This window comes from Gymnoscopelus braueri (genome assembly GCF_963280865.1).
Source record: "Gymnoscopelus braueri genome assembly, chromosome: 7".
In the NCBI taxonomy this organism is placed as follows: Eukaryota; Metazoa; Chordata; class Actinopteri; order Myctophiformes; family Myctophidae; genus Gymnoscopelus; species Gymnoscopelus braueri.
The window spans coordinates 43,069,430-43,213,608 of record NC_137608.1 but is presented as its reverse complement, the minus strand read 5'-3'; the positions used below and the strand labels follow the sequence as shown (position 1 = coordinate 43,213,608).

The window sequence follows — 144,179 nt, the reverse complement described above, 5'->3', positions numbered from 1 at the left end:
TTTCATATGATATCCTTTAATCAGGTAAAATTCTCATTGAGATTAAAATCTTTTTTCCAAGAGTGACTGGGCCAAGAGAGCAGCATGAACACTGTTAGAACAACCAAGTGAACACTATATACGGTTAAAATGCAAAACAGGGTCAAGAACTTAAGTAGTTAAAATACAAAAATAGGTGCAGTTGACAATTTAAAAGCAATCACTTCGTCAAACAGTACTAATTTCTCAATCTCAAGCTCTGATAACTTCAGGTCCTTCTGCTAATCTTTCAAAGATAAGGGGTAGCATATTTATAAATAATTCATCCCATTTAGACCTGAGACCGATTCTAAAAAACGCCTTCTACATCCTGACCTAAGTTTTCTGAAAAACATCACATTTTTATTCAAAAAAGTCTAAACTAATTATATGTTGATAGTGTATATAGCAGAAACTACACACAGAGGTGTTCCTGGCTTGAAAGGTACAACAATGTATACAGTAAGGTTTCCAGGTCTAAATGGGTTATTTTACCTTATTCCATTCTACCTCTTGATCAACATCTGTTATGTATTGTTAGAACGCAGGCCATGCTGGTTTTGGTTTCTAACGCATAAATGTAGATAAGGAGTGCCCCAGGAGTAAACAAAATCTGCAAACATACAGTTTGTTCTGGTTTTGTACAGACGATGCTCCCTCACCCCAATCACGGAATAAAAAGGTCAATACTCTGAATGCAGATCTTGTGAGCACAGTTCTTTCCACATTAAAACTTCTGACTTTCCTTAACCATTTAGAGAGAGAGAGGGGAGTTTCCGATCTTTTTTTTTTCAATCAGTTTTCAATCATAATTTCTTTAGTTTTCTTTGCGTTTCAAATGAATTATTTAACGGTGGCTATAGAAGTGGTTATTCTCAGCTCTGTAATTCAACCCTGGTGTCCCTATTTTGGGCATGTTGTTGTAAGCAAACAATTAAATAAAATAGTAGATCTATAGCAGAGCCACATCATTTGCAAATCTTATCATTGAACAATGACCTAGCATTATGTAACTAACAGTCATTGGCATATACTGTACAGTAACTGTAACTGTGAACAGCAAAGGTATTGCCTATCAGTAAGGAAATTGTTTAACTATCTTGTGTGCATGATAAACATAAATTGTTTTTTTCATAGTGGCTTAAAATCATTAACTGATATTAACAATTCTATTAGCCAAAATCCTCTCTAAAGTGAGAGAAAAGTTACATCTGCAGAGCCCATGACATTCTGTAGGTGGCACCTGTTGACCCTTACAAATGTATTTGTTTGGCACCTTGACAGGCAAGGATACCAAGTTTTGTGACATGATGGGCAGAGCGGACATCTGGCTGATGCGCACCTATTGGGACTTTGATTTCCCTCGTCCCTTCCTCCCAAACTTCAAGTTTGTTGGTGGCATCCACTGCAGACCAGCAAAACCTTTACCAGAGGTTAGTACAATCAAGGCTCTTGTAGGTGAAAGGTGAACCCTAGCACACTGTTTCTCAACATCTGATTCGGGACCCACCAGGGGTCCAAAATGGTCCACAACTCTCTGCATGTACAAATGGAGCATTTTTTTAAAACTTTGGGACCCCAATTTAAACTGTCTAATAGAATTAATTTAACTGAGTTAATTTAACCGAGACCCTAAGGGTCCATTTGTACACAGAGAGTTACAGACTCGTAAGAGTCCAGTTGGACCCCCTAGTGGTCCCCGGACCCAACATTGAGAACCGGTGACCTAGCATATGGCTGGAAATTGTGGACAATGTGTGAAATTGTGGTCAGTTTAGAGGTTTTTAGGCATGCACCCCAATCCACCCACACCTTAAATAAAGCATAGCCTATTTATAGCACATTAAATCAAGTTTTATCAGAACGTGTAACTAAATAATCAAGAGGCACAACAATGTGCTGAATGAAACTGAAACTACTGCAACAAACAAAATTAATTGCAACAAGGTTACGCACAAACTGCCACGTTTAAAGAGCAAATAGGATGGGTGAGGGCCAGTGTTGCAATGCTGAATTGGAAGGTGGTTGCACTCTATTTTAAAGACGTGACGCGCACGTCGCTAAACACCTACACTACAGGTCACACAATAGCAATTGATATGCATCTAGGCTCATTCCTATGTTAATTCCCTGGTGTGAGTCGGGAGTCTTTGTAAACTTTGTTGAAGTGTGAATTGAAAGTCGTTCTAAATCTATGCGTGTGCCTGAGCGCGCTCCTGGTCAAATAGGTTCCTGCACGGCGTGCAAGGCCGTCCAGTGAGCATTGCACCCCTGGTGAGGGCAAACACACACACACACACACACACACACACACACACACACACACACACACACACACACACACACACACACACACACACACACACACACACACACACACACACACACACACACACACACACACACACACACACACACACACACACACACACACACACACACACACACACACACACACACACACACACACACACGAGAAGATAGGAATTAAAAATAAAGGAATTGACTGTTTACAAAGAAAAGGGTTTTAATTGCATAGTTTACTTTGTGAAAATCCCACTTGAAAAAAGTGAAGGTGTCATTGGTGACCTTCTGATTACCAGACGGCCTCTCTACCCACTCAGCAGCTACGCAAGTTAACAGTCGATTGTACATGAAACTGAAAGGTAATGGCATAAATCTGGGTTTTTGGTATAATAAAGTAGCCCCAGGAAAGAGACTGTGTGCATGTGATAATATCCATGAAATTGAGAGAGAAAAGAGAGATTTGTCTCAACCCACATATACACTATACCTGGGAAAAGGTGAAGATTGATCTGCAGATAGATAGTTGTTAAGCCAACCGAGGATAGACTACATCCCATAGCCTGGAGCGATGATTGCTCTGCAATTGGTTAGTCTGACCAACCGACCACCAAATGCAGGAACTTCATCTCTCAGTGACTCTGTCAGTCACACAAAAACATGTCCGTCTCTTGGGCTGGCCAGCAGAGGCCCAGCCAAAAAGTACTTTTCTGTCCGGTTCATAGCCCTAACAGGTTTTTACTGGATCTACTGTACATCATATCGAAGAAGATTGTGTGGTGCTTCATGTTGGTACTGTATGTGACTACTTCTTTAGGATATGGAGGAGTTTGTGCAGAGTTCTGGAGATGCTGGCATTGTGGTGTTTACCCTGGGGTCCTTTGTTCAAAACACGACCACAGAGAGGGCCAACACCATCGCATCAGCCCTCGCTCAGATCCCACAGAAGGTGAGACGTAAGCCTAGCTTGTTCACATACAATCCATGGCCGACAGCCTGAAGTAGTGTAACGTTCAGCCATTTTTTACCAGGTTCTTTGGAGATACGGTGGAGAGAAACCAGAGACTCTGGGGGACAACACCAGAATATACAATTGGATCCCTCAGAATGATCTACTGGGTATATAAGAACTTGACTTCTAATTACTGTCAGGTCCAAATCAATGTTGACTGAAACAATACCAATACTCATTGCATTATTTAACTGAGCAACCATACAATACTGAAAAACAGAACTATCTCGAGCAAATAGATACTATAGATACTGAGATCTGCTTTGGTCTTTTCCTCAAGGACACACCAAGACCAGAGCATTTATCACCCATGGTGGCACAAATGGCATCTATGAAGCCATTTATCATGGCATCCCTATGGTGGGAATCCCGATGTTCCTGGACCAGCCAGACAACATGGTTCATATGAAGGCAAAGGGCGCTGCAGTCATCATGGACTTCAACTCCATGAACACAAAAGATCTTGTGGATGGAATAAATGCAGTCGTCAGTGAGCCATTGTAAGTTCTTATTGCAGTCATGTTGGGTCAATGATAGATACGGCTTGTTTTTAGTGTTAGATTAAGCTGTGCAACAAAATAATTGCTAATAAGATAAAATTGCAGTCCTAGTTAGGTTGATGTAAGCATGTCATTTGCAGAGAAATAAAGACGATCAATTCATCATGAGATGATGAAATGTCTTGTTGGCACAGAAAGATCCCTTTTGTGCCTTGTGTGTTGATCCATATTTGTGCTCCTGAAACTAACCATTATGCTTTCAGCTACAAGGAGAATGCCATGAGACTTTCCAGGATCCACCACGATCGGCCTATCAGCCCTAAAGACGAGGCGATATTCTGGATTGAGTTCACCATGAGGAACAAAGGAGCTAAACACCTGAGGGTGCAGGCTCATGAGCTCACCTGGTACCAATACCACAGTCTGGATGTCATAGGCTTCCTCTTGGCCATCACTCTGATCATAGCTCTGCTCTTCATCAAGACCTGCAGCTTCTGCATCTCCAAGTGCTGTGGTCTAAAGAGAAAGAACAAAACAGAATAACTGATTGTGAAGTTCTTCCACTCAACTTGTACTGCTTCAAATGGATAGTGGATTAGATATTTCCTTCAACATTTTGTAAGCAGTTTAGATCAATGCACTTCTGCCCATTTTCTTAGCCTAAAGTGGCTTCGAGTCGAGGAGAGAGTATCTCACACGAAAAAGTGTATGGTTCACGGGATCTAGTCAACCATTTTGTGAAGGTCAGGGACACGCATATACACGTATAACACCAGAGGGAGCTCTAGATTGTGTAACATGCAAATTTAACAGCATGAAGAGCAAGAGCAGTTCTTATACTCAGCAGCTGTCATATGGAATGGGCTTCCTAAAAGTCTAAAATCCATGGTCTCCAAGGATCATTTTAAATCTAATTGTAACATCTAGATATATCATTTTTATATACATTACTGTTTGAACCATTTTTGAAAGGACCACAGTGGAAATAAGCCTTCAAGCTTTCTTGTGTTTGTCCTTTTGACAATTGTATGCTCGTGTTTTTTTTACTTGTATATGCAAATGTCAATAAAGTCAATCAAAAATGACATGCCATCACTTTCATTTAAATTGTTAACTGACCAGCAACTTTGTGATTACACAATACACATTAAAATAATATGATCAGGACAACTCAAATATCAACATACCAGTACACACCTTTATTTGCCCTGAGTATGGGAAATTATTTTCCCTGGGTGTGGGGAGTTACACACCATATAGCCTGTAGTGGTGCCATAAGAGAGCACCTGTATGCAATTTTCAACTGGTCTACTAAGCTTGACACCTGAAATGATTCCCCCATCACCAATTGTTTTTCTGTGCATTGCTTTTATTGACCCATCACCAATAATTTTTCTGTGCATTCCTTTTATTGCCCCATCACCAATTGTTTTTCTGTGCATTCCTTTTATTGCCCCATCACCCCATCACCAATTGTACTGTACTGTTATAAACTCTCCTAGGATGACAGGCCACGCATGAGGAATAGCAACTATCTTTAAAAACAGTCTTTATTGTAAGCCCTTGGCACCGCTGTCGTTTTCTTCTTTTGAATTGAGTTCGTTTGAGCTGCGTCGCTCCGACCCGGTTCTCTGAGCGGTGATTTACCGCCCGCCGAAATACAATAAGGATTTCACAAAGGAACTATCGGATTTCTTGGCCGGTGTCCGGATTAAGTACAATAAACTGCTAATTGTTGGGGAAACGAATGTCCATGTTTGTTGTGTCTCTAAGCCAATGTCTAAAGACTTCTTGGATGTACTCGATGCTTTTGACCTTGTTCAGCACGTCACTGAGCCTACACATGAACTTGGGCACACGCTAGATCTGGTCATTTCTCATGCTTTGCCTATTTCTAATGTCCAGGTTTGCGCTCCAGTTGGATCGGATCATTTCCCTGTCACTTTTGACTTTGTACTGCCCTGTGACACGTTTAATGCTTGCGTTCCCGCACGCCAGCGCCGTGTGTTGAAACCCGCCACTGCTGTACATTTTTCTTCTGCTTTTACTAGTGCAGCTCAGGCTGTAAATGGTTTGGATGTCGGCTTAGACACTGAACAACTTACAAGCTCTTTTCTATCCACCTGTACTGGCATTCTCGACACTGTTGCTCCGTTTAAAGCCATGCGGCCCAGACCCAGGTCTGAGCCTTGGCTAAACGAGACCACCCACGCTGCCAGGAGAGAGTGTCGGAAAGCTGAGCGCAGGTGGAGGAAAGACAGGCTCCATGTGTCACATGACATTCTAAAAGAGTGTTGGAAGAAATATCAGAGCACTGTCAAAGCTGAAAAAAAGAGCCATTTCTCTGATATTTCCAAAAATGTGGATAAACCGCGTGTTCTTTTTAAAACTATTGACCAGCTGTTAAATCCTCCCCAACCTACTTGTCTGGAAGCATCTTCTGAGGTCTGTGAGGATTTCCTCTGCTATTTTGTAGACAAGGTCACAACCATTAGAGCACACATCTCCCCCCCTGCCCTAGACCCCTCTCTGGCTGTCACCTGCACAACTGTATTTAACCATTTCAACCCTGTGTCATTCTCAAAACTCAGTGAACTGGTCATGCAACTCAAAACCACATCCAGCCCCACAGATGCTATCCCCACTCACCTCTTTAAGGAGGTTTGGGAGTCCATTGGGCCTAGTGTCCACATCCACAACATCATAAATAGCAGTCTGGCCTCAGGTGTTGCACCAATATACTTCAAAACAGCAGTTGTGACACCACTAATCAAAAAACCCAGTCTCGATACCTCTGTCTTGGCAAACTACAGACCGATTTCAAAGCTTCCTTTCATTTCTAAAATCCTTGAGAAAACTGTTTTATTCCAATTACAGTCTTTCTTGCAGGAACACAATATTTTTGATGTCTTTCAATCGGGATTTAAAGCATTTCACAGTACCGAGTCAGCGTTGTTGAGAGTATTCAACGATGTGCTATTGACCACTGACAAATGTAACTGTTATTTTGCTACTCCTTGACTTGACCTCTGCTTTTGACACCCTGGATCACAAGACTATAATCTCCCGATTGGAGCAGTGTGTTGGTGTCACAGACACTGCCCTTGACTGGTTTAGCTCTTATCTATCCGAGAGATGTTTCTCAGTCAAATTTGGTGATTTTGTGTCATCCTCCACGCCCTTGTCTTCCGGAGTCCCCCAGGGCTCGATCCTTGGGCCTATACCGTTCTTCCTTTATCTTCTCCCCCTGGGACTAATTTTTAAGAAGCATGGCATCTCATACCATCTGTGTGCAGATGATTCTCAAATCTACATGCCCTTAAAGAAGGAAAGTAATAGCTCCCCGACGCCACTTCTAGATTGTCTTAACGATGTTAAAACCTGGATGGCTTTTAACTTTCTAAGTGTCAATGAAAAAAAGACAAGTGTTTGGGCCTAGTGGTCCTGGCATTATACCCACCAATCTGGGCCCCCTGCAGTCTTATGCAAAACCTGTTGTCTCCAACCTTGGAGTCAAATTTGACAATATGCTCAAATTAGACAAACAGGTAAATGCTGTGGTCAGCTCCAGCTTCTATCATCTGAGACTGCTTGCCCAAATTAAGTCATTTCTTTCTTTCAATGATTTTGAGCGCGTCATTCACGCCTTTATTTCCACACGCCTGGACTACTGTAACGCGTTGTATGTCGGGCTAAATCAAGCCTGCAGCTGGTCCAAAATTCTGCGGCACGCCTCCTGACAGGAACCAGTAGGCGTGAGCACATTACGCCCGTGCTGGCCTCACTCCACTGGCTACCTGTTCGCTTCAGAATTGATTTAAAATGTCTATGTTTGTTTTTAAATCACTGAATGGCTTGGCACCACAGTACCTCTCTGACCTCATAAAGGTCTATACCCCCCCCCAGGTCACTGCAGTCTGCCGGCCAGCTAAACCTCGAGGTCACAGTAAAGACCAACTTAAACACCAGAGGCGACCGAGCTTTTGCTGCCATAGCCCCCACACTATGGAATGCGCTCCCCCCCCCCCCCCCCCCCCCCATGTTAAAAGGGCCCCCACCATTGAGACTTCTAAATCTCAGCTTAAGACACACCTTTATACCTTGGCATTTTAATCCCCGCTTGAGAGTTTCTGTGGTCTTATAAAATGTCAAATGTCTTATTTGTTTTTTTGTGTGATTTTTTAGCATGTTTTAACAGTGTATTTTGCATGATTTTCTGTACAGCACTTGTAAACCCTGGTTGTGAAATGTGCTATATAAATAAAGTAGATTGGATTTGTTTTTCTGTACATATACTTTTATTGCTAGTGTTGATGATTACTTGTATGTTTCAATGAATTGCATACACGACCACATTGGAAACTAGCTTTTAGGACTTTAGCATTATTGTACCTCGGAATACTTATTAACAGTTTGCTAAATAATACAATACAATCAATACATATCAACATAATATTTTCCCTGGATGTGGGATAACTGTCATGTCAGCCCTACAGCTTAACAATCAGAACATGCTTAAGTGCCATCGCATACTGAATGGTCACTGTAAGCAACCTCGCCACTGAGCGAACACAGGGCTATATATCAAACATGCTAAATGAGGCTACGGGAGTGTATATTAATGATCAAATTAAAGTCTTAACAATTGTAACAAAAATACAGCCATCATGCAGGGCAAAAATACAGCCATCATGCAGGGCTACGAAACACTCACACAAAACTACACCAATTCCAAGTCTGCCATTTCTTGTGTGGACAGGGTGGGGACAGATCTTAATTTCTTAAGGTCTTCCATAACATGAGCTCCATGCACGCAACGGCGTCTTCTGCGGTGTCATGGCCACAAACTGAGAAAGAGACAATAAACATTAACACACAAGAACCAGGTCAACACACCTCAGTCTCAACCACTTAAAATAAACCGTTCTTGGCGGCTGTTGTCCCATGACCCACCACTGTCCTGGACGATCCTCCTGAGGTGGTCTGTAACGAGGGTGTTCAGGGCCAACTTGTGAGGTGGACCCAGACGGTGAGGGAAGACCACCGAGGTGTCCACAATCACGCCATGGATCAACTAAAGACGAAGACAAAACCAAGATCAGGATTACGTGTTCCATGGGGGGGGTGATTTAAGGAATGGAATCTATATTTGGTCAATGCACGATGGTCAGCGCACTCATTCAGTAATTTCAATTGTTTCATAGAATACAGCAGAGTAGGTGAACAGAGGGGAATGTTTTGACAGCCATGGCATCCCAACAACAGTGAAAAATAAAATGAGTTTCCTTAAATGCCAGTTCACATAGTTTTCCAGTTACACACATGAAAATGTAATATGAAAAAAAGTCAGTAGCCATGAATTCACAGCATGATCCTTGGTGGTTTCTCTCATGCATCCATCATAATTCACGTTAAGCTCACCTTCAGGAGACAGAGGTCCATATCTAGGCTGTGACCAATCAGAATGGTGTCAGCGCGAATTAAGCCCTGCAGAGTCTTCTGGACTTCTTTGATGGAGATGTTGACGTCTTTCAGATCCCGCTCACTGATGCCTGAAAACCTACAGTAGTCATTAACAAAACAACTAGTTAAAACCAAGTCATTCAGGACAAAGAAACAAAACATGTTGAAACCTAGTCATAGGACAGTTATTACAACTCAAGTTAAAACCTAGTCATCAAAATGCAAAGGTTAAGAGCTTTAAACAGCCCTTTAACAAAAAGCAATTAAGCACCAAAGTCTGACATCACTTCCGTTACCCCCCGGGTGACGAGTGCTTCAGTGGAGACAGAGAAACAAGTAATTTCCTACTGTAGTTTCTGACACCACCTCTGGGTACTGCCGCAGACTTAATTGTTTTTCCAAAGACAGACGGTATTAGATTAGTATCAAAAAAAGAGTAAACCATTCTCAGGCTTAAAAATTACCTAACCACTTCCACATGAAGACAGACAGTATCAAACTAAATATCATACGACACAGAGCCACCTCCCTGACAGAGTCGCCGGACTCATGTACTTATTTTTGAAACACAAAACTGACGTTGAGGACTTCAGTGCTCTATACATGTTCACAAGAAGCCGTGAGCCTCATGATGGAGTGGTCAAGGCCAGCTACGGTGTATTTTTGCCAACAAAATGTAGCTCTAAGCGCAAATTCAATAAAGAAGATCTCTGAGTTGTCATTCACAGCTAAGTGTGTGCACTTCTAGCCAATCTGCACATTCTGCAGTCAGCCAATCAGGCAGTTCGACTCCGCCTTTAAATATCACTGCCTCAGACATGTCATTCTCTTTCCAGCATGCAACAAGCAACCCACCTCCATCCCCAAACTCTACCATGCCTCAATCGTAGAGTTGAGAAGGAAGGAGGTTCTCTGCACTGCCACCACCAGCGTCTAGAGTCTAATTGCCAAATATGTTTATTGAAAATCAAATGTTTTATTCAATAAAATTCTCATTTACAACAACTCATCTCTCTCTTATTGAAATAATAGCTGCTTCGTCAAAGTTGGGGGTAATTCATCAAAGCATGCATGCATGCTGATCTTCGTGGCTGAGCTGGTGTGTGCTGAGAAGAGACTAGCTTTTGGTAATATCAGCTTGTCAAGAAATACTGTGGCAGAGAGAATTGGAACCTTGCAGGAGATTTGAAGTGAAGTCATTTATTGACTTGTCTATTGCAATTAATGAGATCACTGATGTGACTGATGTGACTGGTGTAGCTCAATTGATGCATCTTTTGACCGTCACTGAGGAGTTTCTGGAGAGGTTGCCCATGACGAACACCACAATGGCAAACAATGTTTTCTACAGCCTTGTTGATGCTCTGGAATGACTGTACAGACAGACTGTTTAGTAAGGGTGTGCATGAATTTAAGTTATAATAGACTCGCAACTCAAAAACCAAGTTAAAAGTAATTTGAATCCAATTTCATTTGCAATGTTTAGGAAAGATTTTACTACTGAGGCCGCAAAGTTGTACATCAATGCTAGGATTGTTTTCACACCTAAATTACCGTCTTACTATCTGGGTGCATGCAAGTTTAAAATATTTAATTCAGTTTACTGTATAAGCAAGCACTGATTTCTTAAGTTAGGTAAAACTATAATATTCTGCTTTTAATATTCTGCTTTTATATAAAATTGTCCATCATTTTCAGACATGCTTTTATATAAATGGCTTGAATCTAAACATCTTCCCACAGAGACTATATATATATATATATATATATATATATATACACATATACATATATATATATACATACACATATATATATATATATATACACACACACACACACACACACACACACACACACACACACACCAATGTAAAAGAACTGCAATGGAAGTAAGCCAGTGGCTTTATTGCATTTTATCATTTTGATAGTGGTGGGCCAATGTATGCATTTTTACAGTGTATGCATGTGTTACATTGTCAATAAAGATGTCAAAATCATAACCTTTCAGAACAAGTGCTTTTGACCAGTCAGCCTTTTCCTATCAAGCAGTATACCTGCAACACTGTACCCACAGAACATTACATCTTTAAATCCCTTTGTCCCCACTTGTTTTCTACATTTAAGACACTAGGTTAATATTAAGTCATATCATGATGTTAAGTGTTCATTGTGATGTGTTCTCATGCTTTATGATGGTACCATCATCTATGGTAGATGCCTTGTGCTATGCTTTGTTTCCTGCTCTGTGACCTTCCCTATGCTTGAATGTTGAATTACTTTCATGCATCCCATAATAAACTGCCCACAAAAGGTTTCGGAAAGTTAACTTCGGTTGATTATTTCTCCCCTTTAATACTAATTGGTATTGTGTTTTATATCATTTTTATCGTTGATTAGTCACCTTTACAACGAGGTACAGCTTTTAACTCTTTAACTGCCAAAAACGGGAATTCCCATCCGATGGCTCTATGGCTATTTTTTTTTAATAATTTTCTTTTTTTTTTGGTCTTTTTTTTTGTTGGTTTATCTCAAAGGAACTAGGAGATAACGCTATCCAAAAAATTGCTGCTCCATTCACTTCAATGTTAAAAAACAAACGGAGGAAAAATGCACCTTTTTCCTGGCACTGGGACGACACAGTCTGAAATAAGTCTGGCAGTGAAAGAGTTAAGGATCAGGCATTCGTGGAATGAGCAACACAGCTTAACGTGTGGGTAGCGCCCCAAATAGTTTTACCAAAAATCCCTGCAATATTGTGCTGTTGGTATTCACCTTTGTTTTGAGTTGTTTGATGGATTGGATGATTGCGCTCTCCTAGCTCTGAATATAGCCTAGAGTGGACCGCGTCCCCTTAAGGCTATGGTACCGATGAGCCAATGCAGCCGACCCACAGGGTACATAACGTGTCGTCGGGAGTGAAAATAAGAAATACACTTTCGCTACTCACCAAAACACAGACGGTTTTATGGAGTTGAAAGCCAACTCTACTAAGTGGGAACACTCTGAGCCACCCCCTCACGTCTAAAATACACTTTTTGGTCAAAATGTAAAATATTCCACCGGACGGAGACACTACTTCTTTGCTTTTTTAATCTTCGGCAGCGCCATCACGGTGCCAACTCACTACTGCCACACAGGTCAGAGGACCGCATTACACCTTGAGATAACGTATCATTGGATGTTATTCTGCGCTGCAACGTTAGAGGCGATGTTCCGTAAAAACATCTCCGAACCAGGAAGTGTCTCTCCGACCGGTGGAATATTTTACATTTTTGCCAAAAAGTGTATTTTAGACGTGAGGGGAGTGGCTCAGAGTGTTCCCACTTAGTAGAGTTGGCTTTCAACTCCATAAAACCCAAAAGCGAAAGTGTATTTCTTATTTTCACTCCCGACGACACGTTATGTACCCTGTGGGTCGGCTGCATTGGCTCATCGGTACAATAGCCTTAAGGGGACACGGTCCACTCTAGGCTATATTCAGAGCTAGCGCTCTCCCACAGCAATAAGGAACAAACAACACATATGGCAATTTTTACACTCAGTGTCAGGGACCTCAATAGCATGTAGAAGATCCATACACAGCCACACCAGCCTGGCACCTCCTCCTCATGCTGGTCACCAAACAAGCCACATTTTGCTGTGGGATGGCATCACATTCCTCAACTAGAATTGGTTGCAAGTCAGCCAACATGGTCCTGTTGGTCACTCTAGCACGTACAGCACGCCCAAGCTGATCCCAAAAGTGTTCAATTGGGTTGAGGTCTGGACTCACGGCAGGCCATTCCATCCTCTCCACTCCCAAATTGCTGGGACAGCCACCGCGGTCTGTCTTTGACTTCAGCAGTCTCACGGAACATGGTCCCAAGTTTGGAAATTGTAACAGGGCTGACACCAAATAATGCTGCTACTCTGTATGCTGGAACACCAGCTTCCAGTTGCCCTATTGCACAGGCGTTATCCTGAAGGGACAAACTTGGTATCTTTCCACCAGTGTTGCTGCTTGGAGCATACACAAACTCAATAAAGTTGCTCAGGTGCCAGGCACACACCTGCCAGCACTTGAAGCTCAAAACAAGAGTGAATGCTAACAGAACAATATTGCAGGAGATGTTGGCAAATGTATTGAGATGGAGGCGCTAACCACACATTTCGCTGTGTTGCTCATTCCTCGAATGCCCGATGCTTACAAGCTGTACCAACACAATACCAATTGGTATTATTAAAGGGGAGAAATAATCGACCGAAGTGAACTTTCAGAACTTTTTGTGGGCAGTTTAATTTGACTCATTTGTCCATTTTATTTCTTCTTTTGTGCTGCCTGTAATGCTTTTTGTTGTGGTAGGTAGGTAGGGTAAGTGATTTACTTAGGTTAAAATAAGTGTTAAATAGCTCGATATTCTGATAGTACTCATTGCGTGTAGTATAGAGTGTTTGTTCAGTAAAAGGAGTCTCCCATGTCTCTCCAGCTCTTTATTAAACAGAAAATGCATTTTCAATGCTCTCCTGTTTGGCTTAAATTTTGTCACCTACCTGAAAATGTACCATATTCTGTTTACTAAAGAGCTGGAGAGACCCTGTGACCGAACAAACGCTCTGTAGCAATGATTACTATCAGGAAAAAAATACCACTTACCCTACCTAGTGACATTTGTGTCAAAATGACCGTAATAATTGATATAGACAATTGTTCACTAACTGGATAATATTAGTATCACAAAATGAAAGAGATTCAGTCAGGAGAGAGAATTCTGTGTATGAACTTGAGACTAGTTAATGAAGTGCTTCTGCGTTCCAGGTATTGCGTGCTCAACAAGGATCATCGACTAGCTTGTTGCATTCCAGGTATTGCATGCTTAACAATCATTGACTACCTGGTGTTGTAATCGATGACGTCATTCGCAGGTCTGACGAAGGTGTCATAGAGAATCTGCAGGCTGGAGTTGACCAATGTTACTCTGGACAGCTCCACACCACGAATGGTGTAACACTACATTTGGACAACATACAAACAACGTAGAAAAGCAGGTTATCGATTATAGGTTACTGGTAATGTGTACATTTCCCAATTGGGTGGTAGATGTATACAGTCCACAATATTCTACTATAAAGGCGAAATCTGTCCGAGTGTCCATCCGTCCATCATTCAAGTATCTTGAAAACCGTCCGACCGATGTCATAATTATGACATTATGAGCATAAAAAAAACACAGGCAGACAGACATATAGAGCTCTCCAAATGTGGGCATAACCAGAAGGATACCAGAAATATTGATGAAACCGCAAATCCACACACACACACACACACACACACAGAGAGAGAGAGAGAGCGAGAGCGAGAGCGAGGACCCTGATGTCATCAATATCACATCATAGTGCTGGCATCATTGGACTGGCCTGGACTCATATTTGGCCATGCCTTACACAGAACTACACACACACAAAGACGGTTACAACGCAAAACACGGGAATGCATTTCCAACTTGCATAATTCCTGATTTCCATCGTTCGAGAGAAGACCGGTGCCGGTCTAGTATCTACAGATTCACCATGGGATATACATTTGCAATCCTCAAGGGAAATCTGTAAATACATGGGGGTGGGGAAATGTACAGTATAGAAAAAGGCTTCCCATCCCTGCTGTACTGTGTGTGACAGTGTATACAAGACTTTTACCTTCTCACAGTTCAGAGAGTAGACCCCAGGACAGCTCTTATCTATGGCTGGTCTGGAGGTGGTGACCACAAACCCATCCAGACCCACTCCATCATGGACATGAAGCTGGGGAACAGTAGTGGAACGTAATTAAAGGAGAATTTTGCCCTAGGCATTTTCCTACCTTGGTTTGAGGTTGTTAAGTCATGATGAGTGGTCCGCGAAATCTCGTCTCGCGATACTTCCACCCGCCATTCTGAAGACCGGAGGGCTTGAGTATCGCGAGACGAGATTTCAAACGCGAGTTCAGTAAATCAGATTTGTAAACAGTAATGGCGGCGCCCGTGTAGCAATAGTATAGCACCGACAGCAGACGGACCACACACACACTACAAATATATACAAGAAAAAACATTTGAGCGACGGAAGTAAGCGGATTTAGCCAAGATCTAAAGACGGACGTTCTGAGCTGCGTTTGGGGGGGGGGGGGGTCCCCGAAATGGATTACTTTGCTCGTTATGAACTGGGGGTCCCGGACCACTCTAATCATGACTTAACCTCAAATCAAGGTAGGAAAACGCCTAGGGCAAAAGTACTGTACTATCTCGAGGCAGGTTTACTGAGTATTTCGATTTTTCCATACATCTCAGAGGCAAGTTTTGTACATTTTACTGTTCTTGCAGATTTAGGTAAATAAACAAACTAATTAATAATATTTTATACTTGGGCTATTAAAAAGTAGAGGTCTAGCTCACGATGTGTTTTGAGCTTCTAGTTCTTTTTTATAATGGTGGCATTGATACTTTTACTTAGGTAGGGTAAGGGATATTTTTGGGTTAAAACAAAACGTTTTTTTTTTTAAAGGTTAAAGCACTATATTCTGATAGTAATCATTGCTATAGAGTGTTTGTTCAGTAACAGGAGTCTACCCGTCTCTCCAGCTCTTCTGGTAGGTGTCAAAATCTCAGCCAATCAGGAGAAAGTACCCATTTTTAAGCTTCATTTTTATAGTGTTCCAGTTCTAATTTTGCCTGCTAATTTCTTAGTGTCATCACTTCCAATTTCACTTGTTTAATCTATATCCTGATTGAGTTCTCTATCCTGATTGGATAAAATTGGAAATGAAACTGAAACTGAAACGAAAATGCATTTTCTGTTTTATAAAGAGCTGGAGAGACATGGAGACTCCTTATATGGACAGGACACTCTATAGTAACGAGCACCATCAGAACATAGACCCATTTTGCAATTATTTGAATAATTGCAAATCACTTACCCTACCTTTAAGAAGAAAAAAAAACGTGTGTACTTCTTCCACCACGCTACATCTTCAGAGAGCACATGAGAGCAACCATTTATGGAAACTTTTCTGGTTCTCATTTACCTTGAAGACTTGGCATCCTGGTGACCCCATCACCGCCTCACAGCAGCTGTACCGAGTTTCCACCCCACCTGGGACTGGTGACAGTATGAGAACATGACCAAGACTTAGAGAAACTCTTTTACACATGACGCAGGCTTAAGAAATTATCTTTTTAAATGACCTAGGAATAAAATAGTAACACCACATTGCAGTTGTATTCCTCCGCCAACCAGTTGCCGTTTACATCTGTGTCTGTCCAGATTCGCATATTATACTGTACAGTGAATGAAGACTATAAACAGACGTCAATATTGCAAAACAGTACTTCAGTTGAATCCACTGACCTTTCTTCTCAACTCCTTTCCCATAATGGTAATTACATTCTTCCATGCGGGTGTGTTTGCCCGTCTGGCCCACAGAATACGTGGCCCCACACCGACTGCAGATTTTCTTAAAAGCTTTTTCCAACAAACAAATAAATTAAGGATTCAATTAAGGTGATGTGAGCACTTCTTAAACACGGTACATGCCAAGTTGGTCCAATACCGGTTTGAATGCATGGCAGCCTATTGACATTAATCAGAGTACATTATTGTCAGTCAAGTACTTACAGTCTGTGGTGACCTTCTTGTGTCCACCCTTGAGAACAGCACAGTATCGTCTTCTTGTGTGCAGAAATGGATAGCCCTGCTCAATCCTCGCCTCCTCTGTCAGAAGATACCCCTTCAACATTTCGTACAGCGTGGCATTACCTTTGACAGTAAAGAGATACTCCTTCAACACTTCATAACCTTTCACCGTAAAGATAAGTCCTTGCAAGAGAATAACCAGTCTTTCTAAAGTTAGCTGGAATTGAAGAATGCTTGTGCGAATTATCATGCTCACCCTGAAGCATTTTGGTCTTCAGTGGTATACTGCCTCTTTGGATGCCGACTTCCTTTCCATCTGCACATCAAAGTCAACAGAGTAAATAAAGTATTAAAAAAACATCCCCCCCCCCCACCTCTTTCTCTTCAGTCTCACCTTTAGCAGCAGTAACATGGCCTTTAGCAGCAGTAACATGGCTTTGAGTCTTCAGTTTCTTGAGCGCATTCACAACAACACTCTGATATTTGACTGCGTTGTTGCTGCGATTATAGACATTCTTCTCCTCAGTAAGTGCCTACAGTGAGACAGAGGATTCAAAGGAATTGTGGCTGTGGTACTCAGGGTTTCATTTGTAAAAGAAAACAGGCAGGTATTTTTCTTAACCACTTAAGGCCTATATACACACACACACACACACACACACACACACTTTAGCTCATCCATGTTTACATGGATGTTCACAAACATACATCTTTAAATTGATATTATCAAACATAAAAATCAGACAGTCTACAGTCCCCATTTAGTCAGACCAGAAGCAGTGGGGGGTATCAAACGCAGACGCATGCAGCCCCCACAGCAAATCCAACCTTGTGTTGTACTAACCTTTGCGAAAGCATCTGTCATATTGGAAGTTTTAAGCAGCGCTTCTGTGAACTGGCTGATGCATCGCTGTCGCATATCATGGGACACTTCCTCCTCAGGACCGTTCTTAGTTTTGCGCTTAGTGGGTGGGGGTTCATCGTGTGGCACTTTATCGTCAGCACAGCTCTTCATTTTGCGTTTGAGCATGGCCTACAACAGAAGAAATCGTCTTAGCATATGTTTGGCAAATCCATCTATGCATTTTATGGTCAATTATCAAGCCTAAGAGAACTTTGTTAGTGCCATTTATTGCTTACCTGAGCAGGGATACAAATAGGAACAGAGGGAGTGGTTTGGCGTCTATGTATTGATGCAGTGACAGAAGTTAATGATGGTGCATTGAATTTAGCTTCAACTGCAGTGGTGGAAGGTGTAGGATTATTTGGAGCTCTATGATGCGTGGCAGGGTCGTGAACAGGAGCGTGTGCAGGATGCACAGGAGCATGTGTAGGATGCACAGGTGCATGGACAGGAGCATGTGCAGGATGCACAGGTGTATGGACAGGAGCGTGTGCAGGAGCGTGTGCAGGATGCACAGGTGTATGGACAGGAGCGTGTGCAGGAGCGTGTGCAGGATGCACAGGTGTATGGACAGGAGCGTGTGCAGGATGCACAGGAGCGTGTGCAGGAGCGTGTGTAGGATGCACAGGTGCATGGACAGGAGCGTGTGTAGGATGCACAGGAGCGTGTCTAGGATGCACAGGAGCGTGTGCAGGAGCGTGTGTAGGATGCACAGGTGCATGGGGGGAATATTGCACAGTAGCATGTATAGGATGCACAGGAGAATGGTGAGGAGCATGGGTGGAATATTGCACTGGAGCATGGTGAGGAGCATGGGCAGGAGCATGGGGGGGATATTGCACAGGAGCATGGGGGGGATATTGCACAGGAGCATGGTGAGGAGCATGGGCAGGAGCATGGGGGGGATATTGCACAGGAGCATGGAGCGGGGTGGGCACAGGAGCAGTGTGGAGAGGAGCAGGCACAGATGCATGGACAGGAAAATGCAGAGGCGCACCCATGGCTGGATGGTATGCATGGGTTTTGGTGTCTGGCATGGCAAACATTGGAGCGATGGCAGAGGGGACTGAAGTCATAGTACTGGCAATGTGGCTGGGCAGAGGGTAGTTGCCTTCTGGAAGCATGTAGTGCAAGTGAAACACTTGCATCACAGGTGGATAGCCTGGGTAATCTAGGCAAAGACAAAAATATGAAATTAGCAACAGGCTCTTCTCCAAGAAATTATTGTAATATGCACAGTAAAACCTCAGGTCTTTACACCATACAATGAAATTCTTACTTTGCCTTTGTCCACTACGCATACAAGAATATCACTAAATATAAATGTCTCTGGATGCGGAATCCCCCATTTAAAAATTCTATGAAAAGGAAGGCTGTTCGGATGGAGTATGCAGCTACTGTACCTTAACAATCATTTCTATACAATCCTGAGTGTTAATTTGACAAAGATTATAACTTGGGTCCATTATTACACTCAAGTTAAATTAACACGCAGGATTCTGCTGTGCAATTCGGCTCCGCTCTGGACACATGGTGATCCTGCTAGTTGAGGAGCCACCAAGTAATATATATTTACTTGGTGAGTAGTCTATGTTTTATAACGCCTTGTCCCATCCTACAGTATATCAGTGCTTACCGCTTTGCATTGGGACCTGTCTGGAACCACTCTGCTGTAACTCCTGGGTGTCGGAGGAAGTGGACTGCTGAGGGGCCAATGCCAACCCTGATGGCTTGATCGTCGCCACTGGCTGAGGGCTGACGGTTGTTTCACTGGCCACCCCTTTCTGGCCTTGCAGTACTCGGATTCTTCCACTGATTTCAGTCTCATCAGTCTGTGTCGCCACACCATCTGTTGGCTCCTGAAACATATGGGCGATGGAAATAAATATTTTATGCATGCATTTCCAATACTGGTCAGCTTCAGCAAAATCCAGTTTGCATCACCTTTGATTGATTACTTTATTAATACAAGTTTGTTAACAGTACTGCAGTACAGTCAAAAAAGCTCTGCTAAAAAGGAAAACAGAAAAACCTATAGCAAAAGATATATTTACAGGAAAGAAAAAAAAGAGGTGGCGAGGGATGTCCTCATATGAGGCTCCTCCCGAGGAGCTCGCTGAGTGAGTGCGTCGTTTGAGTCTCTGTGTGCAAGCTGGTAGGGGATAGAATTCTAAGTCCAATTGTACTTTGAGGACAGACATGTTTTTGGTCAGTTTTAAATGTGGATAGGGAATAAAGGTCTTTAATGGCTGCTGGGGAAAAATGCATTCTGCTATGCTGCCACCAAAATGTGGAATGTCCTACCATGTTTGAGCCGAATCTAGAGGGAAACAAGGTCAGAGAAGCGTCCTCTGGTGTTTTGCCCATGGGTATCTCTCTAGAGAAGTAGTTAGACAGGTACATGGGCACTGTTGCTCTAACTACATTGAAGACCAGGCCCATTGCAAGTTGCTGTACTCTTCCACCTTGAGCCATCCCAGCCTAGAAAAGTGAGCTGGGGTTAGGAGAGCCCTGGGTTTGAGGTTTAGTAGTAGTCTTATCAGTTTGTTTTAGTGACATGGGGGTACTTTGTTGTGAGGTATAGTGACATTAGTGAACCATGAGGTGCAAGCATAGTCAACATGACACTGGATGAGGGCGGAGACCTGCAATAAATCGGTTGGTACAGGAATACACTGTGGAATTACCTCACAATGAACATTAAGTTAACTCATCGATGGCTAAAATGGAATAGTTTCTCACCACAAGCGAGGGGACTTGGTGCTGCTTATAGTTTAAGGTTAATTCATGACAGACTCCCATCCAACAATGAATGAAGCAGTTTCTGAAATAACTAGGCCCATTTTCAGTCATCATTAAAATGCCCAAATTCCACATACTAAAAATATATGTTTTAAATACCTCCCTTGCCAATGGAAGTATTTCAGTAGTTTAGAAATAGGTAGTGGGTCCCATCTACACACATGCAGTCAGAGGCGTAAAACATTTTCTGCCTACATTAACACCAACATTAAATATTAATGAACACTAACGCCAACACTACTACATTAGCCCCCATCTACTATATAGCTATAGGGTTTCATTTAAACCCTATAGCTAAATAGCCCATCTACTAACTCAAAACGTGTCGCGTTGTGCATCTCAGCTATTTAAGACTCAGTGGTTGTGGACAGTATGGAATTCAGTACCATGGACAATGCCATTTGTTTAGGGAAGTAAAGAAAAGGAAGAAAAACACTCTGGGCTCTATTTGAGGCAAGCAAATGAATGTATTGCTCCCTAAAGAGCACAATAAACCTTTTTTTCCAAATGGAGCCCAGCAGTGTGTGAGTGTTTTTCGCTCAGCACCTGCCCAATCCATGGTTTGGATGTGCAGGTTTCTCTTCTTCTTGAGCTGTTGCGTCACAGTATACCACATGATACAGAAGTGAATTGTGACACCTTTGGCTTTAAAAATAAAATAAAAGGGCAGTAAAAAAAAAAGGGAAAAAAAGCACTCCACAGAGAGAGCCTGCCTAATGTAATCTAGCCATTCAATCTGGCCCTAAATAATAGGTAACCAGTAGGCCTAGGCCCTAGTGAAAGATATATAGGCTATAGGCTACTAGTGAAATACTATAATAGGCATAGTGAAAGGGTTACTAGTGCTACTTACTGGCATATCCATCTTTCCTGTTCCTTTCTCCACATCTGCCTCCATCTCCCAGATCTTGTAGCACTCTTCCACTGGGTCAGAGTCTGATATGTCAGAATAATGGTTGGTTTCTGCTTCGTCTGAACTTGATCCGATGACGATCAAGTCTGGGTCAATGAAAGGTCTTCTTCTAGGACGAGCAACTGGCAGACAATTGACTTCATTTGACTCTCCAGAGTTTGAAGTTTGATCATTGCCAGTCTACATGCGGTGAAACAAATCATGAAAATCGTCTGTTGAGGTTTTTTATACATATGTGTAACTAGAGTTTACCATTTAGGCAAACAAAAGGGCTAGTACAGTGGACTATCAATATGATGAATAGGCCTATGCAATGCAAAGTGAACACTATGATTATCAATAAAGAGAAAAGCCATGTAGCAACCTGCCCACATGTGCAGCATAACTACACCATGATCAAACAACACAACTTACAAGGGATACTTTAAGTAGTTACATAGTGGCCTATGTATGTATTTCTATACATTTGAAACGTATGGGACCTTCTGCACGAGTACTTTTAGTAGTATATTTTGATGCCAATACTTTTACTCAAGTACATTTTTAATACCAAACTTGTAACAGACTATTTCTACAATAGGGTAGGCCTATTGATAGTTTTACTCAAGCAAAATTGTTTTAGTACTTCTTCCACCACTGGTCAAATGGCCTCAGCTGGTGGTCAGTCAGTCAGTCAGTCTGTCCCATGCAGTCACTCACCTGGTTCCTGACCTCCGTCACGTCCCAACTGACTTTTTCCTTCTTCACCATTGTTGATCTGATGATCCTCATTAAGGCCCGGACGCGGGCACTCCGTTCAGCACTGCTGTGGTCAAAACGCAACACTAGTTGAAGTTCTCAAGCGCTAAAAAATAAATAAAATAAGTGTCAAATAGCTCTATATTGTGATGGTAATCATTGCTAGAGTGTTTGTTCATTAACAGGGGTCTGGATTCCGCGACCGTGTGGTTTATCAAGACTATCATAGATGAGTTTTATATTTGCATATCTATGATCGTCCTTGGGCTTTACCCCCCAATTGTCACTGGACATCCACCCGTAAAGTCCGTATTACTCCGAACATGTACAAATGCAAAATGTAAGGTGCTTACCCGGTAGCCCCAAATGTTAGCTCGGCATTTGGAGTCTCTGCACTGTATTAATTCGTATTTTTCAATAAATGTGCGTTTTATTCCCGTCTGTGCCTGGGCTGAACGCCAGTCCCCTCACTCGTTTACTTCACATTGAGTGTAATTCCGGCTTTCACCGGATGAGTCTTATCGCTACCGCCCATCGAGGAATGCAGGTAACTTCCGACAGAATCCGACAGACGATATTAACACAATTCTATTGAAAAATACATACTAATACAGTGCACACGGGTTCCGAATGTCGATTTAACATAAGTGGCTACAGGGTCAGCACTATATGTTTTTGTTTTTTTTACATGTACGGAGAAGTACGGCCTTTTCGCGCGGATGTCCAGTGACAATTGGAGGGTGAAGCCCAAGACTATAATAGATACGAGAGTAAAAGTCAGACTCGATAAAATACTTCTATGATAGTCTTTGATCTAAGGCTAATAGCCTATATAACTTTAAGCTGATAAATGGGTAGCCTGATCTTGGCTGAAATTGGCGACCTACCAGAAAATGTATTTTCCTTTACAGCTGGAGAGTCGGGGGGAGACTAGCCCTGCATGGTTCAGAGCGTTACTAAGAGGGAACTCACTAACGCTCTGAACCAGGGCTAGGGGGAGACCAGAGACCCCTGATACTGAACAAAACAAACACATAACGTAGCCTATAGAGCTTTTATCTTTTCCTTTTTAATCTTTAAAAACCTTTAAACCAAAGAATAATTACCCAAACGTATATGTCATTCAACCTGTGCATCCGATGGCTACTTGTTTGTCTGTGATAACTCAGTTACTCAACCATGTTTGTGAATGAAACAGGTGTGCTTAATATAGCCAATTTGCATACTGGTAATTGCAAAAACCTGGTGCACTCAACATTGAAGTCCATTGGTTGGTTGAAGAGAAATGCCATGCCACACAACAGGGTTTCATTATGTGCCTTTACTTTGAAAACTTCCATAACCCCTCCCCCCAAGTGTGTCCCGTGGAAAACTGGACTGCAAACCCAAAACCCAATCACAAGGGAAATTATAGAATCCAAAATAAGTGATTTCATAGTAATGGGGGAAAATAATAATAAACTGTCCACCAATTAAGCCTTCACTTTCACAGAAGAAAATTAGAAACAAAATTAGAAAATTGGAAACAAGACATTTAAGTAAGCGCATACTGTAGTTATGTACAGGCACAGAGTGCCATTTTCATGTGTGGACAGGGTGAGAAAGATCTTTATTTGGATCAAAATCTTTTGACTTTGGCTTTGCCATCTTCCTTGATCTTCCATAACGTGAGTTCCATGCAAGCAGCTGAGTCTTCTGCAGTGTCATGGCCAGAAACTGAGAAAGAGAAAGTAACATATTAACACACAAGAACCAGGTCAACACACCTCAGTCTTAACCACTTAAACCCTATATTTGTTGGCCGGGCGCCCCCAGGGGTCTATACCAGGTACCCTCTTTTTCCCCCTATACAGCAAATATCTTACAGAACAAGCTTGTATTGCTATTTTCGATGAATGTTGAACGTCCCAGAATAAGGATGCTAGGGTTCATGCGGTTAACATCTTTACATGTGGTGGGGCGTGAGTACAAATTGTGTTGCTTTATATCGCTGCATAATATTTGCGTTAAACCAGTTCAAAAATATATATTTTCGGCCCTTTGTGTCAAGAAAACAATTTTTCCAGTGCAAGTCACATACAGACACAAATTTCATATCTGTAATTATTTTATCATCAGATTTCCATCTACTCCTTTATTGTTTGGGGCGGCCATAGCCGAGTGGTTAGTGAGCCCGCCTAGGGAGCCAGAGGCCCTGGTTGCCCCAGGTACGATTCCAGGCCACGCCAGCATATGTGTCGGTGAAATGAAATTTGTCCCTGAGCAAGACTCTTAACCCCTAATTGCTCACAGGCCCTCATTGGAAACAAGCCCGCAAGGACTTTCATGAACGTCCTGTTAAAAGGAATTATCCTTATCCTCATTTGAGACGGCTTGAGGAAGGTTTTTGCGACCAAAACTATGTGTTTTCAATAACTTCAATGCAGAAGTAATAAGTTTGTGCGGGAATTAAGTCCCAATTTGCGAAACACAGTGAAAGCACACACACACACAGCAAAATTATGATATTTAGGTCATTCATCATTCTAAACCTACAATTCTGCTGTTCTACATACAGTCAACCAGTTGAAGAAATCGCAGATTGAGGCTTTAATCTTCGCCTTTATGAAATATATCAGAGACCATTGGGGTTCATTGCTAATCTGACCAATTAAAATACTCTTTAATCTTAAAATAACTATTTTAGTATCTACTATTACTTTAGGGCTTGACTTTACCAGCCTCAGGAGTTAGGGATATGCTTGATTTACCCTTGGTTACGTGCCGTGTCATCCACCGAAAACAGCAGACCTACAAGCTCACAACGCGTGCGACGCATTGTGAGTTTGTAGATCAGCAAATTTCTGTCCGCGAGACCGGCACGCAAGTGTAAGTCATCCTTTAGAGAAAACCAAAAGTTAGCAAAGAGAAAGATGTGTTGGACTGTGTGGAATCCAAATGACCGAAATCAGTCGTGGCGACTGAGAACTTAAATCCATGATGACTCCAGTGAGTATTTGGTGGCTGTTGTCCCGTGACCCACCACTGTCCTGGATGATCCTCCTGAGGTGGTCTGCAACAAGGGTGTTCAGGGCCAACTTGTTAGGTGGACCCAGACGGTGAGGGAAGACCACCGAGATGTCCATAACCAAGCCATGGATCAACTAAACAGACAAACGAAACCAAAATAATTCAAGGATCCAGAGATCAATAATAATGGTGTATGTATGTAAATATCCAGATTTTCCGTTTGGTTTAGTTTTTAACTTTCCTACAAGAACATAAATTATCCTTTTTTTCTTAAATAAACAAAGAAAGAAAGAAACACATTTAAAATATCTGAAATACGGCTTATTAATTCATAATGTATTTGTAAGTTTGAGTTCCTGGGAGACACAACCAAGATATTGTGAGAACGTTGCAAGCAATCCTAGGGAACGCTTAAGCCTTATAGGCTACTGAACTCACCTTCAGGGCACAGAGGTCAGATTCCAGACTGTGACCGATCAGAATGGTGTCTGCATGGATGAAACTCAGCAGGGTCTCCTGGACCTCACTTATGGAGGTCTTGATGCCATTCATGTCGTCCTCACTGATGCCTGAAAACCTAGCCATTCAGGATAAGGTAAATACAACTTATAGGCTTTCAGTGTTTAAATAAAGATCAGAGTAAATTAAAATCCAATCATTTGGATCTTGAATTTCCACATGGGAACAGCATGGCTTCAGCCTGATCCAAGCCCCATTGACGTCCATTATAAAAGTGAAGTTAAATATTTCATAACACATAAAACTTGTAGATTTGCTATTTTTGCCAAATGTTCGCCCCGAATAGGGATGCTAGTGTTCGTGGGGTGACAAGAAGAAGGCCGAAATCTTATGACATTACCTGGTGTTGTAGTCGATCACTTCATTATCAGGTCTGATGAAGGTGTCATAGATGACCTGCAGGCCGGAGTTTACCACCGTCACCCTCGACAACTCCAAACCTCCAGTAGTATAACACTGACAACACAAAATGGACACAACAGCAGACATCATTCATAATAGACTGATAAGACAAAATGGACATAATGACAGACATCATTCATAATAGACTGACAAGACAAAATGGACATAACGACAGACATCATTCATAACTAGAAAAAGTGCTCCTCGGAGCACAAGTCTCCGCCTGGTCAGGTAGGTTATTATGGCCTCCTGGTGGCGCTATAATAGGCCAATGTGAAAATGGTGCCATTTCTTCTTAGGCCTTTCACGGCAATCGGACACTGCATTCATGATTTGAGGCATTTTGTTCCAAAAAAGTGGTTTGCTAAATTAGACCAGCTGGTGGCGCTATAACAGGCCAATGTGAAAAGGGTGGCATTTCTTCCTCGGCCTAGTGGGAATGTGTGTGCAAAATTTCACGGAAATCGCACACTGCGTTCATGATTTGAGGAATTTTGTTCAAAACGGACCTATCCTGCAAACTTTAGAAGCCAATGTTAGCCAAGTAGGATAGAATATGAAATATCGGACACATCAATCTTGATCACATGACTATAGAGATACTGTGTACCGATTTGCGTGATCTTTGAACAGAATCTGAAGGAGTAAGAGCAAAAAATGTGTTTTACAAAACTCAGCCTCCTGGTGGCGCTCTAAAAGGCATATGTGAAAAATGCAGGGCAAAGGTTTTTCCTTGAAAAATGTGGGGCAGAGGTTCTGCTGTGGCATCCAGGGAGTGTGTGCGCATTTTCACAGCGACCGGGCCAATGGTGGCGGAGATTAGCTGCTCACAGACAGAAGGGCGGACGGACACACGGAAACACGGAAGGACGGACGGACGGACGGACAGGGGGCAAAACATACTCTCTAGACAATAAATCCAAGAGATTTTCAGGGCCTAAGGCCAACTGTGACAGGTGGATGTGAATCAAGTCACTTTGAAAGGGATAATGAGAAAGCTACTTGGTTTGGAAACTATTCTAAAACAAGACAGTCAGGCAAACAGGTAACTGCACCCAAGAGGGAATCCCCACTTGCTCAAGGGAGATATTGGGCTTATCAGCTTCAGACAGGGCTATATGTAGGGAGACTGCCAATTTGAATGAGAATATAACATAAAAGTTTTCATTGTGATACTGATGAACATAAACCTAAACCTTCAGCATGGCTTAACAAATCTAAACAATTCAATGGAGAAGTTAAAGGCATTGTCTGAGTTTGTTTTTTAAAACAAAGCATCGGCCTACATTAAAGATGACATGCACACTCCTGCCAGTGCACTTGACCCAAGTTACTGGCCTTACTAACTGGAGTTGGTCCCCAAGCGCTGCACTGTGGCTGCTCACTGGACAAAGGTCCTCAAGGGGACAATAAAGTATATCAAATATTACCATTTCACAGTTCAGAGAGTAGACCCCAGGACAGCTCTTATCGGAGGCTTCTCTGGGTCGGGTGGCCACAAACCCCTCCAAACTCACTCCATCATGGACATGCAGCTGGGGAAGACAGAGACACAGGAAAATGTTTTTAACATTTTAAGGAGCAAATGAGAGCAACAAAACAGTAAAATCTTAATTGTATATATTATAACATATATTTCTTTGTTAACTCATTCACTGCCACAATTATTGCTGGCCGCGTTTGCCCACTGCCAGAGATTTTTCATCGAAAAAAAAAAGTACTCAGGAGCCGAGATACAGATTTTTTAAGTTTTAAGTTAACAAGGAAGTGGATGGGAGTCTAGATCTTTAAACAATCATATCTCCTTGGTCTTTGGGTCAAATTTGAAACAAAAACTAAAAAAAAAAAATACATAGCTCTTACATAGCTCTATATTCCTATACTAATCATTGCTGTATTATATATACTGTATATACCTCCCCCCCTCAAGCTCTTTATTAAACAAAATACATTTTCAGGTTTGGATACCAATTTTGTCTAATCAGGAGAGAGAACTCATACAGGATACAGTATAAACCAGTGAAATTGGAAGTGATGAAACAAGGAAAATTAGCTGACAAAATTGGAACACTATAAAATTGAAGCTGATAAATGATCGTTGTGGGGTTCTCTCTACTGATTGTAATTTCTTTACTTATCCCAGCCTGAAAATGTATTCTTCTTTTTTTACAAAATAATTATTTGCGTGTACAAACGTACACATTAATTTATTTCATTTGCAACTCTCAGAGTTACAAATGGATAAAATATTAACAGAGTATTTTACTGGGTGGTTTTGTCAACTCATCCGTTTTTTATTTACCTTGAACACTTGGCAGCCAGGGGCCCCAATCACTGCCTGACAGCAACTGTAGCGTGTTTCCACCCCACCTGGGACTAATGACAGTTTGATAAGATGCTCAATTCATTAAGTTTTTACTGTAATAGTTGCCCATATGAAAAGAAAAGAAAGACACTCCCAAGATATTCAATTAAATTCACTCACCTCTCTTCTCAACTCCTTTTCCATTGTGGTAATTGCATTCTTCCTTGCGGGTGTGTTTTCCTGTCTGGTTCACAGAATACGTGGCCCCACACCGACTGCAAATTTTCTTAAAGGCTTTTGCCGGAATGAAACATAAAGGCCTCATCATCATAAATGTATGGAGTCCCTTATTGCAAGCTTAGTATGGGTCAAGTGTGCCCTCTGGTGGTGTATTGAGAGCAAGGCATCCTTTAACAATTTATCAGGGAGAATCTATAAACCTTTTGACATTTTGAGATGAGATAGCTGGATAAACATACACAATGCTGTGTGCCAGCATTGACATGTCCTGTACAGTTAAAAGTGGTGTAAGAGATATTATTTTGTTAATATAAGTGTTAAATAGCTCTGATACTAGTATTAATTGGTGTTTGTTCAGTAGCACGGGTTTCCCTGTCTCTTCAGTGAAGTGAAGGGAAGTGATGAAACAAAAAGGGCAGACACATTTTAAACTAGAACTCTATATAATTTAATCAATTATCTTTGTGAACTTATCTCTCCTGATTAGATAAAATTGGTATCCTAACCTGAAAATGTATTCACAGTTTACCAAAGAGGTGGAGAGATGGGGAGACCTGTTACTGAACAAACACTATCTATAGCAATAATTACAATCAAAATAGAGCTTTAATAAAATAAATACACTTTTATAAAGTGTATTTATTTATTTTATAATATATAATATCTTTATAAAAAGCCCCCTTTATATAAAGATATACTCAACTTCATGCTGGAAAACAGAAACGCCTCAATGAAAGAGACCCACAATAAATGTCATTACACTTCAGCTGCATTCACCCATCTATGACATGTCAAAGTGTCTGTGCAAAAGGATCCATCACTCTCAAGGTTAATTAATTCATAAATAAAGTGCTTACGATCTGTGGTTCCTCTCTTGTCAGCAAAAAGGGCCGCACTACCAGGTTTCTCAGGGTGTTGGAGAGGATAGTTGTTCTCGATCAGCCTCTCCTCAGTCAAAACATACTCCTTCAAACTCTCGTACAATGCAGCATCACCTGCTAGGGAGTAACCAACACACACACTTTAACTTTGTTAATATCAAAAGTCCTGCTTTTATAAAACGGGAACAAACTAAATGCATTTAAAAAAAAATATGCTGACCGTTTCTTGTGTGTGCTTTTACATTGAGTGGAACTTTGCCTCTGGACATTTGAGAAAAAGCTTCATTTTCACCTGCGCAAAAACGTTTAAAATGTTAAGTACACTCATTGAACCAATGTGTTTTTTTATCAGCATGTTTAACCCATTAAGACCGGGAACGAGTCATTTTAAATTTATTTGGCTATTCAAAGATAGCAGATATACAAGCTCGTGCCGCGCTATGAGCTTGTAGATCTGCTATTTTTCAAAAATCGCGAAAAGGTCTTTGTTTTATTCTTTTTCAAAAAACTGTTATGATTTAGAAAACATTTTTAGAATCGCCTCAGGGTTAATGGGTTAAATCGCCAGAGCATTTATTTCCCGTCAACAGATCCACTGATCCTTGGTTCATCTCACCTTTAACAGAAACGGTACTTTGGCTTTTCAATTTCTTCAGTGCATTCACTGCAACACTCAAATATTTCAGCTTGTTGGTGCTGCGATTATATACACTCCTCTCCTCTGCAACCGCCTGCAGGCATTTAGATGGCAATTTAAAATATTATTGTAGGTAATAATATAAATATCATACTCTAATTCATCAGTAAGACAGGATGACATTTGAAGGGAATGCCAGTTCTTGCACAGACCTTTTCAAAAGCATCGTTGACGCTGGGAGAGGTTTTAAGGAGCTCCTCCGTGAACATGTTGACGTAGCGCTGTCTCACATCATGTGGAACTTTCTCCTTGACATCAGCAGGCTGCTTCATCTTACGTCTCGCGGCCATGGGCTTTTAAGGACACAATTAATTTGAGATTATTTTACATTTCTTTAAATCTGCACACCATAACTTTCATCTCCTACTCAGGATTCAAAGGACAGCAGAATCAAAATGTCTCAATAGAAGTTCAGCTAGACCAGCTACAACCACCGCAGTTATATCATATAGATTGGTCAAAACAACCTTTTATTCACTAAACCAAATAATGGTTTGCAGCTTTAACCACTTTCAACCAGAATGTTATTGTACAGTATGTGAGAATTGTCACTGTAAAAAAAAAGGAAAAATGGTAATAGTAAATAGCGAAAATTGCTCACAATTTGAATGCTTGTAGATTGGCTATTTTATCCATTCATCATACAAAGAAATATATAGGGCTGAATTGTTACATTCTTTATAATTGTTAATTGGACCCCAATTGTAATTTAGGATAAAGAGTTAGTGTTCTTTTCTTTTTCAACCTCTCCTTTCAAAGTCACTCACCTTGGCAGGGGCATGGAGGGCAGCATGTGGAACAGAGTGAGAGGCTGCGCTTGTGTGTCCTGACACGGGATTGGATGTTGATGTATGCGGAAGGGTCGGAGTTGGGGTCCAGCGGTGTGCTTGCACAGGGTTGAGCGTAGCCGGACGGTGCGCATGCATGGGAGTGATTGGCGTAAGGATTGGGGTAATGGCGTTGGCGAGGGAAGCGATGGGCAGAGGATAGGTGCCCTCTGGAAGGATGAAATGAAGGTTGTTGCCCACTTGAATCACAGCAGTGCCCACTGGTATGCAATTCACGTAGGCTGGGAGAAAATTAAGAAAATACACAAGAAGAAATACTGTGAATCACATCATTTTAAAACCAGCACCGTCTTATCTCGAATACACAAAAGATTACAATCACACTGAGACACATTGCTACAGACACAGATCCTCTTGGCAAACAATGCCTTGGCAAACAGGTGCTGGGTTCACAGAAAGCGTTTGTTTGGCTGCCAGCAGTACCAGCGCTCTTGGTTAAAAGCACTGAGGAGCGATGAGACTCCACGTATTCCGATGAAAAGTTGATAATAATATTTTAGCTTTCATGTGTATCTAAAAAACGCTAGAAACACGTGACACGCCATAACAGAGCAAAACAATGGTTTTGTTTGCGACACATTTCTAGCGATGCGTCTCAGACCTGCGTGAACATCCCCCAACCCGATTTGTTGGCTTACTGGCTGTGTTTTGAGAGAGGGGAGGGTGTACAGCGGCTGGCTTCTGGTGAGAGGAGCTGGAGGCTTGAACTCCCTTCATAGAAGCAGACCGTGTGGGTGCACTCTGCTGTAGCTGTGGGGTCTTGGAGGTGGTAAAGAGCTGGGTTGTGGTCCCTGACCCCGATGGTTCCTGCTGTAGAGGGACTAGCATCTGGGGCTGAGGTCTGCCGTTAGCCACTGGCTGCTGAAGTTATCAAGAGTTATCAATTAAAATGTCTTATATAGGATTGGCATTTTCCAGCCTTAACCACATTAACACTGCCAGCCCTATAGTGGGCAAATGGTCTTTTGGACTTTTCTGTTTTACATATTTTTCACAAATGGATAAAAAAGCAAGCTGACAACATGTTACGATGCAACTCACTGCGAGCTTGTTGATTGGATATTTTCGCTATATGTAAGTACATAGGGCTTAAGTGGTCAAGTGCCAGTCAATTTAAGATCTAATTTTAGCCATGAAATACCTACCTACCTCAATAGGTTTGGCTAAGTGTGACATCCCATTCTTCTCTGGCAACACTTTGTTTTTTAGATTGAATTCTGGCATCTCTGTTTCGGTATCTGGCACCTGAAACACATGGAAAATAAATGTTCTCATTAGTTCTATATAATTCCAAATGTTCTAAGACTGTTATTCAGTTTACAACCGGTGTATTAGAGCAGTAGTTTTCAAACTGATTGTGCTCAAGGCACAAGTCAGAATCTCAAGGCACACCTGTATTCAGTGAAAATAGCAGATGTATAAGCACACAATGCATTGCAATCGGCTGTGAGCTTATAGATAGGCTATTAGCAATATTTTTTTTAATGTGTGGATTTATTTTTTTTATATTATAAATACATGGCCAAAATAAGGATGCCAGATTGTAAGTAGGTAGTTAAAGGTATGGAATTCACCACTGTAATGGGAAATGAATGTGCAAAAATGATGTAGTAAATTCAAATAATATTCATAACTTTTTATCTAGTTGTACAGTATATATACACAGTATATTGCATTAATAATGTGTGGTTGGCACAAAATCCCAAGGCACACCTGGACTTGTCTGACAACACACAGAACCACCGTTAGATTATTCTTACAGGTAAATTATTCTGCTCTGTAGCTCCCTTCCCCCTGCTGTCCTCCATGAAGATTCTGTAGCATTCTTCCATCGGGTCACTGTCTGACAAGTCTGCATCAGAATAGTTTAACTCTGCCTCATCCAAGCTGGAGTCAACTTTATTTTCAGGACCTGCTGCTTCTGATGAGAGTTGTTCCATCTGTTCCATCCCATTGGTTACCTGCAGGGTTTGATTTATAAAAAACAACAGAGGGGACATTTCCTTATATATAAATACTTCCCTCCCCCCCCACATTTTGACACATTTTCCCAAAATAAGGATGTCAGGGTTAATGTGATTAACATACATGATCAGAAATCAAACATATCAGACAGTCTAAATTTCCCAAAAGCAAATGCAAGTAGCCTATTTAATTCATTCCAATATCTCCACCGGCCATGAAAATGAATGAGCAGAGGCATGGACCCCCCCCCCCCCCCCCCCGCCCCTGCCCCCAGCTAATTGAAAGCCTGGTCACCTTTGCCTGAACAGAGGTTGACGGCACATGGAGAGCGTGACCAGCAGTGGATGTCGTTTCCTCAATGTAGTTTTCAGGTGAAGTGAACGCCGTTGCTGCTCCTAACAACTGCTCTGACACTTTCAGGCCACGTGATGGCACTGATGTTACACTCTGCATGGGATGCCTGATGTAGTTTGGGGCCGTGCACTGGGGATGCTGCTCAGCTTTCTGAGCTTGCAGGGGGAGTCGATGGCATGAAGTGTAGGAGGACATGACCAAATCCGTCGGAGGCGGTGAGGCTTCTCTTGGAGCGTCACATGGTGGTGATGGAGATGGATCCATTTCCTCATCGGTCTTCCTTACGTCCTCCTTGATGACCAGCTGCTGATGATGGTGGTCTTGGGAGGATTCTGATGTTTCAGGAAGACCCTGAAGCGTGACATCCCAACTGCTCTCCGCCACACACTCCATGTCTTGGGAGCAAGAGTTGACCTCCTGGCTTTTACTCCTCAGGTCTTCCAGACATTTGGTTAAATCGTCAAACACTCCTGCGTCACTTGGTTCACTCCTACACTGCTGGTACACGGAACCACGAGAGAGGCATTCCGTGTCGTCTTCCCAGTGTTTGTCATCTATGTCTTTTGCTTCACGCAGAACAGTTGGAGCAGGTTTGAATTTCTTGACCTCGACGACTGTGTCCTGTGATTTGGTAGTGATGCCATCGCAGCGTCTTTCAGCTCGACTCCTCTTTCTGGCAGGAGACGGGGGGATGTCAATGACGAGGTCGCCCTCCTCTTTAAAGTCATCAACTTGTTCAGGACAGGGTTCCACAGCAAGACGGGTCTCAAATGTGGACAACTTATTTAGGTGATTTGATGAAACGTCCCTTTTCGAGACACACTGTGCAGCTTTCACTTTCTGGTCCTTACCAAAAGGCCGCAAGCCAGCAGAAAAGTTGGACAAGGGGTCATATTCCAAATCAGTCCTTGGTTTGGAGTTGTCCACAACATACTTGCTCTTACCGCAATGTGGTTGGGTGCCTGCGAGTGAGGACGGTCTGGAACTTTCACCATTTACTGGTTTGCATATGGTTTCAGAAGTCCTCTTACTGTCTGACTGCACCGACTGGTAATGAGACAGTCTCCTTTGCTCTACAGCGACTTCATTCCTGACAGTTTCGATCTGCCTGTTGAGCCACTCCAGCTCTTCCATGCAGACGCCTGTGGTCTCGCCGGCGTTCACTGAGGCTCCACTGACAGCAGCTCCGTGGCAACGCTGCTGGACTCCTGTTTACAGAAAAAAAAAAAAACGGAATTGTCTCATCAATATCACTGACACAAGTGACTTAACCACTTAACCCCATTTAGAGGGAACACCAATATGTTGTTGATATTGTTATGCCTTTCAATCCAGGAACCCCTTTGTGTAACATTAGCTGTTGCTACATATATATCTACCGTACATATTTATTTGAAGACATTTTTGAGAATTTTTCAGAAAACTTGGATTTAGGTGTTTTTAGAACTGGCCTCAGGTCTAACAGGGAGGCACCTTCAAAACAAATATCAAGTCTGTGAATGTACTGTACATAAAGATGCATGATTAATAATTAGCAATGGATAAATTAGTCACTAGTGCTTTTAACCTGAGATCTGATGGAAAGGTTGTGTACGTAATTCCTAGATCTCATACAGTGTTTGGTGAAACTGCTTTTAATGTGTTTGCAGCTTCATCATGGTGTGAGCAGAGTCATCTCAAACTGGGCTCTATATTGTCAGCATGGAGGTTTTTTAAAATGGGATAAAGGACTACTTGACCCCTATCTGCACATGTCCTGGCAATAAACCACTAAATCAGAGTATGTGAAACGTTGTGTGCTGCTGTTTTGACCAAGACTCCCTTGCACATGAGATGTGTAATCTCACTGGGATTATTCCTGGTAAAATAAAGGTGAAATAATAAATAAATAAATGGCACTAAGGCAGAAATGCTTCTGTCATGTAGCCTATATAGTATCCATGCTCCAGTCTAGCATAAAAAACAATTGTTGTCTTTTTGCTTAATTGTTGACCACCAGTGCTATTTAAAAAACGTTTTTATCGATTGGTTTATTGTTTGATTGATCCGAGTAGGCAAAGTCACAGAAGAGCAGATATGAGTTAGCCCTGATACATGACTGTCATATATCATACGACAGTCATGGATGAACTTCAACATAGCTTTTGCACTTCCTCCCTTTTTGGTCCGTACATCTACATAAACGTTCAGATTTCAAATATAAAGTGCTGACCCTATGGCCACAGATATTACAATTATGTACGGGCCCTCAGAAGTACTTCTGTATTGCTCAATAAAAAGCATTTTAATCCGATCGGTGGCCATTTTCTCATAGTGTTAGTGTATCAGAGTGCAATACACCTCCCAACCAATAGGGTCACGTGGTTGAAAGCATATGGAGAAAATGGCCACCGATCGTATTAAAATGCTTTTTTATTGAACAATACGGAAGATAAGGTTACTTCCGAGGAGCCGTACACAATTGTAACATCCATGGCCATGGGGTAAGTATACTTTATATTTGAAATCTTAACGTTTAGGTAGATGTACGTACGGGCCAAAAAGGGAGAAAGCGTAAACACTATGTTGAAGTTCATCCATGACACGGTCATGACAGATCGTCTTGTGATCCATGGCTAGAGTTGTGTATATTAACAATAAGCTACTCACCTGCAAAGTGACTTACTGAAGGTTTATACATGGCACCAAACACACCCCTCGCCTCTCTGCCATCATGTTGGTACAAACAATGGGGCCGATCACACAGGCCACGTCTTAAAGACGGACAAGTTATTGATCCAAACAGACCAGACGAGGGCAACATCAGTGGAGAGAAATATGAATGATTATGATGTGATAACATGTGGCTCAGAACGGGGGCTCCGAGTGGACATGGCTGGCAGGCCGGGACGCTCGATCTGTCCTACCTTTATAGACTCCAGAAGTAAACACTAAACATTCATGCGCGCGCGTATGCACACACGCAAGCACGCACCCACCCACCCACGCACGCACTCATGCACTCATGCAGGCATGCACACTTTCTTCTTGTGTTGCACTAACGCCTCCAGAACGGTAGGTGTCACTGATGCAAAAACTAAAGAAAACGGACCAAGACTGTAAACACAAGACACTGGTGGAGCGACCAGCAGCTCTGTCTGTGTCAGATTGTTCTGATTTTCACATCATTATAATAATTATATATAATAAACCTTCTGTTTGAAATGGAGAGCAGTGATGAGGATATGGATGATGAGGATGGAACTGAATGGACGAGCAGCTTCACTGATCTGCAGACCAACAACACTTCAGCCGCCTGTGGTAAAAATGCAGCCTATTTGGTAGCCCTGAAACATGACTCATACCATGACAGTCGTGGAACCACTTGTTCCTGGTTTGCGAATGTTTTACATTTACAACTGCCACATCTACATAAACGTTCAGATTTCAAATATAAAATGCTTACCCCCAAGCCACGGATGTAACAAGTTAAAGCGCATAGTCTAAGTACCCGTATCTTGCGTATTGTTCAATAAAAAGCATTTTAATCCGATCGGCGGCCATTTTCTATTTTTTTTTTATTTGTTATAATGTATCAGATTGCAATACCCCTCCCAACCGATAGGGTCGCGTAGTTGAAAGCATCGGAGAAAATAACCGGCGATAGGATTAAAAAGCTTTTTATTTAACAATACGGAAGATACGGGTACTTAAACTGGTGCACTTTAACTGGTTACATCCGTGGCTTGGGGGTAAGCACTTTATATTTGAAATTTGAACGCTTATGTAGATGTACCAGTTGTAAATGTAAAAAAAAACACAAACCAGGAACAAGTGGTTCCATGACGCTTGTGACCGTCATGACCGTGAGCGTCATGTGAACCATGGTTACCTATTTGGTTCCATTCAGTGGTGTAAAGTAACTAAGTAGTAAGTACATGTACTCAAGTACTGTACTTAAGTAAAGTTTTGAGGTGTTTTTACTTTACTGGAGTATTTCCAATTTTCTGTACTTTTACTTCTACTCCACTACATCTCAGAGACAAATGTACTTTAGTTACTAGTTACTTTGTAGATTTTGATTATTATTACAAAACGTTAACCACTTCAGCCCTATACATTTTGGCCATTTGAACATAGCCAATCTATAAATTGTAGATTGGCTATTTTCAAGAGATTTCATTACTAGAAAACTTGAAATGGGACATTCTGCATAATTTTACTTTTGGTACTTTAAGTACATTTTGATGCCAATTCTTTTGTGTTTTTACTCAAGTACATTTTGAATTCCGGACTTTTACTTATAACAGAGTGTTTCTATATTTCAGTATTGATACTTATACTTAAGTACAATTATTTTTTTACTTTTTCCACCACTGCCTATTTGGTTCCATTTGTACAATGTCAGAGTTACAGAGTAAGGGTACATTTGGTTCGTAACTATCAATCAAATGGACCCTTAATCTGCTTTGACAGTATACAAGTTGGTTCCTAATCCTAACCATCAATAATTTTGCTGGGGACCCCCAGCCCCCCATCAAGGACCCTTGGGGGTCCTGAGGACCCCCCCCCCACTTTGAGTACCCCTGCTGTACAGTATGTAAATGAGACAGTTTAAATTGTAAATGTCAGTCTTCCAAGCAGAGCACTTGGGAGTTTCAGGTGGTTCTAATAAATAATACTTGTTAATAATAATGCTCTTTTTCAGGGGCCAGCAGCTTCAGTCAGACACCACGCAGTCACAGAGTCATCGTGCACTTTGATATGGACTGCTTCTATGCACAAGTTGAAATGCTCAGGAACCCTGCACTGAGGAATGTGCCTTTAGGTAAAACATTATAATATCTATCTATTGCCTTCAACACATCTACCAAATAGGTTAAAGTTGCTTTAAGTGATATTTTTGTTTTACCGAAGTTTTCTTTAGCTCTTTTAGTAAATAGAAAATACATGTTCGGGTGGGTCACCCATTTCTGCGTTTCACCACTTCCACTTTCACGTTTTTATTCTTTGTCCTGTATTAGTTTTCTCTCCTGATTGGTTGAAATTGGTATCCCAGCCTGAAAATCTATTTTCGGTTTACTAAAGAGCTGGAGAGACGGGGAGATAGCAATAAATAAATAGCAATGTTTACTATGGGACTACAGAGCTATTTAGCTTATTTAAATAAACACACAGTATATATTAATTGTAAGGCTTACACCAGTGATTCTCAACCATTTTAATTTCAAGGACACCCAGTTTAACCATTAAGCCACAGACTCCCATTTGATAAATCTTTTTCTGTCTTGGTCTCCAAACAATTTTTTATTGTTAGGCAGTAGGCACGCAAGGCAAGACACAAGGTAAATCAAAGGCAATCATGTTACACATGATTTGGTCTGATTATGGTCTGTCATTTGGCCCAGAATTCCTTTAGTTTATAATAATAATAATAATAATAATAATAACAATACATTTTATTCATAACACACTTTACATTCTCACGAATCTCAGAGTGCTACAGATTAAAAGCAAGGCATAAAAACAGCATATAGGCAACACAAGTTTATGTATTGTTATAGAGATGACACTGAACTCTAAAATAACCATTATTGTTCTTGAAACCAGTCATTTAACTGTGGACTCCCTGGGACCCCCTCAAGGATCCCTGGGAGCCCCTGGACCCCACATAGAGAACCACTGGCCTACACCCTCAGTGTTAATTTAACTCTGAGGCTGTACAAGTAGACCATTTGTATATTCTCAGAGTGATAAATGGAACACAGAGGATTTGACTGTGTAGAGTAGACTATAGTTTTTGTTTTATGATATTACAGCTGTGTATCTCATGCAGGGATTCAACAGAAGAACATCATAGTCACGTGTAACTACGTGGCCAGGGACCTGGGTGTCACCAAGCTGATGTATGTGACTGATGCCAAGGAGAAATGTCCTCAGCTGGTGATGGTGAAAGGAGAGGACCTGACGCATTACCGGGACATGTCTTACAAAGTTACAGGTGGCCACCAACAGGAGATTCTATTCTCTTGTATATTGTTGTGTTCTGATCTCTTTTCTATTCAGATTTGTTGTTTTAAGGCAAAATTATAACCTATCAAGCCATTGACGAATTTAACTAATCTGTTTAATTGAAATTTGAAAAAAGAATAATAATAAAATAATTGGGGGAGTTAACCACTTTCAACCTGGTATCCCTAATTTAGGCATGTCATTATAGGCAAAACATTAAAAAAAAATAGCTGGTCTACAAGCTCACAATTCATCACAATGTGATACATTATGAGCTTGTTGATAGGCTATTTTTGTGTGACAGGATTTGACGAAGTAAAGAACAAGGCTAATCGGAGTCATCGATTTAAGCGATAATTTTCTAAATCTGAATTAGTTTTGCATCAATAGTTGATACAATTTTAATACAAAGTATTTTTAAATTATATGTAAGTTATCCATAGAATAATCGTTGAGAAAATAATGGATAGTTGCAGCCGTATAAGTTATAACACTAATCTATCACAGGCTGAAAGGTACTCCTATTGCAAATTCAACTTCTCTGTTGACATGGCTGAACCAAACACTCACGCACTGTCTTGTCCTTCATCCAGAACTGCTGATGTCCTACTGTCCGTTAGTAGAGAGACTGGGCTTTGATGAGAACTTCATAGACATCACAGAGACGATAGACAACAGGCTGACGGGGACATCAGAGTCTAACGGCTATTCGTTCAAAGGCCACGTCTACAACCATGCCGGTAGGTTGTGTTCCTGCATAGATGTAGAGTGATGTGTAGTTCCAAGGATGCTCGAGGCTCACTGAAACCAGGAAACGAGTTGTGAAACAAGCTGAGGAGGCTAAAATGATCACCAAATATTTGCATTCTTTCAGTTTCCCACTGCATGGAAATTCAACCTTTTTAGATATGTGTCTCCTAGTTTGAAGAATACGAATGTAAATCATCAGCTCATGTAAGATAAAGTCAAAGGTAAAACTTATTTTTTTGTTGTGTCTTCTCTTTACTTCTCAGGCGAGGATGTGAAGGCCAGCGATAACCCACGATTGGCTTTAGGTTCTCGCATTGCGGCTGAGCTGAGAGCAGCTATCCACAGCAAACTGGGTCTGACTGGCTGTGCTGGCGTTGCCACTAACAAGCTACTGGCCAAACTGGTGTCGGGCACCTTCAAGCCCAATCAGCAAACCACCCTGCTGCCAGAGAATCTCAAAGACATCATGAGCTGTCTAAGTGGTCTTCGCAAAGTGCCAGGTATAGAACCTCAGGTTTTGCATGTAATACACTCTCATAAAGTGTTATATACAGTATCGAATTATTTATATATCATTTAGCCCATTCAATCCAGGAACTCATCTGTGTCATTTTAGATTTTAGCTATAACCATTATTTTTATACTTTGGCTATTCAAAATAGCAGATCTACAAGCTCATAGCGCGGCACCGAGTGCTGCGCTACGAGCTTGTAGATCTGCTATATTCAAGATATTTGCTAATCTTTGAAATATAATATTTCTTTTCAAGGTTTATTGTTTTTAAAAGATTTCTTTGGGGCTTTTTATGCCTTTTTTATTTTAGAGAGGGATAGGGAAAGTAGGCTGACAGGAAATGGGGAGAGAGATGGGGGTTTGACACGCAGCAAAGGTCGTCGGGAATGGGAGTTGAACCCGCGACACGCTGTCTGTCAGGCTGGCATTGCAGCCTAGGGTGCCTGGACCGTCACGCTACGGCCCAGGACTCAAGCAAACATCTTTGACTCAAATCTTTGCTTCTGGAGGTCCCTGGAACAAAGTATTTGACAAATGTTTGCTTGAAAAAATATATATTCAAAGATTCGCACAAATCTGTAAGATTTGCAGATCTACATGCTCATAGCGTGATACTCTGTGCTGCGCTATGAGCTTGTATATCTGCTATTTTTTAATAGCCAAAGAAATCTAAATCTGACAGAGATGCTTCCCGGGATTGAATGGGTTAAATATATTTGGATTGTTTACCTTTTTGCTGTCTTTCATCACCACCCTCCATTTTAAAAGTGCTATTAAATATTATCTTCTTAGGGGTGGGACACCAGACCAGTAAAAAACTTCAGGCTCTGGGATTGGTCAGCGTACAAGACCTTCAGCTCTGCCCTTTGACTGACTTAGTGAGGGAATTTGGGGCCCAGAGTGCTCAACGCTTGCAGAACTTAGCCCTGGGGGTCGATGACTCTCCTGTCACCCCGACTGGGCCCCCACAGGTAGGACAGGACATAGTACGTACTCAGTTGATTTGTAGAACAAAAATATTTTTTTGTGATCAGCTTTTTGATTTTGTTGTCAGTCTCTCAGTGATGAAGACTCCTTCAAGAAAATCTCCTCGACTAAAGAGGTTTTGCAAAAGATACAAGACCTACTAAGCAGTCTGGTGGAGAGGTGGGTCAGGTTTACAAAATGTGTACTTTGCGTTCACTTACCAATGTACTGTACTGTAAAACCTATAAACCAGTGTTGGGCAAGCTACTTCGGGGTGGCCGTAGCTGAGTGGATAGAGAGGCCGTCTGGTAATCAGAATGTCACCGGTTCGCCTCCCGGCTCACCCATGTTGAAGACATGGGTGTAACAGCTCCCCTTGAGCGCTCATGATAACCATCTGAGCAGCCATCAGTTGGTTGAAGCTGAAACAGAATTTACCCCGGGGGAGTAATAAAGGTCAACCTCTTTACTTTAAAAATGTAGTTAACCTGCCCACACACTGCACGGAGGCTGGGGGTTCGAACCCACCGCAGTAGTGCATCAGGCTTTGTCGAGTGTCAATTACGAACACAATTGGCCCGTGTTTGGGGGAGGGAAGTCGGGGGATATTTGTCACTGCACGTACTCCCTACGGGCTGGGGCGGCACCTGTCAGCAGGGAGTGTTGGACGGGAGGAGTAGGACGGAGGCTCTACGACGTCCTCCCGGTGGGGGCTCCTCACTGGCAGGTGAGGAGCCCCCACACACAAATGTGTGTGGCGAGGAATCAATTGACACAACGACTAAATTGGGGAGAGAGAAACATTTAGCCCATTAAGACCTGAGGCGATTCTTAAAAAAAATCAAAATCCTAACAGTTTTTGGAAAAAAATCCAAAACATTTTTTTTCTAGACTTTTCAAAAATAGCAGATCTACAAGCTCATAGCGCGGCACTCGGTGCCGCGCTATGAGCTTGTATATCTGCTATTTTTGAATAGCCAAAGAAACCTAAAGTGACACAGATGCATTCCAGGTCTAAATGGGCTATTAGTTAAGCTGCAGTTCTAGTTACTCTTCATAAAATGTACACTAAAAGCTCTCTTACGCAAAAAGGTATTACATTTTAGATTCTGTCCCTGAATCTAACATTCTTCTGCATTTGTTTGGCACAAGGATGCACAAAGATGGCAGACAGCCTCAAACCTTCCGACTCACCATCCGTAGATACTCTGCAACCAACAAGTGGTTCAGTCGGGAGAGTCGCCAGTGTCCCATCCCCAACCACATAGGACAGAAGGTCACCTCAGGTAGGCAAGAAACTGTATAGACAGGCTGTCTTTCAGGCACCTGTGAGCGTTAGGTTGCCTCATATTGTATAACCTTTTAAATGTTCTCAAGAGAAGGGATGCACAAACTGTGGGTCAGGATGCAAACTTCGGAGGATATATCTATTTATTTACGACATTGTGCTCAGCAACATTAGAATCACAATGCATGAGCCATAGTATATTATGTTCACTTTTAACTCATTCAGTGCCACTGGACGTCTAAGACGTCCGTTAATATAAGCCCTGAGTGCCACTGGACGTCTAAGACGTAAAAAAAAATTCAGAACCCAAGATATCATGATTTGAAAATATTCTGCTCCATTCACTCTTTGTTTAACTTCTTACTGAAAAAGGCTGTATCTCGGCTCCTAAGCACTTTTTGGGCGGTGAAACCGCCCCTATAAGTGAGATTTGGAAAAATGTACAAATATCCTGGGCAGTGAAACCGCCCCTAAAAGTGAGGTTTGGAAATTTGTACAATTATCCTGCGCTGTGATTGGCCAATCACAATCTATTCAGGACTGTGATTGGCCAGTGTCACATGACACATGTGCATAGCCCTATATAAGCAACCATAACTTAAAAAAAACAATTAATTTGTTTTTTTTAAGTTATGGTTTTGTCCATCATAAAGAGTGTTTCAATAAATATTCAGTATTGTGGTTAGCTAGGAAGACACCGCCCACTTCACACAGGGTGTGATTTTTTTTTACAATTAATTTTGGCTGTGGCACATAAATAAGCCGGGCACTGAATGAGTTAACAAACTGAATCTGTTTTTAAACTGAATTAGCTGATAATCATGTGTTCGTTCTCTGGTATGTGCTACAGCACATGCATTTGTTTATGTATTTTAAGCGCAGGCTTTTCTTGTTTGTCCCGACATTATAACTCGATAATATTGTCATAAACTCAGATTTGGTGATGTACATTATAACATTCAATATACATTGTGTAATTGTTTTCATTAGGTAGCACTGATGCACTAGCCCAGCTGGTCACCATGGCCATGAAGCTCTTCCACAAAATGGTGGAAAGCGGCACAGCCTTCCACCTCACACTCATCAATGTGTGCTTCACAAATCTGCAGTCCAGAGGGGCCAGAGTCAACGGCACGGCCTCCATAATCTCTTTCTTCACATCTCCTAGAAAAACACAAGGTTCTTCGCAGAATCAGGTAATACTGCTTAGCTTTTGAAGTTTGAATGCTTGCTTATATTGAATATAAACGTACTTGCCGTGAATTTTGTTGCCACTCTGGAACGTTGGCTATTCTGATGACTATATGAATCTATAAGCTCCATAAAGCACAACCTAACTTGTGTAGTGTGTTTTGAGGGTTGTGACTAGGGGTGCAACAGTTAATCGAGCTAATTGATTATAAAGAATAATAGATTTTTATAGAATTATCGATGTTGAAAAATAGCCGATGTAGCTCACAACACGTCACATCGTGAAGCGGTGTGAGCTTGTAGATCGGATATTTTAACTATTTTTGTGTGACACCATTGTATAATGTAGTATAAAATATGTCTTGAGTAGTCAATCAGACTAAGCGTTTTTAGTCAATTATGATTTTTTTAAGTAGAATTTGTCGATAATAATCCATAGAATAATCGCTAAGATAATAATGTGTTGTTGCAGCCCTAGTTGTGACTTCAGTTGCCTTAACTCTCCAACAGAGTGACTTGTCTCAGAGTGGGAACAGCCACTTGGTGGATCATGGGTTTGGATATGACCTGGAGGAGCAGAGCAGCACAGAGGAAATGTGCGCTCAAGATGCACTCCCAGAAAGCCCTCCCAGTACTAAAAGAAAGCTTCCAGGGTTGTCAACGAACCAGGGCCCTCTGTGTCAGCAGGAAGTAACACGCAGCACCGTGGATTCGGAGATCGATGAAAGGAATAGCGCTCAGAAGTTGAAGTGCAGATTACCCCCGGACATTGATCCAGAAGTGTTCGGGCTTCTTCCTGAGGATATTCGGAAGGAACTGTTATCCCCTGCTTACACAAACGCCCTCCGTAACTTCAACATATCTACCGGCAACCAACCTGCCACCGGAGCAACGTTGGATATTCAGCAGCACCTTCCTAAAAACAACCCACCTCAGCCATGTCCCGCTGACTACCACCCAGATCCTTGGGAACATGCTGAGTCGCATCATTTTAAAGACAGAAAAGAAGGCGCAATGGGCTTTGTTTCATGTGACAAACCGACCACTGCAAGACACCAGCTGCCTCCAGGCCTGAGCACGTCACCAACAGGAGCTGTCACAGAGAGCAGGACTTCAATGGAATCCCAGTCGTCTGACTGTGGATTCCCAGTAGATGTGGACCCTACAGTGTTCTCTGAGCTTCCACCCGATGTCCAGAGGGAGTTGATGTCTGAATGGAAGCAGCAGAGACCAGCGCTGAAGACCCCCTCGGCCTCTTCCAAGAAACAGGGGAGGAACTGTTTGAGCAAAGACAGAAAGGCTGCAGGCAAAGGCAGCCAGGCTAACAGCTTGCTAAATTATTTCAAACCCAATTAGAGTTTTTGGTTCTGGCTGCTAAATTTCTTCAAACCCAATTCAATTGTTTAGGTTGTTCTGGCTGCTAAATTATTTCAAACCCAATTACCGTAGATTTTTTGGTTGTTCTGGCTGCTAAATTACTTCAAACCCAATTAGATTTTCGGTTGTTCTGGCTGCTGAATGACTTCAAACCCAATTTATGTTTTGGTTGTTCTGGCTGCTAAATTATGTCAAACACAATTAGAGTGTTTCTGGCTGCTAAATTATGTCAAACCCAATTAGAGTTTTTGGTTGTTCTAGCTGCTAAATAACTTCAACCACAATTAGAGTTTTCGGTTGTTCTGGCTGCTAAATAACCTCAAACCCAATTAGAGTTTTCAGTTGTTTATCTATCAGAGTATCTTAGTTTTTTGTTTCAACAATGCCAACATTGATAAGAGTTGGTTGTGTGTAAATAAACTTGATTATTTTCTGAAACAGTTGACAGTTTGCTTTAGATTTTGCTCAAGCACATCTTGCCAATGTTGCTCAATTCTTTGATTGGTTAATTCTTTGATTCTTTGATCCCTTGATAACCTGATTTAGCCTCTTATCCATTTTTGCACCAGATAATCTGATTATAATATATTACAAACTACACTGAGATGGAAATCTGCAAGTATTATGCTCCCCTCTCTTGTTGTTAAAATTATTAGTTTTCCCTCTAAGCTGTGTTTTTATTTTGAGCTGGGATTTCTCTCTGAGCCTCTAGAACATGGGCCAACTCTGCAGTTGGATGATTTTCAATTAAATCCACAGAAGCACACGTTAATTGTCCACGGGGCCATGATCCCAGTTTTCAGAGGGCTCCTTCCCTCATGAGAAATACCAGAAAACACAAGGTCTGAGAACACAAGCTCCTGCTTGGTCCTTTTTAGCCTCAAACTCCTCCCTGGATCACATGTGAGAAGGGGAAAAGTTCAGGCAATAGTATGTCCTAAAAAACTCAGTATTTTACCAACCACGGATCGGGTGAGCTCTCTGAATGGAAGTTGGCATTTGGTCTGGCTAGATTGGTAAGATTCTGTTTCTGTTATTTATTTTTACTCCACTGAAGGCTATTCGGTCAGTATTTATTAGTGATTTACAGCATCTAAACATTTTCAACTTTTGCTGTTCGTATAGTTTTGATATGTGGATTCACATTTTGATGGAGGTGAGAATATAATGTGCTGCATCTGAGGCCCTATCACATGGATGCGATTTGCTCCATGGAATAGGGATACATACAATCAACCTAGATTGTATGTATTATGTAAACAAATATATACTTTATATATGCTGTTTATATTGTATAAAGGTACTTAAGTTGAGGGAAACGGAGAGAGAAAGTTTCTTATCCAACGTACGGAAAGTTAGTTACAGGTTCTTTGTCATGGTGTATGTGTCAAGTTACTACATCTCTCCCATGGCTGCTTCTGCTGAATGTATAGAACCCAATACCTTTAATCATGCGCTTGGGACATGAATCTAGATTTGATCGAGGCATCCCATTTCCCTTCACTGCTGTGGTAATGGAATTTGAGTCGCATGACTCTAGACAATCCCATGAATATGACAAAACAACCACAAATTAAGATGGCATTCATAGTAAACAAACATATTTCTTGAAACCCCCCTCTTTGCCCATGAGGCAAGTGGGGGGGGGGGGAGAAAAAAAAGACAAACCATTTATTTGGCACCAAAAAGGATTTGCCATGCCTTCGTTAGGGTGTACGTCTCCCCGGTTGTACAGAACTGCAGAAGTGCAATGATCTGAGTTGTGTCACGCAGAGTTGAGCTGTCTGCAGACGGCCCGGATAGTCAATAAAAGGAGGTCTGTCTGCCAAACAGCCAGTGTTTTTTTGCTCATGTAGTTGGAGGGAGCTGCAGAAAGGCATTTGACCGCTCATGTGGAAACCAGCCCCAGTCATGTGCTAGTCTCTGTGATCAGCTTCTAATGATTGGGGAGTTATGACGGCCCACTAAGCCTCGATGTTGCCCGTGACCCGCTCGACTGAGAATGTCAACTATGTGCTTCGTGAAAGGAGCCATTTCACCTTATGGTTTTCCCTCCAGGGCTTTCAATGGTATATACAGTTACTGCTCTCTTACAGAGGTAGGTTAAGAGGGTATTTGTGCCGTGGACTTGTGTTCTACAGGGCAAGCTGAGCACTGAGCTGCACAATGGCCGAAGAAGAAGGGGGCTATGACTATCTGATAAAGCTCCTGGCATTGGGGGACTCCGGGGTGGGAAAGACCACCTTTCTCTTCAGGTACACGGACAACAAGTTCAACCGCAAGTTCACCACCACGGTGGGGATCGACTTCAGGGAAAAGAGAGTGGTGAGTGTGTGGAATCGGCACCCTTCACTTTGACATCTGAACTCCCCTGTGTAGAAGCACTTATATGCATACAAGCTTGTTAGGTCTACTGTTTTTTAAATGTTTTATCTTGTTTGACAAATTTTGAAAGCTTTACCATAATGACATGTCTAAAATAGGGACACCAGGTTGAAAGTGCTTAAACGATTTGAATTTAAAGAAAGAAATATTATAAACTTTTTTTTCCTGTCTCTTTTTTTCCCTCCTTTTTTTCTATTCCTCTCCTTTCCTATTGGACGCCCTCGGGCCCCCATTGTGAAAATGTTTGCCCTAATTCGGGCTACGCAACAGTACAGTTCATACTGTGCTCCAAGAGAAAATATAGTTTTTCCCTTTGGACCTGATCCTGCCATTCAGGGGCTTTTTGTGTCTGTATGTATGTTCCAATTCATCTATGGACATTCATATTGTGTTGGTTAACGGTTTGGTGGTTTGCATCCTCAGAACTACACGGGTACAGGTGCTGATGGCATCACAGAGAAGAATTTCAAAATCCACCTTCAGCTGTGGGACACTGCAGGACAAGAGAGGTATTAACATCTCTACACATACAGAAGTTTAGGCACACACGGTGTGGCTTTACAATGATGTATGAATATTACATAAAAGTAGACTTTATGAAATCAAGTTATTAGGCCTGGGGTTCATTTTGGGGTGTATAATTGTTGTGTATTTCCAATTCAGATTCCGAAGTCTCACCACAGCTTTCTTCAGAGATGCCATGGGATTTCTGTTGATGTTTGACTTGACCAATCAGCAAAGCTTCCTAAACGTCAGGAACTGGATGAGTAAAGTATCAGCCGTATTTCTTTTGTGCGCCGTTTTTTTTTAACCCACACACAGATGTAAAGGGTGTTCAATAGTGTTGATTTATGAAAAAAAAAAAAATAATGCTGAAAAAATTCTACCCGACAGCGACAAAATACTTTGTTGTATGACAAATGGCAAAAAAAAAACGGATCTACAAGCTCACAACGTGATGCAATGCAGCTTGTTTTGAGATTATAGATCTATACAAATTTGAAAATACATTTTCACTTATGAACTGCCCAAAATAGGGATTAAAATATGTTGAAAGTGGTTAAAATGTCAAATATAAAATCTCCTGTTGACTGGCACATCAGGCTACCTGAAAGGTGAATGTACAGTAAGAGCTTTCACCATGGCTTGTTGGTTGATATTTGGAGGCCTGCCCGATACACATTCACATCTGTACCGTTCACTTACTTAACCACTTTCAACCCGGCTATTTAAAAAAATGGGGCTTAAGTGGTTAATATAAGCTAATTGCCTGTGTGGGTTCAGGTCAGCTGCAGGCCAATGCGTACTGTGACAGTCCAGATATAGTCCTGGTGGGCACCAAGGCAGACCTCCGAGACCTGAGGGATGTTCATGCCAAACAAGCCAAAGACATGGCAGACCGATATGGGTAAGTGAGCCACATAGCTACTCTAAGTTACTTCATGTTAGGGCTTTCACGACTAGAGATTTTTACAGGTCGACTAATTTGACCCAGTGGTAGTCGACTAGTCGACTAGTCGAAATTTCCTTTTTTTTAATTTTTTTTTTTATTATATCTTTTTTTAGGGTGGGCATTGTTTTAATGCCATCCTACTTCTATATTACTATTATTATTATCCTCCTGCCCTTATTTTTGGCGTTTTAAGGGAAGCGCTTCTGGCACAGCAGCACAGCACCACAGCAGCGTCTCCAAGGATCCCCATTGCCCAATAATAGGCTTTTATTGGGCATACTTTTGTACAAAATAAAGTCAGGAGGATAATAATAATAGTAAGATGGGCCATTACTATGGCATTAAAACAAATAATAAAAACTATTCGACTAGTACCAACAAGGTCGACTAGTGGTTATACTACTCGACTAGTCGACTAGTTGGTGAAAGCCCTACTTCATGTTTATATTCAGGGGAAAAATAGATTTGCCGTCAGCTGAGCTGCTGTAAACAAATGGCTATACTCTTTAATACCTACTTCATCATGCGGCAGTGTCACTCACCGAAACATTTGAAAGTTCAAATGTTCAAGTTCAAATGTTCAGTGAGCGACACCGTCGCATGAAGAAGTAGGTATTAAAGTACATAGATGACAGAAACAGGTTGGCTTTTGTCCTACTTTTCTTCCACCACTAACTAGTTCACCAGAAAATGGGTGAGTCATCACCCCACTCTCCTAATAGACTCTAGCTTTTTTAGGGAATGTTATTTTGACCTATCTGTATGGTTGTGTCTGTTAACCCATAAGATCTGAGGCCGATTCTACAAATGTCTTCTAAATCAGTTTTCTGAAAATATTTCACGATTTTTTTAAAATAGCAGATCTACAAGCTCATAGCGCGGCATGAAGTGACGTGCTATGAGCTTGTATATCTGCTATTTTTGAATAACCAAAGTATAATGGTTATAAAGTGGTTCAAATCTAAAATGACACTTTCTCGGTTTTAATGGGTTAATACAGATATATACAGTATAACTGACACAACCGCGGTGGTTGGAGGTGGTCTTCCTGCTCTTCTATTGAGATTTTGAGCCTGTCGTGTAGGTCTATTACTGGTTGACAAGAGACTCAAATCGAAGTAACTGGCCTGGAAATAACTGGCCTTCCCAAACGATGAAATAACTGGCCTTCCCAAAAAGATGGCTCATCTTCATGCCCACAATGCGTCACATTGTTAGCTTGTAGACCTGATGTTTTTGCATGACATTGTCGAATGACTAAGTATAAATTATGGCTTAGGTGGATAATATGCTTCATTATATGGTCTGCATTCCTAGTTAAAGGTTATGTAAGTGATATTTCTTGTTAAAATGTGTGTTTAAAATATGTCTTACAGTATATACAACTCTATATTCAGAGTTTGTTCAATAACAGGTGTCTCCCAGTCACTCCATCTCTTTAACAGAAAAAACATGTTCAGGTTGGGATACCAATTGTATCCAATTAGCATAGAGAACTCATACAGGATACAGGGTAAAAGTGGAATTCAATTGGAAGTGAAAAGAAAAAAAACAACAACAAAAAAACAGAAAAAACGAGGAGACAAAATTGGAGCTGGAACACTGTAAAATTGAAGCTGATAAAGGGTCTTTGTGGGGATTCAATTTATATGCTAGCCTGAAAATGTATTTTCTTTTTACTGAAGAGCTGTTACTGAGCAAACTCTCAAAACACACAATGATTATCGGAGCATAGAATGAGTTCTTTTTACAAAAAAAACTAAAAAGAAATGCCAAACACTTTTACATTGTGTCTTCAGGATCCCCTACTTTGAGACAAGCTCTGCCACAGGCGTTGAAGTGGAGAAGGCAGTGACCACCCTGCTGGACTTGGTGATGAAGAGGATGGAGCAGACATTGGAGAGAGGGCCTGGCTCTCAGCTCAATGGCAGCCCGAACACCAGCAGCAAGATGGAGGAGGCCCCCTCCCAGAGGAAATGTTGCTGACATGTGAATTATGCTGGAACCAGTGGTGGAAAAAGTACTATTTTTTTTTTACTTAAGTAAAAGTATCTGTACTGCAATGCAGAATTACTCTGTTACAAGTAAAAGTCCGGCATTAAAAATGTACTTGAGTAAAAAAACAAAAGTATTGGTATCAAAATGTACTTAAAGTACCATAAGTAGAAAGTACTCATTGTGCATATCAAATGTATAAAAGGTCTAAAACTCTTTTGAAAATAGCAGATCTACAAGCTCACAATGCACCGCATTGTAGAGCTTGTAGATCGGCTATTTTCAAATGGCCGAAATGTATATAGGCCTGAAGTGGTTAATGTATGTTTTGTAATAATAATCAAAAAAGTAAGTAAGTAAAAGTACAATATTTGCCTCTGAGATGTAGTGGAGTAGAAGTAAAAGTATTGTATTGAAAATTGGAAATACTCAAGTAAAGTAAAAATTCCTCAAAAAGTGCACTTAAGTACAGTACTTGAGTAAATCTACTTAGTTACTTTCCACCACTGGCTGGAACCAGCAATCCTATGCCTTCATCAAGGAAAGCTAAATGAACTGCAGAAGTAGTTTAGGAATATCTTATGTTGCTTATGTTTACGTTACTTTTGTATTTGCTGCACTGTAGCGCTAGTTATTCACACGCTGTGTCGTGTCCTTTGACCAACATATTCAAAGTAATGTCTTGAAAGAGCAATAGAGTGCCACAGTAGAATGCTTTTTTTCCCCTTCTTTATAATGTAAATAGTCACTGAAAATACATGGGTGATCCTGTTGTACGTGGGAACTTAAAGCTGCAATCTGTGACTTTTATGTCCTACCCAGGAGTCTCCCGCATGACACCAAATTCTTGCCGCTCATCCAAGAGGCAATCCCTGCTTGTTCCGGGGAGATATTGGCCTTATGAGCTTCAGGCAGTACTACTTGTCAACCAGTAGGTGTCCTATGTGACACTGTGGTCGACATTTCTTAATGGAAGTGTAGGGAGACCACCTCCAACCACTGTAGATTTACTAGTTATATTGTATTAACATGCAATATCTTTACGATACAGATTGATTCAAAGTTGGAATTCATTCAAATAAGTTTCAGATTGCAGTTTTAATATGGCAGCAACTGGTTATGAAAAAAGTTAATTACAGTCACTAATGAGATCAGAGAAAAATACTGTTTTTATTTGACACATTGAGGCATTGATGGAAGGAATATGCAGGCACATACGTACGTATATTTATCATGAAGTATAATTGAAAAACATTTAACACATGGTTACATTTCTTACATGAATGGTCATTCTCCTTACAATAACCAAGATACATGGTTTATGAGTTCATATGACACGTGTACTGCTAAGCTTTAATATGGATTATGGGAGACAGTTGCCATGCAAATTTAAGAAAGATAAAAGTAAGAATGTTAGAAAGTCCATGGAGTAAATGCTGTCAGTTCATGTGAGTAAAGTCATTAGTTTGAACAATGCAAGTGTGCAATGCACAGAAGCTCTTCTGTCCGTTGAAATACAACTGTTGTCCTGAAGAGCGAGGGTCTGGGATTCTGTTCTCGTATTATCTTTGACAGTGAACACTAAAGAAAGAAGTCATTTTGAGGGGAAGAATAGTTCATATAGGAGCTGGTGTGTTTGCTGAAGAGTAAAACATCAAAGTATTGATTAGGATGACATTCATAAGAGTCACAAAACAACACGTCTGCAACAGAACGTGGAATGAAACCAAGAAAACCAAAGTCCTTAATGACACCACATAGTAGGTAATTCCCATTTTGTGCCACGACAATTCTGACATCATACATCAATTAAAATAAATTGGCAATACCACTTCCTCTACAACTGAATTCCGATTGCTGTACAGTATCCTAAAATCCCAAATCACAGCACATTCAGGTAATGGTACATTTTTTCACTTGGACGGGTGCTCTTTGGTGTACTTACAGAACATTCTATAGGTGTGATTAAAAGGAATCACTCTACATATCCATGGCACTAACTAGGTGGCCTAAGATTCAACTACGTAAACCCAGACCTCAGATTTGTGATATAGCTTTCCAATGACGACTGCACAATAAAAGGAGCCATGAGTTACTTTCTGAAATGCCAACGGCGCCCAGTAAGACAGAGGAACTTATGTGAGACGAATAACAAAGAATGCACATATGTCTACCACGTTGAGAGCTGAACTTACAAAAGGCATGCCAACCCCAGTGCATGGAGAGACCTCTTCTTCACACCATGCGAGTTCAACCTCCATACAAGTCTTCAGAGTTTTAACCACATTAACCCTGGCGTCCATATTTTGGCCAAACATTACCAAAACAAATTCAATATTTCCCCCCAATCTTTTAAATTTTGTTTCTAACATTGTCAATAATGGCAAAAAAAATAGCAGATGTGCAAGCTCACAAAGTGTCACATTGAGTTGACATTGCTACACGTTGTGAGCTTCTAGATCTGCTATTTCCGCTTTTTGTCGGACGACAAAGTATGTATAGGGCTTAAAGGGGCATGGAACCCTAGGCTGATTTTGTAGTTTGTTTTCCACTTCAGGTTAAAGACTACAGCAGATTAAAAACATGGCAGACTAGTAAGCAACACCGCTTCAGCTAATTTGATTTGGGTGTGCTCAGATCCAGGGTTGTGCCACTGGTCAATGCTTGTACATTTTGCACACCTAAATAAATTAAAAAAAGAAAGAATTGTTGCATCTGTGTTGCTTACATCATGGTGTACAATACGGTCAGCCTTATTGTTACCCTGTTGTAGTTTTCTTTTCTTTTTTTAGCTTAACTGGAACAAAAACTACAAAATCAGCCGAGGGTTTCATCCCCCCTTAAGTGGTTAACAACACAAGCATGTGCCACGAGTCACGAGGTCTTCATGTGGCTTCTAGTGTTTTTGGCCCTGTCATTCTTAATCACCAGTCCACCATTCCAGCTGTAAGGTCAGCTTGGCATGATAGGTCTGTCATGGAGCCTGATGTTTGAGAAGTCAAGGTAATCTACAGATATAAAAATAAAGCTTGTTCTTTATTCGTCAGAAAGGTAAAATGAGAAATAGAGGTTTGGTCCCATGTGAAATATAGAAGTCAGACTTTTTGCTTTGAAACATCTGCCATATAAAGTCGTTGGCAATATTCTAAGGAATATACCATCCCATATATAAACAATAGCAAATAAATATATATATATGTTTTTTACCCTCAAAAGGTTGTACAAAACTAGCCTTAAACATTTCATAGTGCCTCTCACATGCAATGACGTTCAAATATTGTATCATGCTCGTTAAACAAGGTGGCAGGAATCTTCAAACATCTTATTCCTCTGTTTTATGTCACAAATATTGGAAGTAATATGGTTTTGAAAAATGTATAACCTTTCCAAAAAACAAAACAAAACAAAAACAGAACAGAAAACAACAAAAACTTGGCTGCTAATGAATTTAAATTCAGCTTGTGGTTCGATAAGAATCTAACAGTGGCAGAATATGAGATTAATAGAAGACATATATCCTAATTAGTTTTTCAATGCAGTTGGGAAAACCCCAAAATATAGGTAAAATGTGTTTCCTGATAATTCTTGTAAAGATCTTTCACAGGTCTTATAATATCAGAACCCAGTATACCCCCTTTTTCTGAATTATAATAACCCTGTTCTGACTCGTAAATAATGTTAGCCTATGGCTTACCACTGGAATGTTTATTCTCATTCCAAGATTTAAAGAATTCCACCCAAAAATTGTGTTGGACAGTCATATTGTCTCAGGACAATAAAAGGCATAGACTTGTGGGGTATTGTGACAATATTGTAAACACATAACGTTCAGAGCCATGCCCACTGCCTGTCACCTCCAGAATAGAAAGGACTGGAAAATAGCGTTTGCACCTCTGCAGAGGCCTCGAATTTGATTAGCAAAAAACACTGATCGATCTCCCTCCCTGAGATTAGGCAGTGATCAAAGTTTAAAGAATCAGAACAGCCTCGGAAAAGGCATTATGATAGCATTATGCCTTAATCAATACCAAGTTCTCTTTCAAAACAGAGTTGGGGGAAATGTGGTTACTTCCTCAAATGAGTCCCTTGTGGACCCTGACTGGAATAAATGACGTTTGCTTGAATAACGGTAATTTGCCACAGCAGCCATGCAAGAGAGAGACGGGAAGCAAGTGAACAGCAAGTAGAACTGTCAGTATTCAATTCATCTTTACCAAAGGAGTAACAAATGCAGCCGTGGTTATAATTCACATAACGGCGACCACATCTCCTTAAGCCTGATTTATACTTGGTTGCACACCGGTGTCCCCAAAAACAGCCTATTTTCGGTGTGCGACATCCGCATGCAACCAGGGACAGTATAACTCAGGCCTTGGTGTGAATAACCCGCTTCGTCGGCCTGAGAACCTGGATGTGTCATGAGTAACATGAGCGTGCGCTTCTAGAATGCGGGTGCCGTGAAATGCCTTTAATGCTGGTCATGCACTGGCGTGTCTGCGTCACAAACGAAAAGCATGAGCGAAATGTATCTGGGTCATGGTCTCTGGAGTTGTCAGTCTGATGGCCGCTGCCCTCAGGATGTCCTCCTAGGCACAGTGTGACAGGCTGAGTTTGGTCACACCATCTCCGTGCATCTTGTAGAGCAGCTTGAACTCACTGGGCAGCTGGTGGGTCTCCTGCCACTTGGTGGTGAATTTGGTTCCTTTCTTGTCGTAGTAGTGGTAGGGCAGCTCCTTGCCCGTGTTGGGGTCCCAGCCGAAGGGCCAAAAGCCGTACAGGTGGATTTCCTCGCACATGGCGGACGCCAGAGTGTACATCAGGATTCCAGTGCTGAGTCGCTTAGGAGACAGGTTTTTCGTTTTCCAGTACCTGTAAGCAAATGGAAACGATTCACAAATCGGATACCAACTCTGTGCATGACAATGTGAAGCAAAATAATAGGTATTTTGACTTGAGCGTTGTATAAAAAAAAGACTTAATGGTGGGTTGTACCCACAGGAACAAGTTCAAGTAAAATGACCCTTTTAAAAGCAGATGTTTTGAAGGTAATGATTTTAGAGGGTGTTTACGTGATATATTTTTTTGGGTTAAAAGGTTAAAGCTCTACAGTATATTCCGATAGCAATCATTGCTATAGAGTGTTTGTTCAGGGGACAGGGGACTCCCCATTTCTCCAGCTCTTTAGTAAAAAGAAGAGGAGAAAAAAAACTTTTATCCAATAAGAAAAGACAACACCACAAAGATAATTTATTAGCTTCAATGTTATTGTGTTCCAGTTCCAGTTGTCTGCTAATTCTTTGTTTAATCACTTCCAATTTGACTTGTTAATACTGTATCCTGTATAAGTTCTCTCTCCTGATTGGATGAAATTGGTATATCCTGAACTGAAAATGTATTTTCTGTTATCTAAAGAGCTGGAGAGACAGGGAGACGCCTGTTACTGAACAGACGCTCTATAGCAATGGTTTGCTACCGGAATATAGAGCTATTTAACACTTAACATAAAATAGCACTTACACCCCCTTGCTACTGCGGGTGGCCAACCCCAAGGACATTCTCCCTCATACTTACTTGTTGACATCCTGCATGATGTTGCCTGGCCAGGCCAACTCGATCTTCAGCTGCCCCTTGTGCTCCACGAAGAAATCCACCAGCGTTCTGGTTACTGTGGCCGAGGTGTGCAGGAAGAAGGCAGGGATCCACAGGATAGCTCCCTCCAGCTTCTTCAGGTTGAGGAAAAAGTTGTTCCTGTCCTGGATTGTCAGCAGGTTGTTGTAGTACCTAAAACAAAAGATACCAGGTGCTCACGGTTATGAGGTAGTAAGCTCCAGTCCAGTGACTGCAAGTCACTCTGGACTCACAAAGTGAATTTTGTAGACCGATGTTTCTCAACCAGCGGTCCACGATAGTCCACGGCATAATACAGGTGGTCCATGGGAAAATGTTTAAAATATATATTGTACCTTTGTTGAATGTATCAGAAATATGTTTAATCATTATTTCAAGTCCATCAAAACAAAATAAAAAAGAATGGAGCGGGGGAAAAAAGATTGAAATAAAATATTGACTGTTAATGACTTGATATACTTGGTTGCATGCAGTGTCACGTACCGAAATGAACTGATCTATAAGCTCACAAGGTGTTATAAATCCAGCTTTAAGATCATTCATTCATAAATGAAATAAAATAGAAATGACTGATATATTCTTATATATTAAATATATACATATTGTTGTGGGGTGGAGTGGCCCTTAAGCATTGTTTGAAATATGTCCAGAGCTCACAAAATGGTTGAGAACCACAGTTGGGGCATAAAGTTACATTAAAATAACCACAACGGCAGCTGATTTCCACCTGCGTGCATCTTCCTTAGAGCATGGCGAGGAAGCAGGTTGTAGGCCTGGGCCGTAGTGTGACGGTTCCAGGCACCCTAGGCTGCAATGCCTGACAGCGTGTCGCGGGTTCGACTCCCGTGCCTGGCGACCTTTGCTGCGTGTCACCCCCCCCCCCCCCCCCATCTCTCTCCCCCATTTCCTGTCAGCCTACTTTCCGTATCCATCTCTAAATAAAGGCATAAAAATAATCTTTAGAAAGCAGGTTGTAGTAGTAGCTACCTCTCCAGGATGCTGGGGTTAAAGGTGGTCATGTTGGTCTTCCTGCCGACGTCTTTATGGTAGACCTCCGTCGGGGCAAAGTTACAGCGGAAGACGAAGTCGGCCTGGTCGATCTCTTGGCCACAGTGGCTGCCGGTGAGAATGCCACTGTTGCCCACCACGGCGCACACGTTGTAGTGCTTGTTGCGGATGGGCGACGTGTCCGGAAGCAGGGACTTGAAGTTGTTGCTGATGGAGAAGACGTACTTGTGGCTCGAGTAGTCGAAGTGCATCAGCTGGCCCACACGTACGGCATTCTTGGTGAGAGAGAAGTTGTTGGCAATGTTGATGTAGTTGAAGATTTCCTTCCTGAAAGACAGTCAACAGGATGCTGTGCTGCAGAAAACCGTCTCCATCATAGACTCATACATTCAGTTAATGATCCCCCCCCCCCCTCCCTCTTACATATTTTAACCTTGTATGACAAATACCCAAATAAGCCGATCTACAAGCTCACAACGTGTCGCATCACAATGTGTTTTGAGCTTGTAGATCTGCTATTTTGAAACTTTTTTTTTATGTCAGTGTGCTCCAATGATGTTACATGTGCGAGTTAGTTATGATTTTGTGCAACATGTTTAAAATGTTGGTCTTCCTCCAATCATGCCCCACCCTGTAATCTTTGGCATTACACCCAAAAGGGACCCAGACCCCAGGTTGGGCAACACTGCACTCAGTGTTACAAATGTTTTGAGACTGTAAACGGAATGGAAAAAAGTAATGGGAAATGGAAGAAGATGCCAACAGGAGAATTACCTTTGCTGATAAAAAGCAGTCCTGTTGAACTTCCATCTCGACGGCTTCCCTGACAGTTCTTCATTTAGGGCATTGGTTAATGGAATGAAGGATGGGTCCAGGAAATTCATGGCGAACTGAGACCTGGAAATATATTATTATTAATATTTCATAGATCACATTCAATAACTAAGGTACAATGGTGGAAAATGTACTCAGGACGAGCAATATCACAATGCAGAAATACTCTGTTACGTCTGTATTCAAAATGTTACTTGAGTAAAAGTACAGAAGTAATTGGCATCAAAATGACACCATTTCCATTTCACAATAATGTTATTATTATTTCACTGCAGCTGGTAAAGGTGTGGCTCATTTGAATTACTTTATGTGCTGCCTGGAGGCTTAATACATCATAATGTATTAGTTAATGTGTATTTTGTATCAACAGCCTAAATCTGCAAATTAACTAGTATCTAGAGGTGTGAAATATTTGCAGTGGAGTAAAATGTAAAACATTTGCCTCTGAGACTTAGATAGGAGTATATAAATAGTATGAAAACATTGAAATACTCAAGTAAAGTGAATGCACCTACTCAAGTAGCCTACAGTACTTGAGCAAATGCACTTAGGTACTTTCCACCACTGACGATGATATAATATGAGAGTAAAATTTAGGTCACGAGTCTCACGACTGTGCACAGCCACAGAAGCAAACACAGTCTCATCAGTACCACGGACAGCTCCTCTATTTGATTGAAAGCTTCACAAGAAGCTCGTATTACACAATGACCACGTTTGTGTAATTAATTCAAGAAAGCCGACTCAAGGCAGTCTATTCAACACGTAGGCCCCAAAACTGAACCAGAAAACGATGTTGATGCATGCCTGTATTTGGATACAGCCTAGGATAGGTGGGCACTATAGGGACATCTGGGCACCTCGATGTAAAATTGGCTATTTTGTCCAAAAATGATAAAATAATTAGATATTCGGAAAAATGGTCTTAAGTAATGTAAAGTATGATGTGAACATACCCGGTAAATCATTATCAGACTTAATTTCATCCTTCAACTTCTTGTTTATGCCCCACAATGACTGGATGTACAGGTTGTGTAGCAATTTTATAGCAATTGTAGAATTATTAGACCTTAATTGTCGAATGTTTAAGTATGTTATAACCATGTATACTTTACTTAAGACCATTTTTCAAATATTTTAGTTTTTTAACATTTTGGACAAAATAGCCAATTTTACATCGAGGCGCCCACCTATCCTGTTACCCTGTATTTTAGGCTTGAGACTGATCAATACAACAACACACACTAGGCCAGAGACCCCTGCTGCTGCAGCGTGCATATAAGACCCAAATGTGGCACGTTTATGAAATATATGGGCCTCCCCGATCATGCAATTACAATCAACACAACAATTCTAGTGAATACTCACCGAAACCCCGCATGGAACATAATCCTCGGTCCTCCCATGTCATATTTGTTGGCCGAGAAGACGCTGTCCTTTTTCAACGACACATAACTGATCAGAGACAGAATGAGCAGAGCGACGCTCAGAATAACCAGCCCCAAGGCGTTCGCTATACGGACCATGTTGTCGGAGCGTTTTCATTCCCCCTAGCAGCCTACACACACACACACACACACACACACACACACACACACACACACACACACACACACACACACACACTCACGCTCACACACGCAAGCCACGCACACACACTCACACAGCGATATGCGCGCCTATCTTTTCATTGCCCGGGTGCAGAGGAGCGTTTGTCTGGTTGTTTACAAAAGATGATGATGCTGATCGCAGATTTCATATTGTGCGATGGCGTAAAATGGACGGCAGCAGGTGCCTGTGCAGCGCTGCGGTTGGGAATGGGATGGTGGTCGCGTAGCGATGCTGCTGCTGCTGTTCCGTCCAAGGCATTCCCCCTCCTGCCCATCCCCTCACCGACTGACTGACTGACTGACTGACTGACGGCGTGCACGGCGGACTGACTGCAATTCCAGAGGTGTGAAGTAACCAAGTACATTTACTCAAGTACTGTACTTATGGGTACAATTTTGAGGTATTTCTACTTTACTTGAGTATTTCAGATTTTCAGTCATTTTACTTCTACGCCACTACATCTCAGAGACAACTAGAAAAAGTGCTCCTCGGAGCACAGGTCTCCGCCAGGTAAGGTAGGCTATAAGATTGTGGGCCAGCAATGTTCGGTATTCGCCAATCAGGATGGAATATGAAACATCGGACAAAACTTGTAGGAGTAATAGGAGGTGCTATTATAGGGCAATGTTAAAAGGGTGGCATTTGTTCCTCAATCTATAGTGCCAATGTGAGTGCAGTTTTTGCAATTGGACTCTGCGTTCATGATTTGCGCATTTTGTTCAAAACAGGCCACTCCTGCAAACTTTTGATGTTATAATCTTAGCCAATCAGGATGGAATATGAAAAACCATAAACCAAACAAATTTGTCTTGATCACATGACTATAGAGATCATGTGTACCGATTTGTGTGAAATTTTGATTAAATCTGAAGGAGTAATATCCAAAAAATAGTTTGACATAAATCGGCCTCCTGGTGGCGCTATAAAAAACAGGTGTAAAAATGCAGGTCAAAGGGTTTTCCTTGGCCTCTAGGGAGTGCGCATACAAAGTTTTACACAGATTGGTGCAGTTATAGGTAAAAATGCAAATCGGCCTGTTATAGAGGCTGATTTGAAATATTTCAAGTGACATTTCTTCTTCTGCCTATAGTGGGAATGTGTGTGCAAAATTTCATGGAAATCGTACACTGTGTTCATGATTTGAGGCATTTTGTTCAAAACGGAGCACTCCTGCAAACTTTGGAAGCCAATCTTAGCCAAATGGAATATGAAAAATCTGGAAGACCTGTTTCATTTAACGATTATAGAGATACTGTGTACTGATTTGCGTGATGTTTGGACAAAGTCTGTAGGAGTACTGTCAAGAAATGTGTTTCAGAAATGTGGGGCAGAGGTTCTGCTCTGGCATCCAGGGAGTGTGCGTGCACAGTTTCGCTGCGAATGGCCCAGCATAATCTCTCAAGAACAGATTCTGCAGAGGGCACTGTTTGTTCCTTTTCATTTGGCGATGGGTTCCCAGATTGGGCCCAGCAGTGCCGGAGATTAGCTGGTCAGACACACACACACACACACAGGGTGCAAAACAGTCTCGGCTATGCCTTTCAGCCTGGCGGAGACAAATATTGTAGGCCTACTTTTACTCCACTATTATTAATTGCACAACTTTAGTTACTTTGTAGATTTTGATTATTACTACAAAACATACATTAACCACTTCAGCCCTAAACATTTCGGCCATTTGAAAATAGCCGCTCTACAAGCTCATAATGTGTGCATCGGGATGCATTGTGAGCTTGTAGATCTGCTATTTTCAAAATATTTTTATTATAGGCCTACATTTTATACATTTGAAAACTTGTGAAATGGGACATTCTGCATAATGAGTACTTTCTACTTTTGGTACTTTAAGTACATTTTTTACCAATACTTTTGTACTTTTACTTAAGTAAATTTTGAATTCCGGACTTTTACTTGTAACAGAGTATTTCTTCATAGCAGTATATATACTTTTACTTCAGTAAAACATGTGAGTACTTTTTCCACCACTGTGCAATTCTTCCTCTCTCTCGGCAAGCAGGCGGTTTAATCAGGGAGATGGATTAGAAATGCCCGTCAACACATCATGCCAGCAGACTGTAGCCTACAGACCGCCCCGACACGCACGTGTTCTTTTTTGTGTGCATGTGCGCGTACACACACACACACACACACACACACACACACAGGCTCCCCTGCCAACAGGCTATTCATTCAAAGATCTGCACGAAAGGGTGCATATCTAATCAAAACTGAACGGATTTGCAAATCATTACGCATATCTCAGCTAATCACGTTTAGTTGAATGTTCAGGCAACTCACTGAGAGCACTGATAAATGATGATAGCCTACATAGTAAATTATGAAAGCACTGGTGGAAAAAGGGGCACGAAACCCTCTATAGGCAGATTTTTGTGGTTTGCTTTCCAATTCAGTTTTAAAACTACAGCAGATTAGATACATTAAGAGCTAGTACAACACAGCTGCAGAGATTAATTTTTTTAAATAATTTGATTGATCATAATATTAATTTATAATGGGTGTGTTCGATTTTGGTGTGCCCAGAGCCATGGGTGGTGCCAGTGTGCTAGCATAGATGATGCCACAACCCAAATTTGATTAGCTTATCAAGGTTTGCTGGTCGCTCTGTTTTCTCCCCCTGCTGTAGTTTTTAAGCTGAACTGGAAAGCAAACCACATAATCAGCCAGGGTTTCCTTCTAATTGCATTTCAGTAATATAATATAGAGTATAGACATTCTGTATAATTCATGCTTTTACTGTACGTATATTCTGATGGTAATACTTTTGTACTTTTAACAAGATTTTTAATACAGGACTTTAAGGAAGTATTTCTACACTGTAGTCGTAGGAGTAGGCCTACTACTTCCACCACAAAAGAGATCAGTTGACTAAACATATAAAAATGTATTTTTATTTGGAGAGATAATCTTCCCCCACATTTCATCTGTACCATTATTGATATACAATACACAATATCTAGGTATACACAAAACATGTTTTTCTTAGGTTTTTCTTTTACATATGTACATTTTCTCGTTTTTTTAAATATTTTCTTTTTACAGTTAATCTCAGTCAATACAAACAACCTCCCTTTCATAATCTCACAAATCTCCATGCAACCCTTCAGGGTTTTAATACAATCTCATATATGTCACATAAAAATTGTGTGGCATTAACAAGTTTAAACAATGCGTATTGTCTTGAGTATCAAAACTGGAATAAAAAAAAAGACAGTTCACAGCAAAATCCTTGATGTTAATTTAACTAGTTTTCTCAGGAGGGTGGCTGGCAAATCCCTTGAGGGTTTTTCACACTGGATTGACATGCCGTGTAATTAATTTTCACTGAGAGGCGAGTGGTCAGGTAGGGAGCCGCGGGCAATCTGACAGGCGGCGCGACAAGCGGGTGGACTCCCGCGTTCGAGCTTGTCTCATGCACACACCCGCTCGGGACAAGAGTAGTAATGCCTGAAGCTTTTCTCTATGCAACGCATTAAAACGTGTCTATTCACACGAGGGGGCGCAGTGCGATCTCACGGATCAAAGCGAGAACGCAGCCGTTGTGTCGCTCCACCGTCTCAAAAGCCCTTTAGGGATAAGGTAAGAAGCTCAGTCATCCGGGACAGTGGTTCTCAACCTTTACAGGCCGCGCCCCCCCCCCCCAAATAATCATAAAATCATTTGAACTGGGGACCACCCAAAATAATCATATTTGACCCGTTTTACTTTTGATGCAGTAACGTTTTTTTCTTTTAGGTAATTTTTTCTTCTTTGATATTAAAAAGGTCATAAAAGCCCTTAAATTGTCACTTTACGGTCATCTGGGGACCCCACCCACCAACCCACAGGTTGAGAACCACTGATCTGGGAGAGCCTCAGAGTAGAGCCACTGCTCTTTTAAGTGGAAAGGAGCCAGTTGAGGTGGTTCGGACATCTAAATACGGATGCCTCCTGGGCACCTACCTCCCCAGGGAGGCTTTCCAGGCTCGCCCAGCTGATGGGGCAGACCAAGGACCAGATGTGTGGAGATTTCTTTTATATCTCTCTCTCTCTCTCTCTACACTGGCCTGGGAACACCTCAGGATCCCCCAGTTAGAATTTTGTCAACGTGGCCTGGGAAAGGGAAGTATGAGATTCTCTGCTGGAACGGTTACCTCCTTGACCTCCTTGACTCTAGATAAGTGGTGGTAGAAGATGGATGGATGATTGAACTATCGAGAGTGATCAAATAGGCACTGTTACACTCTCATAAGTTGCAATACACTGAGGGATTTTACTGTGTAAATTGTGCTAGTTGCAGGTATTCAACCGCTAGTGAGCATCATGAGTCACATCCAGAGAGTTTGTGCCAGTGTGCTTTTGTACGTTTCCTGGAATGTGTCAGGCTTGGACACAGATTGACACACATAACATTTCATATAAAAACAAAATGACATTCAGATGTACTGCCATCAAGCTGCCTGGATATTGCGATATTCAATTCTGCATGATTGTAATAAAGTATAAAAAAATAAAAAACATTAAACAGTAACCTTATATACTTCGTTGACCGGGGTCCACCAGGGGTTGTCCCCTCTATCTGGTTCCCCTCTTTTTCCCCCCTCTACACCAAATCTCTTCGCCGAACTTAACCAATATACAAGCTCACCAAGCGTTGTGAGCTTGTAGATTGGCTATTTTCACAGAATGTTTGCCTATTATGTTCATGTGATTGAAATGGAGTGATTCAGGCACTTCGATGACCTGGACCCCACTAGTTAGTACAGTATGGTGAGAAACAGAATCAGGGTTCTGGCGCAGGGCCAGGATGATCGTAGTAATGAAGCAGTGGGAGGTGTCGATGCTTAATAAACCCATCGCTGAACAGGTGAGGCGGGGGGGGGGGGGGGGCGTCACTTTGTGCAGTTATGGAAGGAGGAGGGGAAAAAGGAACCTTCACCGTCGCTTCCTGGGGATCCACACGGGCTGTCCTCCTCAGAGCTCATGTCTTCGCACAAGTCCTCACTACAGAAAGGACACACAGGATTAGATTGTTAAGCATCCCTATTTTGGGCATGTCGTTATAGTTCAAAATAGGGAACATAAGATGCTCCAATATTTTCCACAAACACACAAAAAGCAACAGTTTGTAGATCAGCTATTATAGCACGACGCCAATGTACTACAAAGTACATTGATTCACTGATTAGCTAGCTTATTGTCAGCAGTTGAATTTGAAACATGCTATGCGGGTGCACAATTAAATCAAAGGATGCGATGGTGCTGTACACTCAGGAAAGAGTCTTTTGTCAGCGTTTCATTGTCGAGGTGTATCTAATCAGAGGAAGTGCAGTTTGGAGGAGCAGACTGGCCCAGACATTTACCTCTCGCTCTCGTCCCAACTCCCCTCTGGAATGGTTGGCAGACCAGGCACACTGAAATGATTGGCCTGCAGGTTCTGCGCTGTTCGCCGGGACACGATCCAAACTAGCTTCTTATTGTCTGGCTTGTTGCATTCACTTGAGCAGTACTTGGTCATGCACTCAGCCACAAGTTCTCTCCAGTGGAGAAGTTCTCCATCATTGATCTGTGAAGAAAAACAGGAAGGAATCTGGGTGACCGATGACTTAAAACAGTGGTTGGTTAAAATGTTGGACTACCTCTAAACCAGGGGTGTCAAACTCGCGGCCCGCGGGCATTTTGCGGCCCGAGGAAAGGTCCAGTGCGGCCCGCGAAATACTTTTCAAAATAGTGAATTGATACTACCTCTAACAGACATAACAGACATGCCTTGCTGAGCGTCCAAGCAGCTCTCCCCCCTCCCCCACTGGCTGCAGCAAGTACCTCTGATGGCCCGGTAGTCAGCCAACATTCCACAGCCAGCTGTGGACTGTTCTGGCTGATTGGCTCGTTAACAGTCTATTCAAGTCGAGTAGTAATGGCTAGTATACTCTCTGATCTGTCTCTCTCTCTCTCTGTCTCTCTCTGTCTCTCTCTGTCTGTCTGTCTGTCTGTCTGTCTCACACACACACACACACACACACACACACAGGAGCTTGCCCTGAGAAAGGAGGAGCTCGCACTATGAGCTTGTAGATCTGCTATTTTTGAAAAATCATGGAAATCTTTACAAATGTCTCCTAAATCCTAACAGTTTTCTGAAACACTTATGTTGCTATAATATGTGGTTCTCTAACTTTTTATGTCTATATTATATGTCTATATTATATGTCTATATTTTATATATATATATATATATATATATATATATATATATATATATATATATATATATATATATGTGTGTGTGTGTGTGTGTGTGTGAGAACGCTCCCCCCTCCCCACTTGTTCTGTAAAGAACAATAGGCAAGCAATTGAAGCCATGGCCATGTAAATTAACATAAGGTGTCCTCTTCTACGTCGTCAAATACCGCATAAAAAGAGCCACAGGTAAACAGCTATTTACCATTCACCTGAAAGCTGAGGAGAAGAGAGAACTTGAATGAATTTAATTGTTCTATTTCAAATGGATGGGCTCATTACAAATTGCATTGTTTGATTTTAATGTAAATAATTAAAGTAGCTAATCTTCATAAAACATTTTTTAAAGTGATATACTGTAGTTATAGCAGTGACTGAGATGTAGTGGAGTAAAAGTTCTGGAAATTGGAAATACTAAAGTAAAGTAAAACTCAAATCTTTAGGTACAGTACTTGAGTAAATGTAATTAGTTACTTTACACCACTGTTCTATAAATGTAATTATTTAACCACCCACACACATTACCAGGTATTGTTTAATTTCAAATTGAATTATTCTACTTAAAATGGTTTATAATAAGGGTAATAATAATAATAATAATAATAAGACAAGACAACAGATTGAAAAACAATGCTGTATAACTGAATGCGTGTGAGCGCGCATGTGCGTCCGCAACTGGTTCCTGCCCACCTCAAGTCACCATTTGACCAATCTTGCCCGGACATCAAAATGAGTTTGCCACCCCTGCTCTAAACAGACATGGCCTCTGTGATCTTTGGCGCCCCCAGACCCAGAGTTGGGAAACACTGACTTAACTCATTCCCTGCCAAGGATGTAATGGAAGTGGTTTACGTCCAAACGCCCAGGCTGCCAATGACATAAAAGACGTAATTTTTTTTTGGTGGCGGGGGGGCGGGGCTGCTTCGCAGCTTGTGAAGGATCCAAGCACCATCAAAGAAGAGAACACCCAGAAATCCCAACAAAAAAAAGATCGCCTCCTTTCATGATAAAGGATTCACAAAAGTCAATTTTTCTCTGATTTCTGTTGTTTTTCAAAAATCAAGCCACATTCAAACGGCCATAGCTCTGGAATGGAGGATCACGGCCGGCCAATCCCCCCCCCCCCCCCGTGCGTGTAATGAGCTGATCTCTGTGAGGACAGCGGTCACGGAGAATATTCTATGATTTTTCAAAGGTACAGTAAAATCGTCGTTTTCGCTGGCAAGGGGACGGTAGACGGATGAATTAATTAATTAATTCCTGGCAGTCAATGAGTTAAGAATGATGTTGTTCCCTCTATTCAAGTAGGTGATATTGTTACATAATCTCGTTCAAGTTCAGTTATTCAGAGTAGAAAGTGAAGTAAGAAGTGACACAAATGCTGGAACTGGGAGAAAACTAAAGCCGGCAGTGGAGCAAACAAACAAACGCATTGCCGAAGTTTGTTTTGGCAGTTCTTGGTTTTCTAACTAGCCAAACATCAACGCAGAGCCACCAATGCAAACATTGTGTGTGATTGGTGTGAAACTCAAGGTGCACTCGTGATTTATAGTTTTATTTCTGCAATCTGCCTGCAAAGTACCATGGACAGTTTTTAAGAAATGTTGTCTGAGGAGGTTAGGCAGTACAAACCTCTATAATCTATATCTGAGGGACTACAAACACCACCAGACAGCAATTAATTAATGGAGAGTGATAGCACACACTTTGTTCACCGTGTCTGTCACCAGAAGTGAGATCTCCGGGACAAGTTGTGTCAAAACACATCAGAGCAGAGGTTGATGTAAACAAGTACATTAGTAATAGTAAGTAAACCATCCTTAATGAGAGCATCTTACCTTTAGGTGCCTTTGGAGCTGCTGTACAATCTTCAACATGGCGATGGACTGAAGGGCTTCAAACTCCTGAGCGATGACGGACAGTGCCAGCACCGATGACTTTGAGACAAAGCAAAACATAAGACTTAATTAGACCTGGCACTACAACATAACGTTGCCATGCTATGTGAAATTGTCACCTGAGAACAATCCTTACTTTTGCCTTAGAGAAAGCAAGTCGACATAAGCAGGCTTTGAGCTGGGCTTCCAGTCTCCCAAAGCTTGGGATGTCCTCCCTTAAAATATAGAGGGAATCCTCATGTGATTCGCCAGTATTTGTCTCAAAAAAACACAATCTATTGGCACTTATCAATTGCATAGAACTGGCTCAATCTGACTCAACTATACTCTCCCTTTTTGGTTTTCCATTAGGAAAAGAACCTGGCAGCTGGTACTTTTCTTGGGGTCAACTCCATCGAGCTTCCAAGGGAGCTGAACAGTGACTGATAACCACTTATGCCATATTGTGCTTCATCATAAGACGTTGAATAATAGCCAAAATAGCCAATCTGCAAGCGCATGGGTCGTATAGGGATGCGTTGTGAGCTCACCATGTGTGTTTCCAGACAGAATTTGCGTTAGCTTTAACTTTGGCATTGTTTTGCACTCTCCTATGCAAAGGTCGCCTTAGCTATACGTTTCACCCATTTAAATTTAAACAGGCCCTGCCCTCCGGGGTGCCCTGACTCAGGCCACCCCATGAGAGGTGAAATGTGCAGCGTGCCAACATGGATAGGTGGCACAAGCTGGAAATGTGCTTGAGAACGCACAGTGCCATTGACAGCAATTACCAAGAATTGGTCAAGTTAGAAAAGAATAACTCTAGAATGATGTCATGAAGGTTAATTGCCAAAGTCTGTTCATCTTGCAGAACGGAACCTTGTTTTTTTTTTGGGGCCATAATTCCACCCTACATGAACCAAATAATGGGAACCTTCTTGGTCTGGCGGAGCTGAATACCGAGTTCGACCTGATGATGAGTGAACACGTCAGACAAGTCAAGAAAAAAAGACATCACTGACCACTACACGTGCAAAACAATATTTCTGTTGTACAGCTACATTGAGATGGGTCCTATCTGCAGTGGAAAATTAAGCTAGCCAAGTTAAGTAGAGCCGGTTCTATGCAACGGAACAGCACCTTATTTGACCAGCACCATGCAAACTGAGATGATGCCTCAGTAATAACACTATATATTGTGGAAATAACTGATAATTGGAATAAAGATGTTGAACCCCATTACCTTGCGACAGACGCGGACGCAATGGCTGAGTGGTAGAGCTGTAGGAAAGTGAAGGCTGTAACGGCTTTGGGCTCCAGGCTGAGCTTCTCTGAGATGATCTTCTCCATACGACTGAGGTCAGAAACTGTGAACTTGCTTTGGCTGATGCGGATGAGTTCGTGTGTGGGTGAGATGTTGCACTCCTCCTCGACCATTTTGGCTGCAATGTGGAGGCAGCAGACGCCAATGCAGGGCAAGTGTTTGTGCTGAACCTGCAAAGATATCACAAGAGTGGGAAGTGAGGCAGCGTCACGTGAGGAAATCGCCTCTGTGCCGTGTTGTTTGTTTTTGGTGTTGTGATTATAGGATATATGTATTAACCACACAAAACCTGGCGACCCTATTCTGGGCATTTAGCAAAAATAGAAGAACTCTTGTTGCTTGTAGATCTGCTATTTTTTGGAAATGTTCGCTTATAATGAAGGTTCATGCCATGGTTCAAGGTTGTGCTTTATTGTTACATCTTGTGTACAGGTACATAAGAGTAAAACTTATTTTTGTTCGGCTTCCTTCAGACAATGCAGCAGCATAGCTAATAATAATAATAAAACCGTAAAAAAAGATCAAAAAAGAAAGAGATCCCAAAATAGGGATGCCAGGTTGAAAGTCGTTTTAAAATACAATGCACTATCCGAGGTTAAACAAAATAAACAAAAACACAAGTCATGTAATGCGTTATATATAAATAATATGTGAGGACGACAAAACACGACTATGAATACCCACCTTCATAATGGCAAGGAATCTGTCCAGCAGATTGACAGCTTGAACAAAGGTCTGGGTGCTGTAACCAAAGAAACTGGACAACCCCCACAGATCCTCCACTTTGGCATCTCGGCATTTCACAGACACGCCGCTGTGATTCTGAAAATAAACGCTTGTTAGCTACACAGCACTAAAGGTAGCATCACAAATACATGCAGGGGTTACAGTTAATTGAACTAATCAAGTTCATCATTACAGACATCACAAAAAGTCGAAAATGTTGAAAAACGCGTCACGTGAGCTTGTAGATGGACTATTTTCACAATTGTAGATCTGCTATTTTCACTATTTGTGTATGATAAAACTTGTGAAATGGGGGACATTCTGCATACGGTAATAAGTACTTTATACTTTTGGTACTTTTGATACCAATACTTTTGTACTTTTACTCAAGTAAATGTAGAATTCCAGACTTTTACTTGTAACAGAGTATTTCTACATTGCAGTATTGATACTTTTACTTAAGTAAACATGTGAGTACTTTTTCCACCACTGATTGCATGCCACAGATGCCACAAACATGAATGTAGGTCAGTGGGTTACAATACCTCTGCAGCTGTGGACTCCATTATCCTCAGGCCCGTCTCCTTGGGAAGAAACCTGGACTCCTTAGCGCAGTTGGACTTCAGCTCCTTCAGGAGCACGCTGTCGAAGCTCTGATGATGAAGGCCCCTCATCCTGAAAAACATGGTTCATGGGTTTATTGTTGTGCAGCTCAATGGGTGTGATGGGTTACTGTCTGTTTACTCCCTCAGCTCAGACAGTGGAACTGGGGAAAAAGACTTGTTTATCTCCTTAAGGCCTAAACCACGCCTCCCGCGTGATTAACCACGCCCCCTGGGTGTCACATATCAGGCGGATAACTATTTGATTAGCAACAGTGTTGCCATGTCGGCTTATTACGCAACTTTGAGCTTGTTTTTCTGTAAAGTGTAGTTGCTTATTTGGGCTCGTTTCCTAATGTTGTTTAAAACAGTGATTCTCAAACATTTTCATGCAAGCACCACCAAATTAATATGTTTTTGTCCACAGACTCCAGTCTGCCCCATCTGAAAATATATATATATATATATATATTATTTTTTTTGTGAAGATAAGATGTTTTTTTTTTTTCAAATCCAAAATTACCAGAAAATTGCAGATCTGCAAGCTCACAGCGCACTGCATCGCGTTGTGAGCTTGTAGGTCGGCTATTTTCAAAAAGCCGTAGCCTAGTCACTTCTTTTGATAGACCGACCTGGTTGCTTGTTTCATTCGCAGAATCTGGCAACGCTGGATATAACCTCCGCCCAAAACTATTCGATTAGCATCATTGTGAAACATACCTCCCTATTATCAAAACAATAAATAACCTGCAAATCAAACCAATCACAAATGTGTTAATTTGAACAGATCATCCAACACCGGGCCCACATGATCACAGAGGAAGAAGATACACATAAACATTAGTGGGGTAATAAAGTCCTCTGGGAAACTAGGTCAAACAGAAACTAGGTCATCTTAGCCAGAAGCAGAAAGGTCATCCAACACACAAACATTTAAGGTTTTACACCCAGTTTGTGTTGATGGTGCGTCATTATGCAACATCTGCAAATCACCAAACAACAACGGATCGGGCGGCTCATAAATAAATAAACTCAAGAGATGACCGATTGCATTAGCAATGTAGCTTTAGCTTGAATGAGACAGTGAAATGGTCTTACTTACCTCGCCCTGCACTAGACCCGCTTCTTGACCCAAATAGGCGACAGTGTGTGCAGCTGCAGCGATCATTTATAAACACACTTAAATGTTCATGATGTTCAGATGGGCCCCGTCGATAGATGGATGTGTGGGAATGATAAACTGGATAAACTGCGGTAGGATGAGGAGGATCCGCCTCTATTGAACCAGTGAGTAAACAGAATAACTGCCAGCCAGTGTTGCCAGAATTTGCTAGAGAAACAAGCCCAAAAGAAGCGACTCACTTTACAAACTCACAACGCGCCACGATGCCACGCATGTGAGCGTGTAGATCTGCTATTTACAAATAAAATCTTGGGGGGAAAAGTTGAATACAACCACCACTATTTACAAGTTACAACTAAAGCAATTTATCAGAAAAACAAGCCCAAGGTCGCTTATAATAAGCGGACCTGGCAACGCTGGCTACAGCTGAACTACAAGAACCATGATGCACCGCGGTAAACTAACGTGAATGAACAGATGACAAGCAGCTAGTAGCAGCAACAGACCAATATTTTGGCCTGTTTGATGTTTGTGTCCCGCTATTAAAGAATCCAACTACTGAACCGGGCATATTGTTGCTAATTGAAGCTAGTGAGATTAAAACTCAATGCACAATTCATATTTGCAACGTGCTAATGAAAGCGTGGTTACCATGGTGACGAGACGACGCTAACAACTTAGCTCCTCGTATTACAGTGAGGATGTCAGCGGGAGTTCAAACCTCCAACAATGGCAGGTAAGGTTGTTTGTTTGCGGTCTGATAAACATTAATCTGGCTTGAGCTATGGTGGCGGTGTGATGATTGTTTCTCTGACATACTTAGTAACTTATTGTTTTGTTTGATTAACCTGCCTTAACCAGTGGTCGAAAAAGTACTCACATGTTACTTAAGTAAATGTATCAATACTGCAACGTAGAAATACTCTGTCACAAGTAAAAGTCCGGTAATCAAAATGTACTTGAGTAAAAGTGCAAAAGTATTGATATCAACATATACTTAAAGTACCAAAAGTAGAAAGTACTCGTTATATCCCATTTCAAAAGTTTTCAAATGTATAAAATGTTAAAAAAAAAAAATTGAGAACAGCAGATTTACAAGCTCACAATGTGTCGCATTGCGAGCATTGTGAGCTTGTAGATCGGCTATTTTCAAATTGCCAAAATGTATATAGGGCTGAAGTGTAATGTATGTTTTGCAATAATAATCAAAATCTACAAAGTAACTAGTAACTAAAGTTTTCAATTAATTGTAGTGGAGTAAAAGCGTAACATTTGCCTCTGAGATGTATTAGTGGAGTAGAAGTAAAAGTACAGAAAATTGGAAATACTCCAGTAAAGTAAACATACCTCATTGTACTTATAAGTACAGTACTTGATTAAATGTACTTACGGTAGTTACTTTACACCACTCGCTGTTGTTTTGTTTGAGTAACTGCTTTCCTTTGATAATTAATGATGTATTAACCTTCCTTAACAGAGACACACCACACACGTTTTCCTGTGATATTCAGCAATCTGAACCTGGACGAGTTGAGGTAAACATCCTGGACTCACTTCATGGCACCATGACCTACTGGGGTTTGGAAATGTGACAATTTGACATGTTCCACTGTATGTTCGCAGCAAGGAGCTTGACAGGCGCACAAAAGAGACCCAAATGCTTCAGGAAGAGGTTGAACGTGCAACCAAACAAGCCTTGGAGAGGGCTGGTCTCAATATCACACTGCCTCAAAGCCTTAGCTGCCTTACCACCATGTTTGAAATGGGTGAGTTGTGTCATAATAGGGGTGGGGGCTTTATTATGGCTGCTCAGGTGGTCAGCTGTTAGGGGTTTTATGCATCTTGCAAAGGGACAGACACGGGTGGGCCAGGAGGCGAACCGATCACCTTCTGATTACCAGACAGCTTCTCTACCCACTCAGCTATGGTTGCCCAAATAGCCGAACATTCAGCGAAAGTTGTTACATTACATTACTGTCATTTAGCAGACCCTTTTATCCAAAGCGACTTACAATAAGTGCATTCAACATAGGTAAGCAAGAAAACTACTAATCACCAGAAGTCTTAAGTGCATTCTCTTCTACAACAAGCAACTAAGAGTATACCTAGCGCTAAGGTAAAAGTGCAATATATCAGCTACCTACTTTCTTAAACAGATGAGACAAATGGGAAAATCAAATGAGCAAGAGCTAAAACAAATAAGTGTATCAAATAAACGAGATCCAATAAAACAAGAGCTCGTACAAATAATTGACAACAAGTAAGCAAGGCTTGATCTACAAGCTTACAGTGAGACTAGTTGCTCTTTGGAGTGGGTTATCAAACGGCAAACAGATTTTTAAGTGCCCTTTCCTCTATAAAGAATGTGCAGGCAGGTAATTCAGGTGAATTTAAAGAGTCCAAAGCACACTGTTCAGTTGATAAAATATTCAAAAGCGTTTATTGTAGCATGGCTTGGCAAAGTTAAAAACACACAGGTGCCAAAGTAACTGCATTACTTTGGTGTATGACATACATAACCTTTTAAAAGTGCATTATATTTACTTATTTCTGCAGATGATTCAGTGATCCAGCCTCTGGACTATGACCAGGATGACTTGAGTTTGGAGGTCACCCGAAGGAGTCTCAGCTTCCGGGAGGAGGAAGGAGTTTCATCGGTAAAGGAGGTGCTGGAGAACCCAGTAGAAGAACATTCTAAAGAGCTGTCTCAACTCCACAAGCAGCTTGAGGAGGTTTGTTGTGTTTCTTTTTATCCATGGTGTCTTTGGTTTTTCGGGTCTTGGAAATGCAATGAATTGCCAATAAGCCCTGGTTAAACCTCTGCCACACACAGACACTTGCGCGGTACGAGCACCTGAAGTTCCACTTTCTCCAGACGGCCGGAGGTCAAAGCTATGAAGGTGCACAGTAAAATCTTTATCTCTGATGGTGTACAAATGTAACCTAAATATATTTGTACATTCTCAGAGTTACAAATGGGTAAATTAACACTGATGAATTTTACTGTGTAAGATTCTTGAACATGAAAGACAGTAAGCAAAAATCAGTTAAAGCTGCAAAAAAACTTTTCTTTTTACAGATTTTTTTTTTGATCAAGCTGTAAACACAACTATTGGAGGTGGTCTCCCTACTCTTCCATTGAAAAATGTATACTCTGTTCTTGGTTGACAAGAGGTGAATGAATGAATCTCAAAGCATAATATCTCCCCTGCCCAAACGGGTCTTCCGTCTTACCTCAGCAGTCGAAGTCTTCGGGTTTGGATCCCGTGTAGGACATAAACAGGTTCAACAATTCTCAATGTAGAAAAAGGCAGCTATTTCTGTTCTTCCCAATGTTCTGAAGTTGTTGTCTCTAAATTGTTATTATGGGTAAGCTCAAGCAGTCATACTGTATATATTTTTGTTCATTACTTAATGACAGGCTGTGGAACAGTTGGGGAGTGAGGAACTGAAATACCAAGGGAAGGCAACATTGATGTTACTGGAGCAAAAATACCGGTAAATGAACAGTTTACTCAGGTAAATTCGTATGATTATGAAAAAAAAGGTTTTATTGATTTATATTTGGTCTTGCCCCTTGTTTTGTTGTTTTTGTACTGCCTTGGCCTCGTCTTGGCCAGGTCTCACTTGTAAATGAGGTCTCGAACCTCAATGTGACTCTCCTGGTTACAATGTTTAATGTATTGTATGTGTTTTCACATACTTGGGTATTAAGTAGTCAGTCAGATTGTCTTCAGGTGTGTTGACATTTATGTTCAGAAATGCACCACACATGTCCTTCAAGTCTTTAGTTTTCACCTTGCCTTTATTGTACTAGGATGGTACAGCTCATTGCCAGTCATGACCAGGAGGTGGTGATGTTGACTGACAAACTGACCTCCTCCAGAAACTCCAATGCAAGTTTACATGCCCAGCTGGGGCAACTACAGTAAGTGTAGCGTGTTCACAAGCCTTAATCAGCAAATTTCCATCTTTTAATTACATTTATTAAGTAATGTGCTGTTGTGTATGAAGAAATATGAGAAATGAAAGTGCTCAAATGTCTGTGTTTTATGTATGTGTTTTAGAAATCAAGCAGAGAGCCAGGCTTCCTTGCACGAGTGTCAGGTCACTGAGCTGGAGTCAGCCCTGTCCCTTTACAAAGATAAGGTAAGTGCTATAGCATCTGTTTATTTGTATTATTTATATATTTGTATTTTCTTTATAGGGACTGAGCACATTAATGAATGTTAGTATAAGAATATAGGACGTAAAAGTGCCGGAGTTTAGCAAGAATGCTAGTCCCTACTAGGCAGGTAACAGAAAAAGAAACATTTATTTAAGTGACAATATACAAATACACAAGGAAAAAAAACAATGTGAGGTTAAAATGTACTTCCCTTTACTGACAGCACATTTTGTCCAAATGTGGTGCACCTACAGTATATGTCACCTCACTGTCTCCTCTGGTAGTTCTGCTTCATAAAAGTGCCTGATTTAATTATCCTCATACATTCTTCATTATTTGCTTATTTCCTGCTATTCAGTCATTATCCTTCCACTATCATTTGCTTGCTTATAATTGCTGGGTGTATTCACACGTATGTGCCTCAAGCCTAAAGCTTAAAGTCCGACCCAGGATTCGTACCCGAGTCCCCCACACAAGCACCGAAATGTCTGCTGTTTACTGTAGCTATAAGGGACAGCTGCAGAGGATGAGTTGTGATTTGATCTTCATGCAGTATCTCTTGTCAACCAGTAGGTGTCCTACCCAACCACAGGATCTAAATAAAAGAGCACATCTCATTTAGCTTGAAAATCAGCCCTTGTCAGCAAGCGACACCATCATGTTACAGTATAAATGACACTGTACTATGTACTGAATCTGTGTACGTAGGCAGGGAATAGACAGGAGACAGTAGGAGGCCGGCAGACATGAGCCGACCACATGGATGTAAGGAACCTCAGCTGGCCTGAGAATGACCCGACAATGGAGTGTTTATGTTTAATTATCAGAACAGGAAGATTGTGACCACAGTTGGGGATAAACAGGAAAATGGTAGCCTATAGAATTCAGACAGGGGGGTGGGGGGAGAGTTACTGTATGTCTTTGTGGCACGACTCAGCATCAAGGGTTGGATTGGGGGTCTCTGCGACATACTAGCGTCATGTCCAGGGGGTGTTGTAGAAACAAATGTAACTAGAAAAAGTGCTCCTTGGAGCACAGGTCTCCGCCAGGTCAGGTAGGTTGGTGTGGGCCAGCAATGTTCGGAATTGGCCAATCAGGCTGGAATGTGAAAAATCGGACGGATCGGACAGATCCGTCTTGATCACTTGACTAAAGAGATAATATGTACCGATTTGCGTGATGTTTGGACAACATTTGTAGTAGTAATATCAAAATATCGGCAGAAATCGGCCTCCTGGTGGCGCTATAATAGGGCAATGTTGAAAGGGTGGCATTTGTTCCTCAACGTAGTGCAATTGCGACTGTGCGTGCAAAGTTTCACCGCAATTGGACGCTGCGTTCATGATTTGCTTTAGATGTCAATCGTAGCCAATCAGGATGGAATATGAAAAATCAGACAGATCCGTCTTGATCACATGACTATAGAGATCATGTGTACCGATTTGCGTGACATTTATGCTGGTAATGAGCCAGCATTTATAGTCAAAAACATGAGGACCCGAAGGACCCGTCTGTCATAAATATGTCAAATAAAATAAAATAATTGACCGGTTTCTTTGTTTGTGCTGCATAATGAGACAATGCCCAGAGCCACAGTAGAGCATGTTTTCTTCATTGACCACGTTTAAATGGATAGGTTAGATGACGACAAGTTTGTGGGCTGAAATAACTTTTAATAGATCCTGTTCTCCACTTGCCTGGCAGCTCCATCTTCAGAATCTTTTGGAAGCTCAAATGTTATTTGGTAGCGTTTTTAATTTGTCACCTTTAACACAGCAACACTGCAACACTGTCTACATCAGCTTTTTATCGTTCTGTTACTTATCTTTAATCCTAATGAATCATAAAAACCAATTACATAATAGTATGTTTGTATTAGAGCAACACACAACGAAGACATATTGAACTAGAATTCTCTACTACTCTATCTGTTAGCATGCTGAAATGGATATATGAAATACAATTTGTTCTTAGAACTTTTAGTTTGTGTGTGCATGCGCGTGTGCACACGTGCGTGCATGCGTGTGTGTCAGACTCTCACCAGTCCAAACACAAATCCTTTCCCAAATACCATTCACTGTATGTTTTGTTATGGACTCACACCGCCACAAGAAATGTCAGTCCGGTGCGTACACAGAAGATGAACGAAATGAAATTATGGAATTAAGACTAATAAGCAAATGTATTTCACAACAGAATATTGCTGTTAAAGTAGTAAGTACATCCTGGTACTTTGGTTACTTGCCAGCCAAATCTTAACAAAAACTAAATCTATAATTATTCAGATATAAAATGTTTTGTTGTTTTTCCTCCTCCTGATATCCAGTTTAAGTGAACGCAGTGGATCGTCACCTCAACTGACTCACCTGTTTAGACCTGTTTGAACAATAAAAGAAGTTGACCGCAGTTCCTCTGGGCATTGTTTGACTGTACTGGGAAAATAAGTCATTTGGCATATTTTAACATTTGCCAATTCGAATGAGTAATTATTTGACACAATGTGTGAGTACACATGCCCTGGGTGTTTATCTATGAAAACATGCAGTAATCCTGGTCACTATACTGCCTCCCCCTGGCCAGCCGGGGCGCCTGATGGAGGGGAAAGGAACTGGTTGGGATAACGTGTTCCTTCCACGCGCTACGTCTAACCAGGGAAATTCTCCCCTGTCAGGTGACAAGAAGTACAGTTGGCTCTCATGCATTGAAGGAGGCATGAGCTCGTCCCTGGCCTCCCTAGGTTGGCAGAGGGAAGGTAGGGCCCAGGATTACATAGACAATTGGCACTGGGTGTAAAAAAAATGGGGTTGCAAAATCGTGGGATAAAAATTTGAATAAAAAAAAAAAATCTATGAAAACACACACACAAAAACTATATTCAGATTAATCATCTATACTTCCACAGTGGAAGAACATATTATGAAGTCTCATAAATTCATTCAAATTTCAGATTTTGATGAATATTATTGATGAAATGTATACTAATATGATATGGATTACGATCGCAGCGAAATTGTGCACTCACACTCCCTGGATGCCATAGCAGAATCTCTGCTATGGCATTCAAATCTGCTTGTTATAGCGCCACCAGGAGGCTGATTGTTGCAAAAACAAAGATTTTGTCCAAACATCACGCAAATCGGTACACAGTATCTCTATAGGCATTAAACAAATCTGGTCTTTCCGATTTTTCATATTCCATCATGATTGGCTAAGATTGGCTTTGAAGGTTTGTCACATCACGCAAATTGGTACACATTGTCTCTATAGGGCATAGCAGTGGCGGCCATTTTCTGGTTCCACTTCAAAATACTCAATGCATTTTTCCCATTGACATTTCCAAAAATGTATATCAATTAATTTAAGCTAGAATCAAGCCATCCAGGGTCCTGGTGAAAAAACGTTTTTGAAAACGGCAAAACAAAGGGTATTTATTAAATATAGTATATCATATAATTAAATATAAAATTAAAATAAAATCATAGAAAAATATGTTTAATGGTCATGATTCACCAGGACCCTGGATGGCTTTATTCTAGGCTTAAATTAATTGATGTAAATATTTTTGCAAATGTCAATGGGAAAAATGCATTGAGTATTTTGAAGTGGAACCAGAAAATGTCCGCCACTACTATGCCCTATAGTCATGTGATCAACGCGGATCTGTCCGATTTTTAGGCAATGGTGTTATTATGTCCATCTTTGTCTGATGTGTTTCTGATACTACTGACATGATACTGACCATGTTACTGACAATGATACTGACCATGTTACTGACCATGATACTGACCATGTTACTGACCATGATACTGACCATGATACTGACCATGTTACTGACAATGATACTGACCATGATACTGACCATGATACTGACCATCATACTGACCATCATACTGACCATCATACTGACATGACACTGACAAATTAATACCATATTACGATGTAACACTTTTCTCAACAATATGAGACGTTATTACATTATGAACTGTTACATTACATTATCAGCAGCCACGTAAGGTTCTTAATGCAACACATTATTGCACTATTACATTATGCAAAAATTATGTTATTATGTTATGCACTCATGGTTTTATTACATTATGAGCTTATTATTACATTATGAGCTTTTATTACATTTAGTTTATTACATTATAAACCGTTATTACATTATGAGTTGCTACAGGTGTACCTGTTCATCAAGCTGGGTCATGTTACAGAAACAGGAGATAGCTAGGCTCCTGCCCTATGGGCCTCATGGCTCTGCAAGACTTACTTTTTTGTGGAATCTTTGGTGCCTTATTCAAGTGAGCAGCTGACATTACGCATTTAGATAAAGATTAGATTTTAGAGTTTAAACTTGACAAAATGTCTGTCTCTTTGATTTGACTGAGAGTGTGTGTCTTTAGCCTGGACCGAGACACTAACCGCTACATGCAGCACAATTTCATACAAAGGATTTGTAAAAACAGCCAGCAGCATGAACATGGACACAGCAACCAGCTGAGAACAGATCGGTGTTCTTCATGCCGTCGGAACACAAAGCCAGCAGCAGCACTGAGTCAACATGAAGACGATACAGTGTGTTTTCTCAATAAAAAACAACTGTATTCAACATTTCCCACATGTTGTGCCGCTGCAGGTGTGTTCTGTGGAGCGGCAGCTCTCCCAGACCCAGTCCCAGATGGATGAGGCCTTCATGCGGCAGGCAGAGCGGCTCGAATCCCAACGCGCCCAGATCATGGTACATGTCATACACCAGTGGTTCTCAAACTCTTCAATTTCAAGGACCCCGATAACTCTGAGAGTTGCAAATCTGTAATGGTTCATTTCGAATTCCCTCATTCCAAATACCAAATTTCATCGTATCCTTCCAACAGCATAATGGAAAATAATTCCCCAATGCTGTTGCTTCCTCTTTGAACCTTTTGTTATTCAGAAATCATATAAAGCATGACTTTATATTGTCTTATATAAACCATAAAAACATTGGGGGTATACTGTTGTATATTGTGTAATTATAGGACCATACCAGTGTTACTAGATGTCATTGTCGACTGTCAACAACACCCACATAGTTTACATAGACTGTGACCATGTATCTCAAAACAGCTTTATTTTTTAGATATCATATTTGTTTAAATGTTGTAAATTTTCAATCAATGTTAGCTAAAACTCACTGTAAGCCTCTTCCAAGATAAAATTCAGATAACATGTATAGCACCTGTAAGGAGCAATATTTTTTTCCAGGCATAATGATGTGAATGTATGGATTTGAATGGCTTGTATAACAGAAATACTGTAGTTTTAGTTGAGATAAACAGCATACTGAGTCTCATAGAGCTGGGGTTTTCAACTAATTGTGAACCAGGTGGTGGACCACCATTTGAAAACCTCTGTCATGGTGTTCTTTCCACTCTGTTTCAACATGAATGGCAGTGAATTACATTTTGAAATGTAGGAGGAGATCTACTAAAGTATACACTGCATACACTTATGTACACAAAACCTTTCAAAGACGGGGGCAATCTCTGCCAATGGCTAAAAGTTAAACTTAGACTGATATGGTCATTTAAGGAAGTTTAGAGATAATGTAACACTGTTACGTATCAAAAATGTAATGGTTGAACTCGCCATAACTCAAGCTGTCATATCGGCAAGTTCTAAGATTTCAAGCTCTTAGATTCACTGTTCCAGTGAATCTAATGCTCCCATATTTCCCCTGTTAGAACTCTGCATGGCGAGATAGGGCTGCAAGTTTGGGGTTGATGCTCATTAGGAAAGGTTACGTTTCATTTTCGTTCTGACCACTGTGTTTTTAACAGTTTGGAATGTAGATATGGCAATCTCTGCCATGGCTAAAAGTTAAACTTAGACTGATATGGTCATTTAAGGAAGTTTAGAGAAAATGTAACACTGTTACGTATCAAACATTGATGGTTGAACTCGCCATAACTCATCATATCGGCAAGTTCTAATCCCACGTTCAGTCAGAGCCACGCTGAAGATCTGTGTTTATCCTTATCAGTCGGAGCTGTGTCAGACACATGAGGAGCTGTCCCAGGAGAAGGAACGCAGCGAGCAGCTAGAGGTGAGGTGCGCGGGCCTCAGCGCCGCCGCGGAGGAGCTACGTAAAGAGCTGGACGAACGCAGCCTGCTGGTCCAACAACTAGGAACGTTCAGGGAGGACTGCCAGGCTCAGATGGAGACTCTGGTAATATAAGATAATTGGGTACAGTATAATTGGGACTACACCTCATATAGACAAATGTAGTTTTGATATCAATTCAGGGACTTTTGTATTACGTCTGGATTCTTTTTTTTGGTGGGGGGGGGGGGGGGGTGTCTTAAATTGGGATAATGTACAGTATCTGGAAATGACTCGTGCAGATATTGTTACATGATTAAATGCTTTGCACGATGTTTGCAAGACCCTGGAGGGCTGGCCTAGAATGAGTCGGACACTCATTTATTGCTGCGATATTGCATTGTATTTGGCAGTAGGGTTCTGCTCCAGAACAATCTGCACAAGCATGACACAGACTCTTGACATCACAACCCCCAAAGCAGAGCTTAAATATACACAGTTATTACATGGACATGATAATAGACATTTGAACCCCTCATAGGGCAGAACATAAAGATACACAGTTATTACATGGACATGATAATAGACATACAGTACAGTATGACGCCCTCATAGGGCAGAACATAAAGATACGCAGATATGTATTAAGAGCATGATACAACACATGAACCTGCATCAAGTGACATACTGACATACCTAAATGCTACTACAGTAAATGACTGGGGAGGTTGGAGGGAGTTTGTTTATTGATGAGCTGTCATTGTGGTAGCACCGAGATATGTTGAGCACGTAACAGTGAATGTCAGTCAGCTCAAATAGACCACATATGAACCATTAAGATTGTGGCTGTTATGCGATTGGAGGGTGTATGAGCGTGAGAACGGTTCTACTTCCGTGCCTGCCTGAACTACTGGCGATGTTCCATTCATGAGCAGTGCAAACAGCCAGTGATGTGCCAGTGTTCCAGTGAATCTAATGCTCCCACATTTCCCCTGTTAGAGCTCTGCATGGTGAGATAGGGCCACAAGTTTGGGGTTGATAATGCTCATTAGGAAAGGTTGCGTTTCATTTTCATTCTGACCACTGCGTTTTTAACAGTTTGGATGATATGGTTTTCTGTTTCTGTTTTGTAACTTGCTAACATCTGTGTTTTATCTGTGTCATCTGTCCTCCGTAAATGTATTTCCCATCAGTAGTTAGTTACTCAATAAAAATCCCATTTAATTTTCTTTCTTTCCTTGTGTCTGGAATGGATTGGTTCTTATGCATAAACCTTTCCCAGCAGCTCACTTTCATTTTCTAATTCTCCTTAATGGGGAACCAGGGGCTCAGCAGGTATTGTATGTATCAGTGTATGTTGTATTAGTTACCTCTTAGTTAATGTTGTAATGTATTAATTGTTATCCAGTGGCTTAGCCCGGCCCTCCTTTAAAGGTCTGATCCTAGAATTGGCCCTATGTTAAGTTTCAAGCACATTAATGCGCAAAAAAAAGGCCCAATGCAGCCATCCATTCGATTTTGTCCACTGGATTTGAACAGGGCCGTGCAAGCCTGGAGGAGGCCCAGGGCCGGTGCAGGGCTCTGCAGGCCGAGGCGGATGGGCTGAGGCTACGGCTGGGTGACAGCGAGAAGGCGCTGGAGCTCCTGAGGTTGCAGACGGAGAGCGACGTGCAGACGACGGTGCAGCACGGCCGCATCATCGACACCCTTCACCAGGAGAGGAACCACCTAACCAACCAGCTCAATGAGCATAAGCTGGAAGTCCAGCAGCTCCGGGTGAGGAGAAGGGTTTGATAGTACCCTTGTTCGGTTCAAGAACAAGGAATTTGCCACTTGGCTTTAATTGGTTAAAATCCATGTAAATACCATTTAGCATACCGATTTTAAAGAGTATCTGACATTAAAGCCTCTCTGCTTATCCTCTGATTTCAGAGCGTTGTATGAAAATATTTATTTAAACACTGGTTCTCGTCCAAAACAGGCTGAGCTAGCCGAACGCGATTCAGGCCTGGCTGCTCTGGAACAGGACAGGCAGGAGCTGCAGGCCTCCCAGGCCGAGCAGAGACGCCGATTCCAGCAGGCGACCCTGGAGAAACGGAAGCTCGCCGCTCAGGTCAACGCACAGCGCACGCAACTGTTGTTACTGTCTGGTAAGACGTGATCGACCGTACAGCATGTAGATATCACACAACGGGCCTCATTTCTCTCCAATAACCCTGGCAGGTTAGTGCCTGAGACCAAGCGCCGAGAGTGCCAATGTTTGACAGAGGTCTACTCAACGTAGCATTGACATTAAGGCTTGATTTATGCTTGGTTGTGTGCCGGTGATACGCGCTGAAAATAGCCGATCTACATGTTCACTGCGACACGTGAGCTTGTAGATCGGCCATTTTCGTTGTCAACTTGATTATCAAATCAGCACTACTTCCTTATGGATTGATTATTCCATCACCACCTTGCAGGATTAGGCATCTAGGACTTTCGTCCCCTATCAGTGAACATAGCTCATCTGCAAGCACAACAACAAGCTCACAACGTGTCGCGTGTTGTGAGCTCCTAGATCGGCAATTTTTTACTATTTTGTATGCCACCATTATACAACAAAGTATAATACAGGTTTAAGTGGTTAATCAGACTAATCAATTTAGTTGGTTATTAAAAAAATCTATTAATTTTTTTTCATGTCTATTCTTTGATATATAAGACATTTTAAAATATACATAAAAAGATGTATTATTCGATTAGCCTACATGAGCAATAAGTCGTTTTTTTTCTTCTTCTAAATATCGGTTTAGATATATTTGGGGTTAACCCATTGTGTCACTTTTAGATTTCTTTAGGTTATTCAAAAATAGCAGATGTACAAGCTCATAGCGCTCATAACGCTATGAGCTTGTAGATCTGCTATTTTTGAAAAATCGTGAAAAAATATTTTTTATATTCTTTTCAAAAAACTGTTAGGATTTAGATTTTTTTTAAAGAATCGCCTCAGGTCTTAATGGGTTAATTGCCCAGCCCTATCAGTTACAGCACTGTTCCTGGAAAGAGGCACTTCTTTCGTAGCTCGTTGCCAAGCATAATCGGCTGCTTGCTCCACCTAAAGGCTAAAGCAAACAACAAACCACGTCCGGTATGTTTTCACAAGTCAACCAAGCCCCTATTTCTTTTCTTCCATCTGTGATCCCGTATCTGTCAGCATCGAGCGTGTTTGTAATTTAGTGGCACGCCTCCTCTGTATCTATCTAACGTGTGTGTCTGTGTCTGTGTGTGTCTGTGTGTGTGTGTGTGTGTATGTGTGTGTGTGTGTGTGTGTGTGTGTGTGTGTGTGTCCAGAAGGGCACAAGGGTGCTGTGATTAAACTGAGAAGTCAACTGAAGTCCACCCACGCTGAGCTGGAGCAGGCCAAGAGAAGCCTCAGGACGCTGGAGGGGGCGGATGGACACGGTCTCACACCCACAACGCACGCACACACACACACACATATGTTTGTATTGCTACACTCGTGAGGACATCGACATTTTAGGATGCCGATTGTATGAATGGCATTTTTACAAATGTTTGCAATTTATTTTTTACATTTTTAATTCAGGCACAACTCTAACCCCTAACCCTAACCTCTGAATTCCTAATCCTAACCCCAACGCCTAAACCTAACCTAATTTCTAATCCTAACCCCAATCTGAATCTTTTCCTAATCTTTTCCTAATTGTAAAGTAAATCTATTTCTCAAATTCTATTATACTTGTGGGGATATTTTGCCCTCAAGTATAGTAATACAAGTACACACACACACACACACACACACACACACACACACACACACACAATTCATTTATAAATGCAGCCCGTTTAATTAAAAAGTCTCCCTATCAGAGAAACATCTGTTTGGCTTTAAGACGGAGTCATCTGCTTCACATCATATCAACCTGTAATAATTTATTTGTACTGGAATATTTGCTGTCTGTAGAGGTATTAATCCCTTCGATAACGGTGAATTACTTTGGGGCGGGACAGTGGCGGGTGTTTTACTTCTGCTTTGTTGGCGCTCCAGTTGGAGCAGTTTTAATCTGGTGCTCATAACCGTAAGCACCTGTTCCTTGGAGAAAAAAACAACCTGCTTTTGTTTGATTTCTATCCCTAGAATTGATGTGAAACAGATGAGAAGACTCCTCTCTGACTCGTTCTGTCTCGTCTTCTCCTCTATCGCTCCTCATTTGCTGGGTGGAAATCCATGCCTCTGCTTTTGATATCCCTCCCCTCTGATATGTTTGATATTTATGTTTGATAATATCACAGTGTAACAATTTGATAAAAATGTATGTTAACCACATTAAACCTGCTTCTCTATTTTGGGCAAATCTTGGGCAAAAAATAGCAGATCTACAAGCTTCATGATGCAACGTGCTTTGAGCTTGTAGATAGTCTAGTTTTGCTATTTGTAGTACGACTAAGTAATATAGGCCAGGACTTAACAACTTAACCCTATACAGTATACTTCACTGACCGGTGTCACTCATCGGTGTCACTCTACACTAAATCTGTTTACCAAAAATACCCAATCTACTTACTTACCCCACAACAACGCATCCCAACGCAACGCTTTGTGAAATTGTAGATCAGCTATTTTTGCCGAATGTTTGCTAATTTCTGTTCACCTATTATGACATGCCTAGGGATGCTAGGATTCATGTGGATAAGAAAATGTCTCTCTCAGTTTTCTTTCTACATATCGAACTCTCAAATGGAACTTTGTTGGTGTATCTTGCTTAGGCCTTCAGGTAGCCATGGGCATGCAGAAGCGGATCACCGCGGGCCGGGAGCAGATGGACTCTCTACAGGGCAGGATCCAGCAGCAAGAGGCTGCCATGGAAGAACTGTACCAGGTAAACATGTCAAACCACTGACAGGTGATTTATTCTTGGTGCGCCAGGGTTGCACACCGAAAATAGCCGCAGCGCAACCTGTTGTGAGCGTGTAGATCAAATATTTTTGGTGAGCAACCAAGTACACTAAATCACCCTAAATTTAATTTAAAGGAGCACTTCACCCCTTTTCAACCTTATCTAACTGCAATTTGTTCTTGTTCGCTGAAGACTCAGCACTCCTGGTCTCGGGCAAGGACAAAATACAAGTTGAGGAAGCCCTCAGTTCTGAACTCAGCAAAATGCGTACTTGGCTTTCCGATAACAAACTGTCATTACACCTTCGTAAAACAGAATCCATTATTTTTGTGTCCAAACATTTCCTTAGTAATGTTAATGCAAATGATTTCAAGGTCAGAGTTGACGATATAGAAATCTCAAGCAAAGAAGAGATTACCTATATACTTGGTTCTCCAACATCTCAATGTCACTCAAAACTAAGCTTTCGACTACTTCTCGGCCTAAAGCCCATGACCCACCTAATTCCAAAACACTTTGCTAGTCTGGGATGGCTCAGGGTAGAAGAGTAAGTAAGTAATTAAAAATGGGATTGGTATTTAAGATAGTCAAAGGGACAGTGCCCTCAATACCCTCATACATGACTAACTACTTCTTCAAAGTGAGTGACGCCCACAGCCACAATACTAGAGGGAGCGACAATGATCTGGTACTACCCAAATATAGAACAAACATGGGGAAATTCTCATTCTACTACTCTGCCACCAAAATGTGGAATGCCCTGACACCATTCATTAAAAGATGTAAATCACTGGATTCTTTCAAGACTAGAAAAGAGGTGTCATCCTCTGCCGACGTTTTCCCTTTTTCTCCTTTGTACATATAATGTTTTGTATTGGTTGATGACATGTATCGTTTTTATTATGCTATGTTGATGAATTGAATACATAGGACCACAATGGAAACAAATCCCCAGGACTTTTTTGTGCTATCCTTTTAGCCTTAATGTCTGACTGTACCTCGTGCTGTTTCCATTTCTGACTAATAAAGTAAATTCAATCAATCAATCAATCTTCATATAATTGGTCCCCACTAATGCTCGTTATAAGATGGCACCATTTCTATCTGCTCACTCTGTGTCTCATTGGTGAGCTATGGACAGTTCAGAAACCTGCCTACCAGTGGCATCATCCATGGGGATTCCAAGCTAATAGAAAGCAAAGCCTTTCTCTTCATGGAAAGTTAGCATCCTGAAATAGAAGCCATTGTTCTTGCATCAATAAAAAACATTAAAATGTTTTAAATTACCAGACCTGCCTATCGATGATGTAATTACAAAGCTGTTCGCAACAAGCACTAAGTATACATGTAACTATAACGATAACAATATCGTTCACCATTGTCTGTTATAGTTGGACTTAGAACCATTTTTAAAACTATATCTTTATAATTATAGTTATCATGCTTTTTTTGAACGGCCCTGTAAGCAGGTTTCTGAACTGTCCACATTAACAGCCCTCCTCTGAGACACAGCGTGAGTAGATAGAAATGGTGCCTTATAATGAGTATTAGTGAGGACTAATTCTATGAAGATAGGTTGAAAATGGGTAAAGTGGTCCTTTAACGTGGATATATCCCTGGGGCTGGTCCAGTGGTGGCTTATCCAACGGGCTTGAGGTGCTGAAGCACAGGGCACCAACCTTGGGGGGGGCACCAAACGGCATGGAAAAAAAAAAAAACAGCGGAAAAACGCCGAAATTTAGAAGCAGGGCTCCGCCCTTGACAAAACGCTCCCGGGGGGCACCGAACCAGGTCCAAGCACCGGGCACCACGAAGGGTTAATCCGCCCCTGGGCTGGTCTCCTATAAAATGTAACCACTTACAACCTGGCAGCCCTATTATGAGCATTTCATTATAAGCCAAAATCGTGATGCAACGTGTTGTGAGCTTATAGACGGGCTGTTTTCGAAAATCTTTGAATAGGGCTTAAGTGGTTAAAATATAGGTCTTCCAGTGTCCCTGTGAGTGTTTTTTTCCGTAGCATCATTTCTAATTGTCGGTATTGACTGCAGCTTTGTTTAGCGTGTACTTATCCTCGGGCGGGGCCGGGACGGTGTCCTGAAATGACGCTGCACAGTGCAACGTGAAGTGGTGTCACGAGCTAAACCTGTTGCTCCTGATCCATAGCAATACAAGTGTGCAATATTCAACCACTTGAACCCTAGGGTCCAACATGGTCCCTCAGGGAAGTTTATAGGGTTTAAGTGGTTAAAGGAATACCTCCTGCACAATTGCGGAGTTCTTACTGGAACAATGGAAGAGCTCTAGCTTGGGATCAGGGAAGGTTTAAGTGCCAAATGGCAATGCCAAATAAAGACTTCCAAAACGATTTAACACAATTTAGGTCCCTTCCGAAGCTGCCGTTATTCCATTATTAAATTCTGTAGGAAATCCTTAGGAAATCCAGCTTTTGAATTTGGTTTTGTTTTGCTTTACCTCTTGGGACAAAGAATGGGTGATGTTTTATTTTTCTTTAGGACATTACAGTTAGTTCGAAGGCGCGATCAACTCAGTCCTGCGATGTAATCTCTGAATGCATTTTTAAGCACGGTCAATAGGTTACACTTCCACCCGTTGTGTGTTCTCAGGAGAAGCACTGTCAGGACCTGGAGAGCCAGCGTCAGGTCCAGATGTTGCTCTCCCTGAGGGAGGACAAGAGGAGGTTGGCTGAGGAGCTGTTGGCTCTGCGTTCCAGTGAGAGACGGCTCCAGGACAGGGTCAGCGGCCTGGAGGCAGCACTCCACAAGGTGGCCATGACTAGAACTCTATTATGATGCACGTACCGTCATGTGTTATGGAGCAGTACTGTGGTTCTAAAACCTTTTAATTTCAAGGACCCCCAGTTTGATATGCATTAGCCCACGAACCCCCGTTTGATAGAATCATCTATGGGACCCTATAGTATAGGTTAAAACACATTTTTTAACACAACATTTTATAGTATAGGGCCTATACTATAAAATCTTCAGTGTTTTAACTCTAAAAGTGAATTTGGGTACCGAGGTCTATTTGCGTCACCACTTTGAGAACCACTGTTATAGAGCCTGACCGATACCAGATTTTTGGGTCCAAGTTTCTATTTGAAAACATTTAATTTACAAGCAAACAAATGTAGAAAAATAGACACAAACAACTTTTTGATTGTTAATTGTGTATATATATTAAATAAATAAAATGTCAATGAAAAAAACATTTAACATTTAACTAAATTAAATACAAAATACACATGTAAACCAAACATTACTTGATTTAACCACTTAAGCCCTATTAAAAAAATAGCCGATCAGCTTGTATACCTACTACTTTTAAACAGAATCTTTTTTTGATGAAGATTTTTGGAAAACGTTTGAACATTTTGGAAAGTGGTTAAAAATCTGGACACAATTGCTGATGTAATAAAAAAAAGTTAAGTAATGGACGCTAGATCGGCCAAACCGATATGTTGGTCGGGCTCTGGTCATGTATTATTTGACTTTAAGGATGGAGGGACCACCAGAACATATTGAGGCTCTTAATCCCAAAGTTAACACAATTATACCACGCCACATGATCGTTTTAGTGATTTACTAAATGGCTGAAAACTAAAATAGGAATGGCATGTACATGGCACATCTAAAGAATTTTGGTACTTAGTGGGAAAAGGTCTTGAAGCAGTGGAATGACCTCCCCCTCTCAGTCAGGACTACCAGACTCACTCCCCCAGTTCTCCTCTTCAGTCTCTATCTCACTCCCTACTCCCTAGCACTCCTCATTCTTTGTATCACTGTTTGCATCTGCGTAGTATGAATAGTATCTATCAAAATAGGCTAGTTTGATAGATACTATTCACACTATGTAGATTTATGTTGGTTACTTGTTCACACGTCTTATCTAATTTAGATAGACATTCTGGGCCTCATTTATCAATGGAACGTACAAACCAGCTTGGAACAAAGTGGTGTAGACAAATCCTACACGCCCTCAGACCAGACGTGAGATCTGAGCGGGCCGTACGCTCAAGTCAAAGTCACGATAGATTGATATAAATCTCGACAATTGCGGTGATCTTGGCGTGCGCCCATTATTTGGGCCACACCACTTTGATAAATGAGGGCCACTGTTTTCTTGACCACAATTGCTATTATGTTATTTAGATAGCATGTTGTTAAGACAGATGCTAGGTTTGATGTTTGGCTAGTATCCTAGTTTCTTTGAAGAGCTTGATTGTTTTTCTCTGCACTCTATTTACGTGACTGACCGTTTAACTTATTGTTTGACTAGGGTTCATGCCATTTACTCTGATCTTGCACTTTTCGCTCAGGATAAGAGCGTCTGCTAAATGCCTAAATTGTAATGATTGAAATGGTTGAAAACAGACTTTCACCAATCAATGAGGCGAAGCTTGCGAAGCTAGTTCAGGCCAGGCAACTCAAGGGATTGTGCCAACCGATCAGGTGACTAGTCACATGCACTCTTCTCCTGGTCGGGTGGTTATATGTACTGCTCTGCCTACCTGCTCATTCAGGCTTCTCTGTCTGGCTGCGCTGACGTGCTGACGTGCTGACGCTGCTGCTCCTGCTGACATCTCCTGCGTATCTGCTGCCTTCGCTTGCCTGCATATGCTGCTGCCCATGAATAGTCTTATCCCACCGCCTCCCCGGCATCCACCTGTAAGCTCTGTTTCTAGATCCCCATGGGGGTCTTTATTCATTCCCTGTAAATGCTATTTGGCATGTAACATTTATTAAAATGTTCATGCTTACAGGGAGTGAATAGATTCAGAGCCCTGACACCAAACTATGCTTCATATATGCTTCTTATATCTATGCTCAATAAATATATATTCTAATCCAATCCAAGAGTTGTCTGACTGAACTATGTTAAAGGGCAACTTGCAGATTCTTTAGCAGAGTCCGGTTAGAAATCGGCGAAGTTGCCCTTTAATTATTTTCCCAAATTGAGTCTGTAGGAAACCATTGGGTGTCACTTTTTCTTTAAATGTTGGCTGACATTTGGCATCAAAACTTGTATGAACGTTGGATATTTACATTGAATGGCTTGGTCTTGGATTAAAAAAAGGATCTGTGTGTGTGTGTGTGTGTGTGTGTGTGTGTGTGTGTGTGTGTGTGTGTGTGTGTGTGTGTGTGTGTGTGTGTGTGTGTGTGTGTGTGTGTGTGTGTGTGTGTGTGTGTGTGTGTGTGTGTGTGTGTGTGTGTGTGTGTGTGTGTGTGTGTGTGCGTGCGTGCGTGCGCGTTCCCTAGATGTCTGAGAGCTTTGCAGACTGTCAAGATGTCATCCACCTACAGGAGCAAGAGTTTATCCGCCTGAAGCTTCAACACGCTCTCGATCTGAAGGTACAGCTGGCCCTATAGAAATGCCCAGAGAATGGACTGCAGCGAATAATGCATACCTCCACTATACACTGTATGAATATGTGCGACATATGAGGTCTTACACAGAATTTTTGTAAATATTTTATTTTGTATGTTACATCCCTGATTGATTAGTTTTAAACTCCATCTGACCTTCTGGGACGAAACCGGTTCCTCTTTATGTTTCCTCCCCTGAGCAGAAATAGGCTTCATTTATACAGTGTCATACAATGGAGCCATGTGCCGAAAATAGCATACCGGTATCTGCAAGCTCACACCACATCACACCACAACGCTCTGAAATGTCACGCGCCAAAAACAGCTGGCTTAAGTGGAAACCAGGGAAGGGGAGTACTGTATTGTCACCAGGGGAGGGGAAATAACTTTTCTATATTCACCCAGCAGATGGCTCACTCAAATGGCTTTTTGATGAGCGCTCAGCTGGGAGCCATTGGCGGTTAAGTGTCTTGCTCAGGGACACGTACTGTCGATGGGCAAGCCGAGGGTTTAACCTCCTGATGTCTGGCCTCTCTGCCCACTCGGCAACGGCCGCCCACAGACCGGAAAGGCATCACAGAATGGGTCGAAGCTGTTCCCATCAGCTAGTGCCAACGCAAGCACTCCATTGAGATAAGAGACATGACTGCTTGCTATCTGTTCCCCAGGAGCGTCAAGGCCAGGATTCGCGCAGCGCTGCCACCGCTGTTCCATCTGCCTCGGTATCGCCCGCGATGCCTCCAGCCCTTGCTGCCATCCCGCCCTCAACCTCCACCCGACAGGCTTCCAGGAATCGGAGAGAGGTACGCCAGGAGCTACCTAATGCCCTGTGGCTCCTGCCTACGTCTCTTCTGGTGTTTATTTGGCTGCGAAAGAGGCACAACTCTGCACATGTGTTTGTTCTTTAAATCAAAAACACATCCAGCATTGCATTCCTGTGGCAAGTGTGGGTGGGACTCGGTTGGGAATTGTTTTAGCTTCTTCAGCATGTGCGGTTAGACCTGATAGCGTAGCACTGTTAATCTGAGTAATTTCCCTGTCATTGATTTCAGCGTAGAACAAATAAGACGATCTTGCCAATTCGTCTAAAACAATGCACTGCATATATACCAATATTCCTCTGGGTTCTGTGTTAAGATCTGAGTTAATCAGGCCAACTCTTCATTGCATCTATTTCCACAATGGTGCATTGATCACGTCTCCCCACCTCTCTTTTTTTTGCAGCTTAAGGCCCAGAAACTGCAGGAGAGGCTGACCCAGGAGCCAAGGCCTCAAGTCAAAGAGCTTCGAGGTTCGTTTTCGGAGAACTGCAGACCACACACCAGCAGTGCCGCTACAGGCAGTCTCCTCAGGCGGGGGTCTACACCAGAGAGAGCACACAGGACCACACCGTGAGTCTGAGTCATATGGTCATATGCTGGAAGGATTAGTTTAGCTTCTTAGGTTGTCTTACTCATGTAAAGCTACGGGGGTGGCTGCCTGTCCCATTTTGGAATTGAATATGGCATTAAATAATGCAATAATGAGTGTTCAAATGGAACCAAATGGACCCTTACAAGTCTGTGGTGTGTACAAACTCTTTGAGTTCAATTAACACTCTGGATTTTATTGTGCACCGTGATTCAGTTCAGATGCTGTAATGAGCTGTAAAGGAAATATCATTTAGATTCTACATGGACCCACACATTTAAATGAGAATGAGCTGGTCCCCATTTTAGCTGTTAGATACACATGGAAGCTTAAAAACTCACTACTAAATGAGCTACCAAAATCGCTACCAAATCCTCTGTCACAGGCTGATGGAATGTCACATGTTCTTATGTCATGTGATGGAATATCATGTGATGGAATGTCATGTGATGGAATTTCATGTGTTCTTATGTCATGTCATGATGAAATGGCACATGTTCTTATGTCATGTGATGGAATATCACATGTTCTTATGTCATGTTGTGATGAAATGTCACATGTTCTTATGTCATGTTGTGATGAAATGTCACATGTTCTTATGGCATGTGATGTCACGTGTTCTTATGTCATGTGATGAAATGTCATGTCTCTCTGCACATTCCAACAGCCGCACTGACATTGCTCATGAAGTTATAACCACTTAAGCCCTATTTTAGACTTCATCGCACAATGGTGTAGCACCATGAAAACAGCCGATCTACAAGCTCACAGTGAGCTTGTAGCCTATAATGATATGCCCAGCCTGAACACCAGGAAACCAGGACACTAGGTTGAAAGTGGTTAAAGGCGGTTCCAAATTGACAAAGGAAATAAACAGCAGGTAGGGAGAACAACACCAACTAACCGCCACCTCACGCCACATTAACATTAACATTAGCATGCTGTGAAAAGGAGAACATGTGTGCTGTGCTCTATGAACTTCTGCTTTATGTGCAGTGAACTTCACCTGCAGAGGACATCTGATCTGAACCATCACAATTTAAACGGCGCCATCATCACTGGCAGTGAGTTGTTGTTTAATAACTAGCTATACATTTTACTACCGGCATAATGCAACTCAACACTGTGTTTATTATGTTTGTTCATTATGTTTTATTATCTGATAGCTGTTCAGATGGCTATGATGTGCGCACGGGTCGGGGGGGGGGGCTGTTAGTGGTTAAGTGTCAGTGCTCAGGGGCACTGTGACATGCGTCCAACCGACTACCTTCTGATTCCCAAAAAAATGACAACATGCTAAATGATCAACGTCTACTCCTGTAACGTAGATATTTCCAGGTCAGCTCACGTCACCAACTATAATGACACTTCCTGTTTTCCGCCAGCACCACCGGGCCGCAGGTCACCCGTCCACTCTCTGCTTACCTCTGTTCCTGATCTCAAGCTTCTACGCCACAGGCCGGAGCCTATCAAAATACCAACCTGTAAGCTATTACTGCTATTGTATGTCTCCTTGTATTAGGACATGCCAACAAATAAGAGGAGATTACTCACTTTAACAAAAGGCTGATTTATACAATGCACCGACCGTCCTTTAGTCCATAAAAACACATATTTGCGTCTACACTTTTGTTCAGTTGAAAATACGCTGTTTTTGTCTTATGGTTGACAAAATACAAATTAGACCCAGTTTTAATCAATGCAAGTTACACAGTAAGATTCATTAATGTTCATTAATATTTATTATATTTTATTTGTAATTCAGATAACCAAATGGATCCGCAATTAACACAGGATTTTACAGTGTAGCTGTTGACAAAGGAGTGAGTTGTTTGGGGCTTTTCTGAATATAGTTCAGTCACCTAGAAAGAGAATTACAGTGCTGGCTTGTTGAGGACAGGAATGGAAAGGAGTACAGCATCTAACCCATAGTTGAGGACACACAGTTGAAGAATACAGGTTTGTAGGACAAAGGGACATTGTTAACATACTGCTTGTAGTGCTGTAATATATATACGATGTCATACCAACAGAAATAAACCAGCAATATAGAACTGTGTTTAGAAGAAGTAGCGACAATTCACGTCCACACTGGAAGTGCATTAATAATAGCACTTCCATGTTATGTCTGTCCCTCTTAGTCTCGCAGTTTAAATAGATATGAAGTAATGTCAACAGTGATTTAACGTCTGTTTCGCTCATAGCGTTTCCTTTGTCTCGCAGAAAGTAACTTTCATTTCCTGCCCGGGACTCGAACCCAGGTCCCCAGCACAATTGCACCGGAATTTCTACTGTGATCAAGGGAGGCTCTAAATGAATGTCTATATTTGTAATATATTGGATTATTTAAATAAAAGTCAGTTTCACTAAATGTTTTTTTTGTTTGTCTTGCAATATTTCCTTGCTTATAGAATGCTGCAGTATGTAGGCCTAAAACCCACAAGGGAGTTTGGAATGTGTTCCCTCACCACCACATTGCTTTGGGTTTTTTGATTCAAGCAGAAAACTAGAAATAACATTGGTTTTGTACGTCCATCAACCAGTTAGATCGGTGTCTGTCCAGACTCATAGCATACTGTACATGTTGTGAATGAAGACTTTGATGGGTTGTGTTTGAGAGGTCACAGTGACCTTGACCTTTGACCACCTACTTCTAAGCTTCTCAGCTCATCCTTGAGTCCAAGTGGACATTTGTATATGTAGCAGTGTGGCTCAGAGCCTCTGCCTGAAGACTAAACAAGTCTAATATCTCCCCCGGGGATTCCCTCTTAGGCCAGTGGTTAAGATACTTGGCTTTAGTGTCCCTTCCCACGGGAGTCGTGGGTTTGAATTCTGGGTGTTGCATACATATACTGCATATTGTACCTGTTTATCCTTAACATCTATTGTAAATATATGTGGTTGTACTTATATCAATGAAAACATACACCAATACCACATCTGCTGTGATAGCCTGGTTTATTTGAGACATTTAAAGCTTTTGCATTAAGCCCCAACTAATAAACCACCGTTCCCCTGCTTGTTGAAGGTGAGCTGACTGCATCAGGTCCCCTTCTCATCTGAGTTTCTGGTTTGTCTTTAGAGAAGACATTGCTCAAAAACTGCGAAGTGAAGAATTGAATTGAATGTGAAATCAGAATGTGCATTAAAATCAACAACACTCAATCAAATAGATGTCAATCAATGCAGGAACTGTCAGTCGGACGGCTATTGGATGGTGTTGCCTCTTACCTTTGGTTCCCTCAGTCCCCTGCTGATGACAAACTGCCTGAAAGCTTGGGTTCCATGTATGTGTTTTAGCGCCTCGTCCTGTTGAACAAAATGTGGTGTTTCACATGTTTAGCCACTTAAGTTCTATTCTTTTGTCATAGGATGGTGTCCTGTAGCGAAAATCCTGTAGTGAAAACAATAATGTGGTTGCAATGTGTTGTGAGCTTGTAGATCGGCTATTTTTGAATTTAAAAAAAGCATTTTTGCCTATAATGACGTGTCCAAAACGTAGGGATGCGAAGTGGTAGGAACACGCTAAGGAAAATGGAAGGCTTCAGAAACTGCATCTGACGATACACCTCACCTTCTCACTTGTTTGGCTTCCAAACTCCAGCTCCTCAGGGTTGACATTTGGGTCCAATTCCTCTGTATTTCTTTTCTTCCAGGGTTTAGAATGATGGTATCTGGTGCCACAAACAGGTTTCTTGGTTCTTGGTTTGTGCTGATGGGCAACCAGAAACCATGCATTATCTTTAACATGAAGAATTTATGGTGCACATTACAAAGACAAGCAACTATGAATAATGATTTTTGATGCAAAAACATGGCACCTTTGCCCTTTCAATATGTGTCTCAGAATCTTTGCAGAGCACATCATTTGTGTCCTGCCTGCACAAGGCTGTGACAGGATTGCGTAGCTCATCTGGCAAGATTTCAGCCTTGTCAACTTGAATGGGGGAAGCCAGTGTCGGCCTCTTCTCCAAGTCGCTGACAAAAAGACCCAGTATGGTTGATTCAGTAATGTTGTTTGTCTCCCCGCCCTGTGGGAAGTGATCACAAGCATTCAGAGGTTATTTTGTTTTAGAATGGCACAACCATGAAAAACAGGATTTCCTCTTCCCAATCTGTTTGGTAAAGCTGCAATTTGTAATATGTCCAGCCGGATTTGAACCCAGGTTTCGTGTGGTGCTGAAATTTTTGTTGTTGGGCTAAGACGAACAGCTCATTTTAGAAAGGGCGAAATTATTTACAGATTGGTTAAAATAAGGTTTTATTCACTAAATAAAGTTGTGGATTGCAGCTTCAAGGAAGATGTTGGTCTAGTTTGGAAGTGACTCTTACCAATGAGGTAACCCAGTCACAGAGCAGTTTGGTGACCTTCTCGATGTCCTGGTCTTGGGATGGGGGCTGGTCTTCTTTAGCACCAGTGTTACTTACTTTCAGTTTAATGTAAGGGTTCTTTGGGCCTCGCTTTTTAATTGTTGGGTTGCTGTCGAATAAGAAAATGTCGATTTTTTATCTACATATATTGACAATCATACTATCAGTCATATTCATGTACGCATTCATTGGTTGTGAATAATTACCTATTTTAATTTCATGCTTTGTCATATGATAGTGTTGTGCAGCTAAAAGACCCTGTCTACAAGCTCACAGCGTGTCACGATGCGACACACTAGGAGCTTGTAGATCGGCTATTTTTGCAATATGATGACATGCCCAAATTAGGAATGCTAGGTTGAAAAGTGGTTAATGATGTATGTGGTATTAATGCTAGTACTCCTCAACAGGTCAACATTGTACTTGCGTTTCATTGGGAGATGTCTCTTTCTCCTCAATGACAACTTCATTAGTCTCCTCCTGCTTGTTTGGCTCTGTGCACTCTTCTTCACGGCACTGTTCCTCACGTCCCCTCTCCACATGCTCTGTGACAGGCGTGGGGACCGCAGAGTTTCTCTTTACACACACATACGGGTCCAGAACAGATGTCACCTCATTGAATAACTGCAGGATGAAAGATGAAGTGACAGCATAACATAACAACTGAAGGAAATTGATTCTGAATCATTCAGGACACTAGTGTCAATATTACACTTTATTTTCATAAATTAGGAGTCGATATCCCTGATACTTGGCAGCACTGTTCTGGCACAGACAGTCCATCCAACATGGTCTAACTGTGATCATTCTATCCTGACAGCTGATCAGATTGAGTTGAGTTTAGTTTGATTTATTATACAATATAAAGAGTACATACAAAGTACATAGATTTCTTTTTTATGGTGCAGTAAAGGAAGGAAGCCTGTTGGTTTATTCCGAGTCCTCTCCTTGTTAAATAATTATAATAATGATATTGATAATAGCCTAATAATAATAATATACTAGCAAATGACCCATCTAAAATAAACCATAAACAAACAAACAGGAACTCTCATAACAGCCACTTACCTCTGGGGGCATGCCTTGCTCATAGTGTGGATACAAGGCCAGTGGATGATGGTGCTTGAGCTTTGCTTCCACTGCAGCCACCTGTTGTCTATGGCTCTGCTGCTTTGAGAAGCAACAAGCCTGGTCTTTGGAGGAGAGCTGCTTTCTGGGCCCTCGGCCGGAGGCGCAGGCCGCTGTGCCGCCGTGGAACAGGACAGGACAGAGGCCACTCTGGACATGATGAGATCTGCTTAACACAGCCAGGGTCGGACAGCCATCTCTGAAGTCATCCAGACCCACGTTCAAGAAGCGCCAGCCGCTGCCATCCAGGTGCGCTTTGTTCCTCGGGTCTTTCAGGTACTTGGTCTGCAACCTCTCTTTATACCTGAACAATGCACCGTAGCCTAAAATCAGTGGTGTAAAGCAACTAAGTACATTTACTCAAGTACTGTACTTTAGTACAACTTTGAGGTACTTTTGCTTTACTGGAGTGTTTCCAAATTTCAATACTTTTACTTCTACTCCACTACATCGGACCTTTTAGACAAAAGTATTATAAATGTAACTGTGTTGTTTTACATTATTTTGCCTAATAAAATTTTCAATCAATCAATTAATACATCTCAGAGATAAATATTGTACTTTTACTCCACTACAATTATTTGAAAACTTTAGTTACTAGTTACTTTGTAGATTTTGTAGTTTTTACAAAACATACACTAACCACGACAGCCCTATTTAAACGTTGGCTATTTTCAAAATATTTTTGTATACATTTTAGACATATGACAACTTGTGAAACTGCATAATGAGTACTTTTACTTTTGGTACTTTAAGTATATTTTGATTACCGGAGTGTTTCTACATTGCAGTATTGATACTTTTACTTAAGTAAAAAGTTTGAGTATTTTTTCCACCACTGCCTAAAATGATCAGTATTGAATGAACTCTCTGGGAGACTCCCAGACTCCTGTTTGGTTACATTTGTATACACTCTCCCAGTGGGAGTGTATGTATCCAAGCAAACCCCTAAGGGTCCATTTGGTTACATTTGTACACTGTGTCAGAGTTACGAATTGATTCTTCAGGATTAGGTTTAGACCTGGAGAACATGCATGAGCATGATGGACCATCATACATGGAGGATGTACAAATATAAAATGGACAAATATAAAAAATATGTTTTCTGAAATAACGATAAAATAAAAAAAATTAAAAATAATTTCAGTACTTTTCCAAAAATCAAAAACATCCCATGAATAAAAACATATAAATACAAACGTAAGAAATAGTGAAAATAGCAGATCTACAAGCTCAGAATGTTGCGATTGGGAGCTTGTTTTTCCTTTTTTTTTATTCAGGCTTAAGTTATTGATTCATAACATGTTTTTCTAAGTTTGGGTCCCAGGGTTACAATAAAAAATATATTTTGGGTCTCAGTTGAAAAAGTTGTGAGCCTCTGGGCTATCCTACTACTTTTAGGGTGTGTTCTTGAAACAGAGTACTCTACATTTCACAATTTATGAGAATGCAACAACAACACTCACTCACCAAGGGAAAGTGGCTTGGACAGTGTTTCCTTTGGCTCCGAGGTGAAATGTCTTATAAGCCATGGAGATTTTAGAAGTTCCTGGTACTTGATATATTTATTTAACCATGATGAAATAATGTATAGCCTATCCTTTGTGTGCTGCTGGGAAAGCACAGTGGCTCTCCTTCTACCCCCCAAGACGTTTGTTTGTCGGTTGCTATGGTAACGGCCAGGGATCATGGTTCTTGGAGTCCACACAAATCTACCTCTGAACTTTAACACTGTGTGTGTGTGTGTGTGTGTGTGTGTGTGTGTGTGTGTGTGAGCTTGTAGATCTGCTATTTTTAAAAGATTTTTATACATTGAAAACTTGAAATGAGACATTCTGCATCATGAGCTTTTACTTTTGGTACTTTACGTATATTTTGATGCCAATACTTTTGTACTTTTACTCAAGTAAATTTTGAATTCCGGACTTTTACTTGTAATGGAGTATTTCTACATTGATTGACATTCATTCAATTTCTACATAATAGGTCTATCTACTTTCAGAAGCCATATTGGAAAGAACATCTTAAATGGCTGCAGCCACTATAAAGGACTGTACATTGCCAGACATGATCGTCTTGTGGATCTGGTCTCAGACTAGATCAGAGAAGTGCAGGAAAGGACGACATAAATGTACAGCAAGTGTCAATTCACTGCAAGATATTCCAAATACCCCAGATATTGTGTTCATTAATTAAATTAGAAAAAACTTTACTATCTTTGAAATAGGCTGCCCATTTGATTTGTATATGGACACTTGTTTTACATCCAAACTTATGAAATATCAGCCTTTGGTTGAACGTATTATGGCAGTGGGATATAACTGTCAACTTATTGTCTCCGCCAGGCCGAAAGGCATGGCGAGAGAGTATGTTTTCCACCCCGTCCGTCCGTCCGTCCGTGTGTCTGTCCGTGTGTCCGTCCGTCTGTGGCCAGCTAATCTCCGGCACCGTTGTCTTGATCGCAGCGAAACTGTAAACACACACTCCCTGGATGCCAATTCAGAACCTTTGCCCCAAATTCTTCTCATGGGCCTTTTATAGCGCCACCAGGAGGCCGATTTGTGCAAAACATATTTTTTGACAGTACTCCTACAGATTTTGTCCAAAAGTCATGCAAATCGGTACACAGTATCTCTATAGTTATTAGACGAAACGGGTCTTTCAGATTTCTCATATTCCATCCTGATTGGCTAAAAATGTCTTCCAAAGTTTGCAGGAGTGCTCCGTTTTGAACAAATGGCACCCTTTTCACGTTGGCCAATTATAGCGCCACCTGGAGGCCACAATAGCCTACCTGACCTGGCGGAGACCTGTGCTCCGAGGAGCACTTTTTCTAGTTGTCCTTGTGTTTGGGAGTCTGGGCCACGTTCACAAACTTGTGCTCTGTGGCCTGCAATTGGTAGGATTGCAAAAGACAAATGCAAAAATGTTGGCTAAATGCTGTTCTGTCTCAGCTATCATGGGCAGTCTGTCTATCTGGAGAAGACGATGTTTCATATATCCTTGAGTAGCTAATGAGGACCATTAGGCTAAGCTTGGAGGAGAAAAAAAAAATCTGTCAAATTCCTGTATAATATGGTAGTACTAGTATGTCAACAATGTGTTATCTTTTTTCCTCTGTGTGTTAATAAGCATGTGCAGCAGTTGTATCTGGTTTGACCGTAATGTAACCTTCTTCTGATTTCTGTGTGTGTGTGTGTGTGTGTGTGTGTGTGTGTGTGTGCGCGCGCGCGTTGCGTTGCGTTGCGTTGCGTGATGCCCAATTGCAAAACATGTGACCACTAGAGGGCCCTCGTCATTAGATTATAAGAATTCTAGGTGGTAGTTGCAGATCTGTGGTTATTCTGCCTATCATTCATAAATCCACTCTAGCTCCTTCTTGGTTATAACTGTTTCAGCATAGTTTTCACTGTAAGTAACTAAGTACATTTACTCAATTACTGTACTTAAGTAGGCTACAATATTGAGATACTTTTACTTTACTGGAGTATTTCCAATGTTCAATACTTTTACGTCTACTCACTACATCTCATAGGAAAATATTGTACTTTAACTCCTACCTTCATTTAAAAACTTTAGTTACTTTGTAGATTTAGATTTTTATTATATAAACATACATTAACCACTTAAGCTCTATAATATATATTTCGGCTATTTGAAAATAGCAGATCTACAAGCGTTGTGAACTTGAAGATCTGCTATTTTCAAGAGATTTTTATTCATTTTGAAAACTTGAAATGGGACATTCTGCATAATGAGCAGTGTACTTTTACTTTTGGTACTTTAAGTATCCAGACTTTTACTTGTAATGGAGTATTTCTACATTGTGGTATTGATACCATTTTACTTAAGTAAAGAATTTGAGTAATTTTTACACCACTGTATATTTCTACTGTTGTATAACTTTTCTCCAATTAATACTTTTGTGAATAGTCGAGTAATAAGCCTATCTACTTTCATAACTAGTAGGGAGTAGGCTATAGGCTCTGCACAGAAGCCATATTGGACAGAAATTGGGCCTCTTCCTTCACAGGTGGCAATGATGCTAATGAAGGCTCTGTTCTATTCAGTGTAGCACAGTGGTTCTCAGACATTTTAATTTCAAGGACCCCCATAATAAAATAGTGTACAAATGGAACCAAATTGACCCTTACAAGTCCATTTGTACACAGTTACACACCCATAAGGGGCCATTTGGAACCCCCTCGAGGAACCATGAGGGTCCCTGGACCACACTTTGAGACCCACTGGTGTAGCAGAGTGTTTCCAGTGAGCCAACATGCACAGTATTCAGCACCCTGACTCCAGAGTGGAACTGGGCCTTCATTAGCATCATTGCTAACACCTGTGAAGGAAGTATACGGAAGAGGCCCAATTTCTTTCCAATATGGCTGCCATGCAGTCTATTGCATAATGCTGCAAAACATATTCATCTCGACATTTAGAGCGTGGTGTTTGTTGACTCGTTTTGTCAACACGTGGTTCCCGTCAGGGCTGATGAATTAGCTAATTAGTTTTAGTTCAAGTCCCCCCCCCCCCCCCCACTGCATGCTGTTCAAACACACCAGGGAAAGCACTGCTGGGACAGAGAGGCTACTGTTTCCCCTCTTTAAACACTGTTGATCCCTATTTATAGTGACACACCAACTCACAAAACCATTTGAATGTATTCACTGAACTGTCTAATGTGCTCCTGCAATTTGCTTCTCAACTACACAGTAGATTTGAATAGGCTCCTGCCATGACTGTGAGGGGCTGGATGGACAGTAATAACATTTCGTTGTCAGGCAGTAAACCCAGTGGTGGAAAAAGTAATATTTTTTACTTAAGTAAAAGTAGCAATACTGCAATATAGAAATACTCTGTTACAAATAAAAGTCCAGAATAAAAACTTACTTGAGTAAAAGTACAAAATTACTGGTATCAAAATGTACTAAAAGTACAAGTAGAAAATACTCATTATGCAGAATGTCCCATTTCACAAGTTTTCCTGTGAATAAAATCTTTTGAAAATAGCAGATCTACAATGCGTCACGACGCATTGTAAGCTTGTAGATCGGCTATTTTAAAATGGCCGAAATGTAGTGGTTAATGTATGTTTTGTAATAATAATCAAAATCTTCAAAGTAACTAGTAACTAAAGTTTTCATATAATTGTAGTGGAGTAAAAGTACAATATTTGCCTCTGAGATGTAGTTGGGTAGAAGTAAAAGTACTGAAAATTGGAAATGCCTCAAAATTGTACTTATAAGTACAGTACTTGAGTAAATGTACTTGGTTAGTTACTTTGCACCATTGGATAGTACTAACATTTCGTTGTCAGGCAGTAAATCTTTTTTTTCGTTGATGCCCTATACAGTACATCACACAAAAGTAGTGAAAATAGCAGATCTACAACAAATTCACAATGCTTCGTAATGTGACCGTTTGTGGATCGCTATTTTACACTTGTTTTTAAATAATAATACAAAGGAAAGCTTTTTGGACATAGAGGTTTCCACCCAACAGTGATGATTTGTAGCTGATGTAGCCTACATTTGGGATCAAAGCTATCAGCTTCGGATCATTACGATCTATGACAAATTAAGTGTGGTTGAACATTTCTGCTGCTTATAAAGTGGTTAATAGTTCCAAATTCCTCACTAGATGATAAACATTGACGTAAATATTGACAGATGGGAACCATAACTAATAGGACCTCATAAATCCCAGATTAGAGCTTGTATGTGGATTATAAGGCCTAATTTGTATTTAGTTGTATGACTGCTTGCCAAAAACAACACATTTTCAACAGAAAAACACGACGCACAATTTTCAGTTGGTAATGTGTGATTTCTGGTTAGGGACATTTTGCAACTTTATTGCAAATTTTTTAAATGTAAACAAAACCTAGATATACAAGCTCACGATGCACTGTGAGCTTGTAGATGTGCTATTTACGTAGCCTTAGATCAAGGCTATCATAGATGTATTTTATTGAGTCTGACTTTTGCTTTCTTATCAAAGTCAGACTCGATAAAATACATAATGATAGTCTTGATTCGAGGCTACTATTTTCACTATTTGTCGCATGACTAAGTATATAGGGGTTAAGTGCTTTGCCAACAGATGATGTCTGTTAGGCTGGCTACTGTCCTTGAGTGGTTTTCATTCGCATTAGTCTTTTCTTGCCTATGGATTCCTCGTGCTGCGTGTATCATGGGACTGGTTGGTTTAGGTCAACAGCATGATGCAGCCGCCTCATGGCCTTCTGAGTGTGATCAGCAAGCATCATCACACTACGTCAATATGGTACCATTTCACGGGGGAGGGGGGGATTCCAACAGTCGGAAATGTGGATGAAATTCTCATGTGACTCCGCCACGCTCAACAGAGTATTCTAGCAGCTTTCTCTTCCACTTGGCTTTATAGCAGTGTTTCCCGAACTGGGGTCAGGGCCCCCCCTTGGGTGGGACGCCAAAGATCACAGGGGCCAAGGCATGAGGCCTCGTCTGTTTGGAGGTTGTCCAGAATGTTTAATATGTTGCACAAAATCACCCACTGTCTGTCTGTATGTTCTCAATGTGATATCAATCCAACTTGTCATACAGAAAACGTCTTATTTTTTTTCTTGTAAATACTGAAAATAGCCGATCTACAAGCTCACAACGCATCGCAATGCGACATGTTGAGAGCTTGTAGATCAGCTATTTGCACTGTCCGTCGTACAAGAAATATATAGGCTTAAGTGTGGTTAACAAATCTGGAAAAACTCAAGTGTGTGCATGTGGGGGGTCTCAGCATTTTTCAGATGTAAGAAGGGGGGCTCCGGAAAAACGGTTGGGAACCACTGCTTTATAGTCTGAGTTGGCACCGTATAGTGACTTGCATGGCATGGGCTAGGTGTCAGATTGACCATTGCTTTGACCGTGTTGTGAATCAGCCTTTTGGAGGCCAAGCTGCCATAAAAGCGTACCTTAGGGCTCTGTCCCAGACGGGCCAGTTGCATTCCGTTATTCCCCAGCCAGGATGGTAAAACCTGTCACACAGTTCAACATCAGCTGAAGATTATCTGTGTTCACAGATAAACCACTTGTCGCAGTTTATCATCCATTGATTTAACTACTAATCTAATTAACCTCATTAACCCTGGTGTCCCTATTTTGGGCAAAATGTAAAAAATGAATTGATACATAGATATATTTTCTTTTACAAAGCTCAAAGCGTGTCACAATGCGACACACTGTGAGCTTTCTTCCTTTTTTGTCGTACACAGAAGTATATTGGGCTTAAGTGTTTAATAATGGAGCTCAACACTGAAGCCTGGGCTTTTTTGTTTAGTGCTTCTATTGTTGTTTGCATTGTTGTTGTTTTCCATACAAAGGCAGAGCAGAGAACTTCTGTCGCTGGCGTCCCGGTTTGAAATATGATACCTGTAAAAATGTTCATTGTCTGCAAACCGCTTTCTAAGTGGTTGTCCCAGGATGGCCTGACTTGCCTGGGCTCAGCCCCTTTGACAGAGCTGTGGGAGTAAATGTTGGGATGTGAAAAGGATCTTGACGCTGTTTGTCCCGTATACTCCCAAAGTACACATTCCATTGGCACGAGCATAAGTCTCGCAATGTATGACAAAGGTGGAGTTTTCAAATTATTCAAAACAAATTGCTTTATGATTTTATCCACAATCAGCTTAATTACCTCAGCCCTTCAGAACACAACAAATAAGTGATAAGTAAAGAACTGATTCACCTCAGCAGATTCTAATTATTATTGACGTGGCAACGTCCCAAATATCTCTGAATATTCTTGTGATTGTAGTGTTTGAGCGGATGTTCTATTTTCATTTCATTCATTTCTCTCTTGTTCCTTTGTTTTTATTTCATTCGTAATCAGATTCATCTGTATATTTTGTTCTGTTTGATGATGTGTGTACCTTGGATTGCTTATTCCTAAGCATGCATAAACAAGGGGTCAGCCAAAGCAACAGGACAGCATTAATATCCCTCCAGAGACTTTCGACTTGTCATTGGTAGCGCCAGCACAATGGGAGGAAACAGGCATAATATACAGGAAATGTTTTTGTTTACTGTCTAATCAGAGGAGTTGGCATCATGCTGATTTTAGTGGAATTTACTGAAACTTTTTTAATGTCTCAAGGATGTTGAGGAATTACTCAGAACAAGCCGGTGAGAAAGTATCTGTGTCGAAGGTGTCTCCACGGTCAATCGCTCGGCTTCTTCTGGAAATTTCAAAGTGTGTGCCTCCTTGTCATCAACAGCTTATAGGAGATGGAAGCTGCCAAACTTCTCATCAAGTTTTGCTCCAGTTTGTCCCACACTTGTGTTATAAGAATATCCAACATCATTGTTTGGCCTACTTGTATTTTGATTTATTTTATCACAGACTTTCTTGGAGAAAGTGTGGAGAGGAGCAACCAGTGGAACACATGATTGAAGCTTGCCCTCTCCGAAGACTAGGATTAGTTACCAGTGGTGGAAAGTAACACATTACATTTACTGTATTTAAGTACAATTTTGAGGTACTGTTACTTTAGTAGATTTTTCAATATTTCTACCCCACTACGTCTCAGAGGCAAAAATTGTACTTTTTACGCCACTATAATTATTTGAAAACTTTAGTTACTTTGTAGATTTAGATATTATTAAAAAACATGCATTAACCAATTAAGCCCAATTTTATACCTAAGTGGTTATTCAAAAATAGCTGATATACAAGCTCACAACACGTCACATTGCAAAGCGTTGTCAGCTTGTAGATAAGCACATTTTAGAGTAGAATAAAACACATTGAAAAATGTTCATACTTTTACTTTTGGTACTTTGATGCATGATGCCAATACTTTTATTCAAGCACATTTCTGAGTATAGGCCTTTCACTTGTAACAGTATTTTGATATTGTGGTATTGCTACTTTTACTTACTTTTACTTACTTACTTACAGTAAATAATCTGAGTACTTCTTCCACCACTGGGAGCTTGCTCTCTCCAAAGACTAAAAGGAGGCTTAGTGCCTCCTGGGCTGCTGTATCGAGGGTGACTCCGTACAGCCGATCAGGAGGCAACTGCTTGGCTCGAGGACTTTATACATTCACAAAATAGATAAAGTGGAGCACGCTAGAACTTTGGGGCAAATAACTTTATTGTTTGATATTAGCAAGCCAAGGAGTCTTGCAGGGCGCATGCACCCTGAGATAATACGCGTTTCATTTTTTAGCTTGTACTCGCAAATGATTTTATGCATGATTAACTGCCCTCAATGCATATGTCGTTGCATAACCTGTCTCTAATGGCTGGGAACAATTGAGTCAAGCTCAGTCCCCCCAGAGGGAAATGGAGGGAGCAGTTCAACTTTTAGTTTTCAACTTAATGAAGTTGCGTTAAATCATATGATATATTTGTTCAACTGATTAAAAGCTTAAATATGCAGCCATTGTCATTCTCATTCCTCCTCCGCATTCTCAAACAATTAGGCTATTTGCTCTCCCTAGTTGCAAAACACACATGTTCAATGGTGGGAAGTCGGCCACACCTAGGTGAGCAGAGGAACTTTATGGTCACCCCATCACTCAGCTGGTGCTGACAAAATAAACTGCAGTCACACCATGAAACACCATCGGCCTAAAGGAAAAGGGTGTATCCTGTAGTAAATATCGCCTGGTTGTGCCAAATCACAACAAGTTGTCTCAAGACACTTTACATATAGAGCAGAAACCCAACATTGTCCCACTTTAAGCAAGCAATTAATTTGTGACTGGCAACAAAAAACTCCTCCTTAACTGGAAGAAGCATTAGGCAGACCCAGGCTCTAGGGTGGGCGGCCATTTGCCTCGACCGTGTCGGGGGGGGGACAGAGAGAGAGACTTTACCCAAGCATCCGTATTGTGGGGCAAACTTGTGCAGAAAATAGCTAATTTGAAAGATCGGCTATTTTCAGCGAAGATATGTAATGTAGAGTGAAAACAGAAAAGTTACCAGTATAGAGCCCTGAGGGACTCCTGGGCATATAAGAGCCAATTGTAGAAGGAACGCCCGTTTGGGCGGGGGAGATAATGCGAGTTTCATGCAGTATACCTCTGTGGTCCTACCTGACAAGAGGATCTAATTGTCTCCCAGAAGAGCTGGGAGACCACCTCCAATTACCACAGGTGTATTAGAATGGTTATTGTGAAAAATATACAGGTGAAAGATAACAAAAATAACTTTTAATTGAAGAAGTTACACAGAATGACTTTAAATTCATTCCATTTAAATGTTAGCATATAAATGTGTTTTTTGTGAAAATGACATGCACAGTGTGCCAGTGAGTGCAAAACCTAAAAAATGTTTTCAGTTGCACCAACCGATTCCTCTTGTAGCACATTCCAATTTATCATACTACCAGGTTACTTAAGTTTCATTTTTTTCCTTCCATGCTGCCTGCCACACAGCGAGTTCTTTTGGCTGCAGTGATTATCTCCAAGGAGAGCATGGAATGGATCTAGCACAAATACAGTATAAATTCAGTATAATGTACCCCTCCCATGAAACCTAATGTCTCAGGTTGCATTAATCACCTCAGCTGAAAAGGTCTGGCGCTCCGCAAGTCTCCACTACCACAAGCATGCCTGTATATCAGTCTCTGGCCTTACAAAGCTTGTCTCAGGCTCTAAAGTGCCATGACTAACGCTCGGTACCAGGCTCCACTGTGGTGCAATCCCTATCAGTGGTTTAAGAAGTACTCAGTACTCTTAAGTAAAATACCACAATATAAAAATACTCAGTTTACAGTAAAAGTATTCAGTATTCAAAACTTTAAAAGTACAGAAGTATTGGCATCAAAATGTAATTAGTAAGGAAATGTACTCATTATGAATTAAGTTTTTTTTAAATAGCCAATCTAAAAAGTCGTTGTGATGTGACGTGTTGTGAGCTTTTAGATTGATTAATGTATGTCTTGTAATATTCATCTGAATCTGTATCGTAACTCGAGTTGTCAAATAATTGTAGTGGAGTGAAAAGTGTAATATTTGCCTCTGACATGTAGTGGAGTAGAAGTATTTAAATAAGTATTTTTCTTGTTTGAGGCACGATAAGAAATGCGAAGAATTGTTTGTTAATTCAGACAGAGCTGATATGTACAACAAACTATACACTTCCTTGGATTGGGAACAGGTGTGGTGCACCGAGAGCATACCTACAGTAACAGTATGTTCCCTCAGCCCTATGTTCCCTCAAAACTAACACTAATAACCCCAAGCCTAACCCTAACCTCTAACCCCTAAACCCAAGCTTAACCCTAAACTGAGGAAGCATAGGCGTGACCCCAGCACACCTCCGGCTGTATGTGTCCTCAGGTAGCTCTCTTGTTTCCTGTCTGTTTTATTGGTGTTTTATTGGTGCCCTAAATTGAATTGCCCTCACAGACTAGTACAGTCTTCAAACTTGGCCATTTATGATTCATATCTGATGCATGGAGGGCAGTTGAAGATCTCAATTCCAATGTTATTTGTACAGTGCCACCAAAGAACTGCTCTAATTTTGACCCAATCATTGATTGAGCTTAGATATGTATCTGTAATTCTTACATTCACACGGGACGAGTGGTGTTCATTTCAATCAATCTGTTTGCACCATGTGAAAGGAGCAGAGCTTTAGCACCTTGCAATGAATCTGCTCAATAACTGATGGGCCTTGCAGTAAAATGTCAATATCCATATTTTATTACTTCTACGAGAATGTGTACCAATGCGAGAATGAACAGTCTAGACTGTTCTGTAGTTATTTGACCCAGTGACCAATGATTTACAATTGAATGTTCAGATGAGGAATCAGATTGACCTTAAAATGACAGGCTGTTCCCTAGGACGCAACGTGAGAGTAAAGCCCATGTTGGCTATTCACATAAACCGTTATCATGGGGTGCTCCAGACCTGCAGGCTGTATAGAATTTATGGCACATTCAAGAGAATAATTTAATTTGGCACCTCATGACTGAACATTGTGCCCAAATAAATGCCCTCACTGTTTGTGCCATGCACAGGTCATGTCTCCAAAGTGCAAAAAAAAGCCTTATTGGTACAGTTTCCTGGTAGGGAATGTACAAGAACACAATGGATAAGCTGTGAAGACAAAAGATACCCAGATTGGTCAGCAAGAATTAGTTCAAAATCATTTACCCTCTAGATAAAAGTCTGCCTGTTTGTGGGCCGTATGAATGGTCGCCTTATTCTCACAGCGGAGCCTTTTTAGGGTGTAGTCGTGAGGATAATGTCACTTGCATAGAAAAAAATAATACAAAGTTTGAACTCCAATCATCAAATAGCTTTGTGCGGGGCTTCACAGTCGGGTGTCTTCAGCTTCCAACGTCTACAAAAAAAAGAAAAAGAAAATCAGTGTCGCACCACTGACCGAACATAAAAAGAGAGGATTACAAAGGTTGAACTGTTTTACCCCGCCCCCGCCCCTTTCTTTTTTGGCAGAAACAATGTTGCTGCATTACTTGACTGTTATCCTTCCCCCCCTGATGCTTTTCTTTAGCATTTTTTTGCTCCCCTTGTTTGCACAGATGCTGCCCCCCCTCCAGCACCCCCGACCGTCCCCTGGGTATTGTCATAGTACCCGGTACAATGAAACACACGGTGAAATCCTGAGTGTCCATCCATGGGCCGTTTAGACACTTTCAGAGTTACAGACCCGTAAGGGTCCATTTTGGGTCAATTTGAGTTAAATTAACACTTTGTTTAACTTGGAGAGTGTACAATGGAACCAAATGGTCCCATAAGGGACCATGTGTACCCGTTAAGGGTCCACTTTGTTTCCATTTGAGTGAAATTATCTCTTCAAAACTTAGAGTGTACAAATGGCACCATATTTATAGACTCTCTGACTCACAGACCTGTCATGGTCCATTTTGGTTCCATTTGAGTTAAATAAACACTGAAGATTTTACTGTAAACAGTAAGCAAAATAAAATAAAATAAAAATCAAACAATGTAGCCTATATCGCTTCACTAAGGAAACCGTGGTCGTTAAATGTTGTCCTAGTTTTTATTGTCTCCGCCAGGCCGAAAGGCATGGCGAGAGAGTATGTTTTGCACCCCGTCCGTCCGTCCGTCCGTGTGTGTGTGTGTCCGTCCGTCTGCGACTAGATAATCTCCGGCACCGTTGGCTTGATCGCAGCGAAACTGTGCACACACACAACCTGGATGCCAATTCAGAACCTTTGCCCCAAAGTTTTCACATGGGCCTGTTATAGCGCCATCAGGAGGCCGTTTTTTGCAAAACACATTTTTGGATTTTGCCAAACGTCACGCAAATCGGTACACAGTATCTCTTTAGTCATTAAACGAAACGGGTCTTTCAGATTTTTCATATTCCATCCTGATTGGCTAAGATTGGCTTCCAAAGTTTGCAGAAGTGCTCCGTTTTGAACAAAATGCCTGAAATCATGAACACAGCATGCAATTTCTGTGAAATTTTGCACGTACATTCCCATTAGGCTGAGGAAGAAATGCCACTTTAAATGTTTCAAATCGGCCTTATGGTGGCGCTATAACAGGCCGATTCGTGTTTTTACCCATAATTGCACCAATCTGTGTAAAACTTTGTATGTGCACTCCCTAGAGACAAAGAAAAAACCTTTGCCCTGCATTTTCCACATCTGCCTTTTATAGCGCCACCTGGAGGCTGACTTATGTAAAACCCATTTTTGGATATTAATCCTTCAGATTGTATCCAAATTTCACACAAATCGGTACAAGTGATCTCTATAGTCATGTGATCAAGACGGTTCTGTTTGATTTTTCATATTCCATCCTGATTGGCTAAGATTGACATCTAAAGTTTGCAGGATTGGCCCGTTTTGAACAAAATGACGCAAATCATGAATGCAGCGTTCGATTGCGGTGAAACTTTGCACGCACATTCGCACTACGTCGAGGAACTAATGCCACCCTTTCAACACTGCACTATTATAGCGCCACCAGGAGGCCAATTGTTGCACAACATCTTTTAAATAATTCTCCTACAAATGTTGTCCAAACATCACGCAAATTGGTACATATTTTCTCTTTAGGCAAGTGATCAAGATGGATCCGTCCGATCCGTCCGATTTGACACATTCCAGCCTGATTTTCGAATTCCGAACATTGCTGGCCCACACTAACCTACCTGACCTGGCGGAGACTTGTGCTCCGAGGAGCACTTTTTCTAGTTTGGTGAATGGATTTTACACACACACACACACACACACACACCTGCGCGACACAACATCACCTGTGCCAAAGTCACCTTCACAAGCAGATAGGATTGTACAAAACCTGCAAGTCATTTGCAGTTCATCCCCATTGGAGAAGGTAAATGGTAAATTTATATAGATGCTTTATCCAAAGTGCTTTACGATGTGCATTACGTCCATTCACACACCGTCAGCGGAGGAAACCATGCAAGGCACCAACCTGCTCGTCAGGTTCATGTGTCTTGCTCAAGGACACTTCGACACTAACAGGGGGAGCCAGGGATCGAACCGGGAACCTTCTGATTGCCGCTCTAGTGGCCGCTCTACCTCCTGAGCCACTGCCACAGTGGACCATGGCTGCATGGCGTGGAGAGTGGACTTTCACTGACTCTTTCAAAGCTGCCTGACCTGTTATCTGAAATGCCATCCAGTCCACTAGCATTCCGGGTAAATGCATGCCCTCCAGCTAACAGCAGGTGTTGTCTGTAAATATGGTGGTAGCTCACAGCCTCACACAATATGTGGTTTAAAATCACCCCTTGAGGTGTCCTATTTCCTCCTACCATCCATGGAGAAATGTTTAGCATGCCACAAAATCCAAATGATCACAATTTATACCTTTGGGAGATGCCCTTTGACCTAATGGTATTTAAAAGATATTCTAAACCAAAGTTTGAAAAGGGTTTAAAAATAAAAGAAAGGATGAGCTTGAGCTTGTGATGAACTTATTTGATATCGAGACATTATTGGCACAGCGGTCCTTACAGGTCTGTAACTCTGAGAGTGTAAAAATTGAACCAAATATGGGTCAATTTTCAACAGGACTTTATTCAAAGGTTTGAGAACCACTGCGTTATAGGTTAGAATTAGAAACACTTTGAATGGCTAAGCATGCATTCTCTTATTAATGTTTGTCCTGCAAGTGTAAAGTGTAACCCGAAAACGTTATGTAATTGCTTTCATTTTTCCCTGCTAAATGTCACACAAAGTGAAAGGAACCCTCTCCTTTCATACTGCTGCTATTTCCTGAAACGTGATAGAGGTTTTTAGTTAGGTAATAATGATATGTTATCAGTCCAACCCTGATTTTAAAGCAGACGCCTAGAATTACATAATTACAATTACACCTACAGTAGTATGTTTTACAGCTTTTATATTCCCATATTTATATTCATTGCATTCTGCAATTATTCGGCATAGATATAAGTTAACCCCTTAAGCCAGATTTATACTTACGCTGTTCAGAAATAGCCAGTCTACATGCTCACAACGACTGCAAAGCATTGTGAGCTTGTAGATCTACTATTTTCAAAAATATTTTTTTGTTGTTGCCTATAATGACTGCTCATTATATGTTCCTTTTACAGTACCCATGTTGTTCTTTGCTATTCTATTCAAGTATGAAGTATCAAGTATGTTCAAATTGTATGAATGTACCCATTATGGATGACATCTTTCTGTGTGTGTCTTTTCTCGCCCCTCACCCCAACTCAGTTTACACTTCATTTGCACTCAAAGGACCACAATGTGAATAACCTCTTGAGCTTTTATGTTTTATCCTTTTGACATCCTTTTGGTCATGCATGTTTATGCACGTTTTGTCAATAAAAACATATTCGGCAGATATAACTTAACCACTGTTATGTGGTTAACTTTTAGCATTTATACTTATACACAAAAAGCCAACCTATAAGCTCACAAGCTTGTAGATCTGCTTTTATTCTTTTTCCTATTATGGCATGCCCATAGTAGGACAACCAGTGGTGTAAAGTAACTAAGTACATGTACTCAAGTACTGTACTTAAGTACAATTTTGAGGTATTTTTACTTTACTGGAGTATATCCAGTTTTCAGTACTTTTACTTCTACTCCACTACATCTCAGGCAAATATTGTACTTTTACTCCATTACAATTATTTGAAAACTTTAGTTATTAGTTACTTTGTAGATTTTGATTATTATTACAAAACATGCATTATCAACCCTGCATTTCAGCCATTTGAAAATAGCCGATCTACAAGCTCATATTTCTGTACTTTTACTCAAGTAAATTTTGAATTCTGGACTTTTACTTGTAACAGAGTATTTCTACATTACAGAATTGATACTTCTACTTGTAATGAGAATATTTTTTTCCACCACTGAGGACAACCAGATTTGAAGTAGTGAATAATATTATTATTATTAATAATCATAATAACAACAACAACAACAATAACAATAATAATTTATAATGTATATGCCTGGGTGTGTATATATGTGCTCTTTTCTCTCCATGTGTGTAAGATTGGGGGAGACGTGCTTAGTGAGGCAGCAGCATCAGCTCCGGAGCTCCCCCAGTCCCCCTTTATAACAGCCCCGCCCCTAAATCAGTCGATCAAATTCGGCATCGCACTCGCGCCCCTCCATCCAATCAGGGCGCGGCGGGGGCGGTCTTCAGACGGTGGTCCGTGAGCCCACTAGCCAATGAGTGCCTCTGCCCGTTGAACAAAAGAGTCGCGTCAACGGTCGTTGGCTCCCTGAATGAGACATTATTCATGTGCATGCTGTGGTTATTTAAGGAGACATGGCAACATAACGGTCCTACCACGCAGTGCATGCTCCGTTAGATGGAGGATGGGTTTTAAAGGGGTCAGCATGTCAGTGTGCCGACGCAACTTTTTACCATTTTAAAAGATATTAATAATAATAATGCTTTTTATTTATAAAGCACTTTATAAATAAAATGTATAAAGCACTAAATTAACACTTAATTTTACTCTGAGAGTAATATAGCCTACCTGTGTATAAAGTGTACATTTTGGTTCCATTTGATTAACTCTCCATTTAACTCAGATAGTGTAGCTGTATAAAGATATACAAAATAAATCTCCCATGAATGATGCAGCTGAATGTGCACCAGTTCCCATGCAGAGTAAATACTACAGTAGCCTATATCCTGTCCATGTGATTACAAGCATGTGTTGCAAATTCATTCATTCACTCATAAGCCCCTCTCTGGTCTGCAAGTAGAAAGCTCAAAAACTGCCAATAGCCTATCCATAATATTACATATTTATGCCATCAGCCTAGCAAATAAATGACAATTAAGTAGATTATTCTGATTAAGTATTAAAGTATTAAATATTTGGCACCCATGGATTTTGTTTCCTAATAGGGGCAAATAGGCACACTTAAAAGTACACATAATATAATTGTGAGGCCTTATACGGTTGTGTTTGTGGGGCATTATAAGGTTGTGTTTGTTTGTTTGTTTTTATCTGTGGGGCTTTATTATTGTGCCTTGAAGCGGTGACATCAGCTTAAGGACGCTGGACGGTCAAATCCCCAGTGCTAATTGAACTAAAAATTCACCCTCAGAGTGAACTAAATGGAACCAAATGGACCTTGACGGGTGACGGGTCCATTTGGTTCCATTTAGTTCACTCTGGTGGGGTTTAAAAATGACCACTGAGGGTTTGAGGGTGTGCTTGTGTCTTTCTACACACCGGTGTTGCCGTGTCTGCTTATTATAAGCGACTTTGGGCTTGTTTTTCTGTAAAGTTGCTTGTTTTGGGGGCTTGTTTCTAATGTGTAGTTTCTTATTTGGGCTTGTGTCCTAATGTCGTTCTTTAAAACATTTTCATGTCAAGGACCCCCATGTATTTTTCCGCGGACCCCCCTCCATAAACATTTTGTGCCAGGGACCCCAGTGGCAGATTTGTGTTGTTCAAATGTTTCAAAAACATTCCACATTTTTATAGGTTTAAAGGGCTCATGTAGGTTAGTCATAGACCTGGTTGCTTGATTCTCTCAGGAAACCTGGCAACACGGACACACACCCAGGACCCTCCCACAGTTACCAAAAACGAGGCTTTCTGCCTGAGCGAGCTCATTCTCCTAGTAGGAGGGGGAGTGGAGCGCTGCATCAACCCGCCCCACAGCCGCTGGTTCTCCGCTACTGCTGAACAGGACGAACGGTGGTCGCATCTTATCTTCCCCCCCCCAATCGACCCCCACGTTTGAATGAAACCGGCGAGTATTAATATATCTGGAAACAAGTGCCAACAACATTTCCTTCTCGGGAGATCGTTCAGATTCAAACGCTAAATGACTTTCTGAACGACAAAGACTGACACGAATCTACTGACAGCAGCGACCGTTGAAGAACAACTAGCATTAAGGAACCACCACCACCCGGCACCTCCCTCCGAAAGGATCGAAGTCTAAAACAGTATTATTGGGGGGTTTTTTTGTAGCCATTTTTGGCAATTTGATTGGTGTCAGAAGTGGGATCCAATTTATATCCAACTTGAAAGTTGATAGTATTTTAGGTTTTTTAAAGATGACTCGGAGATCGTGTGCCATTTACGCCACGGGGATCGTGTGCGCTCACCTCCTGATCGTGGGGATCGCCCTGGTGGTCGCCCAGGTCTTCCAGACCATGATAAACAGCCGCTTAAAAAAGGTGAGTTCGATATATTAGTCTGTAATGCTACGTGTGCAAATGCGTGATTTATTGCCCTACCGTTGTGTTTCGATCGGGATGTGTTTGTTTAGTGTGAGAGGAGCAAGGGTCGTTATTTTTAAAGTGACTAGACTGAACACGTTCCACCTGCCACCAATAAGCTGTAAATGCTGCCTCTGCAGTGCCAATCACGCGCGGTTTCTATTCGATACAAGGTCATTTCGTGTGTTAAGTTACACATACAATGTATGCAATAGCCTATATATGGCTTCAAGGTCGACCATGATTTTTTTTAATGCATTCCACTACTATAGACCCCACAAGCAGCTTTATTATGTCGAAAACCGTTTCTATATCCATGGACCACCGTCCCAGAGCTAACTTAAAAGCCCCCTGTATCCCTTGCTCAGCACGGACTGTGTCGTTTGCCGAACTGATCAGATATACCTCCAAGTTCAAGCTGACAACGCGTCACATCAATCGAGTATTTAAAAAATGACGTTTTGCACAGGAAATAACTACACTGTTTCCACTCTGGCTCCCTCTCAGAGTCAGTGGTACAACCCTCTTGACAACTTGATGTCAGACGTGGTGACAGTTAGAAATCACAGTAGCATCATCAGAATAACAGCATTGTGATGTTGTGATGACTTGAGTGAACATTCCTGCCTGGACTCAGTGGAGACTGGCACTTTCATTAGTGGTAGTAGTAGTGGGGGGGGGGTCTGTCTGAGTAAGGGGTGGGGGAAGGGAGTGACTAACAGGGAGTCCCCTCTTCTAGTAGTAATTGTTGACATTACACACTTTGTTTTAAATTGTTGGCATTAGTCACCAACAGTGACTATCTCATGAGCGTGTAGAAATGGGGCCAAATGGTCCCATTTGTACACGCTCAAGAGTTACAAACAACTGAGGATTTAAGGGAGTGATTAGCTAGGCAGGGTGTCCCCCTTCTAGTAGCAGTTGTTGGCATTACACACTTTGTTTTAAATAGTTGGCATATAGTCACCAATAGTAAAATCCTCAGTCGTTGGTAACTCTTGAGCGTGTAGAAATGGGACCAAAATGGACCCGTTACGGGTCCATTTGGTCCCATTTGTACACGCTCAAGTTACAAACACGGTCAGGAGCTATAAACGACTGAAGATTTTACAAATGGTGCCACTGTGTAAAATTCTGCATCACTTCAGTTGTCCCACTTAAAAAGAAAAAGTGTGTGAAACAATTTGAGCAGGAATGTTTGACATGTACACTCTAAACCCAGTAGTGGACGACCCCCCCCCCCCCCCCCCCCAAACAGCTGCCTTCGCTGACACAGGGTTTCTCTCTCCTGACTTTAAATTTAGTTGTGAGGGCACATTATTGTCATTCTGAGTTATGACAGCATCCCGAGCGAGGAAACCGGAGAGTTAAGCAAAAGAGGGGATAGATAGTTTGACATGACTGAGAAATTGGCTGGGGAGTTAATCCTCTTTTTCTTGTCTCCTCACTCTTCCTGTTTAATTAGGAGGTCTAATTCAAGGACATGTTAAGCTGACCCCCCCAAAAAACACTCCTGACTCTGTTGTTGATGCGACCAACCACAATAATGTACTGTAGCCTAGTTGTAAATGACAACTTAAAAGGACTTACACATCTGGTGAGTGGGTGTGTAAGAAACACGTAGGAATTTGACGGACTTCTTGGCCCTGGAGGCAGGATTTTTTTGTGCCTCAAAGCCTTGTTGTTGACAAACCCTCAACTCACAGTGATAACACACATGCCTCTGTGCCCCTCCCTACCCTAAGACCACATTTTGGAGAGAACACACCGCTCAAGATGATGATGATGATGATGGACTGAGAAACATTTTGCGCATTGACCAGAAACAAACAGCATGCTGGTTTTCACACATGAACAGCCCAATCTTTTGAAGGAATAGGATGAATGTGTTTTTAAACTTAGTGTTTTAAATGTATTTTTAAAACAAGGCACTAAAATAAAAATTGGGTCACACACACTTTTTCTATCTGTTTCCGGCGCAGAACTGCAGTGTCTGATAAAAAGCTGGTTGTGGAAAACTTAACATAACACACCTACTCACGGACACAAACAGTTTTTGTAGATTGGTGAACTTCACTCTCTCACTCACATGTCTGTAGTCATCACAGACCAAGTTTTTAAACATTCTTCTAGGAGATAAATGCTCTCTGTATGACGTTGACGATTCATCATGAAGGCCGTTTTAAAAGACCTTTCTCACTCCAAGGTCAGTTAGTAGAAATTTATCTGATCTGTGTGCAGGTTTTGGGCGTTATCAAAAGCTTCAGCTCCAGCCGTGACGAGACGCTTGTTTCAAAAGGGCACACAGGTCACAGTTTATTTTAAAAGACAGAATTGCGCAAGTTAAATGACTTACGCTAGTTGAATCTTGGATGTAATAATCAGCCTATAAAAGTGCTTTTTAAGTCCACTGACTGTGAATGACAGTCACATGCTCGAGTTGGGTTGTCCTGCGGTTGCATTATATGGTTTCACTTCCCATATAGGTATGCTGCGTAATGATTATGACTCCTGACCTGTAGAGGTTCCTTCTATATGCAATATTGAACTCTCATGCATATTTGTCACTCTGTTTTGTACTTCACAGTCATAGGGTGGACTTGATATAGGCCTAATGTCTTCTGCCACCTCATTCTAGTTGCAAACATAAAGCCCGAGTTATACTTGGCTGTGCATGTCGCACACCGAAAATAGCCGATCTTCAAGTTCGCTACGCGTTGCCACGTGTTGTGGGCTTGTAGATCTGCTATTTTTGGTGCACAACACCAGCGCGCAACTAAGTACAAATCAGGCTTAATCCTTTGTGTATTACACTGTGCTATTCCAGTTATTCATATACGCCAAAGTCATTTTGCTGTGATAGTTTTCTGGACAAGATAACGTAAACATATATATTCTTTAGCATTTCATGAAGTTTGAAGGGCATGTTTAACACATCGTGGTGCGCGTCGAACTACTGAACATGGCTCTAGTCCGTTGTCTGTATGAACACAGCAGGGCGTAGAGCTTCTGCAACCTCGGTACCTTGCGTGATCTTGCCTTTTGTTTTCCTCCATGATGAATTGGAGGAGATTACTGTATTACAGTATATCTGGTTCCTCCCCTCAGGTGGTCTACAGTATCCATGGGGTTTTGTGAAGTGGCAAAATGAGAGGATGAAACCTGGATGTCCTAAAGCAAACAGGAAACATTGGTTTGGCGTTCTTGTGCGCCACACCTTAACCTGCATCCTCCTCTTCTCAGCGAGTCCCCTGGGACTTCAAATGAGAAAGAATGGCCTTTTTATCAAGTGCACCTCGTTTTATCCGGGGGACATAAGTCTCTCCAAAATCTAGCCATGAAAAAGACATGAGGGGAAGTGGGTCATTTCTCACTCCAAAAATACCTTCTTGAATGGGAAGGTTTGTTGTGAGTGTGGTTATTTTCCGAGAGGCAGTTAGTCCTGTGTCATCATGTTTTAACAGCCAAAAAGTTTAACTCCACATACTATACTGTAGTCTGTTACTGTAGGCCCTGTGGTAGTTCTACTTCTAAATGCCAAAAAATCAAAGTTCAGTATTATGACACCCATGTCTTGCTTCATTCAAAGTGAATGTTGTCAGAGCATCTTTCTGTGGCAGTTGAACTGTGTGGTTAAAGGTTGCTGTTCAGACACGAAACCCCCCTAACAGACTAATGTTAAACATTTGAAGCTTAGGTAGCTTAATTTTTTGCTAATGGTCTCCACACTTGTTCCACAGCTGAGGTTTCGCTTAAAAGAAAATTTGCTGCGCTTTTGTGGAGGGTAGGCTGGTCTGTCGATATCTCAAAACTCATCTGTGATCCCTCCTGTATTGTGATGACTAATGCTGTACTGATGCAAGTGCTGTGTTTTTTGCTTTTTACAGCATCAAACACTGATCCATTGTGTGTGTGTGTGTGTGTGGTGGGGGTGGGGGGGCCCCGATTGGCTTACAGGAGCCGATGTATAAGATTCTCTCTGCCTTGCTGAGGTCAAATTCTTCGAATGCAGTTTTTGCTCAGGCTTTCTGCTACCCAACACCCCTTCACCGCCCCCGCCCCTACACCCTGGGGTGTCAGGGTGCTGGCCTGGCAACACCCCGGTGCAGTAATTGCCCAACATCTGCTTGCTTGGCACAAACTGACTACGTTTTATTTTTTAAATGGCATATCTGCAAGCTCACAAAGCATCGCACAGCGATGCATAATGAGCTTGTAGATCTTCTATTTTTACAGGTTTAACACCTTAGTAAAACCAAGTACAAAACAGCTTAAGCATCCTTTCCCCTCAAGAATGTCTGGACAGTTATGGGATGCCGTCATCTCATCGCATTGCGTTTCTCTGAACATATCTTTGCTTTTGTGATCGATCTGTTTTCACAGGAAATCACTCTGACGGAGAAGAGCCTAGTGTTTGAGGGCTGGAAGAACCCACCCCCTCCAGTTTACATGGAGTATTACTTCTTCAACGTGACCAATCCAGAGGTGTTCTTAGCTGGTGGGAAGGCAAGAGTCAAGCAGATCGGGCCCTACACTTACAGGTACAGTGTGCTTAGCTGCGCTGCGCTCACGTCCCCCATACAGAGACTAGAAATGATAATAGTGAAAATAGCAGATCTACAAGCTCACAACGCATCTTGACGCATTGTGAGCTTGCAGACCGCTATTTTTGTATGGTACCATTGTACAGCAGAGTATAATATAGGGGTTAAGTGGTAAATCAGACTACTCGATGTAGTCAATTATAAATAATCCTAAAATCAAATGTATTTTTGTCGAATCGTTGATATATATCAAATACCAAAATATATATATATATATATATATATATATATATATATATATATATATATATATATATATATATATATATATATATATATATATATATATATATATGAAAAACATCTAGATTAACCTACTTGAGCAAGAGACAGTACGACTTACTTGAGCAAGTCGGTTGTTTCGATATGTTTTCGGTTAATTGCCCAACCCTAACAGAGAGACACAGCTGTGTTGTGGCGGCTGACTTTTGCAGCCACAGCTGAGGCCAAAGCTGATTTTTGTACATGTTGCTCATCTTGGATCACTGTGGGCTGTTTTGTGTGTGTGAAATGAAAACAAAAAGACATCTGTACATACTCATCTAACCTGACCTCCCCCCAAATCCCTCCCGCACCTTTTCCACCCCAGGGAATACAGGCCGAGGGAGAACGTGACATGGCTGGAGAACGGCACGAAGCTCTTCGCCCTGAACCCCAAAAGCTTTGTCTTTGTCCGAGAGAAGTCATGTGGCGACCCCGAGGTTGACATCCTCAGGACGGTCAACATTCCCTTTGTGGTAAGACGTTTGTTTCTACATTGTGTTGTGTCACTTAAACAGAAGTCAGTCACAGGCCTGTGAGTCATGTGATGGACAAGTGTGTTCCGCTAACGTCAGCGACCTTTCTTGGACACTCAGACAGTTGGTATCATAGAACGCAATAAACCATCATCTCAAGGTTTTTATTATGACATTCTGATAACTCTGAGGTGAGAGCAAAATGTTCCATGCCAAGGACCACCAAATGGCCATGGCCTCGTGCTGCAGCCCCCCATTATGAAATGGCTTAAAATAAATAGCCAATCTACAAGCTCACACACAACACGTCGCATTGTGACACGTTGTGAGCTTGTAGATGTATTTTCATTGTTTTTGAGAATGTTTGACAATAACATGCTCAAAAATGTGATCTTTGCAATTACCCCCGTGATCTCCACTTTGAAAGATTCTGGGCTACTACTCTTGTGTATCTCTACTCTCACCTGTATCTGTGTTTAATGCCTGCTGCAGTGCTGCTATGTCACCTGAATTTTCCTCAGGATAAATTAAGGTCCATTAATCACCATTACATAAAGGCATTCCACCTAACGATCTTTTCCTGTGTTACTCTCCCTTTTCCTTCTGTCTCTTCTCCCCTTCTTGCTCCCAGGCTGTGATGAGTGAGCTGAATCAGTACTCCTTCATGCTCCGTACCTTTGTGTCCATGTGGATGAACAGCCTGGGCATTGAGATCTTCATGACGAAGACCGTCCACGAGGTGCTGTGGGGCTTCAAGGACCCCTTGCTGTCTAAAATCCACAACATGAAGCCCGAAGTGGATGACACTTTCGGCCTGATGTGGAAGGTGAGGACCAGTATTTATTTAGGGAAATTCCATGGTAGTGCAATGTAAAATCCGGGAGTGTTCATTTAATTCCTGAGAGTTAACTAAGGAGTTCAATTAATTCTCTAAGATTTTAATTGTGAACCATCGTGGACCCTTGAGCTTTCCTGAAAATCTCTATAGAGAAGAGAAACAGATACATATACTCTTGTTAGTTATTTTGTGCCTCAGGGAACAAAGGCTATAGTCAGGTCAAGTTCATGCTGTTAGTCATGGGATAGCCTTGCATAGCCAGATGATTTAGGATCTCCGCCTCCTGAAAACGTCTGCGGAAATCTAAATTCAATGTATGGCCTAAAACTGGATGGAAACAATTTGAGTATTAAAGAAAATAACTACACCATAGACCCAATGCAAAGACTTAGAGTGGTCCTTCATATTGGAACATCTCATGTTTGTAAGCTGCCTTTCTTGCCGCTGTTCTAGCCCTATATTGAATGTAAATTTCCCCAGGTAGGCAGAGATGTTCTATCTTCTGGCTAGGGCTCGGCTGTCACGATCATGACATTTTACTTGACGATTAATTGTCTCAGAAATCATTTCGATTAACGATTTTAATTGTGTTTTTGGAATTACACATTGGAACATATAAATAAAGATTACATTTCTGTTTTGCTTTTAGGCTTCGTAAACGAAAGTTGCGCAGGGCAGATGTGACCAATAACTTGAATATACAGAGAAATGGCTGACACATTTAATAACTTTCAAAATAAACATAGCCCATCTACAAGCTCACAATGAGCTTCTAGATCTTCTACTTCTGCTACTTTCTGAAAATGTGTCAACATTTTTCAACATGGAAATGATAATGACGATTATGCTAAATTAATGACGATTATGCAAAATTAATTGCGACTATCTCAAATAATTGTGATCAGGCAATTGTGTAATAGTTTATGACAGGCCTATGTCAGCTATGTCAGACTAATCATGCGACGCCTAAAACAACATATGAAAAAAGGAAGCATTCATGTGTTAGCATTGCTTAAGAGAAGTGAGATTGGTCATTTGCTGATGGAAAATAGTTTCTTCCTGTTGTGTAAACCTGTGACAAAATGACTAGACTATCACATTACCCTCACCCTGCACCGTCAATAGACCGAAACGGACTGATCAGCTACAGTAGCTCACCACCATTTCCTGATCATTTGCTTGGTTTAGGGGTCAATGCTACAGAAGTTACACTGAATCTCGTGTCTCAAAGGGGTCAATGCTACAGCAGTCTCACTGAATCTCGTGTCTCTGTCTCCTTTCCATAGAAAAACGGAACTCACGAAGGAGAGTTTGTCTTCTACACTGGGGAGCAGAACTACATGGATTATGGAAAGATTGACACATGGAACGGCCTGAGGTAGAGAGCCATGTCTCCCTGCTTTTGTGTTTCATCGTTTAATTTTTTTTCAGTTTTGAAACTTTGTCTTAGGGCTAGAAATTTGTCTTTGGTTTCGACCCCCCCCGCATTTTGTCGGCCGGGTAACATTTTTCTCACTGACAAATTGCTTTCAGGACAATGACGTTAGCATTTCCTTATTTGCCCGACTCCTATATTACAAGTCAAAGTCCAAGGCAGACATGACTTTTGTGTGTGTGGTTGTGTGACTTATTTTTCCGGTAGAACAGGATTTCAAAATGAGCGCATGAATATTACCGGTAAATGCACTTAACCCATTAATACCTGGAACGCATCTGTGCCACTTTTAGATTTCTTTAGGCTATTCAAAAATAGCAGATATACAAGCTCATAGCGCGGCACCGAGTGCCGCGCTACGAGCTTGTAGATCTGCTATTTTTGAAAAATCGTGAAAATTATTTTTTTACATTTTTTTCCGAAAAACTGTTAGGATTTAGAAAATGTTTAGAAGCGGCTTCAGGTCTTAATGGGTTAACAGTGGGAATAGTTCAGCCTGATTTATTCTTTGTTGTGCGTCGGTGTCACGCACCGAAAACAGACGAACTACAAGCTCTGCGACGCGTTGCGAGCTTGTACATTTTCGGTGCACGACATCACGCAGAACGAGGTGTAAATCAAGTCACTTATCAAGCATAAACAACACTGTCACACCAACGCCTTGATATCGCTTGTTTTACACCCATCAACAGGGAGATGACGTGGTGGTCTTCAAATCAGAGCAACATGATAAACGGCACTGACGGCGCCGTCTTCCACCCGCTGATTTCCAGGAACGAGCTGCTGTACATCTTCGCCGCTGACCTGTGCAGGTGCGCACGTGGGCTTCTTATCTCTTTAACCGTGCACATGCACATTTGTTTACATTCAAAGCAGCCAGGAAGGGCCGGGCGTTTATGTGTTTCCCTGAGTGTCGGGGAACAAGGAAGGAAGCTTGGAAACGATGACACAGTCCCAGGCATTATGGGGCTCGGTTGAGGTCAGCTTGTAGCATATCTCACAGGTCTAATGGGAATCCCATGCATGGGAGGTTTTGGAGGAAGGCAATCTTTCAGAAGTCTCAGTCCGCACGACACGAGGCGTGTCTACCTAAAGAAGTATTCATCTCTCAAAATGTTCCCTGAAATTATAGGGACATGAGAACCTGCTTGGATGGAGGAATGCAGCAGTTTTTGTCCTTTAATTAATAGATAGAATAACCCGCTTAAAAGACTCTTAAAACAATTTGACGTATATTACATTTGTTCCCTAACGTAGCCACTGATGCATCCTCCCTGTTCCTCCTCAGGTCCATCCATCTGGGCTATGTGAAAGACGTGGAGGTGAAAGGCATCCAGGCGTATCGCTTTGCTCCCCCGGCAGACGTGCTGCAGAGCCCCATAGACAACCCCGCCAACGAGGGCTTCTGTGTGCCAGCCGGTGACTGCCTGGGTACCGGCGTGCTCAAAGTCAGCGTTTGCCGAGAAGGTAGTTGGGGAAACCCTGCCGCGTTGACCCGTAGGCTAACTCAGTGGTTCTCAAAGTGCTGTCCTTGAGGGGGTTCCGGGGGGTCCCCAGCTAAATTAAGTTAACATAGCATCAAAATCTATTTAACCAACTTTAACCCTATTTTATACTTGCCGATATGAGATTGTAGATCTGCTATTTTTGAAAAATCTTGGATAATTGTGATTAAAAAAATAATTACACTAATCTTCGCTTATGGGGATCCCTGTCACAACAGTTTTCAAATGAGGGTCTTTGACCAATTACATCAATTTGTAGATGGTTGACATGAACATTTTTGAGAACCACTGTACTAACTTACCCCATAACCTAGATTATTCCTTCCCCCTAATGGTCCACTGCATCCATTCATTATTCAGTTTTAGGCGCTCACAATCCCAGCATTGTATCACAAGTTGCCACTGTTTGAACTCGCCCGATTTTGTTTTTGCTCAATACACGGTTCAATAATTAACTATAGATGAGAGCCATTGAAGGGTTTTATTGCAGGAAATGAGTGCGAGTATGAGTGTTGGGAATCTCTGCTTCACGTTCTAAGGCTTGTAAAGAAATAAATTGCGTGGGTGTGTGTGTACCTTTTGAAAATAATATTGAACACTTGAAAGATGGCAGCCTGTTCACATGCTTATTACGTGCTGAGTGCCTAATTTCCAGGAATAAAACATTACACAAAAGACCACTTTTAATTCCTCAGCCAGTAGCTAACAATATCACAATCCGATGGTACGAATGTATGCTCATTGGGCGTACAAAATGTACGCCCGATGAGTGAACATTGCGATCAACATTTTGCACAAGACTTAGGTTTATTTTTTTTGCCACAGTATATTATTGATCTCGCATCAGAACAATGGGACGTAGGCTGAAAATCGGCAACGTTTCCCTTTAATGTAAGTTGAGGCTCTTCCAGCTCATCCTGACCTTAAGTGAATGAGGCTGTCATTAGCCTACCCTACAGAAACACCCTTGGGGCAGCCGTGCTTATCAGAATGCCTATTCACCACTTCCTCTACCTCCTGTGTCTAGCACTGTAGCTTCACCCTGACATTCTCTAGCTATCAGTTGACTTATATCGGGTAGAATTGTTTACGTGATCCACTATATAATGAAGCAGATAATTTTGTTATCTTGCGTTGTCTTTGATCTCTTATTCTTGTCTGCCTTTTGTTTATATCAAAACAAGATTTACTTGTGATTGTTCACTGGTTGATGCATGTCATCTTGTTTCTACCAGGCGCTCCTATCGTGGTGTCCTTCCCCCACTTCTATCAAGCCGACCCCAAATACATCAACGCCGTTGAAGGGATGACCCCCAACAAGGAGGAGCACGAGACATACCTGGACCTTCAACCGGTATGAACTAAGGGCTGATTCATACTTTGTATTCCATCGCAAGTATTTATGACCCCCAGATGATTAGGTCTATACGATAGCATGGAATACGACTCTGTTTGTTTACGGCTGTGACTTATCTAAGTGACAATAAATCACTATCGTGAACAAGGCTATGTCCTTGATGACTCAGGCTAATGTTTTCATTTCAGGATTATTGCTACATCCACTTGTTTTTGTGTACTTGACATGGTTAACCACGTGGTACGTCCAATATTGAAAATAGCTAATCTACAGTGAGTTTGCAGATTGGCCATTTAAGTAGTTAAAAGTGGAAAGACTTTGAATGCATGCTCTTTGTGTGTATCTCCAGACCACGGGGGTTCCCATCCGTGCCTGTAAGAGAGCCCAGCTCAACATCATCCTGAAACGAGTGCCAGGCTTCCCGTAAGTTCAACTCTGACCCACATCACTGTCGCTGCACATGCTTCCCGTCGCGGCCTCACGTTGAGCCTCTTGCAATGCTTGCTGACTTTTCTCTCCCTCTGCCCCAACAGCAAAACAAAGTTAATCAACGAGACCATTTTCCCCATCATGTTCGTCAATGAGGTAGGCACATTAGGGCTGCATAGATGTAGCAGATGACACATAGCATGTATTTTCAGTTTGGGATGAATGTTTTAGAATAGGAATTATTGAATGAATATGGCTACGTTACTTGAAAGCTGTGTATTTGCACCTGTGCTCTTTTTAAACTGAAATGAATCGAAGCACAAATGTCAAACTTGTTAGTTAATGTCAGTTTTTCCTCGTAACCATATTTGATTTGTATCTGACACTACCTGATGTTTTATATCGAAAATAGACGATCAACAAGCTCACAACACGTCGCATCGCGAGGTGTTGTGAACTTGTAGATTTGTAAATTTTGGTGTCCAACACGGATATATGACATGTATAAATTAAGCTTAGGCCTGTGACACCCAAAATAGGAACGCCAGGGTTAATGTGGTCAATGCTTTGTCGTATGACAAAAATGACATACTGCATCTTAAACTGAAAGAAGTGTTGATTTTATTTTATTTTTGCAGTGGAGAGTACACTACGTAATTTTGTTGTTGTTCGACTAGGTATAAATTAGCCTTAAGTGAACAAGCAGATCGATAACCGAGTCTCCTCCTCTCGCCCTAGACGGCCACCATCGACGATGAGTCAGCATCCCAGATGAAGACCATGCTGTTAATCGTCACACTGGTGTCCAACTTCCCCCTGCTCATCGTGGGGATGGGTGTCATCCTGCTCCTGGTCCTTGTCATCCTGGTCTGCCGGAACAGACAGAAGAAGGTAAGACCCCCCCCTTACTCAGCCGGCCCCATTAGGAGCCCCCCACCCCCCCCCCCCAAACGCCTAGAATGAATCTGCACTGTTATCTTGGGACACTGAATGCTTGAGAACCCACCCACCCCTCTCCCCAGTATAATGTGTGTGTCAGCCCCACAATAGATCCCAGTGTTGCTGGTTCTACATTGCTGATACACTGCTCAGTATACGTTGGAGCTTTTCGTCACAGTGAATGCTCTAGTCAGTGTTTTATTTGGAGGGTCTGACTGGGTTCTTGCATGGGTGAAGGGCGTAAATAACCTCAGGCTACTTGCATGTTAGCTAACACGATGCATGACAGCATGTTGCTTTTTATTTAATTTTTTTCTCTGGATCAAATGATATTAGTTGCCTCTGAAATATTTTCTAACCTGTCAGTGCAATCCCTGTCTCCAGGAACGGCTTGCTTCTTCCTACAGTCAGCGTATAAACTTAGACGAGCATGCTTCCCCACACAAAGTGCATTGTCCTCTAGTACTCCCCCCAGAATGTACAGCGTGCCTTTTGCACTTTATCTGTGTTTGCCTTGGGGTTAGTCGATCTGACCCCCGGTGAATTCCCTGCCAATAGATTAGAATACTCCAGGTCATTAACTGTCTAAATAGAACCTGTAACATATATATAGGCCAGCATAACTTGCACAATGGCTAGAACAATCGTTTTTCATTGCAGTTCAGCAGTGAGAGAATGTTAACCTAAAGCTCAGTTTCACTATGTGAGGAAGTGTTATACTGTAGTAACCATGCACTGATTTTAATTTTCTGTAACCCTCCTTTTTTTTCCTTTTCTGTTTTAGAATGAAGTAAATCGTATTGATTTTACTGAAGCTTTTTCTTTTACTGTAAGTCTTCATTTTTGCCTTGTTTGCTGTTCTCTTTTAATTTGTTATCCACCTTTGCTTGACATTGATTATAATTTAATTATCTTTTTTTATGGGATATGTTTCTTTTGTACCCTCACCTCATAGTGATGTTTTGGTCTGTCTGTTTTAAGTTTGGATGCTAATATTAAATATTGTGGTGGTGTCCTGTATATTTACACCGACATGGTTAATTTTCAACATCGCATTCATAGTGGAAAGATGTTTATCACCTAGATGTTTATTACTGTGTTTCCCATTTGCTGTGGTGTTTAGTGAAAAGCCAGATTTTATCATTCTTCCTACGACGGAGTCACTCGCTTTTAAAAAGATCAGCTATTTTCCAGTGCGTGACTCGCATCGTACGATGAAGCATAAATCGGGCGTAAGAGGATGCGTTGCTGTTGGTAGGTTATGCGCTAACATCTGTCTCCCCTCCGTCCATCTCAGACGGCGAAGGACGACACAGCGTACACGCAGGTCAGCGACAAGCCAGAGGAGGCAACGGAGACCACCCACAGCAGTCAGCCCATGCGAAACGGCTCCTACATAGCCATGTCTCCAGTGGAGGCTCAGAAGTGTTGATGGAAGCTGGGCCCGCAGGCTGGAACTCAGGAAGGGGGTTGAGGGGAGACCAGGGGGGCTTCAACAACACCATGGGTGGGGGATGCACACGGACACCTAGATACTTTTTTTTTTTTTTTTTTTTCCCTGCTTCGGCTGGGTGGGGGTGGGACGGGATGGGACACAAGCCCCAGTAAATGTCACTGGAGACATTGCTCCTCTCATTGAGCCCCCTGATGACTGTCATTCTCTATACTACCTGCTGAGCATGGCCCTTACTGCCTGCCGTACTGCAACGACACAACCAACCCCCCCCCCCCCCCAACACACACAAACACACTCTATCTCTTCCTTTGTCTCCGTCCTGGTCGGCCCAGCGCCGGTGGGGAGGGTGATGATGGGACTCCGGGCGGGTGTGGCCAGGACAAGCCTTTCTGGGTAACTCTTCTGCTCCTCTGAGGGGAATAGGTAGCATTAGGTTGTGGTGGCCGCTCGTAGAGGCATGCGTTCCTCGGGGCGGACGCCCAGCCAACCAATAGGGCTCAAAGAGGGTTGACGGTTAGCGTTTACCTGTCGACGTGCCGGGTCGCCCTCTGAACTAAGCCAACAGATACAAAGCCCATGCTCCTTAAAGCTGAACCTGTGTGACAAGTATTTCTGTTCCCCTCGAGGCTGAGCTTGACCGGCTCAGAGTGTAAAAAAGAAAAGAAAATGGTTTTGCTAACAAACAGTGTACTTACCATATCCTTTTATACGAAAAACAGAAGAAAAAAAAGAGAAAATAGACTGAGCCAAACTATTTATAGCATTTTTGCCTTTTTTTCTAAAGATAAAATTGGTGCACAGACTTGCCACTTGGTATCCCAATATCAGAGTTAATGAACGCGAGAGCGTGCTTATCTTAACACTGCAGTGTCCTGTTTTCATGGACATGGGGCAATTATCTTTCTTGATGCAGGCACAGTTTATTATGACACCTGAACTACTAGTGATGTTGACCCTCCACACACAGTCTTTGTGTTTTTTGTTCCCTCCCTTTTCCAGAGTACTAGTTAAAAGATATATTTGAAGTCTTAACATTTCAAAAACACCAGTTACGGTATTAGCTAGCTAGCTGTAGAAATGTCGCCATAGCTCTAGGTAGCGTCCACACACACACACACACCCGCAAAACTTACAAGGGAGACTTGAACCTTATTTCTGCCTTACAGCATTTCAGTGTGTCCTCTTTGTTCATGTGGTAAAAAAAAAAAAAAAGACGCTGGAACCGTTTTGTCACTGTTGTACATTATGTGAAGGGGAAATGTTGGGCTACCTCCTGACCAAAATCCAGCAAGTAGTCCGCCTAGTGTGCTGACGACACTAAACAATGGTTCTCAAAGTGGGGTCCAGAGACCCTCAGGGTTCCTTGAGGAGGTTCCAAATGACCCAGGTCTGTAACTCTTGAGAGTATACAAATGGAACCATCTATACACTCTCAAGAGTTATGGGGATCCTTCAAATTAAAAACAACTGAGAGCCACTGCACTAGAACCTGGTGTCCACCACTGGCGTGTGTCTACACTTCAAGAGAAAGCACAATTTGGACTGCTAGAACCAGTCCCAAGTAGACTACCAGGTCTTTTTTCTCCTCCTATGAAGACAGTTTATCCTTTCAAATACACCGGCAGGTGCTGTGAATTTTGAAAGTGGATTATTCATTAGAAACTTTGTATTAAGGGGTGGGGGTGGGGCGGCCTGTATACCACTTAACTGCTGTGCATGCAACGCCAACATAGTCACCTTGTTTGCATAGGAGTTGTAGGCCTCCTGTCAAATGCAGCACTTGAATCCCATTTTTGTCTTGCGTTGGACGGAGCGTTTTCATTCTGCTGTCGGGTCACACTAGCGGTGTCATGTGACGAAAAGCCTTTGGCAGTTGCCCATGGAAATTAATTTAAGGCCATATTACTGTCAACATGGGGAACCGTCACCCCCTGCACTTTCCCCTGAAAATGTGCCCAGTTCATTTTCTTGAATTCCTAGTTCATTTCAATGCAAATGGTCCTTATGTATATTTCAGCGGTTCGGCCCAGTCTAGAATTTGACTGTGGTCAGAGGTGTAAAAGAGGGACAACAAATTGGGCGCTCATGAATCTTGTTACTTGAGTTCCAGAACATGGAGTGTCTTGTTCCTTTGAATTCTGTTTTTGTTTTGTTTGTATTTGTTATTGCTGCTAATGTTTGCCATAACACATGGACTTGTATTTGTCTATGGATATTTACCATAATGTGCTAATATTCGGTGTGAGGTGGTGCCACAGAAGCCCAGTGTTCCTGTGGTGCTCGACCTGTGTGCACCTGTGAATATCTGAGCACAGGATACAAAGCCCAAAGCTTGCTGCCATTTATTGGTATTAGCGGTTAACTGTAGCTAGTAAACATTTCATAATACAAAGTTATCACGCTTATAACCACACATTTGTCAGCAGTTGATAATCTGACCGTTGTATTTGTTCTTCTGGGTTATGATAGGATTAGTTAACTGGACAGTGTGATGGATGGTCTACACAGTAAAAGCACTCGGGAGTATACAAATGGAACCAAATTGGTTCCTTTTGTATACTCGTAAGAGTTTAATTAACACTAAGCGTATACTGTGTAGTCCGAAAACAAATGAAGGAGAGCCAATAAAAGCTTTTTTTTTGTCGCCATTCAGGATTTGTGCCAGTAGTCTATCAGGCAAGGGATTCTAGGTATATCCAGTTTAAATCTGCGGTAGTGATTGCGATACGAGTAGGCCTTTTTATCCCACCAATATCCAAGCAATCGCAGCCTTGTGCAACCTCTACTGTACTTGCATAATCACAGTATACGTTAACCGCCGGTATTGACTTGAATCTGAAAGACCTTAATCCTGGGAGCCCTTCTTTTTGGTGCATGTGTGTGCTTGTACAGTGTCTGTTTAAACAGTGGCACACACCTCTGTCTGACTCACTATACACTGACCTTTGAGTACAATCCATCTAGTCCATTGGATCGTCCCATGTTTGACCAAAGATAACCTGCATAGATCTGTCCCGGCAACCATGTTTACTCTTCTTGCCGAAAAAATGGCCATGCCACCAACCACCGCCGCCTACCTTATTAATCGTGCCACGACCCAAGTGCAGTATTTGCAACAGTGTTGTGTGCGTGTATGTATGCGTGTGCTGTGCTGTGCGTGTGTGCTTTTTTTCCAACGAGGCAAAAAAAGGTTTTACAAATTTGGTTGTGATATCAGAAACTCAATTGATGGATATTGTTTCTGTTTTTTTTTCCGCATGGTCCGAGAAGATGGAAAAATTATTAAAAATGTGGCTCTCTTTGTGAGCAAAAAATCTCAGTATTATGTATTGATAAAGCAATACAAACTTATGTAAAATATGGAATTGTGGATGTTTTGTAATCAGCCACACAATATTTAAGTATATTTTCAGTTTTTCCTCTATTTGTATGTTTGTTAGTTTATTTGTGGTCCAGTTTCATTTCTCTTTTAGTGCAGTTTAGAAGTTTTGTAATGTTCAACAGGGGTCAAAGCACATTTCAGTTATTATAATTTTTTTTTTCTTCTCATTTTTCGAAATGAAGAAAAGTTTAAAGATGGACCAGTACAGTATATCACATTGTAACTACCAGAGCAACTGTAACATCCCCTTAAATGTCTGTAGGAGGATTTCTGGATGGTTGGGAAAACAGTGTATTTTGTGTGCCATGGGAACATGTAGTGTAAACTAATGCACTGTTGTTGTTTTTTTGTCAAACTGGAGTGACTTTACTGGAAGGCTGATTATCTGTTCAGATGTGAGTTGGGAGATTGCCTCAGTGCCAACAGACGCCTGATTTGGACTTTGTTGCGTGCCGTGTCGCGCGCCAAAAATAGCTGATCGACAAGCTTGCAACGCTTGCAGATCTGTTGTTTTGAGTAGTATAAAGTATTTGTATAAATCAGGCTTTAGATAGGCATAAGGGAAATACACATGCAGTCTAACCCATGTAGATGAATGACGCTTTCCTTCAGGGAATGAACACTAGTACTACCGTACCATCCTTCTATTTCCAACATTCGCTCTTTGGTGTTGCAGCAGTTCAAGACACCTCTGCGTCTTCCAACACCTGACTACAAGACGTTTCCTATTGAGATATTAGATTCTTTTTGCTGCTGAAAATGACAATCCCCTTTGTCATGTTAGGTGCAAAATGATTGCAAAGTAATTTTTCATTTTTAGTTTTGATAATTTACTCTGCACACATGTTTCTACTGTGCTTTTTGTAAACATTTTTAGTGTATTTGCAAAAAATAAATAAAGTTGCAACAGATGCAAAGTTCTTCAAGTGATGTCTGCTGTCATTTACTTGCATGTGTTAATGAGATTCTAGCATTAAAGGTGCTCTACGTGATATGTTTTGGTTTTTGTTATTAACTAATCTTTACTATATTCAGATCATAATCATTGCTATAGAGCGTTCAGTAACAGTGGTCTCCCCATCTCTCCAGCTCTTAAGTAAATAGAAAATGCAAAATGCATTTTCAGCTGGTTTACACATTTCATCCTGTCAGGAGAGAGGACTCCACAGAGGTTATTTATCAGCTTGTGTTCCAGGTCCAATTTTGTGTGCTCATTTATTTGTTTCATCACTGCCAATTCCACTTGTTTATATTATATCCTGTATGAGTTCTCTGTCTTGATGGGATGAAATTGGTATTGTGACCTTGAAATTGTATTTTCTGTTTACTAAAGAGCTGGAGAGATGGGGAAACCCTAACCTGACACCGTCAAATGGAAGAAGCTTGCGACACACATTTGTTTCCTGTTATTGAACAAACACTATAGCAAGGATTGCTATGGCAATAGAGCACTATTTAACATTTATTTTAACAGAAAAAGTCACTCATTGCACCTTAACACAAGAAATATGTGATTTGTGATAATTACATTTAAAAAACTACATTCAACATAAGAAGCTATAAATATGAAACCACTGAACGCACACTACAGTTGCATAGATACAAGAAGAATTCCTTGTTTATAAACAATTCTGTCCTTGGAAATGTTATTAATGGATGTTTGGTGCAGAGTGGAAATCCTGTTGGCTCTACAAATGTACTCGGAATTTGATAGAGTCCCAGATTAGACACTTGTTTCTCCAGACCTCCCAACAGATGTCATCTTGTTGTGCTTCCCTCCAGTCACGTGGAGTAGTCTACTGTAACCTGATTCAAGGAAGTTCCCATGAGAGATCATGTAAACACACGTCTACCTCAAGGCAAACCACGTAACTTCTCCATGTCATCAAACACGAACACAACAAGGTGCTTTGGAAATGTTCCCTGTTGATTTGGCCTTCCATTCAAAGCTCTTCATTAGGGCCAATCTACAGCTGCTTTTTGACCACTTCTAACCTGGCATCCCTATTTTGGGCATATCATTATGAAGAATAAATAAGTAACAATTTTAGAAGAAATTTTTTAGCCTTCAAAAATAGCAGATCTACAAGCTCACAACTCGTCACAATACGACACGTTGTGAGCTTGGCGATCGGCTTTTTTTTCAAAATAGCTGTGCAAGTTCAACAAAGTATGAATCAAGCTTTATTAGTCAAAGAGGGACAGTACAGGCAAACAGTTCAGTAAAGACACCCTGTGGTCAGTGAACAATGGACAGCGTCTGATCTTCCAGGAAAAGTAGGCCTGTCTCAACCAGGCCTACTTTTCTGCTGGCTGCCTTTCGCCTCCTCTGCTCCATTCATCGCCAGTGTGTGAGTTTGTGGGGGGGGGGATGTAACTCCACAGAATGTGAGGGGGCAGCCTGAGGCTGAGGTGAATGAGAGGCTGTGGCAGGCCGGGGCATGTAGGCCTCTGGCTCGGGGCAAATCTAACCGCCCTCACATGAACTCACAAGGCGTGACGCATGTTGTTTGGTTGACAACAGTCAGTGTTCCTTCCAGTAACAGGGAAGTACTGTAGTAGTTACTTCCCAAGGTTATTATAGGTTTGTACTTTTTATCTCAGTTAACTACAAAGGTTACCTATATAGTTTATTTATGGTTAACTCCTTGGTACCTCCAAGGCTCCCATACCCAATGATGGTCTGGACCAGAAAGTGTGAACATATCCACCCCCCCCCCCCCCCACCCCTCATTTTTAGTTCAGTTGTATGATTGATGTTGTTCACCGACAGAGATCTCAGACTCAATGACAGGGCGGAATACCATCTTTCTTTCTGATATTAACAGGTGACTGGTGGATTGATTTTATTTGATGATTTAACTGAATGTTCCGGAGCCTATACATTTGGTCAAAATTGCAGATCTACAAGCTCCCATGAGCTTTTTGAGATTTGGTGGACAAAAGGAGGGGGTCTAGTATAGACTCCGGTCAACCAAGTACAGTATATAGGGGTGAAGTGGCTAAAATGCACTTGCACATGCACCTAATTGCTCAGAATATGGCAATAAAGTCACATTACTTATATTTCTATTGCAGTCCTGTAGACTTGGCTGGAGGGCGGTGTAGTAATTAAGCTCAGCACATTATAAAATTAGCACATATTCCACAGATTATAGGGATTACATTACTCTAATGTTTACTTATAGGACACATTTTGAATATGTTTCTTAAAACTACTCAATATGAACAGATTTCACAGATTTCATTTCATTTGGGATTTTATTCCATTCACCCCCAGCTGAGTAAACCTGCTTCTTAAATTGGCCACGTTGTAGCTGTATTTGTATTGAAGGAAGTTTCTAATAAAAATGAAAATACCCATGAGGATTTGGAAAAATACCATGTGAAAATCTTTGAAAACATGTTATGTTTTAAATGTTTAAAAATCAGCAGGAAGCCAGTTCACCTGTTAAAATAGTTTGGAGTAATGTGTTCTTTTGGGCTAAACTTGGAATACCTTCAGCTTGTTTTTGTTTTTTGTTCTTTTTGTTATCAGGCAGTGTAATCAAGTGACATTGAACTATTCGTTTTGAACTAATGTCCTTGTGGTCTTTATCCAGGAAATTTAAAAAACATTAAAAATGTGTTTTTGGAGTAACCTTTTCAAAACAGAAAAGGCCATAGATTCACCTGTCATACATTAGTCCACTTCACATCCAAGATAACAACAGAATGTTTTTCTTTTAACTGTAGGCTAGGTTATCCCATGGCCAGTGGTGTAAAGTAACTAAGTACATTTACTCAAGTACTGTACTTAAGTACAATTTTTAGGTATTTTTACTTTACTGGAGTAATTCCAATTTTCAGTATACTTTTACTTCTACTCCACTACATGTCAGAGGCAAATATGATACTTGTACTCCACTACAATTATTTGAAAACTTAAGTTACTAGTTACTTTGTAGTTTTTGATTATTAATACAAAACACACATTGTCCACTTCAGCCCTATATACATTTCAGCCATTTGAAAATAGCTGATCTGCTATTTTCAAAAGATTGTTATACATTTGAAAGCTTGTGAAATGTGACATTCTGCATAATGAGTACTTTACTTTTGTACTTTAAGTATATTTTGTTACTAAATTACCAATACTTTTGTACTTTTTTTACTCATTGAATTCCGGACTTTTACTTATAATAGTATAATGTAACTTCTACATTGCACTATTGATACTTTTACTTAAGTAAAAACTACTGTTTCCAACACTGATGGCACGTCACGCACACATGCATTTGAGAAAAACAACCTTGGGTCCCTAGTTATCATGTCATTAGCAAAATGTTTTGTAATTTTTGCATAGCTCGGCTACTTTCGCTAGGCCTGAAGGCCTAACTGTCGTCTGAGGTAGTGGCTATGACTAATTTATAATAGGGCTTAAGTGGTTAATAATCGCCCTCAAAGACACGCCTGTGGGTCTGAGTTGGAATGTGCATAATTGCTCCTGTATCTCTCGTTCATGTCAGTCACTAAATGACAGTGGTGGAAAAAGTACTCAAATATTTTAAGTAAAAATACCAATAGGCCTACTGCAATGTAAAAATACTCTTTTACAAGTAAACGTTCGGAATTCAAAATGTAATGGAGTAAAGTACAAAAGTATTGGTATTAAAATGTACTTTAAGTATCAAAAGTACTCGTTACGCAGAATGTCCCGTTTCGCAAGTTTTCAAATCCATAAAAATCATTTGAAAATAGCAGATCTATAAGCTCACAATGTGTTGCATCGTGAGGCATTGTGAGCTTGTAGATCTGCTATTTTCAAATGACCGAAATGTATAGGGCTGAAGAAGTGGTTAATGTATGTTTTGTAAGAATAATCAAAATCTACAAAGTAACTAGTATATTTGCCTCTGAAATATTGTGGAGTAGAAGTAAAAGTATTGGAAATTGGAAATACTCAAGTAAAGTAAAAAAATTGTCAAAATTGTACTTATAAGTACAGTACTTGAGTACATGTACTTAGGTTACTTTACACCACTGCTAAATGAGCCATTCAAGATATAGGCAGCTCTGAACATGTTGGAATGGTCATGCAGTCCTTTCAAATTCCTTCGTTTGAAAAGAAAACTATTAGGCTGAATGCATTGTAATGGACCGCTGCAGGGGGTATGATGACCTTGTGTATTGCCAACTAGGTGGCCTATACTGCCTTTTCAAATGCCAATTAGACCTGGTTTGTTTGTTTTTTGAATAAACCATTGGTGGTTCTCACAGATATGCCAAAGACATATCAAAGGCTTGTCTCTCTTAGAATCAGTCTGTAAATTAATGTATTCGAAAACCCCACAACCTCTCTTATCTGTTGAGTGAGCACTCATGTGGTACAAATGGAATGTTAATGCTCCCTGCTGGTGGTAATGGGTATCTCACCTGCCATGCTCCTAATACTACAGTAGCCTACATCTGCCAGCCATTACCATACAACAGTATACAGTAATTTTGAGTGCTGGTGTTATCTGGATATGGCATTTATAGGAATTCACAGTCGCAATCAACTCTGTACGACCACCAAATTAAATGTAATGTGGAAAATATGATTTTAAAAGTTGTAGATCATTCATTGTCACTAAGTTCATCCATGTACATGTCTTCAATATAGCCTACAACATTTGGTTTACAAAGGATCCATATACATCCTCTAATAAAAAAATCATAAACATTTATCTCATGCCAAACGTACACCTATAGGCCTACAGCATTCTATACTCTAGTGCACAGTAAAATCCTCTAATTTACCTCATTCAAAACAGCCCTAAAAACTCATCTTTCTGGAGGCCGAAAGAGGAGCTAGTACCAGTTCCCCTGTAGACAGACGACCCCCCCCCCCTCCTCTTTTTTGTACATATTTTGTATTTCCTCATGCTTTTTTTGTATATAATTTTTATTTTTCCATGCTTCCCCCCCACCCCCTTTTTTTGTACATAGTGGTATTTTTTCTGTATTATCTGTATTTTCATGTTGATTTTTGAACTGTTTGGTTGCTACTATATATGTCTATGAAATTAATTCAAGGACCCCAACGGAAACAAGTCCGGACTTTTTTGGCCGGACCTTTTAGACAAAAGCATTATAAATGTAACTGTGTTGTTTTACATTCTTTTGCCTAATAAAAATTTCAATCAATTTCAATCAAACCTATTTGGGTCCATTTGGTTCCATACACTTAGGACATAGGATTTTACTGTGTAAGTGGATCATTTACTCATTTACCTAATTGGCAGCATGTTAAAGTGTAAGTGACATTTCCTGTTAAAAATAAGTTTTAAATAGCTCTATATTCCAATAGTAAACATTACATACATTCTCTGGTTGGGATATCAATACATTTCATCTAATCAGAAAAGAGAACTCTTGGAAGTGAAGACAAAAAAGGAAAAAAAAAGATCTTTTCTGTTTACTTTTTTCTTTGCACTGAGGTGCTCTTGGGTAGTTACACATTTTTTGGGGGATGACGATGAAAGATTGGCTAGATTTGTAAGTATCATGCCAGTATCATGTCAGCATCATGTCAGTATCATGGTCAGTGAATTTCCTGAAGAAGACCTTGCTAGGTCGAAACGTTGGTTTCTCATTTAAATAAATCCAGCATCGTGGCTATGAGTGTGCAGCCTTTTCTTTACTCTCATCAGTATTTTTTACAAAAACACAATTTCAACATTGAAATGACAGATGTCAAGGTTATATTGAAAATAGAAAATGAAATGAATGCTTCTATTGTTTATTGACTTTCCAGCAATGCATTTCACAAACAATTTAACAGGTTGCCGTGAAGTCAAACACTCTGCACCACTGTCAGCTCAGCTGTGATGAGCTGCTCACTTATGTACTGCTGGAGTGAACTGACAACAAAGGAGTCTTCTTAAACTATACCAGTTCAATAACACTTTCTTTGAAGCATTATAATCTCCTAATAACACTTCATAATCATAGTTATAAGCACACATAAATACTCATAATGTGAATTTTATAGTGACTATAATATGACGATAATGTCAAGAATAAATGCATTATATGCTTAGAGCATTGTAAAATTATGTTTATAAGCACCAAAATACTCACAATGCTTCATAATAACAGAATAATAAAACATTGTATAATGACCTATCAGGTCTCAGGTGGAGTGACTTACTGGAAGGCTGATCAGTGAGTTGGGGGACTGCCTCAGTGCCAACAAACGGCTGATTTAGTCTAATGTTGTGCCCTTTTTGGCCAGGATCTAGTGTATTATAATTCTCATAGTAGAAATATTAATAATTATATTATCACATTATGAGTTTATAATGCTTTAAAATCAGTGCATGATACACTTGTGTCATAAGGAATCCTGATCATGGATGTACAGATTCAGTCATTCTGTCAGGGAGAGTGTTGTGTCCGTAAGATTTTCATCTTTTGACCTGTCACCTCCCCCTCTAACCTCACATGTGCCCTAAAACATCTCATTGATGTGAAAGGCCTGGTTGCACTGACTAGAGAAATGGAGGTGCTTCCCACATCTGATGATTGGGGGGTTTGAATCGTAAGACTATTTTGTGTGGTAGTCACATGTTAACTCCATCAAGCAGGATGTAATTAGGTTGATTGAGAACATGCAGGCTTTGTTGTTTGATTTGATAGCTCTTTTAGTTGTTTAAGTTGTTTTGTTTCAGTTTTAGTACTTAACCCACCTATTGGAATTGAGGCAGGACAGTGAAACTCATGGTCAGTATCATGGTCAGTATGTCAGTATCATAGTCAGTATGTCAGTATCATGGTCAGTATGTCAATATAGTCAGTATGTCAGTATCATGGTCAGTATGTCAGTATCATAGTCAGTATGTCAGTATCATGGTCAGTATGTCAATATAGTCAGTATGTCAGTATCATGGTCAGTATGTCAGTATCATAGTCAGTATGTCAGTATCATGGTCAGTATGTCAATATAGTCAGTATGTCAGTATCATAGTCAGTATGTCAGTATCATGGTCAGTATGTCAGTATCACAGTCAGTATGTCAGTATCATAGTCAGTATGTCAGTATCATAGTCAGTATGTCAGTATCATAGTCAGTATGTCAGTATCATAGTCAGTATGTCAGTATCATAGTCAGTATGTCAGTATCATAGTCAGTATGTCAGTATCATGGTCAGTATGTCAGTATCATGGTCAGTATGTCAGTATCATGGTCAGTATGTCAGTATCATAGTCAGTATGTCAGTATCATAGTCAGTATGTCAGTATCATAGTCAGTATGTCAGTATCATGAACAGTATCGTGGTCACTGGTCAGTATCATTTCATATCAGTATCATGGTCAGTATCATGGACAGTATCGTGGTCACTGGTCAGTATCATTTCATATCAGTATCATGTCAGTATCATGGTCAGTATCAAGAGCATTTACCCTAACCATATCATACTGATGATACTGACATGATACTGACCATGATACTGACCATGATACTGACACGATACTGACCATGATACTGACCATGATACTGACATGATACTGACCATGATACTGACCATGATACTGACCATGATACTGACCATGATACTGACATGATACTGACCATGATACTGACCATGATACTAACCATGATACTGGCCATGATACTGACCATGATATTGACATGATACTGACCATGATATTGGCCATGAGAGGGCCTGGATTTCAGGCCCTGTAACAGGACCTGACACCCCTGTGACAAGGCTGGTAACATGTTACCATGGTAACATCACAGGGCCTGTGACAGGGCCATGACAGCAGTGCCATTCAGTGCTGTGAGAGGGGCTCGATGTGACAGGGCCTGACATCCATATCCATACCCATATGCAATTCTACTTATAATCGTAAGAGGCTTTCTTTTCTCTCCCTGGGAAGTAGGCTAACAATTATATAATAATCACATACCAACAGTCCA

At 41.3% G+C, this 144,179-nt stretch overlaps 10 protein-coding genes across 12 annotated transcripts in view; 5 read left to right on the top strand and 5 right to left on the bottom strand.

Annotated features, from left to right (window-relative positions):
* The window catches only part of LOC308089050 (UDP-glucuronosyltransferase 2A1-like), a gene marked incomplete at its 3' end in the record, with an annotated part of 13,630 nt that extends 9,253 nt beyond the window's left edge, over positions 1–4,377 (top strand). Inside the window, exons 8-12 of the mRNA XM_080433628.1 lie at positions 1,303–1,451; positions 3,140–3,271; positions 3,354–3,441; positions 3,615–3,834; positions 4,098–4,377. Of these exons, the coding sequence (XP_080289754.1) occupies positions 1,303–1,451; positions 3,140–3,271; positions 3,354–3,441; positions 3,615–3,834; positions 4,098–4,377 (869 nt within the window). The remainder of the gene's footprint in view (positions 1–1,302; positions 1,452–3,139; positions 3,272–3,353; positions 3,442–3,614; positions 3,835–4,097) is intronic.
* Positions 4,378–8,607: 4,230 nt separating this feature from the next.
* On the bottom strand, positions 8,608–17,959 carry LOC308089049 (RNA exonuclease 1 homolog; the record flags this gene model as incomplete). The annotated part of the gene is made up of 10 exons (XM_080433627.1): positions 8,608–8,681; positions 8,788–8,908; positions 9,256–9,394; positions 14,172–14,287; positions 14,974–15,078; positions 16,337–16,410; positions 16,660–16,773; positions 16,927–17,106; positions 17,339–17,477; positions 17,789–17,959. 10 exons carry the CDS (start codon positions 17,957–17,959, stop codon positions 8,608–8,610), a joined length of 1,233 nt encoding a protein of 410 aa, XP_080289753.1.
* A 5,666-nt stretch (positions 17,960–23,625) lies between these two features.
* On the bottom strand, positions 23,626–36,201 carry LOC308089048 (uncharacterized protein; the record flags this gene model as incomplete). Its single annotated transcript, XM_080433626.1, has 17 exons — positions 23,626–24,017; positions 25,324–25,444; positions 25,749–25,887; positions 26,170–26,285; positions 27,662–27,766; positions 28,534–28,607; positions 28,717–28,830; positions 29,634–29,774; positions 29,878–29,949; positions 30,274–30,388; positions 30,507–30,647; positions 31,122–31,423; positions 31,841–32,063; positions 32,352–32,447; positions 32,963–33,163; positions 33,462–34,729; positions 36,171–36,201. The coding sequence occupies 17 exons, from the start codon at positions 36,199–36,201 to the stop codon at positions 23,920–23,922; spliced, it is 3,357 nt and encodes a 1,118-aa protein (XP_080289752.1). The 3' UTR covers positions 23,626–23,919.
* Positions 36,202–36,618: 417 nt separating this feature from the next.
* Positions 36,619–46,069, top strand: poli (polymerase (DNA directed) iota). 2 transcript variants are annotated; one of them, XM_080432996.1, is made up of 10 exons: positions 36,619–36,821; positions 38,209–38,328; positions 39,337–39,501; positions 40,106–40,252; positions 40,526–40,762; positions 41,568–41,746; positions 41,830–41,921; positions 42,894–43,027; positions 44,020–44,225; positions 44,731–46,068. In XM_080432996.1, the coding sequence occupies exons 1-10, from the start codon at positions 36,725–36,727 to the stop codon at positions 45,574–45,576; spliced, it is 2,223 nt and encodes a 740-aa protein (XP_080289122.1). In that variant the 5' UTR covers positions 36,619–36,724; the 3' UTR covers positions 45,577–46,068. The 2 variants fall into 2 exon arrangements, with proteins under 2 accessions (XP_080289122.1, XP_080289123.1); XM_080432997.1 differs by lacking the exon at positions 39,337–39,501 and having other exon boundaries at positions 44,731–46,069.
* Positions 46,070–46,181: 112 nt separating this feature from the next.
* On the top strand, positions 46,182–51,614 carry LOC308088095 (ras-related protein Rab-27B-like). The gene is made up of 6 exons (XM_080432446.1): positions 46,182–46,613; positions 47,739–47,922; positions 48,406–48,491; positions 48,646–48,749; positions 49,267–49,390; positions 51,235–51,614. Exons 2-6 carry the CDS (start codon positions 47,764–47,766, stop codon positions 51,419–51,421), a joined length of 660 nt encoding a protein of 219 aa, XP_080288572.1. The 5' UTR covers positions 46,182–46,613; positions 47,739–47,763; the 3' UTR covers positions 51,422–51,614.
* Positions 51,615–56,016: 4,402 nt separating this feature from the next.
* LOC308088314 (alpha-N-acetylneuraminate alpha-2,8-sialyltransferase ST8SIA3-like) lies at positions 56,017–60,426 on the bottom strand (the record flags this gene model as incomplete). The annotated part of the gene is made up of 5 exons (XM_080432718.1): positions 56,017–56,299; positions 57,002–57,211; positions 58,046–58,393; positions 58,841–58,963; positions 60,269–60,426. 5 exons carry the CDS (start codon positions 60,424–60,426, stop codon positions 56,017–56,019), a joined length of 1,122 nt encoding a protein of 373 aa, XP_080288844.1.
* Positions 60,427–63,404: 2,978 nt separating this feature from the next.
* Positions 63,405–72,551, bottom strand: LOC308089583 (cyclin-G2-like). The gene is made up of 8 exons (XM_080434391.1): positions 72,380–72,551; positions 71,221–71,350; positions 70,634–70,771; positions 69,869–70,119; positions 68,783–68,861; positions 68,587–68,685; positions 65,872–66,074; positions 63,405–65,512 (listed from the first exon to the last, which is right to left on the bottom strand). Exons 2-8 carry the CDS (start codon positions 71,347–71,349, stop codon positions 65,401–65,403), a joined length of 1,011 nt encoding a protein of 336 aa, XP_080290517.1. The 5' UTR covers position 71,350; positions 72,380–72,551; the 3' UTR covers positions 63,405–65,400.
* Positions 72,552–72,954: 403 nt separating this feature from the next.
* LOC308089047 (uncharacterized protein) lies at positions 72,955–96,038 on the top strand. Its single transcript, XM_080433625.1, has 20 exons — positions 72,955–73,136; positions 73,878–73,935; positions 74,024–74,166; positions 74,957–75,104; positions 75,276–75,300; positions 75,822–75,898; positions 76,218–76,328; positions 76,468–76,549; positions 81,205–81,306; positions 82,591–82,776; positions 84,190–84,426; positions 84,632–84,800; positions 85,984–86,094; positions 87,421–87,533; positions 90,179–90,337; positions 92,831–92,923; positions 93,607–93,741; positions 94,163–94,329; positions 95,345–95,412; positions 95,734–96,038. The coding sequence occupies exons 1-20, from the start codon at positions 73,130–73,132 to the stop codon at positions 95,868–95,870; spliced, it is 2,328 nt and encodes a 775-aa protein (XP_080289751.1). The 5' UTR covers positions 72,955–73,129; the 3' UTR covers positions 95,871–96,038.
* Positions 96,039–97,344: 1,306 nt separating this feature from the next.
* On the bottom strand, positions 97,345–101,379 carry fam47e (family with sequence similarity 47 member E; the record flags this gene model as incomplete). Its single annotated transcript, XM_080433624.1, has 7 exons — positions 97,345–97,449; positions 97,580–97,657; positions 97,923–98,060; positions 98,170–98,379; positions 99,143–99,343; positions 99,788–100,151; positions 101,318–101,379. The coding sequence occupies 7 exons, from the start codon at positions 101,377–101,379 to the stop codon at positions 97,345–97,347; spliced, it is 1,158 nt and encodes a 385-aa protein (XP_080289750.1).
* A 16,573-nt stretch (positions 101,380–117,952) lies between these two features.
* scarb2a (scavenger receptor class B, member 2a) lies at positions 117,953–136,158 on the top strand. 2 transcript variants are annotated; one of them, XM_080434064.1, is made up of 13 exons: positions 117,953–118,508; positions 122,934–123,091; positions 123,744–123,891; positions 124,523–124,717; positions 126,016–126,107; positions 126,857–126,976; positions 127,453–127,631; positions 128,905–129,023; positions 129,376–129,449; positions 129,560–129,611; positions 130,194–130,346; positions 131,179–131,223; positions 131,692–136,158. In XM_080434064.1, the coding sequence occupies exons 1-13, from the start codon at positions 118,386–118,388 to the stop codon at positions 131,824–131,826; spliced, it is 1,593 nt and encodes a 530-aa protein (XP_080290190.1). In that variant the 5' UTR covers positions 117,953–118,385; the 3' UTR covers positions 131,827–136,158. The 2 variants fall into 2 exon arrangements, with proteins under 2 accessions (XP_080290190.1, XP_080290191.1); XM_080434065.1 differs by lacking the exon at positions 131,179–131,223.
* Positions 136,159–144,179: the final 8,021 nt, after the last annotated feature.

Excerpts from the sequence above, each read along its gene's own strand:
- poli (XM_080432996.1), top strand. The coding sequence starts at position 36,725 with ATGGAGAGCAGTGATGAGGATATGGATGATGAGGATGGAACTGAATGG. Across the intron at positions 38,329-39,336 it reads ACTGAGGAATGTGCCTTTAG|GGATTCAACAGAAGAACATC; the intron begins GTAAAACATTAT and ends TATCTCATGCAG. Across the intron at positions 44,226-44,730 it reads AAGGTTCTTCGCAGAATCAG|AGTGACTTGTCTCAGAGTGG; the intron begins GTAATACTGCTT and ends ACTCTCCAACAG.
- LOC308088095 (XM_080432446.1), top strand. The coding sequence starts at position 47,764 with ATGGCCGAAGAAGAAGGGGGCTATGACTATCTGATAAAGCTCCTGGCA. Across the intron at positions 47,923-48,405 it reads ACTTCAGGGAAAAGAGAGTG|AACTACACGGGTACAGGTGC; the intron begins GTGAGTGTGTGG and ends TTGCATCCTCAG. Across the intron at positions 48,750-49,266 it reads AAACGTCAGGAACTGGATGA|GTCAGCTGCAGGCCAATGCG; the intron begins GTAAAGTATCAG and ends GTGTGGGTTCAG.
- LOC308089583 (XM_080434391.1), bottom strand. The coding sequence starts at position 71,349 with ATGAGGGGCCTTCATCATCAGAGCTTCGACAGCGTGCTCCTGAAGGAG. Across the intron at positions 70,772-71,220 it reads TGGAGTCCACAGCTGCAGAG|AATCACAGCGGCGTGTCTGT; the intron begins GTATTGTAACCC and ends GTTTATTTTCAG. Across the intron at positions 68,862-69,868 it reads GCGTCCGCGTCTGTCGCAAG|GGAGGACATCCCAAGCTTTG; the intron begins GTAATGGGGTTC and ends CTATATTTTAAG.
- LOC308089047 (XM_080433625.1), top strand. Across the intron at positions 75,899-76,217 it reads TTACTGGAGCAAAAATACCG|GATGGTACAGCTCATTGCCA; the intron begins GTAAATGAACAG and ends TTATTGTACTAG. Across the intron at positions 76,329-76,467 it reads GCCCAGCTGGGGCAACTACA|AAATCAAGCAGAGAGCCAGG; the intron begins GTAAGTGTAGCG and ends TATGTGTTTTAG.
- scarb2a (XM_080434064.1), top strand. The coding sequence starts at position 118,386 with ATGACTCGGAGATCGTGTGCCATTTACGCCACGGGGATCGTGTGCGCT. Across the intron at positions 124,718-126,015 it reads CTTTCGGCCTGATGTGGAAG|AAAAACGGAACTCACGAAGG; the intron begins GTGAGGACCAGT and ends TCCTTTCCATAG. Across the intron at positions 130,347-131,178 it reads GCCGGAACAGACAGAAGAAG|AATGAAGTAAATCGTATTGA; the intron begins GTAAGACCCCCC and ends TTTCTGTTTTAG.